Consider the following 124,880-nt stretch of genomic DNA (forward strand, 5'->3'; position numbering starts at 1 on the left):
GATTGTACAGTAGTCTGGCTGTGGCAACCATCACTGTCGATTTTATGCCGGCTTAACCGCAGATCCAAGTCATAACAAAGCTGAACTGCTCAGTGGAAACTACAAGGCGTTTCTCGTCTATCTGCGCTCTTTGTGCTTTGAGAAGTCTGGGTTTTTTTCAAAGCTGCTGTGAAAGTGATGCTAGCCTCAGTTGTGAGTGAAAAAGTCAATGACCTTTCTGTCTGTTTGTCTCTCAGGATGTCAGTGTGGTGGTTAGAGATGGGAGAGGGTCTGGGGCCTCTCTCCCCTGTAGGATGGTAGCCGACGGCACGGTCGAAGGCCATGACAAGACCCGCTTGTCAAGCTTGTCGTCATCATCATCATCCTCATCCTTGTCTTCCTCCTCCTCCTCAACACTTCGCACCGAAGTGGAGCAGCTTCAGCGTCAAGCCAATCAACACCGTAGAACGCCCTCCGTCTATCTGACTCACTTTCCGACGTTCACCTGCAAGGAGGACTGCAGAATCATCACAGACACAGCATCCAAGCTCGAGCGCTGCGGCTTCTACTGGGGTCCCCTGGGAGTGGAGGACGCTCACCGCATGCTTCGGGACGCCCCGCTGGGCAGCTTCCTCATCCGTGATAGCCGTCAGAAAGACGTCTTCTTCACGCTGTCCTACCACGCCAAGACGGGACCGGTCAGCGTGCGCATTGACTACAAGCGCCAGAAGTTCTCACTAGCGGGCAACCTGCGGTCTTTCCAAACACTCTTTGCCCTCTTGGAGCATTACATCAATTCTCCTAAGAAGAGCTTGAGCGTCCCTTACAGGAAATGGGAACCGACGCTGCAGGAGCTGTGCAGGAAGCGCATCTTGGAGCTGTGTGGAGGGGCAAGCCAGGTTCCAGAGCTGCCGCTCACACATGTCGCCCAAGACTTTCTGTTGGAATTCCCTTACAAACTGTAACCAGCTTACCATACAAACTGTTGACAGTATTATTTATAATTTCAAGAAGGTCGCCCTTACCAAGTAACAGCAAGGGATTGGTAAAGCCTGTCTGCGACTCAGTGGAGATTGAGACTGCTGTGATATGGTTACAGGGAAAACCCTTTGAGCTGAAAAGCTCCCAAATGCTCGAAAAGGGAGAACACGTTAGCAGTCGAGTGCAGACAGCCTCCAGCTGGAGTGGGTTTGTGGCTGACATTTCAACATATATTACCTCTAGAGACTCAACTCCCAGTTTCACATGGACAGAGCACCTGTTGCTCTTGAGGAAGTATGAAAAGTTGGGATGTGCTGCATTAAAAGAAAACTACAGACACAACAGAGCTATTTTAGAGATGAAAGAACCGGTGGGCTCGCCTGTGAATGCCGCCGTTCCACTGGAAACTGTAGTCCAACATAAATATTATCCAAGGACGTTAAGAGAGCGGACATTTAGACGCATGGAGGGATGGCGGAGGGTACTGTTGCCATGCCACAAGGGAGATATATTTTTGTAGCAGGTTTAAATACTCTAATAATGTGGAATGTTTACATCACACATGAATGTCAATCAGCACTGACTCTCGAACTGTCATCTGTCTCATTCTTGAAAACCCAACGGAGGATGTCAGTGTCGAAGACAGGCCTCAAACACATGTACTGTAACTCTTAGCTCTCCTGTCTCCCTCACAAAGCTCACATGTGAGAGTTTCGTGACTGAATTGAACATATTTTTTTAACATGTCTTATTATTCTATTTTAAATAAAGTATTTAAACTCACTGCGATAGTTATGTTTTACTTTTTAACTTTTCCTGTCATTCCGCACTGACTTGTGGGACACACACACACACACACACACACACACACACACACACACACACACACACACCCTCACATTACAGACAGACAGACAGACACGAGGAAATGGGGAAGGTTATTGTACAGTATACCGTCACTTGGTGATTCATCTCGGTAGGGCAAAGTGACAGGTGGGTGGGGTTACTTTGGTAGTAAATGGACTGTTACGCTTAGATACAGACACACTTACCAGAATCAGGGGGAGAGGTGACACGTAATGAATTGTGTGTGTGTGTGTGTGTGTTGCTTTTTCAATCTAATTTGGACCCAGTACAGATTAAAATGCTCTCAAGAGGAAGTGGGAAATTTTTGGGGTTAGTGGTTAGACAGATACATGATAGATCAAGGTCAGGCTTCGAGTTATGAGAAATAAACTTTGAGTAGGGTAGGAAATGCATTAATCGTATGTTAATGAACACAGTGAGTTGAAGTAATAAAAGAAATCAGGTGATAACAGTGAAGACAAACTAAACAACAGAAGCACTAACTTAGAGACTTGCTTTCCAGTCAAAGCTGGGTTTGTCTTTTCTTTTGATATAATCAGTGCAGCAACAGCAGGTGGCACATCTGGCTGAGTGCGACTCACATGACTGGAATGTGTGCGTATTTTTTTAAAGGAAGTTAGCATTCACACTTCATTGTTACTACCACGCTGCCCTAAAATGAACTAAGGGGTGTGACTAATACCTGATGATAGTAATGCAACTGTGACTTTACACATACTTAAATAAAGCTGTAGAAGTAGCAGTAGGAGCAGCTCTAACTGAGCGGCCTCAGCCAATAGTTAAGGGACTTCCGTCTGAACCCACAACCAGACTTTTTAGACCTCAGTATGAATGGATTTAAAAGTCCTTGTTTTCCTGTTTACATGTTGAGTATCCGGCTTGTGAAGACATTCACAGACTGCCAAACACCAATGAATCTTTACAAGTGTGAGTGTACGCAGTGTGAACAGTTCACAGCTACCTGGCAATGGACTAAAGTATTGGGCCGTGCCACTTAATCTTTGGAGTCACATGTTTTCTGTCCCTTTGCTACAAGTGAATAAAGTCAGTCACCTAGAAATGTGGTTTGCCTTTACAAAGATTTGTGAAAGCCCCAAAGCTCACTAAAATAGAGTGTGGTGTTGTAATAGTAAGCCATTGCTGCGGCAACCTTTGGGGCATGGATTCCTATGGCTCAGCAGCTCTCGTGGACACAATGGCTCAGTACTTTTGGCCTACCTTCTTTTGTCCTACCTTCCAGCCTTCCAAGGCTTTTTCCTGTTGGCATGTGTACTGCTTAAAGGAAATCTGATGTAGTAGTAGAGAATGCTATGATGGTATCCGCTGGTTTACTCTTTGGTTTTTACAGAAATCAAAGTGAGGTGGAAGTAGAGCAGGTGATCTACTAACTGGAAGGTTGGTGGTTTGGCCTGGTTGGCTACTGGCGGCTCCAGTCTGCACGCCAAAGTATCGTTGGTGAAGAAACTGAAGCCCAGGTTGGTCTCTGATGTGTTCATCGAAGTGTGAATGTGTGTGACTCTCAGATAGAAAGCACTTAGGTGTGGAAAAAGTGCGTGTATTAATGGGTGAATGAGGTATGTTGTATAAAGTGCTTTGACTGCTGAAGCAGAGTAGAAAAGCAGTATATAAGAATCAGTCCATTTCCATTTACAGATATAAAATAGAGGACGTTCACAAGTGACCGTATTAGTTGGTGTCAATTGTATACTGTCATATTGCTAATTACTGAAAGAACCAGGCTAGGTGTTAGCCCCCCAGGTGCCAGTTTCCCAGCTGATTAAGCCTTTCCTTTTCCTTCCTAAAGTCTGATTTCATGTAAACTGATGTTGCTTTTGTACATGTAAAACTGCAAATGCAGACTGTGTGGGAACTGTGATCTACATGTGACTCCAAAAAAGGTTTATCGCCTAAGAGCATCACAATTTGGCTGAATTTAGCAGTTTCATGACATTTGTGAGAGCAGTGTGTCACTGTTTCACACTGTGTGGAGCACATTTCATTTCTGCGCTGACGTTGTCAGCTTACCTAAACTCCTATCCTTTCCTCACAGCTAACCAAAACTCCAACGCTGAAAACCAAACCTTACCAATAAAGCTCTGTGTTCTTTAGGGGAATTTTTTTTGAGTCTAGACAATTGAAGCCACACACACACACACAAACAAACATAAAACAATGAGTCATACTGAATATAATACTCACAGTTGATTCAAGTAAACTTGACTAGTTTGAGGATATAATTACCTCAGCTTGAGGAAGAGGAACACACACCAAGTCATAGAGTGGATTATGAGTAACGATAATGATTGTAATGCCTTTGCTTATATAGGCGCTATCAGTCATCCATTCTTATAAAGACTTATCTTAAAATTATATTTGATATTGACATTTGAGCGCAGGCTGTATCTCGTGGAGTGGGGAGGGAGTTGAAGGCTGGTGACGAGTGAGTCACACAGTAGCGCAGTTTCACTCTGAAGCGTCTTGGTTTTAAGGACATTCCTGACTATTTTGAGAAGTGAAAGGTGAAGTGAGGTGTTCTGCAACTATGTGCTTATCAGCTGATTTCTGTGGAATCCTCCGCGTGGAGTTTTCTGTCCTTTACTTGCACGCGCTTCTACAGAAATCAATTGACAATCAATGCCCAAGGGGAGAGAGAGAGAGAAAGGGACGCTCAGAATGAGGCTGGCGGAGAAGCGTAAAAAGAGGAGGTGTTGCATGACGTTCAGTATGAATGCGACGCTCCATTTTCAGAACTGTGATTCTGCTGTACTTTTAATCGGAGGGTTCTGATGAAAGAGATCCTCCCATCATCGCAGGACATGACTGCTTCTGCGGTGGAGGCTATTAGCCCCCTTTTAGCTTCCAGGCAGGCTGCTGGAGAGCCTCGCTGCTTGCTTGAGTTTTCTTGGACGAGTCTTTCCTGTTACTTCTTGTTGAGAAGTGATGAAAAAACAGATTTCCCTGAAAAATCATTAGTCATCCATTTCCTGTTTTCCATTTCCTTCTTCCAGTTCTTGTTAGTGGGGATATTTCACAATGAACAATGTGGTGATGGCAGATCTGTGGAAGTGCTGGTCATCAGACAACCACAACAAGCTTCAGAACTGACTTTGCCAAAAGTGAAGAGGCTCTTCACTGAACCAATCTTCTTATCATTTCACAGATGACCACATTGTACAAACAGCTTTCTGGTCATTTTTTCAAAGAAGTAACTAAGGAGCAGAAGAGGAAGGGTCTCACACTGAATTGACGACACCAATCCTGACACTAGCTATAGCTACGCTCCACTGCTCTATGAATCACATGAGTCTGGTGAAAGCTGCAACCAGACTGGTTGGAGGAGGTAGAAGCGGTTTTTCTAGTTTTTGCTTCATACGTGGGAAAAATATGTTCAATGCTAATGACTAAATAGTTCCCAGCTAAAGCATTTCCAGACTTCTCTCATGAAAGACGAGGAACGCACACACAAAAGATTACATTTTTTCTCTAGACAATCACATTTGATCTGATTCCGTTGTTGGATTCAAGACATATGACTTTCACGAGAATAGCAGGTACAGTAGTAGCAGTAGCAGTTGAAAGAGTAGTAGGACAAATTTATATTATATATCCATATCATATCACTGTAAACCAACACAGTGACCTAAACAACCTACTAACCAAAGCTAACCAAATAAAGCAATCAAGATGTGATTGCAGTGCAGACTTTTAGCTTTAATGAATAGGGGTTTAACAAAGGTGCTAAGATCATTTTAAATCCTCCCTTGATGTCATATAGCTGAATCTGAGTACACTTCAGAATTCATCAGCACTCACATCTTCAATTAGTTGTTTCTCTCTTACTCTAGACTTTCCCCACAAATAAATCTCGGTTTCATGTGTCAAGAACTAAGCAGGCAAGTCTAATCTGGCCATCATGTTCTTGAGTGTACTGATATTCAAAGTATCTTCTCTCGCAAGATCTTCACAATCTAATGTAAAGATACCAAATGCAAGTTCAGAACTTGAAATCAACATCAGGTCTTTTACCCACTTAATATGTCATTGAACAACGAGGAAACAGGTCTCACCTGTAACTGCGATTCAGTCTATCGATCAATAAAATTCCATTAAATTCAATTTGTAAATGAGTTCTGTGTAGGAGTTAATTGCTGTAACTCCTAAGCAGTTCATACAAAACAAAACGAAGACCCTTGAAGTAAAGCTGAACATCTGAGACAAAATGTCAATAAAGTGTCCAAACGTGTAAGGATCCAACTGCGTATGTATTGAACAAACAGACAGTTCCATGCTTAATTATCCTTCACTAAGCATATTTTACTAAATACTTAACCTATGACCTACATTGTGGGTGGTTGCAACTAATAACTCATGATAGTAAGGATACCTCATAGAGCCTCGTAACTAGTAGTAGGATTATGCAGTATAACACAGAGGGACATAAGAATGTGCCAGCAAAAGACAGAAAACCATCGACCCCTTCACTTTGTGACCAATTCAGTAAAAAGGACTGGATATTACAGTCCTGCATTGCTGTAAATGGAGAAAATCTTGAGGGATGGCTGTTATGAGGAAAGGCAGCCCAGACACTTTACCAGTTTGGGACACATCGTCAGTAGTGGACCTTGGATTCATCGGGTGTTTTGGCCATTATCACTAGATACCCTCATCCAAGGAGGCCTGACATGATCTGAATTTCTGATTCATCTATTCATGCCTGCCCTCAGATAAATGAAACAGGCAAAAAAAAAAAGAGTATATTTAAGGTTTTCCCCTTAAAATAAAGCTCAGAATTAAAAACTTTCTATATAAGAGAAAATCGCATGAGGTGCTTGTTATCTTTGTATTATTATGCAGAGACGTCACAGAGATTTAAATGGCGCATCATTCACTGCTTTGTGTACTCATTGAGAAAATTTTGAATTACCGACACTTACAAGGAACTTGACATTGTGCAGTTACCAGAACAATTTCAGATCCTTGAGTCACAGAATAGCAATTTATGTTTATGCTTTGGCCTCCCCCAACCTCCCCCCGACACCCACACATACCCACACACACTTGGTTTTGAAATGAATTTGTGCGTGTCTTGAAAAGCGTCAAAGAGGCACACTTTGACTTCATTCCATGATTTATCATATCAGAAATACCTGACTGTCATCCATTTACAGCCTGTAGTTAGCATGAGTGTGTTTACCAGAAAAGGTCATAGGGTACTTTGGCCAGAACAACACCTTAACTAACTTAGCCTCATCATAAGGTAACAAAATCTGCCTTCTAGGTCTCCTAATATGTTACAGTGTCGTGTTAAAGTCTTGAGCCTACACTCGTTTCTCTATTTGATTAATTAAAACATGTGCAAAGATAAATGGAAATGCAATATATAAGGCAAAGACAGAGTTAGCATGACTGCCTTTATTCTTCAACATAGTCTGATCTCTCTTAGGCAGCTTTTTCGTCTTTTCTTTAAGTAGTCTTCAGGAATAGTTCTCCAGGCTTCTTGAAGGCCATTCAAAGCTCTTTCTTGGATGTTGGCTTCCTTTTGTTCTGTTCTCTATCAAGATGATCCCACACTGCTCCAATGATGTTGAGGTCCACGCTCTGGTGAGGCCAGTCCATAACTGATAGTGTTCCACTGTGTGTTTTTCTATCCAGATATATTCAATGGACAGTGTGTTTGGGAAAATAATCAAGATGGAAAGTAAAGCATTGATCAGCTTTGACAACATCCCCAACATGAGTGTCTGAAATGTACGCCTAAACCTTGACAGAGCTTCCCTTGCGTTTATGGATGGCTGTAGACACTCACTGTTATCCCTCTCTCTTGAACTGATATCAGTGATGATTTAAACCAAAAATTTGTCATTGGATTTGTCATGACATGACTTTCGGATACTGTTCCTCTTCTGTAGATAGGCTTGATGCTTTTTTGTCCTTCACTTGTCCAATTTCCTCAAATATTTTAAGGACACACTGCACACCATGTTGAGATAGGCCAAGTTTTCACCTAATAACTCTTTGGGAATCACATTGTTGGTGAAAAGTTCTTATTTGATGTCTATCAAACTGTGTCACCTTTAGAATTTTTTTACAGATTAAACTAAAGACATGGAAATTGTTGGGACTTTCCTCTAAAAACGATCAGGTACAAGAGCTGCACTGAAAATGAGTGAAAAAGCAGCCAATGTCCAAAGAAAAAACTTTGAAAGACCTTCAGAAAGTCTAAAGAACAACTGCTGTGATAAGTTATTGCTGATCAGATAAAACAAAAGAAAAAAAATCACATGAAATCTTGTTTCCTTGGAAGCAAAATATAGAGAAATGAGGGGTGACTCAAGACTTTTGCACAGTACTAAATATCACAGTGTAAAAAAAGACATGGTGCGGGTGGGGGGAGTCAGGCGCTGAACCATTTCTTAGCGGAGTGCAGTCACTTCCTGGAATTTGTGCTGTTTGCCTGGTGATACTAAGAGCTAGCCGTTCCCCGTTTCCAGCCTTTGGGCCAAGTTAAGAAAAATGACTTTTGTCTGCTGCACATTGTGGCACACAAGTCTCCTTAAAATATTGTAACTGTTCTACACGTTATACTTAATCCATTTCTACTAAAGCTGCCAAACGCTCAAAGATAACCTCAGTTCAGCTGCACCGTGCACCACGAACAAAACCAGAGCGTAAGTGCACCAGTTATCTTTGATGAACAGCATCATCTTAAAAGTGGCGCATGTGAAGTACGATGCACTTTTAAAGAGAATCATTGTTTCATACATATGAAACACATATGAGTGCACAGACTAATCTCCAATCATCGCAGTCACTGCGGTTAGTACAGAGAAAACACACACACAGAGTGTTGCTGCAGTACCAGGAACCTCTTCACTTTTACGCACACATCACCAGACTTCCCTGAAGAGAGGAACCGCGATAAACAAAAAAAAAGTTGACACGTACAGACCACACAATGACTGAGGGTTCCTGCAGCAGCCACAGGACCATAACATAAGGGTGCGAAGCGTAACGTCATAAGCTCCAGCAGATTACATCTCACATGCACATTCAAGTCAAAAAGCCTCATACTTGGAAACATCCTCATTATATCTGTTAGAACTGCGGAGCGAAAAATGTTTCTTTTTAGAGAAATGACAGACATCCCTGTTGAAGTTTCATAGTGACATCGAGGTGGTTGTTTCACCTCTCTCCTGATGACTCCCCAGATTTTAGGACCAGATTTTGAGGGCCTGATTTCTCAGAAATCGCCATGTTTCAAAACCAAATACATCTGAACTAAAATTGAATCAAATGACAAATCGGCCTTAAAAATATTCTGCGAATTCCTTGTGTGTGTGTGTGTGTTACTTGACACCAAACTCAGTCAGCGGCAGAAAGGAAATGCAACCCAAACATCAGTGGAAATCTTCCCACACTCTCAGAAACACAGAGGAGAACCTCCTCTGCTGTGCTAGAGTATTGAGCTGTGATTCTGTGAAGAGGGGAAAGAAAACCACAAGCAAAAGAAATGAGCACCATCCTCTCTCACTTTCTGTCTGCAAGTAAAACCTGAAGGGCACTCGGAGAGCACAGACCTCGACCAAGGCCAGTAGTCCACTATTGTCATTAGTGGACTGGGCTAAATGCATTTTTTTGTAAAGTGGATGCCCAAAGTGATCAAAAGCCAGACAGGCTTTTTTTTTTTTAGCTTTCTCAAAACAATGTTTCGATTAAGTGCAGTGGAAAAGTACTTTTTAAAAGCCAAAATCCATATGATAATGTGACTTGGTCTAGGGATCATCTGTCAAAGCTGAAAACAGACTGATCCACACACCATATAAAGTTTGTTGTATGGGGGTTTGAACACAAGGTCATGGACTGCCTGGTGATATAAAATGTATTTGTCGTGAACTCTCATACCACTCACACAGAAGTGTAAGTGCTAGCCTTTTTATAGTCTGTAAATATCCATCAATGCGTCAACTTTATTCCACTTATCAGAGTCATGTCTACCAAGTGGACATGCTGGCAGTCTATTGCAGAGCTAGCAAGTCTGAGGATAATCTGAGACATGTTTTCATGAAATCCAACGAAGGGATCTGTGAACTTGCCCTGATTAATTGATTTCAAAGGTACCTCATGTGCTACATTGCTTATGGCACAGAAAACACCATTTAATCAGTTCAACATTTGTAGCAAGAACATGTTATATAAAAAGTGAAGCTAATGCTAAAACGCTCAGCTCAAACAGCCAGTCGGCAGAGGATTTTTTATTAAAGTGACTACCTTTACTTTTAAAACTCGCCTGTTTAAATTTTAATATTGCTTAAAATTATACATAGTTGCAACACTGAGTAACAGGTGAGGGCGGACTTGGCTGCTAGCTGGAAGGTAGGTGTCACCTCAGCTAAACCCTCGTCAAACACAGGCCCAGAGAGTTGCCAGTGACTCCCTGCCAACCACCAGTTGGTAGGGAAAATTTGTAACTCGCAAGTGGTTGGTGAAAGGTTGCTGGAAGTTCCGGGTTGTCGCCAGGTGACAATTGTCCCAAAGCTGGTGCTGTCCAAACTACTACTGTGGTCACCAGTAGCTTGTACGGAAGGCGCTGATTTGTCTGTAAAAACTTACCTATTTACTCTCAGAGCAGTAGTGAAACTTGAACAAGGATGACACAACGTAGGGAAGTATTACTCAAGACCACTTTAAAAAAAAAAACACACACACAAAAACAAAACAAGTCTGGTGCCTGGGATGTGAAATTTAAAGAAATGAGGTGCCATTTGCACAATACTGTAAATTACAGTGTAAAAAAGATCTGGTCATGTGCTGAACCATTTCTTAGCAGTGTGCATGCACTTCCTGGAATGTGCAGTTTTCCAAGTGATAAGTAGAGCTAGCAGTTTCGCCATTACCGGCGTTGTACCAGGTTAATAGAGATGACTTTTTTTCTGCTGTATATTGTGGCACAGAAATCCTTTAAAACGTTAGAAGTCAGTACCTGCCTGTACTTCAAAGTGCTAATTATGATGCATTACTTTAAGCGTTAATGAGACTTAAATGCGTGGGTTTGGAAAGACGGTTTATCTTCAAAGTGCCTTCAAAGGAAAATTTATACCTCAGCACAACTTTTACTTTGAAGGTGAAAGTTCTCCATTTATGTTTTTCATATTTTCACTGCTTGTAGTTTGTAGACAACTCTTCCATCTTCCATGCACGCTACTGGCAAATGGAGCTACTGACCAAACCAACCCCAGGCAGATGTTTGCTGTAACAGTGTGTACCTCTATGCAACCAGTTTTATTCTAGCAACTACCAGCAACCACTTGCCAACTAGTTGTGGAATACACACTTTTCCCTAGCAACTGCTGGTTACCATGGGGTGACTGACCAGTCTGTAGGCCTGTGTGAATGGGGCTTTAGTAATCAATTTTGAGTGACTGCCAGCATCTTACATCTGGGTGGGAAATGCACATTTCTACCCTGCAACTGGAGGTTGCTGGATTGTTGCCGACAGGTCTCTAGGCCTGTGTGACTAGCAACCCGAAGGTGACCTTTCTTTGTGGTGCTCATTGCTTTTAAAGCATCATCATATTCTGCTTATGTGAAATTGGCAGAAGGCTAAGCAGGTTATTCCAGATATCCTCCTCCATAAAACACCTCTTTCCCTCCCTGGGGGAAGCTCCCCCGCTGGCCCCAGGGAGGGGTCACCTGCCCCTCCCTTCCTTCCCTCTCCATCTGCCTCCCTCTTCCCGCTCCACCACAACCACCCACACATGCAGGGCCTTGGAGTAGGGGTATGTCACCAGGGTGCAGGGGAGGCTACCCCCTCTGTCCCCCCCCCTCCCTGTCCCCTTCTGGCTGCCTCTGCCTCAATTTTATCCCACAACTTAGACATTCACATTACTCACACTCTCATTACACATACATATAGGATCTTGGGGGTGGGCACGATACACGGAGTCCAAATTACCATCAGGGTGTACACCTCACCCCTGGCGTCGTTGCCCACCTCTCAATTTTAAATACACGTAGACATTGAGGGCTAGCAGGAGGGACCATGCGCTTACCTGCTGCTCTCTGGCAGGTAGCTCCATGCCCTCCTGGGTTTTAAATGCACCTTAGAACACACATGCATCAACACTACATATGAGCGGGCAGAGGGAGGTTTGGAGTCTTCTCTCACCCCCATTCTCTGCGGCCTGTTGGAGCGGGGGGGCTAGGAGTTGGCCGTCCGACTGCGGTCGCGTCACTGCAACTCCCCCTGGCTTCTGCTCCGCGGCTGCTGAGTGAGCCCTCATCTGGGACTCTCCTCAGCTCTTACTGGGACAGTGGCGCGGCTGCCCCTCTGTTGGTCTTCCTTGGTCTCTTGTGTTCTGGGGGCCTCTGGATGTCTGGAGTTTTGATCTCCTCCATACCTGCTTCATACCCTGGAGGACGGGGCTGTGGCCCCCCCACACTCCCTAGCAGATCGTTACATGGAGAAACCTTTGGAATACAAGCATGCTGATCCACACAGGTATGCACACAGGTGTACACACGGGTATTCACAGACGCGGACTACAGCTTTCTTGGCTGCTGCCTCAAAGCACATTGTGCGCTGTCTATCTTGCGTGCTGCACAATATCGTTTATTATTTAGTATCTACTGATATCTACTGCTAGCTAGTTTATTGTGATGGTGCTTTTTTAAATTTTTTATTATGTTGCTCTTTGTTGTTTGCTTTCTCTTCTGTTTTTTTTCTCCATACAGGTGACCCAGGTGTTTTGTTTTGTTTTTTTTCTTTCTTCCCCCCTTTCTCACCGTCTCTTCTCCCCTTTGGTTTTCTTTCTCTCCCTCTCTTTCTTTCATTCTTTCTCCCTGTCCTATCCCCCAGTCATGTCTGTCCCGTTTGTAGCAACTGAAAATAAAATAAATTCATAATTATAATAAAGGTCAATCAAATGGACCAATATGGCAAGGCCATGATGATCCACTTGGTAAAATAAATCCGCTTGGCATCTTTCTTGGCCTTAAGACAACAATTCTGATGGCTAAAGATCCAAACGGGACACAAAAACCCCCCAAAACAAACAAACAAACAAAAAAAAAAAAACACCTCTTTCTCCGGCACTCCCAGGCCTGATAAGACTTCTCAAGTATAACCAGGGCCTCCTGCTTGAGGGTGCAGGGAAAATCCCAACAACTGTGTGTTTAATTGTAAAAGGTTGTACTCTGTACTGTTTTACACCATTTATGCCTAATTTGCAGTATCTGTTGACCTAAAAAGCTAGCTAGCTTTAGGTGATAAGTATAAATCCAGCTTCTCATAACCTCTGGCTTTACAAACCATTGGATAATGCACATCTTTTATATACAGCCTGTGGCTTGCCCATCCCGCCACCTTTTCCCTGACTCGTGAGTCAGTCAGCTACATAATCTCCTTGGCAGAGATAATAAGGCTCACACTGCAGTGTCACTGTAGTTAAGTAGAATAATTTATTGCATTTCTTTATTTAGTCATCTGTTTCAGTTCATTAACAATAATTACAGGTTTAAAAGCTCATAGCATTTACAGAGCAAACAAACTTGTCTCTCTCTCTCTCACTCTCTCTCTCACACACACACACACACACACACACGCACACACACACACACACACACACACACACACACACACACACACACTACAATCAGAGACTTATGGAAGCTTGTGACTGCATGTTCTGGTAGAGATTGGTAGTGGCTGCAGGGAACATGAAAATATGCTCTCTACAAAGCCTCTTATCAACTCTCCAAACTGTGCCAAGCCTCTTCAGCATGTCCGTGAACTTCACTATCATTCGGCTGCTATTTACAGTAGCAAGATGGAAATAATAAGAGACCGTATTGCTCCGAAGTTCTCATTTTAGAAACTTGTTGAGGACTGTACAGTTAAAAAAATAAGAATGTTCCGAGCATTAAGACTTCAGCTGCGTGAGGATGGCACAGAAAAAGATGGTGTGTGAGCGAGGAGGAGAATGGCAGGAAATTATGGGAATAGATGGACTGAAGAGTGTGCTTTAATCCTATAATTTACAAATCAAGTCACAAATTCAAGTTAAAACACACCAGTTTCATTCAAATTGATCAAACACTGCTGTTTGGAGAGACAGGTTACCCATTACATTCATTTCTCCCCTCGTTGGTTAGCTCTTAAGATTATTGCAGTAGTAAAGCTTCATTCATCTGATTAAAAGAAAAAGGAAAAAGAAGAGGAGCATGTGAGGGTTTCCCCCCGTGACACTCATGTGAGAGCTGTGACTTGTTCCTGAAAAAATTTATCTGTAATGCCACAAGAATAACGAAAAAATCCAAACATTGTGTTTTAGAAATTTTTGGAGGCAGTAAGCTCTTTTTAAAAATAACCCTCTTTTTCAAATTAAGGTGTGAAAGCATTCATCTAGTCAAAGCCAGATCCATGGAGAATGAGCTCACGTTAGCGTGTCAGGAGGAAACCAGCAGATACATTCAACCCAAGTGTTGTTTTGTGCAGACTTGAACATCCAACATCACTAACATTAACCTGTGAGTTTAATTCAACAAACCAACTTTTACTTTTCTAAAATAAACAATAAATAGCTTCTCAGTTAGCAACCTGTGTCCCTACAGACTCTCAGAGTGAATGAATAACTGAATGAACAGACTTGAGCAGTACTATTCCAGTTATTTTACAGCCCTTGAGCGATCCCGATCAGATTTCCCATTAATTCTTTTGGTTAGTCATGGCACCGATTGGTTATTCAGCTTTATGAATTAGATGAGATGGTGAACATTTACAATTTGAGACCTGCTCCCGCCTAGCTTATGCTAGAGATGACTTGATAAATTTTTAAATGCGCTGCTCACTAAATGGAAAAATATGTAAAACCTACAAACACACCCCACCCAACCCAGCAGCAGTTGCAGGGTGACAGAAACTGCTAACCCATCTGACTTGCAGTGGTGTTCTGTGTTTAGCATAGTCGTGAACACCACCGAAATGCATGTGGTGACCCGGTATGTGAAAATATGACACAAAAATAGGTCTTTGAAAAGTGCAGCTCGCAGCAGTAGCGTGTGGTATGTGTTTTGAGCTCATACACAATCAGAATGAGTAAAAAACGTTGCTGGTTGCGCGCCTCGACACACATGTGCCAAAAAAAGAAGAAAAAGAAGAGAAAACACGAGCTTAGAAAGCACGGAAAGCCAAATGTGCTTTGAGCCCTCGTTGACCAGTGTCTGTTTTGAGTCTTTCTTCATGTGCAAATACAAAATGTTGAGATGCTTCCGAAAGCCTCTTGGACTATTCACATCACTTTCTAACCTACAGTTTCCATCATGAGCTTGGTATATTATCTATCACACTGGTGACTGCACGAGTACTGCATGTTCCTTAATCCAGCTCAGGTGAGTCTGGTGTTTCAGTGTCTAACTCTGCATTATCAGACTCTGCAGCTGTCACGCCTTCTCTTTCTTGCTCGAGGTCCCCATTGAGCTCTTTAGGTGTGCCTTCACCTTGTATTTCATCTGTTCTCTCTGGAACCTCATCTGTGGGTGTGACAGTCTCGGTCGTCTCAGTGGTTTCCTCTTTTACCGTTGCATCTGTTTCAGTCTCATCTATCGGCGAGCCGTCCTCCTCGTCTTTCCTAACCAACTCGTCGTCCCCCTCCTCCTCCTCTGCGATAGAGGCATCTGGTCTCTGTAGGGACTGAGCCGCTGTGACGTGGCCGGTGCACAGGTGCAGGCGAGGTGGGTCGGCAGGCGGCAGCAGGGTGAGCGACTCGACGCTCAGGGTGTCTGCGCTGTTGTCGGTAAGGAGTGAGATAGTGGGCTGGGAGGCTGGGGTGAGGCTCGGGGCCAGAGCTGGAGCTGGAGCTGGGGTTGAGGGAGCAGAGGAGACTAATGTTACTTCTCCACCTCCTCCTTCACTTTCTCCGCCTGAGGACGAGGGCGGAGTGTGCTCCAAAAGTATACCGTCATCTAGGAGAGTGATAGAGAAGACAGTGAGGGAGCTAAACTCAGAGGCAGATATTTCTACGGATTAGCACTGGGGTGGGAAATGATGTAGCTTGTAGCACAGTCCACACAGGGGACTGTGGGTAAAAAGAGTAGCTTCGAATTAAAGGAAACAGATAAAAATACAGAGGCACTGGGTGAGTGTATCAAGGTCAATTTAAAGAAAGTTCATATCGGAAGTCTTTGCATAACAGGCAAAAACCTTTCAGTGCTCCCTTATTCACAGGGTGCCAGAACCACCGCTAACTCTGCACGTTAGAGTTGGCAGATTTTCACACTAGTGCCCTTCCTGATAAAACCCCAAATGAATCTGTGTTTCCTCCTGGGATCAAACCAGGGATCTTTCACTTGTTGGTTAAATGTGTACAACTGTACCATATTCCATTTTGGCAAAATTCAGTATTTTCCAATTCTAAAGGTTTCTGAAACCTTTAAAATTTTAAATATACCCAGCCAATAGGAACCTGAGACCACTGAGGATTTGCATCAACTGGAAATTGAGGCACACAAAGCGCTCTGTTTACACTGTAAAGAATCTGCCAGTCCCCGCTGACAAGGTTAAGACTATTTTCTAAGCCTCTTAGAGCCTAAATGTCCTCCATCATGGAAGCACTGCACAATCTGATTTTAAACCAAAACCCAGCCCTGACTGTATACTATAAACTACGATGTAGGCATACTTACATCGTAAGAGTGTGAGGTATGTTTCACAAGAGTAAACAACAACAGAAAAGCTGTTTTAGAGCAATAAAATAAACTAGACGAGTATGTTTGCATGATTTGGAAACATTTGGTCTAGCCTGCTCCTTCTCCACCCACATTTGTCTTTAAAAAAAACAAAAACAAAACAGTTTCATCTATTCAACTCCTGCATCACAAGCATCGCTGTTCTACTGTTATCAATCCCATCAGTGAATCCGATCAGAGCAGCCTTTACCTGCTTTGGTATTCAATTCAATGAGTCCCAGTTTATCATGTGGTTGGTGGTTCAATCATGGGCCCTTACATATGACAGTGTTATTGTGTAACTACTAAACCCCAAAAATGATCAGTATATCATCAGACATGTCTGTGTAGAGACACGCAGATTATAGCTTTTTATAATCTTCTGTGTAAAGTCCCTTAAACAGCTGATAAGCACAGGTTGTCATGCCAACGTTGCTTTGCAAGCTTGACTATTGCTTGGAAAGACATAACAGTGGACTCATGAGCAAGAAAATGGCTGTTAATTTATTTTATTTATTCGGCACCAATCCACAACAACAGCTGCTTCATGTAGCAGGAATCTACTGAATCTGCAAGGGAACAGTGCTGTGTTGTAACTATTTAACTGATGTGGGAGGGAGCCAATATGATCATTTACATTGTCACGTCGACCACACATAGGCATCTATACGACACAGTGAAACACCACTGCCAGCTACTGTGGTTTTGGAGGTTTGTGTATGTAGTTGTATTATAGTTACAAAACTCTCCATATGTCAAGGAGGTGTGTGCGCATGCATTGTAACACAAATATAGTTGCTCGGCACACTGGCGTGCTACAATAATTTGCAAAGGACTGAGTTCCTTTGTCACTTAAACGTTTTATTTAAATTCAGAGCATGTGTAATATAAGTTTGTCTTCATGCTTACGCCTGCAGGAGCTGTGGTGGTTTGTGTGCGTCTGTGTGAGCGTTACCTGCAGGACTCTGAGCTGATGTCGTGCTTGCAGTAACAGAGTCGCATCGCCCCGTACTCCCGCTTCCACTGGAGGGAGGTGAGGGTGAGGAGAGGGGTGAGGGAGTGTGCTGGGGCACGCAATGAGCCACTGCAAACCCTGGAATGAGTGCAACAGACAGACCCTTGCCATTAGCAACTCAAACTGTCTCTTAAGTGTTCTCTGCTACAAACACACATAAAAAGAGGCGTTTTTATTCCAATATTCTACAAAATAAACTCATTAATGTGGCTCGTAAAAAAGCTTGGGTAAAATTTAGAAACCTCTACGCTTGGGCAGATCCCACAGCTTGCAAACATTTCCCAAGAAACAGTGTCTGTTCTTGATTTAGAAAAGGCTTGATTTTAACTTCATCTGCATGCTACATATTTCCACAGTGAATCCAGCTCATCCAGATGTTATTTTGCTTAACCTGTATATTCCTCGCTCAGTTTCTTAGAAGCCCATGGCTGTTAAATATTAGCATAAGGGTCAGCGTATCCCAAGCATTTACTGATGTCATGATAACTTTTACGTACCCACTGGGACACCTGTGGCCAAAGCCGATATGTTTTTGGATGTCTGTCTGTCTCCTTTTAAATGTGGAATCTCTTGAACATCTGAAGAGAATTTCTTCAAGTGTGACACCAACTTTTACTTGCAAGGATGAACTAATTAGAATTTAGTGAACAAATAAATAATAAAGTCAAGGTCACAGTGACCTCGAAGTTACTGTGGAGGGAAGCTTCATTATCTTGCACGAGACTCCATTTGGATAAGAGGGTGAACTGAGTGAAATCTGATGGTCAGTCAGACCTGCACCTGAATAAAAACCCTGCGGTCGTACCTCAGGATGTTCAGTGCTATTCGTTACACTATTTCACTGCAAAAAACGATGAAACTATGATTTCACTGCGACACTTTCAGGACATTATTCACCACCACAACACAGCAACAGAAGCAGCAGTTGTGAGCATATTTAATATTTGGCAGATACAGATTTGGTAAACAAGCCCTTTATACCTGCTTACACACTACACACACTGGACTGACATGGTAAGGGCATACAGTCGTATTAATTGAAGCTCCAAACTGTTTCAGCTGAGGTAATGATACCGTGTCAAGATTTAAGAACAGGCTTCGTAATCTACCCCACTTGTTGCCCTCTGGAAAAATAAAACTACTAATTGGGTGCCTTGTAACTCCAGAGGAGATTCTCCTGCTAAGGAGGACAAAAGAGTCGTATTCAGGAGCTGAAGATACAGTGAGTACAGTGATATAACTCACGGAAATCCATTGAAAAGGGATTATATTAGTGTACCCAGTGGGACTTACTCACAGGGATTATATTACAGGAACAGACAGAGCGACCGAAGTAAAGCACAACAGTACGAACAGTATTCACTACTTTATCGAGTGAGGAACCATATACAGGGAACTTCACAAGATCTCAAAATAGGCCTTGCCACATCACTGTTAGGTTTTAGAACCACATGGATTTCTCTAAGCCAATCAGCATAGATCAGGCTATGTAACAGATAGTGACATCATTGTTTCTAACCAATCAGCAGTAACCCACAGCATTTCGACTTCACAGTTCTTTTGGAATTTGGGAAATTTGGTTTTTCGCCCCTGCCCACTCTTTCATCTGTGGTCATAATACTGAAACTAACAGTGGTGGGTTGATGAAACTCACACATTATGTGGTTGAATAGTTGCCCTAAATGTTCAGATATGTGTTGTTTGTGTAGGATTTCTTGAAATGAGTGAAATTTTGGAATGAAAAAGGTGGCGCCACATTTGATCGTTTGACACGTTCAACTAAAACTGGAAAGTCTATTTTTAGATGTACACCAGATGCATGTACTAAGCCATACTTTGGGTATTAAAAAAAAAAGGTATCGCACATCATAATGTAGCGCTCAATAAGTAAATCCCAGTAAACTGGATGTTGCCACAGGATTGTGTACTATAATACAATGAGAAATTCAACACATTTAGACATTTCCGAGCCACGAATAGTGAACAGTGTCATTATGTTTAGTTTTATGAGCTTATAACACCTTTTATTGCACTTACATTGCCTACACTGGTATCTTGTCTGCTAAAGTTGATTTAGTAATTCAATATGTATGATTTATTTAGTTAAGATTGACTTTGTGTTCTATATTTACAATTTAGATCTCAGTATTTTTCAGTAGATCTACACTTCACTGTTAATGTTTTGTTCAAAGTGGGCTAAGTATAGACTTCAAAATGGACACTTTTTCTTTAAAGCCGTCTGCTCGGCTTCTTTATGGAATAAGGGAACTGCAATTCAATTCAGGTTTATTATAGCAGAAATCCCAACAATACCCAAGGGAACAACTTCTGTGTTACAGAATAGAACATCCTGTGTTTGAGAGTACACACATACTCAATTTTAGAGTTGAAGCGATCTTAACGCTCTGAATACGAGTATAAATATCTCAGCTGGGTTTGATTTCTCTTGAACCTTCAGTTGTGTCACATTACAGCCTCACTAAGAACCATGAAGAAGTTAAGTCACTGGGCAGGACTGTACTTTGATGTGGGTGATATATTTGTGACAAGCAGACATGTCAGTTAAGGAAGTTAAAATAAACATTTCTATGTGTTTTCTTGTACATTTAACATGTAAACAGTGTATATTAACTTAATTGACCTTCATTGTAACATAAAAATGTCAAAGTATTTCGATGAGCGCCCTGTAAAGGATGAACAAATGCAAGAATTTTTAAAATGCAAGTAATATGAAGGGACTTTTCAGCTCAGTTCTGAAGAATCCCTTTTCTATTTAAAGCATCTAATCTATGTTTTTAGTGAAGCACTTATCTAATGTTCACCCCAACACTAAAGAAATAAAAGCAATAACAAAACCATAGTACCACTGGGTCAGACGCTATAAACAGCTGGTCTGAGATAAAAGCTGAGACGGTACGTGCATCTGTGTGTTACCTGGTACTTTATCGACAGAGGCAAAAACGGATCTATTTGCCGTGGGATCATTTGGTGCCCGCCTAGACTGCTCGTAGAACCGGAAAGGCAGGCCACTGGCTGAAGTGTTTGCAGTCTGAGCGAAACCCAACACCTCTGTTGCACTGGGCTGCACAGGCAGGTCCAGCAAAGCTAAAGAGAGAAAGAAAAAGTGAAAGTGTAGCACTGACCTGTGGGACAGGTTCATGTTACAGTTAAGGATCCAGTGCAAACTCCAGGACACAAAATACCCACTTGTCCTTAATACAATGACAGTATTGCACAAGAATCTTGAACCACTCCTTTTTATAATTTGCAAAGCCAGTGCAAAGACGTCATAACATGCAAACATACATGGAAACAGTATAAAGGATACAAGGAAAAAATGAAGCTGATGCCAGGCAGAAGCTTTTCAGATGGTATTGCATGGTGGTACAATTGTTCAAATTTGGATTCATCACTCCATCAGACCTGTTGCCACTGACTTTCAGTCCAATTCTTGTGGAATTAGGCACAACTCAGGCTTTTCTCCCAGTTTCCCTTCCTTAAGAATGGCTTCTTGGGAACTATCTTTCCACTGACATAATTTCTGATGAGGCTTTTTAAAGGGCACATTACACACCATACTCAGGTATTCCAAGGGTTTGGATAAAAGAAAAAAATACATTCAGCAAGCCTGGAGAACTGTTGCTCACGACGTCTGTAAAATTAAAAGCGAAAGTCTGGCTCCATGGAAGCAAAACAAAGTCAGGAGTGACGGCTTTCTGTACAGTACAGTAAATTTTATTTAAGCAAGAAATGTTTTTGTATGCACAATTATATCGGCAATGAGTCAATCTGACACTGTTGTTGTGACCACACTGACTATTTTGGTGAGGATCACATCCTCCTCAACTTTGCTGCATTAGCAGGATTTTATATTGTTATGAGTTTTGTGTAATTCTAAAGAATCTGGACTTCAGTGGGGGGAAGTACAAGGGACTGACGGGTAAATCCATCCTTATTTGCCAAAGGACTTTTTAGTAATTTTTGTGTTAAAGGAAACACCCACCACTTTAGCCAGAAGATGGTCAAACATATCCTGGCATAACAGCAGGCTTATTATAGCAATGTAAGAAATGACTCTGAGATCATCAGAGCGTCACAAAAAGAAAACAGACATACGACTGACAACTTTTTAAAAAAGGGGAAATATATCACTTTTAGAACTTAGAAGAAAGCCAGAAGCTAATTCAGGGAAATGACCTACACTACGTCAGTTAACAAAGAGATGAACTTTCACTTCTCTTGGACTGAAGTTTCCCAAACACAAAATTTAGTAAATTGAAATGTCTTTTAATAACTAACTAACTAACTAAATAAATAAATGTCTCAAATTAAATTTTGCTTAAATTGAATTTTAGCATTTTGTTGAGGCTGTGAAGCCTTCCTAATGTTTGCTTCAGTTCTGGATTACTGATTTAATTTTTCACTGTTAAATTCTCACCGTAGGTTACTTCTGTTTTTTTAAGTTTCTGTTGGCCGTTTTACCATGTTCACCAGAAAGCAGCGACTTTCTGTTTTAAATAAAGTGTGTTTTCTTGTAAAAGCTGCTGTACTGAACAGTTTCACAGCACTTTCTAGAAGACTTTCAGTCTCAGCGAAAACAAGCCACTAGCTTAACGAGAAAAGGGTCATTTTGGGTAAAAACAAAAGATTTAAAAGGTGGTTTTTCTCTGTGTTTTCTAACCGGCAATCCTTTGCATCTTCATCCGCCGGGCCTGGATACGGCCTTTGGCTAGCCTCTGTTTGGCGATGATGCAACGAATGTGGTCTGCAAAGATGAAGTTGGCCTGCAGAATGGGCAGGGGCTTGGCGTGGGGGTTGGAGCTGGGTTTATGAATGACAATGTTTAACGCCCTGCTGTCGTCCTCAACGCCGGACACCTGCATGTCCTGTTGAAAGAGGACAAAAAATGCAAGATAAGATGGATCAAATTGTGTGAAATAGATCTGCATTTTAGTGTCCCCAGAGGGACAACAAAAGCTGACTTCACAAAGAGTCAATAAACACTGAAAGAGAAACTAATTATTGTAGAAAAATAATTGATTTCTGTGCATTTGTTTTACACTTGCATTAAATTAAAGTTCATTACATCGATTAAGGGTTGGGGGGGTGGTTCCCTAATATTTTTGCTGGGAGTTGGCAACCCTATTAGTTAGGTAGGTAAGTACTCTTTAAAATACCAAAATGGGGAGGATGGTGTAGGTTTAAATTTATTAGATTGATCAATGTTGCTGAACTATAAAATGTTTTGGGTGGAGTGCATTTTTTTGCATACAGGTATAACAGAATAGCTTCAGTCTCTTGTTTTTTTAAAACTTGAGTATGAACTTACACAAAATGCAGCAAGATATTTATAAAAAACAGTTTTATTGATTACAAAATGCGCTATATCGGATTCATATCGGTATCGGCAGATATCCAAATCAGTATCGGACATTAAAAAGTGTTATTGTGCCATCTCTAAAGTATAGTAGGTGAGCTAACACAGCCCTCAGGTATACGCCAGTGCTGATGGATTTGAAGATGGAGAGCGTACTATTAACCGTAACACTTTTACCTGTTAAAAAGGAGAAAAAAATTAAATAAAAGAGGTGAGACAGGTATTTGACTCTTTCTGTGCTTTCTGTTAAAGCACATGAGGCTGCAGCATGCTAAAACAATCAACAGATAATATACGGGCGTAAGCCTTGGGAATTTCCAGGTGTAATGAATAAGCTGAGTCATGCTGGTGCTTGCGTCATCTGTGTTCCTTTCATGCCTGCAAGCAAACTGTACATTCAGTTTAGCATTCTCATTTTACTAAAATGCTTCAAAACATTTCATGACAAGTTAAAGCCACTAGTATAAATCCACTATTTTCTTTAGGACACGGTTTCTTTCTAATTGGAATTATGGTTATTTTCAGAGGACAGGAAGCGTATACAAGTCTTTCACTTCGGCTGCTGAAGAGTTACCTGCTGGCAATAGTATGCGGAACAAAATTCGCATTTTCACTGAAACAGGTGAACTGCAACTGCACAAACCCTCAAGGCATCACTAAGAGCTTTACATGTCTCTTGTAAAAAGGACACAATGAATTGAGTATACAAAGAAAATGCCTGAGTAATGAGAACGCAACAAGACAGCAATACAAAACATCCTGTGCTAGAGAACAAAAGAGCAGAATTACACTGGAGAACAAAAAAGAGATAAATCAATATGAACAAGAGTGAGTAAGTAATGAGTACAATATTGCAGAAAAAAATTCATGGTTTTCAATCAACATTTAATTTCAACTGAAAAAACAAAACAACAAACGTGTACACTTTTTTTTTCTTACTTGCAAGAGGCCGGCAAATTTGACGACACCCCATCCAAGGCGTTTGCTTTCTGGTTCCACCAGACTCATCTGGTACACATCTACAGCAAGGAATCTCTGGGCCTGTCCCCCATCTTTACTGACCACCATACAGGCTATCAGGTCACTGTTATCTGAAAAAGGGATCACAAACATAAACATCAATGGGTTTTTTTAAAATGTTTTTTTAGATCTTTTTTTTTAAACATATATAAAAATTGTAATCCATTTTTTAAACTGTTTACAACATATTTAATATGGCATTTGGAGTTCGAGCCCAAAACAGCGTATTAATAATATGTATATTATTAAATAAAGGACTATTTACTTCTGCCAAAGTGTTTCAAGTTAGCTCTGAGGCGTTTCACACACACCAGTCAATGTCATGACATGTCTGTAGAGACAGATCAAACATTTGTCATGTACTGACTCATGTCAAATGTATTTGTGTAGCACTGGAGGGCCTTACAGCAGGATAGAAAGAGGAAAAAATGACAAACATATATAGGTTATGATATAAATTAAACTTTGATAAAAATCACAAGCAAAAAGCAACCTCGACTAGACTTGTTTCCATGTTCAAAGACGTCTAGTTATTTACATCTGCCACGCTAGTGTTTACTATAGATGTGTTTACTATGTCACCACCAGTCCAGGTTGTTTCCACTACAACCTTGGTAGATGCAATGTCAAACACTGTGAGAGGACCCAGTCCTGTATGTTATGGCCCCAGGACAGCTGCTTTACTCTGCAATGTGCATGGGAAGCTACCCACTAGAAATATAATCAAACAAAAGTTTAAGAGGAGGATACAGACATGATTTATTGATAAGCCACTTCAAATAATAAACTTGCTACCCTCGATTTAAATGACTGAGATCAAAATGAAGCAAGTTTTAGCTGATCGCAGGTGTTCAGGAAGTTTTTTCATGCTCAGTAGAGCACGCGCTCAATGTTCTCACGAAAAGTGAGAACATTGCAGTACTGGACATGCCAACTGGACACGATTACACAATGCAACGCAGTAGCAAAGCACATGACAATAATTGTTGGACAGGTATCGAGGCAGGTGAGATCTAATGTCAGTAATCCAAGTGTTTAAATACAGTCATAGTAATGTCATAGCCAATAGTAGTTGGATTACCATGGGAAAACTTTTCCAAGAGGTAATGAGGCTCTCGGGGACTGAGGTGAACACCCCAAGTAGTCCACACACCACATGCATGGGACTGTTTATTCACCAGAGTTCAGTCCCCAGAGTAGTGGGAAATAACTGTGCCACCCCCCACGCCTACCTAATTTCTTTTGGAAAGCTTGTCGGGTGAAAAGGTCTTAAAATATGGAGGACATTTAAAACAAGACAGTTTGGCCACTTAAAAAATAAAAAGGTGTTTCCAGAAAGTGTGTCAGACAGCGTACAATATTTAGCAATAGCAATAGCTATAATATTTTATATGTATTATTAAATGCATATTGCATAATGTATAGGTCCTTAAGTATCAATGAATCAAGATGCAATTCAAGTCCAGACTTTCATCTTTAATTTAAGGAGTTTAACAAAAGCATTTCATGAAGTGTTTAGGAATTATGGCCCTTTTTATACTCAGTGTATGGAAGAGGGCTTCCCTACAAGTATCATTTGTATTGTGGTAACTTGTACAGCACTTTCGGAGCACCTCTGCCCTTTATTAAAAGCACTTTAAAACTAGAACTAGCACTGCACTCAGTACCCCATTTGCAAAAGTAAATCAGACATCTGACTGACAAGCAGTTTCATGGCCAGAAGAGAGCTGTTACCGTGTTATTCCATTATATATAAAGCTTATAAATGACCTCGGATTTGATGGGCAGACAGTGGCAGTGAGTTGACGCACACAAACACACACAGTCAAAACACACAGAGTGCTTTAAAGGACAGTGAAGAAGCTCTGCTCCCACGCCTGGAAAATACATCAAGACAAAATAAGCCCACATGTCCAGTTCTTCATTTCAATTTACCACAAAACCTACTGTAAAGTAAACACGAAATACCGAACTGATGATCTGATGTGACACCACTGGTTTTGATCTAATTATCACCCACCTCGACTGACTCTAAATGTAAACCAGTAACATTAGACTGACGTACAACCCCCATGAGGAATTTCTCTTGCAGTCTCTCACACATCCCTTCCACTTGATGATATTTATGTTTCATTTTTATTCCTTAATTTGAATTCTCAAGTATTCTGACTAATCTACTTTTACAGTGCAACATGACTAATCCTATGAACATAAAGCAACTCAGATTCACATATCTGAGAAAACTAGTGGCTTTAAATTTAGGTATTTAACAGCAATATGCTTCTTACACAGGGCCAGCAAGCTTTTGCTGCACATTCATTCATACATGCGGCCTATTTAAAGATCAATGGGGAATACCAAGAACTCAACAGTTCCTACTGAAACAGTGAGCAGTGAAAGTACCTACAGCTGGAGATACAGTCATCAATTTTCGATGGTAACACAAGGGATGCCGACAACCAAATGGTCAGAGAAACCAGGGGAAGTTCTGCACACTCAATCCCCAGAATAAACGGGGGAAAAAACCGTGCCACCCCCCATGCCTACCTAATTTATAGTGGAAAGCCTGCCTGGTCAAAAGGGCTTAAAACACGCAGGACATTTAAAAGAAAACAAGTCAACTCCATTCATTTATCACTGAACTTAATAAGACTAAAATTACTTTTATTAACACAGACAACTGTTAGAGAAGGACTTTTCTATGAAAGACTTGAACCTTTGATCTATTAGTCCAAAAGAAGAAAGGTCTTCACAAAAGCAGTTCTTGTTCTACTTTTCTGATTCAGATTTTGAGGTAATTCGAATGAGACACCTTGGGCAAAAAAGCAAGATATGACTTGGATGTTCAGCCAAAAAAAACCCCAAAAAAACTCTAAACAAAATCAAACAGCATATGGCTGCCTAACTTCAGTATTCTCTTCAGCTTTTAAGTGTTCCCAGTTGGCTGTAGGCTGCATGAACAATACCCCATTCACCAAGGTGAGAAGAGAAAAATGCAAAACATGTGACTCCAGTTTCGTTACAGGCCGTCTTACCCACAAGCAACAGCTGGTCACATTTCCAAATAAATATCAACATATATCATCAGTTCTGAGTTACATAAACGTATAATAATTTGTTTTACTCATTTTTTTCTACATTGGTTAGGGTTACGAAACACCTACATGACATGTTCTCCAGTAGGGCTGGGCCATATTATACTGTTCACGGTAATACCGGTATAATGTTAGACAACGATAGGAAAATGAAATATCGCGATAGAATATAAGTAAAACTCGCATGCGCAGTGCCTTTGTTTTCATACGCACATGGCCGATTGTTGAGTGAAACAGATGAACCAGAATTGGTTTGTAAAAATGGTGCAACTTCAGTGATGTGGAACTGGTTTGGTGTTTGTCCGTCAGATACACAACAAAGCACATTTTTTTTTGCAGAACATGCAAGCGGCCGTCGTTATTGTCGTATTTGTCGGACTAAGATGCTCTTAAATCTGGGAGTAATCTGGGTCCTAAACCCCCCTCTTCGGGTCAAACGAACACTGCACTGAGAGTTAAAAACTGTCTAAATTCTTTCATCTTTAATAAAAAAGATCAGCATTGCTGCTTTACCAGGTGTAACTATGAAGTTTAACTTCCAGGCATCCATGAAAACAAAATGTATTACATTTAACGGAGTTAGAAGTTAGCAGGAAGCTAGCGGAAGTTAGCTCGCTAGTTTCGCTAGTTACCTAAGCATGATATTGCATGTTTTGACTGAGAGATTTCTGAAAAAAAATCAAACGTACAGCTCTGCTATCACTTCCAACATAAATGAAGACAGGAAACTAAACAGCAGTGACGTTTGTAGGGTTACTGAAGTTCGGCTAGCTGGTATATAATGATGTGCTACGTGATCGCTAGCGACACAGCTATGTTAGCATAACATAAACGGTGAAGCTGGAGGACGAACACTAACACTTTTCCACTTATAAAAGTTAACGTGAAGGTTCCTCATGGTTAGAGACAAATGCAATCGCATGGCAGGATGCTATAAAAGGACCAATCTTCAGTCAGGAGAACAACTGAGATAATCCATCCACAATACGAGGTTAGTCATTAATATACTGCAACAACATGGGAATAGAGCAGCTGCCAGAGAATTCAACATTAATGAATCAATGGTACAGAAGTGGAGGAAGCAAAAAGAAAGAGTTTAATAAAGTTTGATTTATCTGACTGCTTTGTTTCGCTTAATGTGCCTTATAATCCCGTGCACCTTATGGTCCGAAAAACACTTACTGCACACTGCAGTTTAATGTTGCAAAGCACCTCTTTTTAACTTCAGTGGATATTATACATGGTTATGCTCAGGATATGTCAGCCCATTTCTACTGGAAATGCCTTTTGGTTAAACTTTCAGCAAGGAATTTGCATTTGCACTGTTAAATTTTTATAAAGCTTTAATGTACATAAAAACCAGCTTCTTGTTTAAGTGAAAATAAATGGAAGGTTGTCCTTTTGCGCTAGTAATGTTGTGGAGTTGTATTTTGTCTCGCATCAATTATATCGTCAGTTATATCGTTATCGCAAATTTTCAAATATATATCGTGATAAATATTTTTGGCCATATCGCCCTGCTCTATTCTCCAGCGAACTTGAAAAGTTTGTACTGAAAAAGGTCCTCTGTGGAGGACCAGTTTAGACTCGACGCTGGTTTCTGGAAACCGGAGAAGCACGAAAAATGAATTGTGAATGCAACTGAACATTGTTCACTTTAACTTTCAAAGGGTTTGGTCTTATTTCTTATGGCTGAGGTGATAATAAGGATTTTTACTGTGTGGACCTTTACAGGGATAATAAACATTAAGCTCCATATAAACACAGCCCACGTGAACTCTAAAGGCAATAGTAGAGCGCAGACATTTATCAAGGTTAAAACAACTCCATGCACACGCAACTGAATATTTGTGGCCTCACAAAAAAGCACAATTATATACTCTCCCACTCTGCAACACAGGGTGTGCTTTGAAATTCACCAAAAATGTGGCCCAATCAGGAAGCTTTTTTCCTCCATTATCCATTGTTCAATATAATAAAGTTTGTCAGCCCTTAGGGGGGCTAATTAAGAAAACATAAAGGATCCAACCCACACAAAAACACACACCCTACATTTTGGGCAATGTTCATGAATGAAAATGTCACACTTCCACTGCGTGTGTGACTATGCAACCACAGATTTATTCCTCCAGAGACTACATATACTAAAATACATATATGCTGTGTAATTTAAGAGTTAGTAAGAAAAATGTTGTGAATGGAGGCGGAGGCAGCCTAATGGTCAGAAAAAGAATTTTGTGGGTGGAAGGTAGCAGGTTTAAATCCCCCGTATACAGGAAAAACCCTCCACCCTGCATTATTACTCTGAGAAGTTGTGTTCTGAGTCAACCACCTTGCTTTAAAGACAAAGCAAACACAGGAAAATCTTTCAAACCATACAAGAGGTAAGATATATGACAGAAAATCAAGAGGCATAAAACTACTGGAAATCAAGTCAAACCTGATATGATCAAGACTCTGTTAAAGGCTATCTTTACCTTAATCTGCTACAGACTCTTGACTGGCATTTGGAATCATCAAAACATTCGTGGTTTCAACCACTGAATTAGACTTGAAAGGTAAAGGGAGCCATTTGGTTTCAATAGCTGTATTGCCATCTATTTGTCACGAGTGTGTTTGAGGCATCAGCCCGGCTTCCCAAAAGACGGGCGTGAAGAGACATCTTTCACTTATAGCCTGTTCACACAATCACAAGACAAAGAGATCACTTAACATAAGCCAACTGCAGCACAACTGTGACACTGACTGAAAGCAAGTTAAAAAAAACAAAGAGAAAAAAAAAGACAAATTGCTGAGACACTGGTTTGTTCCATCCATAAGGCCACAGGTTTACATCAACATGGTTTCCAAGCACCGACAGTGCAGCTGACTCAACAGATGAAGTGATAAAACTATAAAGGCCGCAGCTCACCAATACTCAATACTAAGGTAACAACCCCGGTGGAATTTATTAAGCCCTCTCGCTTTCTGTGGTAATTCTAAGAAGTCGATTTTATTGGTACTATCTTTTTAAGGCGATTAAGAAACACAATGTAAAAAAAAAACCCAAATACACGCCTGTGCAATATCAGAATATTATCATTACAAAAAATAAGACATCTTGATTGTCTTAATCAACGACAGCAGTAAAGCCGACTCTGTGATAGACAACCTGAATAAAAGCCCCATAATTTGCATAATAGAGCAGATATGCAGAAATGCTCATGTTTGGGGAACTAAGGTGGGGATACACATGCCTACATAAACAAAAAAATAAAAAACTACTTATTGATGAATAAAAATATAAAAATGATGGAAAGAAATCAAGCAAATACAATTTTATATCAAGTTTTTAAATACATTTATTATGTTATGCTTGCCCTTTATATAATTTTGCTGCTATGATTGTAGTAAAGTCTGCTTTACTGACTCATTTTATCCTTTCTGTATGGTTTAGGGAGTTTCAGTCTCGCGTCTTTACTGGAATGTGTTAATTTGTAAGGGCATGGCAACTGCATGCAACTGATATTGGTTTAATGATAAGAAATGGATTTGCCTTTGTCCTGGCTCAGAAACAGTATTGTGTCATTTGGCCTTTTCTAACATTAAAAGTATTAATGGTTTTTGCACATGCTGCTTAAGAAGCTATGCTGATGATTTAGTGTTTAGCAAATCTGTGTATTTCTTTTGGAATAACTCTGATCTTCATAAAGATTTCATGACGTGTTTATACTGCGAGCTGTTGTGACTGTGCTGATTGTTACTTCTCTAAAGGTGCGCTTAGTCTCTCTCAAACTGTTTTCAGATGTTTGGTTTTCATATTCTGTTTAGATACAACACCTGTACCAGCTAAAGAATATCGATTCTGCACTACTCCATTTCTTGAAATGCAATGTTTTTAATGCTGCTGCATGTGCACACGCACACACACTTATGTTGTTGTTGGTAGAAAGCGGACTTGCATCGAGAAGTGGTTTGCTATGAGGTTGACACCTGTACTCGGAAAACCGTGCAAAAAAAAAAAAAAAAAAGGAGCCACAGATGCATACAGAAACACGTACACAAGAAATGTTCAAGTATGGATTTGCACAGTTTGAACATTTGCCGTGTGAGACACTGTCATCACTCTCGCTCGCATTACTCTGCAGTTATACTTGCGATCCTCAACAGCAGAGCAGAGTTAACCACGTGTAAGTTTCTATTACGTCTGCATGTAACAACTACACACCTGTGCACAATATGAGAAGACGGTTCAGGTTATCTCTGTGTAAAATAAACCTCTGTGCACAGGTGTTTGTGATTGTTCCTCAAGCTCATCGCTGTGTTGCTGTGGGTACGAGTGCTTGTATGTGCATTTACCCACAGTAGTGTGTTGCATCTGTGCTGTTACCTACTGGGTGAAGCGCGTGACTGAGAGAAAGAGGGTGAGAAAAGAAATGTGACAATCTCGTGTCGTTATTCTTTTATCCTGTTGTAAGCATGGAAATAAATCTGCACAGCAGCTGTAGCTTGTGGTCTGGTATTACACAGTGTACATTGAGTATGCCTTTGTGTCTCTGTGTGCGTCTTACTGAGGTCTAAGACATCGTCTGTCTTGATCAGATCTTCAGGTCTGGTCAGAGGGAGCTGTGTCTCGGGTTCTCCTTGAAGCTGAAGTGATAAGGACCGCAACATGAAGAAAACCCGAATCGCCTGAAGAGATGAGAAAGCCCACTCATAAACAAACAGGCACAAACACATACAGAGAAATTGCATGCTACAATAAACCTTCTGTCTAAAACTGGCAGTTTTAAACAAAGGTTAAGAATAAACACCTAACAGTGCTCCTCTAAAAATCCTAATAAGAGTTTTTTTAGATGACGGATGCAAACCTTTGATCACAAAAAAACCTCCAAACCTATTTTAAAATTCTTCTAAGTGAAAATTATTTCACTGGTTTGCTTCGATGTGCCACAACCCTTCAAGAACAACTCAACTACAAGTCCTGATTGTCTGTGTATGTCCACTGAACTTGGGTGTGTGAGTGGATTTTCTTTTGCCTGTCTGCTTCTCATTTGGGAGGACTGAGATTTCTGGAAGTGTACCAAGAACAGCCAGCATGAGCTACAACAATAGATTTATCCAGGACACCGTCACTGAGCTTGTGTGTGTGGGCGGACGCACCCTGCGTGTCTTCTCCACGTCTCCACAAGGAAGTCTCTTTACAAAGTCAATACCGGTCAGAGGAGTGCCAGTGGGTGGCAGCAGTATTGAGGCATCCATCATTAGATACTCCACATTCAGTGGCTTACTCTGCAACATAGAGACGACATTGTGTATGAGAACACCCAGACCTAACAGCAGAAAGAGAAATGTGCTTGCAGAGTTGGGCTGATGTTTCATTTTGAACAGGGAGGGGAGGAAAGCAAATATTAAACGAAGGCTAACCCACCGTCATGCTCCTGTATTCGTCCTCAAACATGTCCAGAAAGATTTCTTCGCCCTGTGTTGACAGTGACATTGAAAAGACGTTTAAAAACAAGAGAAAACGGGGGCAGAAAATAAATACAATCAGTATTAAACCATTTTGGGTGAAAGGCTTTCTGGGGATTTTTTTTTTGTGGGTGCAAGTCTGTGCATGCAGAGTGTGAAAAAAAAACCCAAAAACACAGCATATGCAAGTGCACATTTTCCCGTAGATACATGTTAAGTAACACTTTTATATATAATCCTGTGCTTGGTTTATTTGGGTCCACGGTAAACTTCCCAGTGTAATGACATTCTTCTACTGTTGCACACAAGAAACAGAAAGTACTGTTCCCAAGCTAATATAACAAGCTTATGCATGCCCTGTCATAATAAACATGCTATTAGGAGCACAGGGCACAAGTCCATCTCATCTGTCAATTCCCATCAAAAAAATTAAGGTGTAATATTAAACAGAATATCCAGGCCAGAAAGAAACAAGACACAGACACATGTTTACGGTCTACAGAGTTCACGAGGATCTTTTTTGAGACACTTGATATGGTTTCGGTTTCTTTTTGACACCTTTACCTTTTGACACATTTGCATTACCTGCCTATGCGAACAGTTTGTCTATGACAGTTTAATAAGAACAAGGTGTTCTTCTTCAGTATAAAGTACATTCAGAATTGGCAGACGTAGAAAAGAACTGGTGACTTTTCCGATGTGTTCAAACACACCACCACCTGATTCTCTTTCAAACAGTGTATATTAATGGTGATATAATCAAAATAAATTGAGATTTTAAAAACTGAAATTAATATGTACTAAAAAAAAAAAAACCTCACTTTGTAGAAAGCAAGCCGTTTCCTGTCCAAAAAGAACAATTTGTCAAACAACTGAAAGGCGGGTCTTTTGGCATAATGTACTATAAACAGAGACACGGATAGACAGGGCTTTTGTCCTATGCCCAAGTGTTTTTAACCTAACATTCACACAGTCACACTCCAGTGGATACATCAGGGGCAACTCTGGGTTCAGTATCTTGCCCAAAGACACTTTGACCTGCAGACTGAAGGAGCCGAAAGATCAACTACCGACCTTCTAGATCGATACAGAAAGCTCTAAGATTTACGATCATTGATCTGAAAGTGATGTTCAAACAGAAGCAGACCTTTCAGCTGAATAATGATCCAAAACACATTAGCCAAACAACCGATGAATTTCTCAAAAAGAAATCAAGTAAAGGTCAGATCTAAATGGCAATTATATTAAATTATATAAAAGTACCGTAATTGTCGGGCTATAAGCCGCTACTTTTTGCACAAGCTTTGAACCCTGCGGCTTTTAGTCAGGTGCGGCTTTTCTAAGGATTGTCCATGATTTTTGTCATATCGTAAGACGATTTGTTTTGTTTGTTCCGCTGTTGTACGGCACTACGTTGCCTGGCGGAAGGGCATGTGATCAGACACACAGTATCGGGGTTCAAGAGTGGTATGTTGGTCACGTGTCCATCCGCCAGGCAACATAGTGCCGTACAAGTAGCGCGAAAAACAAACTTCAAAGTAGCGCTATGCGTTCAGCGGGAGTCGTGGATGACGAGCGGCGATAAACTTGCGAAAAGCAAGTTATGCTCAACTCCACCGGTGGATTCTGACAGCGTGGAAAAGTGTGAAAACATCCACGATCACCAACGGATTTCAAAGGGCTGGACTGTTGCATGATGGAGAGGAGGACACCGCCACGGCCCTTCTGAGGGTGTTCGACTCTGACACTGACAACGAGGATTTCTTTTGTTTTGAAAGTGACAACGAAGGAAAGAAGCTGAGAGTGGATGACGAAGCCATCCTGAGCCTGTTCGTTTCCGACACTGGAGAAGAGGACTTTGGTGGTTTTAGTGCGCAGGAAGATGGTGGTGAATGACTGACTTTTCTTCTTGTTAAAGCCATGTCACTGCACCTGAGCCTAAAAGGTTGTCTGAATCTATTTTTCTGGTGTGCTGTAGGTTATTGTTATGTACTACATTTGTTACTCGTTTATGAAGCACAGTACATGTTTTGTACTTGTAATTACCGCTACTTGTACATATACCTAAAAAGTTATGCAAATATGTACCCATAACTTGTTTTTCAAAATATTAATAAAAGGGGTGTGTCTCCAAACAGCCATCTCTTTCCTGACAATTCCCTTTGTGCATATTCTCTTATATATGATAAGTCAACATTGAAACCACTGCGGCCTTTAGTCAGGTGCGGCTAATGTATGTACAAAACAGGATTTTCCCCTGATTTTAGCTTGTGCGGCTAACATTCAGGTGCGCTTTGTAGTCCGGAAAATACGGTATTATATAATATGATGTGATATTATATAATATAAATTAGTAATTGTATTAAATTAAACTTCATGTGCTTGCCACAAAAAATAAAAATACTGGCAGGTGCCAGTGCTACCAATCAGTCTCTTAGTAGACACATGTATAGTATAAATGTGAAAATCCTTCTGGAGTTACTGCATTTCAAGATTGTCAGAAGACTTGACCTCTGACTTTGACCCTAAGGTTGAGGACACTGAGATTCGAACTTGTCTGAGATTTTAAGTAGATGCACCTATGGTATCAATTTCAAAATCAGTCGTCTCATTCTTGATTTATCACATTCACAAAAGTGGGTGTCCACGTCGGCCCATCCAGCGGGGTGACAACAATAGCCTACCAGTCTTTAACAGCTGAAGGGTAAAAACACAAAGACCTGTGCAGGTTGAAGGTATTGTCTTTTAACATACTTAGCATTAACTTGGTTAATTAGCAGCACAGGCAGAAAGCAAAACACTCAAATGTGTTATTTTCTGTTACTTTTTTAGCTGAAGGATGACACAGACATGACTTAAACGGACCGAAAATTGATTTTCAAGTCAAAACCGTAGTGTGATCCGTGGAATATTGATAATAGATTATCAGTATACTGCCAGCTTAACTGATTTTATTGCTTCAGCTATTTTTACCAAGTGTCTATGATTGCATATGAAAGTGAGGAAAACTCTTGAGCTGACTGTTAGTTCTTTACTTTTTGTGTCCAAGCGCAGTTTTCTGGTCAGTTTTTATTTACTCATATTATGTGCCTGGAGCACTGCAGACTTTCTAAAAGGTCTTTCAAAGCCAGTATCTGCTCATTTTCAGAATCTTTTTTTGATTAACCACTTAACACGGACCAATGAATCATTCAAGAATAAATAAAACACCTAACTCACAGTGGCGTGTCCAGCGGGGTGGCCTGGGGGGGTCACAGGCCACCCCCCCCAACCAGACTGGCCACCCCAGGTGCCACCCCAAAGGCAAAACAATAAAATTCAATCAAATATCAAATGTCCGATTATGTTTTCACGGTGAAGCTCAGATATCCGAGTGTAAGTGAATGCAGCATCGGCTTCTGCGCTATGTGCATCATGTTAGCAAAGGTAGGAGAGCCAAGCACGAAAGACGGCACTGCAGGAAACAATTTTTCGGTGAAAGAAAATGAGGACAGAATAAATGTCCCGGTAAGTAATATTAAGTTTGTTGAGTTTAGTAAACTTCGGTGAAATTAGAATACCAAGGAAAAAATAACACTTAAAGAATTATTGCAGCCGTCGAATATTTCAGACAGTATGCTACAGAGGGCAGCTAACATAAGAGTTATGAGTTATAAGATATAATCTAAGTCGTAACATTGCTGTATGGAGCTGCAGATTTGGTTGACGCAGTTTGTCCCGGACTTTCGCTATAATGAAAAAAAGACACAAAGCTGGAGTTATTCTATCGTTACGCTGCACAGCTGCCTCTTCTCTCATTCTCTCCCCCTGCCTCTCCTGTTGCTACTTCAATCATGAAACTGATCAATGATCAGCTGATCGCTTTTCTCTCTTGTTTATTTATTGCCCACTTTGCGACAGAAAGAGGAAACCAGCAGATGTCGCGCTAAACAACAGCAGCACGTTTAAGCTTGATCAGCTGTTGTTAGAATTTATTTAATATTACTTTCTAGTATCAGCTGATGTTTGCTGGAGCCACAGCTGTAAAGCTGCTAGTCTTGATGTCGGTTTGGATATGTGGTGAGAGGGACACATGAAGATGATACCAGGAGATGTTCTTACTGAATCATCAGAGCTGAACAGGTGATGGAGAAATAGGTTTACCTTTTAGGTGACATGAATGAGTTGAAGGGAAGTTATGAACTGTTTCTGAGAGACAAATAACACCAGGATCCTTTTCTAGGTAGCTGACAGCTGGTAACTGTGCAGGGGTGGATCTAGGAAAGTTTTGCCAGGGGGGCAGGTAGGGCATTAACAGGGAAAGGTGGGGCACAAAGAAATACTTTTCTTTCTTATTCTCATTTAAAATATCTAGCTTTTATTAAATAATTATCTAAATCTTACAACCAAAGTTTTTATCTGACGTAAAATGTATAGAAATCATACATATACCAACAAGACAGTGTACATATGGAAAAGATATATATAAATCTTATAAAGTTTGTATCTGTCTTGTGTATCTGTCTCGTGTGAAACCCCCCAACAAAAATTTTCTAGACACGCCACTGCTAACTCAAGCTATGCCCCAGTGTTGTGTCCACATGAAGAACCAATTTTAATATGTATCTTTAGGAGCTTTGTTGCTAGCAACCAGTCACAAAAATGATTTATTCCTCTTTTTTACAATGCAGTAAACACACAAAATCAGAATCTCACTGAAAAGCGGGGGGGGGGGGGGGGGGGGGGGGGGGGGGGGTACAAACAGGAAGGCCATATGAGAGAAAACCTAAATCACATTTCAAATGAAAGACTATGTCATTAATAAAGTGGGCTGAGTTTCCAGTTTCTAAGGCCAATGGTGTGCTCATTTTTCCTCCAGAAGAATATTATAGCACTGCTGATGTTTTTGCTCTTTGAACAAAAGGCTTCCCCCGTTAGTTTTTGCTTAAATACACTAAATTTTATATAGCACTGTTTTAAAGATGATCAAATATCCTCTTGTCCAAATAAATTAATCTCTTCAAATTTGTCCATGTCCACTGGATATGTTAAAGTTTCTGAATATTTAACTATTGTTTTTCTTTTGGTTTCTTTTTTTGTGGTTCATCAGAAAACCCTGTTCAAACTCACAGAACCATAAAAATTTCCACTCTGAGCTTTTAACTGCACCAATAAAAAAATTTTTCTCTGAAGGCAAAACCTCCAAATGAACAAAAAAACCAGCATTAAACATTTCTGAGTAGTTTTCCTTTGTTTAGTCACCAGATTTAAACATTTTTTGGTATTATTTTCAGTCACTTCTCTTCAACATTTTCCCAAATGTCGCAAATAACAGAATCATGACTGATGCCAAAACTGATATTCAAATTATCAAAATGAAACAGAAAGCCAGCTACCGGCTATTTAAGCATGCAACTATGACATATAGGGTATGGAAAACACTTTCAGTTTTGTCTCCTATACAGTACCTTCAGAGAAATGGCTCCAGTTATTGTCAGTGTCTCATGCACCTACAATAAAGTCTTATCTCCAGAAGGTTTTACTTTCATTTGTAAAGTTTCATTGTCAGACAAACCAGAATTTACCGGCAGGTGCTGATTGAACTTCAGTTCAGAGACTATTCAAGAAGGACTTGATTTAAAACCAGACTTTTTTTTTAACTTCCTATTTAGAGTCCTTGTAAATTATCCCTGTCTGTCTGGTAGAACAACAAACTTTACATTGTACGAGTGCCAAAAATCTCTCTTTGCAACATTAAACACTTAAATGTTTAACGCTAATGTCAATGTTAATCGCTGTGCAAGTTCTTTACACTTTTTTCATGCTGATATACAATTCAATGTGGGGGCAGGTGAGACATAAAAGCAAGGCTCTTATTTTTGTAGGTTAGCATATGAATGAGTGAATCTGTGTTATTATGTACTCGCCTTGTAGAACTGTCGCAGTAAATGCAGACTCTCTTCTCTGGCACCCTGCAAGCACAAACATGACAGTCTGAACAGTCATTCGGGTATCTCTCTCTCACACACACACACACACACACACACACACACACACACACACACACACACACACACACACACACACACACACACACAAAGACTCACAAATAAACATGTAGCATGCAAAAAGCACAGTACAGATAATAGTGGAGGATACAGGGTGAGATAAAACTGTAAAGGTTTTGCATTATATTTTGTGCTTCAACCGAAAGCAGTTTTTCCTCTACTAGAAGCTCAAGTCCGTATCTGTGTCAGATATCTGTGGTTTCATCTGCACAAAAACACTAAAAAACAAATTGCAAATCTTTTTTTTCTTTTCCCCCCTCTTCATCTAACTATTTATTGTCTCTCAGCTAGATGGTAACAGAAAGACCTCATATCAAATCTTTCAAAGCCAATAAGTGTATTTCCCATAACATGGCTCAATTCCTCTAAATAATTCTGCTATTGCCATTACTGGAAAATAACACAGTATAACAAAATGTCAAATATGCAATGGAATTTTCCAGATAAGTTGTTCTATGGGCATTGATAAGATATCGCCTCAGTGAGCACCACTTATCCAGCAACTTACTTTACTTGTAAAGGCAAAAACTGTGTTACTGACTGCTGTTCCTGAGAAAGACAGACATGTCAACAATACTTAATAAAAACCCACTAGTGAATTACATTCACAGGAACCTGTAAGTGTAATGCAACTGTAACGTCACTGCCTGTGTGCGTTTTAAATGCTGCTGTGATGAAAGTAATGATCTGAAAGTTAGTAAAATGGTTGATTATGGATGATTATAAGCTCTTCCAATGAGTTTAAAATGTAAGTTTTAGATTATATGAGCCATATGGCGGTGCAGCGGTTAGCACTGCCAGCTCACAGCAAAAAGGTCCTAAGTTTGAATCTAATCTGAAGTCTTTCTGTGTGGTTTCTCTCCTGCAAGAGTCCTCTCTGGATTCCTCTCAAAGTCTAAAGACAAGCATAGGGTTTGGTAAATTAATAATTAGGGATGGGTACCGGTTCTGACATAAACGGTAGTAACCAGACCGAAAAGCAGCGCACATTTCGGTGCTTTATTTCGGTGCTTTTTTTTCCTGAGCTGTGATACACTTCTAGCCAATCATTTTACGTTTCCGAGGATAGTAGGCGGGTCCAGGTACGTACGTTCAGTTAGAGCAGAGCTACAGATTAAAAATGCCCAAGGCGAAGCGGTCAAAAGTCTGGCTGTACTTCACAGCAAAAGATGCAAACTCAGCAGCCTGCAACAAGTGCTTTAAGCTGATACTGTGATACTGTCAAAGGAGGTAACACCTCGAATCCGATGAAACACCTGGCGACGCATAGCTTTTTTTTTTAAAAGCCAAGAAATGCGCTGTATTTGATAGCTTGCTGCGAGACCTCACACCGAGCACATCTACTGCGGGTGGGTTGCCTGTTATCAGACCCGGAGTTAGCAACATCCCCAAAAACCCGAAGAGGAGAGTCCTGGCCCCTAGCCCTGCCAGTGTAGCAGAAATGATGATGGATGATGATACAGCAGCAGCCGTTCTTCTCTGCGTGAGTAGCTTAATGTTGTTCGTGTGTAATTTACGTTGAGTAGGCTAACCACGTTATTACATTAATGCATGTAAGGTGAACTAGCAAACATCATCATAGCTACATGCGGCTGTCTTCTTGTTTGATGGCAGATACTCCCATCACCCTGGCCAAAAAGGCTAAAATGACCAAAGAAAAAGAGGGAAACAGTTAAACATGAGAGGTTTTTGGACAAAGTTTGTGTTTTTTCCATTGTTTAAGCACTGCTTCCAGCCAAGAGTGATACCATATATGCCCCATAGCTGCAGAAAAGGCTAACATTGTTATATTTTTACAAAAAACAGCTGAACATGAGAGGTTTTTGGACCAATTTTGTGTTCTCCATTCTTTAAGCACCGGTTTGAGCACCGTTTGAGCACCGGCACCGTTTCAAAAGTACCGATTTGGCACCGGTATCGGATAAAACCTAAACGATACCCATCCCTATTAATAATCCTAAATAGACTGTAGGTGTGAATGTGAATGGATGTCTCTCTCTATGTGTTAGCCCTGCAACAGACTGGGGACTTGTCCAGGGATAGGCTCCAGCTCCCCTTAGACCCTGAATTAGGGTAGGATGAATTATAGCCATGGTCAGATCACCATCTGTGTGATATTAGCCGTCAGACCTAAATTAAGCAAACAGGAGGCTTGATGTGCAGCATGTGGTAGGGTTGCTGTGCCCCTCCTGTGAGCTGATGCCCAAAATGCCCGTATAAAGGATAATCTTTTGTACAAATTGAACAGGAAAGCCAGTCTTGGAAACTGAGAGTTTATAGCAGTCCAAAGCCTGCTTGTTTGGCTAATAATGCTCATAACAAGCACTTCAACCGTCAACATAACCATTTAAGCTTAAACAGCCTGGACCCCCCCCCCCCCAAAAAAAGTGTGTCTTCATTACTATTAAACTGTGTCAGAGGTGGGAAATCCTCCAAGCAGAAACCCCCCAAGTGATGTTTAACCGATACCAAAAAAACAGTTAGTTTCACCAAACCCGCTGCAAAAAATAAAAGCTTTTAAAATGACCAAGATAAGGTTTCAGTTTAAAATTGTGAATTTTGTAAAAGGAAAAGGAACTCATTGACAGCTGTGCAATTTCTTCCTAGAACTTTATGTGCGTGCAAAAAAGCAAAAAACAAAGGCAGTATTACCATGAAGTGACAGAAAAGGAAATATAACTTCCCTGAAGGATGATCACAAAAAAACAAAACCCAGATATGTAAAACCGTGTGGGCTGCAGAAAAAATGGATGTCAGTGTTTAAACAGGGGGCAGATGGGAGGTCTGTAAAAATATCATCAGTCACTAAGTGGCTCTAACCAAGAAGCCTTGCAGCTGTGAATTCTACAGAAGTGACACAATTACATGGAAAGGGCTTGTTTCACTCCTATGGATGACACAATTTTCAGCATTTCACTTCCTGCTGAGGTCCCATGTTCCCTCAAGCAGTTTGTGAGAGTCATAAAGTCTGCTAACAGGACTGTTGAAATGTCACGGGAGCATGCTTGGGTGTGCTGTACCTCCAGGCAGGCCAGATGAACGTCTTTGATAATACAGTTGCTCCCAGACAACACAGACTGCTTTAGCAAAAGGCAGCTCAGCTCGAGGGTAGCTAGACGCACTTTACCATCTGCACACAAGTAAGAGAAATGCATAAATAAGTATCAAATATAACACATTGTTTCCTGTTAGGTCAAAAATCTAAGAAATGCATCACATGCATCATATCATGCAAAATGGCTATACATGGTTTGTGAGCTTTAACAGCTAAAGTTTCTACCTCATTTGCATTTGCTGGGTTAGAAATTCTCGTAACAAATGTTTTTGCTCAGTGTGCCAGTGCATACACTATATGTTCAGCTTAGCAATATGCAAATAAAATGAACATCAAAAGAAGAAAAAAAAAGAAGGTACTTTTTTTTTCTTTTTTAAAGGTATGAAACCCCACACCAAATGTGTGTATGTGTTACCTGGCAGTGCAGCTTGGCTCATAACTCTAATAAGTCTTTCTACGAGGACCACGCTGTAAGAACTCCTCTCCTGGTCTGGAACTGGCAACTGCAGACGCTCCAGAAGATCAAGGTTGATACCTACAAACAAATTAAACAGAAAAACAAAGTAAAAGAAAATGCCAATTCTGAGCCACGATCATTAAGGCTGTCATCTTGACTCGTCTTTATTCTGGGAATCTAACGTATGTAATATGTTTAATTGGTTCATCAGCAGCACAGATGGAAGGCAAATCACTGTAAGCCGTAGAGTTTTACTTCCTAAACAGCTGCGACACCACTCCACCACATTTAGGTTTTTTTAGCTGAAGGATGACACAGACATTACTTAGAACCTAAAATTATTTATGAAGTCAAAACTGAGGTGTAATCATAAAAAAGGGACCTAACACACGAGATAAACGACTGCTGTGTCCACAAATAACAGACAAACTAGCAAAGAACCAATTTTAAATTGTATCTTTAGGCACTTCGTTACTAGCAGCCCGTTGCAGAAACACATCATTTAATCCCATGTATTTAGCTGAATGAAAAGATAACAGTTTGACAGGCAGTAAAGAGTATTTTTGCATGAAGACGCTGATTCCTAAAGACCTGTTTACCAAAAATGTGGAGTGTGTTCTTAAAAACTGTGAAGAAACTAAAGAAGTGGGGGACATCTGTATAGTGAAAAGGCATTTAATTCTATTCTACAAGAGAAGAAACTGCATGTTTTATGAAATAGGAAAAAATCCTTCTACTGTTCACTGAATCCTTATATGAAATAGTCTCAGTGGAAAGGTGACTTGTCTAGAAGCCATTCTTAAGGAAAAATGCTGAAAAGACTGAAGTATGCTAAATTACAAAAGAACCGGACAGGAAATCAGTGGCCACAGGTCTGATGGAGTGATGAATGCAAATTTTAAATTTCTGGTTCAAATTGTTGTCAGTATCTACAGAGGTCTTCAGGAGAGAGATACAAAGGTTTGCAGCCACATGTAAAACAGTGTGGAGACTCAGTTTTAGTTTGAGGTGTCATTTTTCCAGCTGGTGTTGCAAATCTGGTCAAAATTTATGGATTTTGATCCACCATGCAATACTAAAAGTATAGATTTTTTCCGCCTAACATTGATCCCAAACACACTGCCATTGCAGTGGAAGCATATCTGGATAGAAATACACACAGTGGATCACTATCAGTCATGGATTGGCCTCCCCAGACATCAACATTACTGAAGCAGTGTGAGATCACCTTGGCAAAAAACCAAACAAAAGGCAGCCAATATCTAAAGAAGAGCTCTGAATGTCCTTCAGGAAACCCGGAGAAGTATTCCTAAAGACTACTTAAAGAAATCAGAAGAAAGTTGCCTGAGAAAGTTCAGGCTGCGATGAAGAATAACAGTGGGCATACCAGACACTGACTCTCAAGCTGGTTACAACAGAAACATTTTGCTTCATGTACTGTATGCCTTCACATGTTTTAATAAATTACTGCACCTATTTCCAAGACCTTTGCACAGTGCTGTGTAACACTGAGTGCTCAGGTAGAGTAGAAAAGCACTATATAAGAACCAGTCCATTTACCAGTTGCTGTATACAAACAAATGAATCTACATGTATTTTAAAGAGAACAATCACACAGCCCTTGAAGCAAACAGATGTCAATAATTTTCTTTGTTACTTGATATTCATTCACTTAACTAGAGAGACAAAAGCCTTATTATTACATGTCAAAAGGTTTATGCCAGTGGACAGATTATGTTAACAGTGAGCTTTTGCTTACCTTTGCTGTGTGAGAGAGCGTAAAGTAGGCAGAGGACAAACAGCGCATGGTAGTCGTCACTGGTGCAGTCAAGGGCACTGTACACCATGTCTAAGAACGGCCTGCAGGGAGCGAGAAAGAGACAACAAAGAGAACATAGCTTCAGTTAACAATTCTGTCTTTCCCATTTTCAATTCTTTAGACTTTTAGATGAGGTTTACATCGCACTGCGCTCACGTGTGTTTGTGTTTGTGTGTGTGTGTGCGTGCATGTACCTGCTCCTCTGTGTGTGTGTGCGAGTAGCTGCAGCTGTCTTCTCCTCATCAGTGATGTTCTGCTCTGTCAGCTCTGACACCTTACACTTCTCCATCACCACCATTTCTATCTCTGCACAGATACACACACCGCGAGATGCATACTTAGTATTTACTTACATAAATCTCCACATATTTGGAGAACCACCTACACCTCACAGAGTATCATTCACATCACAAATTTAGCACACTTACAGACACGGAACAAAGAGGCTCTAAAACGTATGGACCAACTGAAGTGTGAAGGTCTTAAAACGTACTAAAGCTGCCAGGAAACCTCACATGTGTTCCTCACAGTATTTAGAGCAAGCAGGTTAAAATTAGTAATTTATAGTAACACATCAATAGACAAAGGAATATTTAAATCTATTATGAAGAAAAACAGATCTATTTTTAAACTTATTCTTTAAAATGTTGGTAATTTTATCACTTGTTTTATCAGTTAACAGTGGTAGGCGTCTTTGTTCCATCCCAAATGGTACTCATGTCATTCTGAAACCATCTTCCCCTGCAGCCCATGACCACATTTGTGCTTTTAAAAAAAATGAGTAAAGAAAAAAAAGGTTGAAGCTGTTAATGCCTCAGTATAAATCAAAGCATAAAAAAAAGAATCATTTCAGATGCGTGAAATGGTCACATTTTAATACACACACACACACACACACACACACACACACACACACACACAGAGCAGGAGTGAGAGACAGGCGGAGAGATGAGGAGCACAGGATGGAGTATCGCTGTGGGAACCAATACTGCTACGTGGATTGTGCTCAGCACAAGATCAGTGGTAGCCATGATGATCATGGGGAAATTAAATGGTGCCAAGAAGAGGATGCAGCAAAAAGAGGGAGTCCTCATCTTAAAACAAGCTAAAGAGACGGCTTCTGTTCTGATTGTGCAGCGTTGCCTGTTTTTTACTCCTGTTACTTTTTCCAGGAATCTTTTATTTCCTGAAAAAAAAAATGATGAGGCTGTATAATATAAATTTAAACACAGCATTTTCTTGTAGCTGCAAATGAAAAGCAGCAAAGCCACCACATTTCCAGTGAAAAATGTCAGGTGTTCTTTCTTTAAAGAGTTCTCTCTCTTTTCTCTTGAGGATAACCAGAGTGCATGGGAGACCACATTGGATTTATGGCAGTGAAGAAACACTCACAAACACAGTCCTGTACTGCTGTGTCCAGCGAGACACACACTCACCTTCCGCCGTCTCCCCACTCGCTCTGCTTCCCTTAGAACTCCCACCTGCTCCTATTCCCTCTGTACCTTTTCCCTTTTCCCTCTCTCCTCCTCTGCCACTGTCATCATCCCAGCCCTCTTCTAGTCCTCCTCCTGCACTGCTGCTTCCGCCCCCAGCCCTTTCATCATCTTCCTCTTCGCCCAGGTTCTTGTAGTTTGGCCTCTTCTGTGTTCTTTTGCGGCCACGATGGCGGGACAGCTCCAGTGAGCGCTCCAGAGACTCCGGAGGCTTGATGAAGCGGCGCATACCTCCCGCACTTGCCTGATGGATAGAAGCAAAACAGGACAGAGGCCAGGGTATGAGGAGAAAAGGAATATATCACCTGTGGATCACTCAGTTATTATTTTAGTCAACAACACATAACCATAACCTTCAAAACTGTTTTAAAAATAACATCACAAATGTACGAGCTGCAATCCAAAAGACAGATACAAAACTTTTCCATAAAAAGCCAAAGGAATTCCTGATGTTCTGATTTGTGGTCGATAAAATTTTTAAGGTTGTCTCACTGTGCACCTCTAGGCTGTTTTCAGTGCTGATGCTATTTTTAAAACAACCTGTGGAAGTCCAGTTCTGACAAGTTTCACATGTGTATCTGCAATGCAAGCCTGAACTTCTCCACTGTTTCAAAACAGAGAGCCTCAAGAGTTTCCTTTTGGAAAAGAAAAAGAAACTCAAGCTCAAATCAGAGGACCACCGCTGGTGTTGAGAGAAGAGTCCATTGGTGCAGCTTAAAAATTCTTGCACTTTAAATGCAATGCGATTGGGGTACAATGTTTTGATGGCTTGTAACAAAGTTTGAGTCATTTCTTTCAGATGCTTCAGGATATCAGAGTAGTCAGTAGTCATTACTTCGAGTCAGCAGTATGACTCTATGAATAACCGTATGAGCAGTTGAAAATGTTCCCAACTGCACTCCTCACCTGACCGAACATCTTTAGACTCATAAATTCTTGACTCCTATGCTCAAAGCTGCTGTTTGCTCTCTGGGTTCTAAGCTAGAGACCCAGCAATGATGACTGCTGATATGCATGTCAAGTATGTAGACTTCAAACTTCTGCAAAACAGAAATTTGACTGTGAACACTCACACGTGTGTTCACAACAGGACATCCATCTAAAACAGCAGATGCACAGAAAGCAGCCCAGAGGTGCACAAAGAGAAAGCCTTGCAGGTAGGGCTGTGCGATATGACCAAAATCTCATATCCCGATATAAGAATTCTATCGGCCCGATAACGATATAAATCACAAAAATGTAACATTTTCTGTAAATTCTGTGAATCTCGGGCAGCTCGACTTGCGGGAAGTGTTTCCAGCTGCGCATCATGTAGCTGGAGTCGAGTGTTTTTAACCGATGCATGAAACTATACATTTTTAGACAAAAGGTGTAACGGCCGCCGTTTTCTTTGTGAGTATTTATTACACGGCGTGCTGCAGGGAAAAGCCTGTTCTAACGTTTGAGTCTAAGGTTTATTTTTTAGCACCTGACAGCTCTTTAATTCTCATCCGTAAATAATCTGCTCTTTCACGTGATTCAGTTTATTTTGAAAAGTCTCAACAGGATCTTGAGCTTTACTATGAAAGGTTTATGTGGAACATAAACAAGCGGACACGCGATGCTGTTACCGTCATTGTTGGTAACCACAACGCATAAAAACAGGCGCTTGTCCGTTCGTAGTGTGGTTATATTAAATATAAGAGAAAGAGAGAAGTTTAAGAAATTAATATAGCCACTACAGTGACCATCAAAACCATGAAAAAATATTGTCGTAAACAGTTTATTTTGCGACACCACGAAACAAACGATAGCGTAAAATCGTCATCCGATATATATCGTTATATCCAACAGCCCCACTTGCAGGGCAATTAAAATCAGTTATGTAAACTAGATATCATGTATTTAAGTCTTTTTGGCAGGGCAAAAGATAGGCAGTGGTCCAAACAAGAGAAACAACAAAGGAAAGCTGTCAGGTGGTAACAGGAAATGCGATAAGCCCCCGAAAAAAAATTAACACATGAACACAAGTATTTGCAGAAATTGCGTATTTAATTCCATCTATATATAATTTTACTTGTGTCTATTTATTGTCACACTAATTACAAAGTCTTACAGTAAACATACACTGATGTTAATCAAAAAGCCACTTCCCACTTCATACATTTTTGGACTAGTTCCTCTCTCACACACACAAAAACACACACGCGCTTTGAGGCCCTTCTGTGTGGCCATACTCGAACTTTGAGAAACCCACTTTCCACATACAGCCCCCAAACCGACACCAAAATGCACATGCACACAATCCCACAGGAAACAACTCGTAAATGATAAAAAAAAATGCTGAGCAGTGCTGTTAGGGCTGTCACTTACAGTAAGTATAACATGTGTAATTGTGACAATCTTCCTGTTGCACGTTTTAATCACAAACTCCTTACTGCTGCACATGAATATGAAACTCCAGGACGTTTCAGAGACTGCAAGTAATCATAAAGCAGTCATTTCAAAACTTGATGATCCTCTAGTTCATTTTCTACATACAGCACTAATAGTCTAGTCTGACGGAGTTATGACTTCAGGTAAGATTACAGTTAAACAAACAGCTGACCAAACAGTTAAGAGTGGAAAACAACGTCTCATATTCATGTTGATGTAACGTCGACATGTGTTACCCGTGTTAACATTTCTGCACACCATGTCCTTATAGGTCAGAGCTGGTTTAGGGTTTTATAAACAGCTTAAATTTGTGGGTGATTACTGTATAAAGCCAATAATTAGCAAATTAATCTATTAACTAACTGATTGATATTTAATGAGCAACTACTGTTATCAGCACTTTTTCTCTTTTAGAAATTATAAGAAAATGATGACGAGGTATCTTCTGAGATCCACGTTGATCCATGTATTTTCAGCTTTATGTTCTACCAGAGAAGCTTAGCAGGATTAAGTTGAAACAGCATCCTTCCTGATCTTTTATCAAACCTTGGTGCAATCCTTCACTGTTTGAAACAAGCCATTTGGCTCCTTTACTTTTTCCTTTAAGCCATCGGTCCTCTGATTGGCTCCCCTTGCAAATAAAAAAAGATTTCAGTATCAAGTAAGAGGGGCTCATGGGGACTACTTGTACATATGCTAACCGTGCACTTGCAAATGAGCAACCACTATTTCAACAACTCATTGCAAAAACAGGAACTACGGAACATCGTAAAAGGAACTGATATATTTCATTCATCCTCTGATTTAGCAATTAATTTACTAAGTATTTATCAGATTATTAAGGAATTACAATAATGATGGTAGTGGCTATAAAACTATACAAAACACACACTTTAATGGCTTCAGGGATGATGCGAAACAGGACTGAATTCCAAGATAATCCTTTCTCTCTGGTTTCATTTCGTGAAAAGATTCACCTGCTCTTACACCGAGAGGAAGAAAACTCTGTATCTCACACTGAAACTGGGTGGCCTGATTTCACTGAAGTTCTTGTGCTAACACAAACCACCAAACACAAACATGAGCACGTGACCACGTCAAAACATACATGCACTTACATACGAGCAGGTGTCTGAAACCATCCTCCTTATTCAAATGTGTGCCTAGGATAAACCCAGTATCAGTTTCTCTCCATCAACCTCTGGTGAAGGTATTGTGGATGAATCACAGCAAAAAGCTGCATATTTATATACATCATTTAAAACCCTCGCTTTGGCCCTTTCTCCTCCATCTTTTCTTTCTTTTTTATTAATTTCTTATGACACAAAGGTATTCTTGTAACAATTAAAGTCTTAAACATGTTGCCACTATTATTTTATTTCACGCTTTTTAATTTAAAATTCAGAAAACCTTAGTTATTAGGTTTTTTTCCCCATGCTTTAAAAATACTCACATACACTGTGTGTTACTGGTAGGATTACATTGTAGTTACTGCTAAAAACACAGTGTGTATTTTGTCAGAGACAAACCACAAACCAGTATCAGTGTGTGTGTGTGTGTGTGTGTGTGTGTGTGTGTGTGTGTGTGTGTGTGTGCATGTATGTGTGTGTGTGTGTGTGTGTGTGTGCATGTATGTGTGTGTGCGTGTCACACCTGCTAGCTGACTATATTCTGGTAAACCACTCGCAGTCTAAACCAATGCTGAGAAATTACTGGAGGTCAGGGAGCATGCACGACATATCTACAAACACACACCCGCTTGAAAGTAGGGTGCCATTTGCAGGTCAAAAGATAAACCCAATTTTCCTGCACAGTAAACGAACTGCACGAACTTACGTTACGCAAAAAAAAAAAAAATACTGCCACATGCATGCAAATATCAAAAACATGTATCTAACTGGTGCACTTGCAAGTAAACACATCTACAAAAGTGTGAGAGAAAGAGAGAGAAAACACTTCTTCCAGGAAAGAGATCTGGGTTAGGTGAGCCAGCTCTGTCAGTGTTCCATCATGTGACCTAATTTCCTGCCACATCAAAGACGAACAGGAGGTGCCATTTGACCACCTGCGCAAAAACAGAGCCCATACCTCATATGTCTGCTGTTTTATCTACAATAAATCAATCTATAACACGGTACATGTGATTTAGCAGATACGAGTGCAACTTCTGAGTATCTACTTGGCATCTTTAGGAATAGTTAGTAGAACTTCCTCAATTAACCATGGTGATGTCACACAAATGTGTGGCATGCATAACACTTGTTCGCTGCACTAATCTGCTCATTAGCGTTTTTACATGCACCAGAACAAAATGCCAAATACACTGCTGCAGGGTAAATGCCAGTAAATCACACAACCTGCACCGGTATCCATCTTATCAATGTCAATCAGTCAGAAAAAGAATAATTAATGTGCAAACGCAAATTTGTGTTGCCTAGTGGAACAGAAAAAAAAAATAAATTACCCCCGGTAAAAAAAGAAAACAGTAACTCATGGATAAACACAACAAATATGATTTGTTAATCTACTTGATTTTACTTAAGAGAAAAATATATAAACAGGGAAAGTGATCTTGAATGAATATCTGGCAGGTACGTATTTGGGTCTGGCTGCCTCCTGTTGTGGTACACCAAAGCTGTGAAGACATCACGCCTCTAGTTATATTCACTGAAAAGGTAGGCCGTTTCTTACAACAGCCAGAGAGCTCTTGCGCGCGCACGCACGCACAGACACACACACTCAGCACAGAGAATAACCACAAGGGTTCTCAGAAACGCTCACTACCTCGGCACACCCACCTGGCTTTAAAAGCAGATGGTCAAAAAAAAAATGTAAGAAGCAGGGGCGGGGCGATGAAGGAAGAGAAACTGAATCAAGAGTAGAAAATGAGAGGTGAGGGGAACTGGATGGGGAACATTAGGTGATGAAAGGGGAAGATTAAAACGGTGGCAGAAAAGAAGAGGGAAATTACAAGAATATGCAGATGGAAATTAAAGGGCACGGAGCAGTAAAAGGAAACCGAATGCTGCTATCCAACGCCGTGGCAGGAAGACCGAGAGCACGACAGGAATCAGGAGTGTTCAAAAAATGGAAAGGGAAGAAAAAGAAAAGTCAAGTAATTTGCATATTGCTGCCTTGATGTGGGTGAATCATGGAGAAAACCATGACCCTTCGATCTCATAACCACCTACGCACACTTCTGGAACACAACTGTGTGTGTGTGTTGTGTATGTGTCCATGCGGTTGCTTCGTAGGTGTGAGTGTGCACATTTCTTGTTTGTATGCTGTACTCACTCACAGTTTTACCTGTTACAGTACAGTACAGTTTACAGTACATTAACATATACAGTCAAAGTGTGTGTGTGTGTGTGTTACCGTGCTCTTGTGCGTGCTGTGAATATCTGTCGGTGTGGTGAATACAGACAGATCTCCGTTGAAAATAACATCTGCAAGGGCATTGACCAGTGGCTGATAGTGGATGATTAGAAACACCTGAAAAACAAGAACATAAACACAAAATAAGTAAAATCAGTTTCTGGGCCACTAGAGCTGATTAGAAAATAAATTATACTGTTAAAAATTCATTTAGACATGATCATCTGCACCAACATGTAAGCATTGCAAATTACACAAATATAACTGGCTCCCTTTAGTTAACACGATTTACAGTCAATGGCCACTTTATTAAGTGTGTGTTAATGCAAATACCTGGCAGGAATTCATGTAAACATGAGCAAGGAATTCAAACCAAGCATCAAAATAGGGGAAAGGGGTGAGTTAAGCTACTCTGAACGTGGCTGTTGGCGCCAGACTGGCTGGTCTGACCATTTCCAAAACTGCTGATCTGCTGGGATTTTCCCACACAAACATCTTTAGAGTTTACAGAGAATAATCTCTAAAAACAAAAATATCCAGTGAGCAGCAGTTCTCTGGGAGAAACTGCTTTGTTGATGATGTCAGAGGTCATAGGAGCGTGGCCAGACTGCTTCGATAACTTCGATAACAGTAACTCAAATAACCACTTGTTGAAAACTCAGAAAACTGAGCCTACAATTTGGAGCATAGGTTCAACAAAACTGGACAACATAATATTGGAAAAATATCATCTGGTCTGATGAGTTTCTCCATGAATCCATCCTGCCTTGTATCAGCAATTCAGGCTCCTGGTAGTTCTGGTGCGGGAGAAATTTTCGTGCACACTCCCAGAGTATTGTTGCTGATACTTTATGACTATAGTGCACCCATCTTCTGATGGCTGTGTCCAGAAGGACAACGCACCATGTCAAAAAGCTCATATAATCTTAAGCAGGTTTGTTGACCATAACTATGAGTTCAATGCACTCAAAAGGCCTCCACAGTCACAAGATCTCAATCCAGCAGAGCAACTTTGGAATGTGGTGGAACGGGAGATTCATATCATAGATGTGTAGCACCTGTAATGCTGTCATGTCAATATGGATCAAAATCTCAGGAATATTTCCAGGACTTTTGTTGAATGTATTCCATGCAGAACTAAGACAGTCCAGGAGGTAAAAGTTGGTTAAAGCAAGTAATAATAAGGTGTAAGTAATAACTAATGCAGCATAAAGTAAAGTTTTATTTCCATTATTCACATAATAAAGCTAGTAGAAAAGGCTTTACAAAGAGCAGCTTGACTGTATGACAATACACCACCGGATTAAGCAGCCACAGCAAGATTACACTCACAAGAGTGTCAGCAGGCAGGCAGGTGTGTGTGTGTGTAACTTACTTGAGACAACAGATAAAGGGACACTTGAGGGTTGATCTTCCGCTCTTCAGACTAAAGAGAGAGAAAGAAACAAGAAGATTTAAGGTGATATATAATAACAACAAGAACATAATGTGTGTGATAATCATTTAGTAGTACGAATATAACAGTCATGACCCATATTGCAAACATTTATCATGTCAAAAGAAAATTTGATTTAAACAGTGTTTTAACTGTCTAATGTTCAACTATCTGCATTTATAACTCATAATAATTACGCTTTCACCTGGAATATAATCTTTTCAGCTCACCTTTGTTTTTTTATAGATATGTTAGGGCTGTGTGATATGACACAACACACTGGATGATGAAACATTGTGCTGTTGCAAAACATGTTGCAATATTTTTTCATTGCTTTATATGACGATTTGCAATAGTCACCACGGTGTAAAATAGTATGCAGAGTTTATGAATGAGAAGCAAAAATTAGCTGTCAGGTGCTCGAACTAAACTTTACATTTAAATGTTAGAATAGGCTTTCTCTGTGGCACACCATATAATAAAGATCAAGATAACTAGTCATTACAACTTGCATTCATAAATATATATGGTTTCATGCATTGGTCAAAACACTCGACCCCAGGTATACGATGCCCAGCTGAAAACACTTCACACAAGCCGAGTTGCCTCATTTATATTAGGAGTGTCTGCAATGCAGCATACTATGCAAAAGATATGTGGAAGAACAGAACAACACGTCTCTGAATGAACTTAACAGTGTGCTAGGACACTCTGCATTTGAGTCAAGTTTCCCGACAACCATACAGGAGCAGTAATGATAGCCAGAGTGAAGAGTGAAGTTGTGTGTGGTCATCTAGTGTGTAAATCTGGAAGGGGTGGGGAACTCCAGGGCTCAAGGGCCGATGTCCTGCAGGTTTTAGGTATCACCTTGGGTCAACACACTTGAATCAGATGATTAGTTGTTTACCAGGACTTTGCAAAACTTCAAGACATGTTGAGGAGGTAATCTATCCATTTAAATTAGCTGTGTTGGATCAAGGACACATCTAAAACCTGCAGGACACCGGCCCTTGAGGCCTGGAGTTCCCCACCCCTGCACTACGGGATAATGCCACATAAGGCCCATATTTATTTCATTTTTGATTATTTACTTTAAATGTAAAAAAAGAAATAGTACTTTTCATACGGTGATTACATAACTATTCACTGAATTTATAGAAAATGCATTATAATGATATATAGTGTTATTGGGATAGAGGGAGAGAGTATTAAAAGGCTTACTGACCAATCGAAGCACTTTACACCACACATATGGGATACTTTCTATGTTCTATGTAATTTAAGATTTTACCAAATCATATGCAGGCACAGAAGACCATGCAAACTCCACATGGAAAGGCCCCTGAATGGTTTGAACTCAAAACCTAGTGGTAACCTCTATGTCACCCACACAGCACCACCTGCACAAACTGGCAAATACCTAACCTAACCGTAACTTCTAACTCATAGCTTTTCTGAGGTGATCAAGCAAAACCACTGGTTAGTCATTAATCAAGCTAAGAAAAAAAAAACTACTACTGCAAACTGAACATTTTTCAACTTTTTAATTTTTCAACTTGATAATTAGCTTAGGAACAGAACCGTACTACACTGCATGTGTGAAATGAAAGGAGGAAACCACTTTAACACAACACACACTTCAACTTTGAACCTGTGAACATCAGTCTAACCAGATGTATTCAGAAATGCACTCCAGAGTAACGTACCGTCTCAGGACTGACCAAAGAGTAAACATAGAGTGGCAGAAAGAGACGGTTGAGGAGGTGGTCGGTTAAAACGTCATTAAGGAATTCACAGTTGATGATGAGGATATCGTTTAGGTAGTGGAGGTGGTCAAGGTGCTCTGCTACCAGGTCACTTAGCTTCCCCCTGTTTTTATGTCTAAGACAGACAGAAAATAAATAAATATATATAACATAGAATAATAAGCATGAGCCAGATCAAGGCTTCAAACAAGGACACTGCTGACATCTAGAGGCTACAGTGAGAAAAACACTTACTCTTCATCCGTCTGTACACACTTGTCCAGTTCGATGACGTGGCTGCCGATAAACCAGACCAAGTTACTGAAATATGGGACCGCGGTCTTATCTCGAATGTAGTGCAGCATGTGCTGGTTGTCCACTAGAGAGAGTAGAGGCATGGAGAGTTATTATCAAGGTCAGTTCCACAAATACAAAGACTCATTCATGTGTACACAAAACATGTGATCCTCGAGGAATACCAGAATATAACCAGATAATTATACACATTTAAAAGCATATTAAAATTAAAAAAAAGTAATTATTTAAAAAAAAATACCCAAAGGGTCAAAATAAGGACACAAATTGTCAATCCACTATCAATAAGGCCAGATGAATTTCCCTTTTATATGTTAATTAGTCAAGAATAAAATGCTTTGCCAATCAGTTTTTGCTCTGTTTAACCCAAGCTTGTGGCCTGAGCTTTCCAGATGCACCCTCTTGAGAGGTGGCCAGTTTAGGTAAGAGCAGTTTTCACACATTAGGTGTGTTTACATATGTTGGGATTACCACTGTATTGGTGGAATGAGTGTTCATCAAATGGGTGCACAGTCTGATTTCCTGCTTTAAGTTATGCTATTCAACTGAGGCCTGCAAATTTAAAGAAGGATAAAAAAAGCTTTGAAGGATGGGCCTGACCTCTTCGGCTTGCTCCTAACGTCTGCTTAGAGAAAGGCAGCTCCAGGATTATTAGCCACAATTAGAATTTGACCGATATTTTTAAGGCTAATATTGACACTGATATTTGCTGATATTTTATTTCTTCCAGGCAAACAAAACAGAAAAAGTTTCCTAAACATCTGTTATTAGTAAAGAATCATTTAAGTTGTTAACATTCTACTTGGATCATTTGTTCACGTGTTTTGTCAAGAGGCAGGTGCAGAGTGCCCTCTGGTGGCCAAACTATGCAACATCAATGCTGAAAGCATGCCTGAAAAGTATTTCTCCTCTGTCATTACTACTTAAACATTACATTTATTGGTCATTAAAAATGCTGATACTTCTGGATCATCAAATAACTTTTATTGATAAATCGGTCAGTCTTTAACCACTGGACTGCCTGCAGTCAGATTAGATTGAGGCTTAGCCATGTCTTGGGGAAGAATACTAGAAAATAAGAAACTATCTGTCCTATTGCTGTAATAATTTTTATTTCTATTATATTGCGAGCCTTTCAGTGTTAGAGCGCAGATTTTATTTGGGGCAAATATACACAGAACAAAGTGAATTTGTTCACAGTTAACTGGAAGGTGAAAATGTTTTTTTAAAACCTGACAATGCAATCAAAGTTCTGCAGGTCTGCTTATTTAGAGAAAAAAACTTGTTTAAAAAAATCTGGTCAAGTCAATATGGTTTCTGGTGCTTATGGGTCTAACTGCAGAACTTTAACAAGCACAGTTACACTGAACTCCTCCAATAATAGACTTTTTTTTGTTTTTTGTTTTTGTTAATTTAATTTGAACTTTAACATACAAGGGTTTTTCAGGGGAAAACAGACAATCAAAAGAAACACAGAAGTAAATGTTCTTTAAGTGTTGACTTAGGTGAATGACAAAAGCAACATCCTGTAGTAAACACCACCAGTCGAATTATAGTAACACTTTTTCATGGAAAATCAAAATGCAAATAAAACCACATGGTTATTATACTTCCAATCCAGACAGGTCAAATTGAGACAAGTAATGCATGAGCAGCCAAATTAAATTCATGAATTACACAATGGATAGGGAGACACTGACTAAATAACCACAGTGATCAAAACTGTTGAGCCCATCACCAAAATAAAAACCAACATGTGGGGCTTAGCTGAAAATTAGGTCGTTGGAACAACAAACCCAAGAAACAAAATGAGACTGTTTTTTACTGCATGAATGAAGTGGATGATACAGAATGATTGAAAAGAATTATGCTAATACTCCATACATTTAGAACAAATACACTATTAGGAGCAAGCAGGGCAGGGTAACAATTCACATTAAAGCTCCCCCCAAAACCCCCAGACTAAGTTAACACTATAGAGCTGAGGTGTCTTGACATCATTCAACACATGAAGAAGAGTAACTGTAAAGAAACTGAACAGGATACCAAGCCCTGAGAAAAAGACTGAATGAATGGAACCAACTTACATGAAACTGGAGTTAGGCAGATGGGACGCGCAGAAAGAGGAGGAAGAGGGAGGGGAGAGACAAAAGAGGAAGAGTGGTTGTTGATAAAGGAGAGGGGGGGGGAAACAGACACAGGTTCAATGTGAGTAAAGGGGCGGCTGTGGAGGGGTGGAGGCTGGGAACGACCTCACAAACATTTATTAAAAAATAGCAAGGGCACACCTGGAAAAGGAGTTGCATATGTAATGTACATATTTAAAACTTGTTTTGGGATTTTACGGAGGATTATGTGAACAGCAGACACTGAAACAAGCAGCCCCCACCCCCAAAAAGAACAGTTACATTACTTGAAAAATCAGCGCAATAAGAAAACTTGATTCTACGCAATGGCTAAATGCTTTGGGTTCTGAATTAAATCCTTTTTCAGGTGGCCATCTGTTGCAAGGCATGTCCTAAGGAATCATTAAGGAGCATCAATACGAAGTAACCTTCACTGCAATATTTTTAGTGTTGTGATACTCTAAAAATCCAACTAATTACAACTATTAAATCAGCAAAGGGTTTTCCACAATTAAATTATTATTATGCACAAGTGTAGTAGGCAGTCTAAAATTCAGATGTTGTGGGTGGTCCCATAACAATCTCACAGACTTGAAGTCAGAGTTGCTACATTAAAATGATGCTTTTAAAGATTCCTTATTAAAGCATAGCCCGTGGTCAGTTTAGCAATGACACATCCCCTTTAATACTACATTGATTTATAAATGACTTTTGTTCTTATATTGTTCAAAAAAGTTGTACCTTTGGGAGTTAGAATCAGGATGTTATGGACGGCGGAAGAAAGCCATGTTGTACAGAACAAAGTGTTACATGCGGGACGAGACGGACAGATACGGACACAAAGCAACAGCTTGTGAGACTTTAAAGCCTTTACACTGAGCAGCTGTTTCATTTAAGGTGACAATAAGCATGACATGTACAGAGAAGCCAAAACCATACAAGGCAATACCAGCTTCCCCTGCAATGAAATGCAGACAGCTTGGACGCACAAGGATCGCACATTGACGGCAGGAAGGAGAAACACTGCTGCTGAAAAAGCTGCTGAAAAGGTGTCGATGTTCAGACTGCTACTGCTTTCTGTAGTCTTTCTGAAAGACCTGCAGCCCCCCGCATGACAGAGCTACAGGTGAAGGGATTTCAACACCTAACTGTGCATGGTGCTGGACTGTGTGAAGAGTCTCTTTACAGTATGGTGATTGTAACGTTTATTCTACCACGACTTATTGTGAACTTTAACCCTGTGTGTTGAAACCTCAGGTAATTTTATTAGAACCAAAAAAACAAAAACAAAAAAACTACAACAAGTCTGCTATTTTGTCTAATTTAAATTTTTACATCAAAATGTTTCTTGTTTACTTTTAATGAAATCTTAAGTGTAAAAGCATTCAATTAGCTTTCCAGGGACTATAAAGAATAACACGAGAATCTTAAAAACGTTAAGAATAAATAGTTTTAGTTTGCAAGTGTGGATAAAAAGTTCTAATATTCATATTATCATATCCAGTTAGAATTCTATAAAAAGTAAATGCATGTCATGGTTATAAATAACAACATCGCTTGGACAAAATCTTGTAATGAATAATTCTCCTAAAAAGGCTAATGCGTATAACCAGGAAGATATCCAGCAAAACGTAAATAAAAACAGAATGCAGTGATTTGCAAATCTTATAAATCCAATCTTATTTTATTCACAGTAGAAGACAGATTCAACCCGAACACTAAAACCGAAAAGTTTAACTCTCATGAAAAGCACTGAATAATGTTTAATTTGATGGCAGGAACTGATATCAAAAACGTTTGAAGAGGGGGGAGGCAAGAAGCTGGTAGAGTAATTGGTGCTACAAAGAAACAGTTGGAAGAACATTTTGCAACTAATTAGGTTAATCAGCAACAGTTTAGAATTAAAAATGTGCAGATGCAATAATGTGCACAAGAAAAAAGCAAAACAAAATAAAAAAAACCCTTGTTAATAAATTTTTGAACAATTTCAATGTTCCTCAATGGAACATTAGTCTTTAAATATTTCACCATCTACAGCAGTGGTCCTCAACCCCCAGGCCTCGGACCGGTACCGGTCCGTGAGTCGTTTGGTACCGGGCCGCGAGAGTTGAGGCTTAGGTGAGAAATTTATGGTTTTCAGGGTTTTTATCGGTTTTCAGCGTTGTTTTGTTATCGTTTTTATCGTTAACTCGGTTTTCCTGGGTCTTTTCACGTGTGTTATGAATAAATCTTATTTTTTTCAGTACCGGTACTAGTTTTATTTTGTTGTATTTATCCGCGACACCTTAAAGACCGGTCTGTGAAAATATTGTCGGGCATAAACCGGTCCGTGGCGCAAAAAAGGTTGGGGACCGCTGATCTACAGCACTTAATATCAGAAGATTCAGAAAATCTGGAGAAATCTTTGTGTGTGAGCGCCAAGGCCAAAACTCTGAATTCGATGCCCGTGATCTCCGGGCTCTCAGTCGGTGCTCTATTAAAAACAGGCATAATTCTGGCCTCAGGAATGTTTCCAAAAGTCACTGTGTGTGAGCACAGTTCACAGTGCCATCCAAAAACGTGGGTTAAAGTTCTATCACGCAAAGAAGAATCCAAATTTGAACAGATATGATACAGATGCCCCACATTTTGAAACATGTTGCTGCCATTAGCGTTAGAATATAATTATTGGTTTATGAGATCTGCAAATCAATGCTTTCAGTGTTACCAAAATTTTAGTCATTGTCCCCAATTATTTGCAACTGGGGTTGCATGTTGACCCTAAATAAGCAACAAAACATTAAAAGAAAGAAAATTTGCCAGACTGCTTTTTAGTGTGTATTTGTTACAGTGTTACCTGTCAGTCATGCTCATGCACCAGAAGCAGCAGCAAGAAGAGGGAAGAACAGAGAAAGGCGGTCCCAGCATCCCGTGAGAGTGTGTGGATGTAAGCAGCGTGTGCACGTGCGTATTCACGGCACTCACCTTTGTAGACGTTGAGTGTGATGGTTCGGACTGCGATGCGGACCATGCTTTCAGGGTGGTTGAAAAACTTAATGGCCTCGGTGTACAGGGCAAAGTCATTAGTGTGCTGTGTGTGGGAGACAGAGAGTGGGCGCTGGTGAGCAAGACAAGGCACTGCACCATTTTGTTCAGGATGCAAATGACCACAGAGAGAGATAGAAGGCTGCTAAAGGAGACAAGAGTGCTGAATTTTGAAGGTTAAAACTTAACAGGAGCAGTAATCTTATAACATTACTGTTGTTTTAATGAGAAAATACTTAAAAAAAATACAAAACACTGTTTTGTGAGATTCAGAGGGGTCCACTACAAAGCTAGATTAGTAAGTTAGTGAGCTATGTTGATTCTAAAATCAAGAGCTTTCTGTATCATGCAAGTGGCTCTCTTTCCCACTGGCTAAATCACTGTAGAGTTTCGTTTTAAACTGGCTGGAAGAACCACTCTTTTTTTATAGATTGTCTGCTGCAGTTTCATATATGCAAACTGTTAAGCTGAAAATCACTAAAACCAATTTGCATAAATTTGGTGGTTCGGAAAATATTTTTTAAATCTTAGTATCCTTGATTCTAATCTGCTGCTTAGTAACAGCTGGAATTGGAGCTACTAGAACACAGTACACACATTCAAATTCTAATGGATTTGACTTTTACGCGCTGACAATCTAAAGCGATTTCTATGTCTCCTTTATTAAGCAGTCTGACAGTAACGTTTAAACTGGATACTATTATAGCTTAAAGTTTCAAAGCTCTAATGTGCAGCTGTCAACTTACAAATAAACAGCACAGCAGAGAGTGCACTCAGTGATACAATTAAAATTAAACTGTTATTTTATTGCTATGTGTGCTCTTCAGATTAATGATTTTCTTCAGCATTAATTTCTTGGCCTTTTGCAACACCGTTGAAAGGTTTTTATTTTTCTTTACTTTGACGATGTCTGATTGGAAGAGGTGGCACTCGCGTGTGAAGAAAGGGTCACATGACCTGTGGAATGCTCCTTTTTATATGAGCGTGCACAGAGCCTTGACTAGAGAACCCAACTTAACAGAGACCTTATAACCACCGTTGTGATACCAATCAAGCCAGCTAAGCTAAAGAAAGCCCAGCTGTGTCAAACGTCCCTCGTAGTATATCCCCCTGGACCACCTCACGTACTGCTAGACTCATAATAACTCATAATAATCTTGTGCAGTGTTGTTTGTTTTGCCATTAACTTTTCAAGTTTTCATCTTTTAACTATAAAATTCTAGTATTGGCATACCAGTTCCAACAAGAAATTTGAACAAACCAATGTACTTAATTCTGAGCATAATGAGCTTAACAGCAGGGACTTCTTCTTCTAACCATAATAAGATTTTAGAAGCTCAACACGTCTCAACATACCAGCACGCTCCATTTAGCAATTCTGCACAACAACCTGATAACTCTGGATACTACTGTTATCTCTCTCTGTGCCAGTGCCCGATTGTCCACCCGACCATTCCTCAGTTGCTGTGACCTCCAGGCAGTCATAGCTGCGAGTCAAGCATTTAAACAGTCACCCAGAATCACAGCAAATGAGGAGTTCTGAGCCTGACACCAAACCCAAACCGACTTTTTGCAATAGTTTTAAAAATGTGACTTGTGTAGTTCTGAGAAGGAGGAAAGCTGAGCAGTTATCAAACGGCACCATCTGCAGGAGAATAAACTATAGCTAAGACTCCAAAATGTGAATAATAATGATAATCAAACTAATAGATTAATTTAAAATATTTATATAACATATAATAATATAAACTGCTTAAAAAAGGTTTTAATTATTTTTAGAATAAAAAAAAATATTTGACTTTAGACCAACAATGTGTCAAGTTGGTTATTAACACTAGATATTTGTTAACACACAAATTAAAACAAAAATGTAATAGTTAACTTAAAAAGACATAAATGTTCTCAGATCTACACAACAGGTCTGGTTTTGGCTTCAGGGGTAACGCTACCATCAACAGTACACCAATAACTTTCCCCAGCACAAAGAGGCCAAGGGAAAGACGATAGATATCACTGAAACATCAGAGGTTAGCAACATCACAAATGAATAGTGTGGTCAGAGTTCTTGGCAACAATCTAAAACCTCATTTGCAAACAAATGACACACAAACACACAATATGTATCATATAGAAAAATAGATTTAGAAACAAGCCCAAGAAATAATGTGTCCGTGCCACGTTCTAAAAAATCAGTTATTTGCTGTGTGCAGTATCTCTTAAATCAATGCTTCTACACAGGAAGCCAGTATTTTGACAGAGAAAATGTGCTGCTGATTTGCAGAAGCTCTGTTTCTATGTTCTGCTGCTAATCTGCCTGTTGGGATAAGCACACTGATAAGCTTTACTGGCAGAAAATGCATGTGACAAATACGGTTCCAGACTGAAACTTACTTTAAGTGTTTTTATTTGTTTAATTGAAGGCATTTCATTTCTAAGGATTGTGAATTTATAACAAAATCAACACAGCCACAAGTTCAAGTGTTGTGCAGTAATTGTGATTATATACACACACAAAATAACCACTCAGATGCCTTATTTTTTCCTGTGCAGTCTACAGCTTCCTCATTAAACCACAAAAACAACACTGCACATGTGGAAACAGCCTGCTCGGCCTGCTGGTGCAGCTGCATGCTACTCTCTGCCCCTCACTGAACAGAGTTCACACAATGAAAAGTATGCCTACAGCAGGGCAACAGGAAGTCAGTACTACAATTCCTTTTGAGTTGATTTGTCAGTGGGTTGCTAAGAGAGTTTGAAAAGTGGCAAAATGTAATGACAAAGTTAACAATAAGGAGGTGAACTGAAGTTTGCACAACTGTCCCCCAAGCACTATTTGTATATAATTGCATATTAAAATAAGTGCATGTGTGTAGTAAATTAGATAAAGTATTATATGTATTCCTTAAAATTACTTACTGAGGGGTAAAAAAAATTCCAGTTTTATCATTTGCAGTTTCAGACAGTTGGCTGATATTACAAATTTGCTTCATTGCACACTGCTTCCATCCTTAGTGTCTTATGTTTCACCACTTCCTTCCCTCCCTCGTATCTCTCATAAAGATATGCAGACACTGAGCAGAAGGTTCTTCATGTTTTGTTAGCCTGTCTTTTTCCTCTCTCACACCATCCCTTCTCCCCCCCGTAGCCTTACCTCATTATAGAAGAAGTGCACGGTGTGGTTGTTAAGTTTGAGTGACAGGGTCTTAAGGAAGGAGATATAATAAGCCATGATCTCCTCATCCGAGAAGTCAAACTTGTGGACAATAATGGAGTTGACGTGGTTGTTTGATAAGAGATAATCTGTAATGAGAAAGGCAGGCGACACGTTTAGGGTACAGAGAAGAGATGGCTTTTATTAAGCCTCCAGATTGTCATGCAATTTATCTAATAGCTCAGCATTTACAGAAAATGACACAGTGTTAAAAGCTGAAGGTGGACTGATTCATTTCACTACCTTAGGTTTTCTTTCACTGTTATTGGAGCAAAGGTGAGGTAAAGCTCTTGTGGTGACTGCAACACCTTGCTGAAATACCAACTTTAGTTTATGTTTATAACAACCCATTGTGAAATGGACAGTATATAATCTACTAAGATTTTGGTTCCCCAGTAACAGATTTAAAACTGTCCGTGAAGTTGGATTTAAGAAATAAGTGCTGAAAGTTAAAGTTTTTAGAACTTGTTTAGTGCCATCTTGTGCCAGTTACAGACTTACATTAGCTTATGTTACCTAACCACCGTTAGAACCGATAACTCAGTGGAATATAAGGAGACTAAAACTTAAAAATCAGTCTAAGGGGATCACTGTTGTACTGCCCCTCACTGCCATGTATTAGCTGTAATATTCGGGTTTGCAAAGCACTTGAAACCAGCGTGAAGGACAGTCTGTTTCAATCACCAGCTCGACAAGCTCTTATACAGAATGCACTGAGCCGCGTGATCAACTCGCAAATCAGATGTTCGCCAAGTGCAATCAGCACTATTTTATGAAATAAAATAATATAGTTTTTTTTTGTCCATTGCATACATCAACCTATTTTTCCTGCGTTAGTAAGAAACTTTGTTATGTTTGACCATGTGGTAACCTGTTATGTTGTAAACTGTTTAGGTGTGCTTGGGAAAAGAGAGACTATTTTATTGTATAAAACAGGCCTCATTGACTTGGGTTTTTGACTCCAGCTTGCTGGTCCAGTAAACCACCTGTCACCTGAGAAAAACAGATTCTCCTTCACACATAGCTCATTTACAAAGTGCTTTATAAACCTGAATATTGCAGCTAACAGGTGGATTATCCCATTTCAGTGCAGTTAGCCAAACAATGAAGAACCACTTACTGCTTAACAGACAGAGAGTTAAAGTACAAAGTAGAGACTTGGTTTGTTAACAACTGAACATAAACTGTAGTACTAGAAAACATAAGGTAAAAAAAATGGAAACACGATTAAAGTTTATACGGTTGAAAAGAGAATAAAGGGTTCAAGAAGCTAGCTGTGATTATGTTAATTTCAAGTATTTAATTAATGGTATAAAAATCTGTTAAATTGTTAGCAGAAAACAACGGATAAACAACTAAGTGAAAAACAACAGCTTGCTAAAAATGTGAATACAAAGTTGTATATTATTAGAAATGGTTAGCGGTTTAATTATTAGCTGTACACATTTAAAGTACATATAGTTACATTAATGTATGGATAAACTGTGGATTTGTTAGCTAACAACACAAACTAAATAGCTAGAAACATAGTCACATGAAAGAAAGTTTTCACAGACTTTATACCGTCAGTGCTTTTTACTGCTTTTACAGTTTTTACAAGGTAAGCAGTAGGCAGTTGCAAAAAACAGGAAAAGAGTAAAAGACAAAAGTGGAAATGACCCCCTTAGACTTCTTTATTTTTCCCTGAGTTAACAGTTCTATTAATAGTTACCTAACATAAACTAATGTCAGTCTATTAGCAGCATTAGTCAGAGAGTGAAATGATGTAATACTACTTACATAGGGAAGTCTCATGGCTAATGTTTTCAAAAAGTATATTGAGGGTCTGGAGGAGCTGGACACACACGTAACGTCCAGACTTCTGACGGAGGATGTTCAAGAAGAAGGCAAACATGTTCTTCTCCAGGAAGAAACTGGTCACAGACATAAGACACAAGCAGGTAAAAACATTTTTTTAATTCAAGTTGACTGAATAACATACAACCATCATAAAATGGACAATGTCTTTAAAAAAAAAAAGAGAGAGAGACATTACCATTTTCATTTTCATACAGTATTCTTAATTTACAGCACTGTGCACTTGAACAACCTCTGAGTGTTGGCTAAAGACTTTTGCACAGTACTGTAATTCTTATTCTTATCGCAGTTGTTCTACTCACTACACCCAAATGCATCTCAGCTGACTCTCACTTTACTTTCCAGAATATTTCAACACTGTTAGACCATCATAATTTATGTGCAGCGATATACTGACTTTCTGCACTTACAGACCGCAAACTTCACCTTTAAAAAAAATGATCTCAGACTAATTCTTTGTTTAATATTAGGTTCTCATTTTAGAGAAGTAAACACCTCAGTACTTTGCATCATAGAAACTGGATAATGTTTAAAATCATCACTTTGATAGCAGAGTAAGATGTCACTTTAACTCCCACATTAGAGTACCACCTTCATATCTGTATTTAAAAGTGATGAATCGCACACTAAGACTTGAACTGGGACTTACTCAAACACAGAGCTGTCATTCTGGTCCCCCCAGATGAGGATCTCTGTGATCGAGCGGATGGTCTCCACCAGAAGGTTCCTGTTGTGATCTGTTACTGTTGTGTTTTTTGTCAAGACGTGGTACATATACCTGATAGAGAGAGTTACAGAAATAAGGTGAAAATGTGAAAGAGGAGGTGACAAAAGCCATTTGTTTAAATTTGACTGAAGTCATTAACATTCACATATCTGTATCTAAACCTAGCAGGACAAAGATTGCACTGATCGCGTGACATTGCAGAAAGCTGCTAGATAAACCTAATAACGTTTCAAAGGAATATTGATAGATGCAGTAGCGCTGTTACTGGGCTGGTGCAGTGTAATAACCACTAACCTAGAAACTTGTGCACACAAGAGGTTTCCCTCATTTAGCCTCACTAGAGCCCTGGCTCGGGATTTTATGTCCTGATTCAGGTTGATCGAAATCACCCCTCAATGTCATGCACCTGTTGGGGTTAAACGAATGCATGTTTTCGTACTCTGGTAAAAGCCAGTGTTTTCCAGCATGAGCTCTTTTAATTCAGCCTCCATGCAAGCTTTACAAAATTGGTAAATACAGTTCTTCGTGTATTAATGATATTCAGATTAAAATTTAATTTAAACACTTAATTTATCGTCTTAATTTATAGTGTCAATTCGGTTTTTGTCTGCTAGGACTACATCAGATTTTACTTACCTCGCAAAACATAATAAAAAAAATCCAGTAATCCTTGCTTTATTACAATTTGATTGAATAAATGCATTTACACACATTCACTACTGCTAAATATTTGGCTAAATATAACGCTGGTAAAAAACGACTGTCGTTTTCAACCAGCGACCACTTAGGCTAACATTAGCTTATTTCATGCTAACTACTCACTTCAAATGGTCCAGGGAGTGGATATTTTTCGCTTTCCCCTGTCCTCCAACCCAGCTCCGTGACCGGCCAAACATGGTTGCGGTTTTAATGGGACTGCAATTTTGCCGGGCGCCTTGTTTTGCTAGTGTTAGTATCTATCCATTACACCCACTTTCCCGTTCGGCTAGCTGCTTAGCAAACAGGGGGTGATAGGCGGTGATGGTAGCCACTGCGGGGTCATTACGTAATAGCGTGGGCAAAGGGAGTTGTAGTTCTTTTCCCTACGAGAGGGTTTACAGTAGAACTGAGAAAAAACTACAACCAATGACTTCCCATGCTATCAATGATGGTTAAAGCACGCGACCATAACTGTTTTGGTGATTGACAGCTCTAAGGCCAATCAAATGCCGACGCTTTGGTTGGTTGCTGGTTGGGACTGTTTTGATGCGGTTGGCAGAAATGTTAAGACGGGACATTATAAACTATAAATAATTCGACGTGTGTTTTGTGAATAGTTCGTCTCTTTCTGTCCGGGTGTGTAAACAACAAGTCCGCAGTAGTTTTCTTGCATTTTTTAGACCGACTCCTATGCTACTTTTTTATTTTTTATTTTTTATTTTTTAGCTCTAGCCACCAGCTGGCATGGCGTGAATTCAACAAACTCACGGAGTCAATGCCAAGAATGCGTCGAGCTAACTGGCTGTGATATTTGAATGTGTTCCTCTGGTTATAATTAGCTATGGACTTTATGTTGTTTAGCCCGCATGATTTCCTGTCGTTTTCTTCTGGACCGTACAGATAAGCTACTACATTGAGGGCTTCCTCTGAATCGTCGTTGCAGGCCAGGACGGGCCGAAATGGATGCCCCAATCCCAGCTACCCACACAGACTTCTAACGCTGACAGCAACAACTTCAGGCCACACACACACACACATACACAAGAACCCCTATCCGTGGCTTTCTTTATTTTCTATGACACACCAAATTTATGCCCAGCTAGATTCGGTGGAATCGCTCCTGGACGATCTCCCATATATGTTTTATTTGGGCCTGTTCTTTGTCAACGTCCTGATCCTCTATTATGCCTTCCTGATGGAGTACATCGTCCTGAATGTGGGGATAGTATTCCTGCCTGAGGATATGGACCAGGCACTGGTGGACCTCGGGGTGCTGTCCGACCCGGCCTCTGTTCCCTATGACACGGACACGGAGCTGGATGTGTTTGAGGGATATCTGGAGTGACAAGGCGGTCCTGGAAGGAAAAAACGGAATAATCAGATTTTGATAATGATGTTGCTGGGATCAAGAGGTCAGGCTGGTGCTCCCAGGTCAGCAGTTTGTTGGGAAAATGCCTCAAAGTGGATGCTTCTTAAGCTTTTTGTTCAGAGAGGCACATCAGGCAAAAAGTAAGCAAATGGCACAAGTGCAGTCAAACGTTTAAGTATTTAGACAGTCATAGTTTTGCAATTTTGATTCCATACACCAGGACACTGTGATTGAAGTACAGACTGTCAGTTTTTCTTTTGCATTAACTTTTTAGGAATTACAGCCTCTTCTTATACATAGTCACCCATTTACATAGGCTGAAAAGTAGTTCTTCAAGTGTTCATTTGGTGATGATTTCCATGGGTTCAAGACTTCTAGACAAAAGATATTTATCCAAGCAGTTCTTTCATTTAAAATTTAAAATCCAGTTACTATCGAAGCTCTGAACACGGAGGACTGCATAAAAACAGCTGTAGTTTCTAAACTGTTAAATACTTTTGTGCAATCCCTGACTTAAAGCTGAAAGTCTGCACATGATTGTTTGATTGTTAAAATCCACTGTGGTGGTGTACAGAGGCAAAGATTGTGTAGTTCTCCAAACACCAGATTGTAATAGTCAATAAGTAAGCACCATATGTTCAGCACACTTTAATAGCCAGTATATCTGTTATAAAGTCAAATTTAAAAATCAAGCTCTACCTTTTTATGATGGTAAATGTTTTTTTTGTGTCCACAGGTAGGTTGAGGATTCATCTCTTGCAGACTTATGATCCGTGACTGTTTGATGGAAAGAGCACTTTGGGAAGGCGTGTTCCCAGCAGAATATCAAGCAACCACAAGAGGTTAGCGCTGGCCTCTGCTACCCTCGCTTTGGATACAACGAAAATGGAAGCACAGCATGGTGCAGGAGAACGGAGAGAGACAGCTGTTCCCTTTGGAAGAAAAATTAATGTTGCCAGGGATGTGGATCTATCCAGGAACTGGAAGTTCACTCTAAAAGCAAAATGTGTTTGAAACTTGCCGCATCAGCCACGGTGTGATGTCCTACAATGTGACATATGGCAGTAGAACTGGTGAAGTGCAGGAAAACAATGTCCAATAAGCATGATGAATACTTAATCACTCACAGAACAACTTAAGTCACCGTTTTATCCTCTAATACAGAATCCAATTCTCTCTTAAGAACATCCTCGCGGAGATTTGGGTCCACTAACATCACCCTTACTCTCAGAAGCACAGCTAAGGATTATGGAAGCACTGGTGAAGCATAACACTGTCTCTGAACTGAGGCGGGGAAGATGTAGGACATAAAAGTGCCGTAAACTTTTTAATATTGTCACTACGCCATTCACCACAAGTCAGAGTATTAAAGTGTCGAGAAAGAGGTATTTCTTTAGTGCTGTACCCCTTTGTTTGTCAGTAATTAGGCGGAGTGGTGACCACTGTGATCACAGCTGGCCAAACCTGTCAAATGTCTGAAAAGGAGCCTCTAAAGAAAGGCTTCATTCTTTTTTTTTTAAAAAAACAACAACAACAACAACAATTTACTGAGAGACGAGATGCATTATGCTGACCGTCTTCAGAGGATTTTGAGCCAGCTGTTTAATTCCTTGTGTTCTCCTGCTTGTGCTGTCACAAATTTAGAGCTGCTTTTTATGAAGTGTATATTCTCAACAGCAATAATAAACTGGATTCAAGCAATGGATCAGTTACATAGTTATACAAATGAAATGGTTCACAGGTAACCATTTCATCCATGAGCTTGGCCAATTGTGGATGGGGAGAAAGTAAATATAAATTGTCTATATTTTGCTAGGCAGCTTTTCACCGAGATTGCTGGTGCTGGTATTTTCCCTCGTCAGCACTCAATATAGGGAGATAATAATCCACAGCCACACTGTGTAATTAACTAATAGGGAAAAAGGGAATAAAAAGTCTTGCTGTGATTCAAGAACATGGATGAAAACAAAGTAATTTAAGAATGTTTTTCAGAGAGTTGGCACCAGAGTTTAACAAAAAGCCGATCATTGATACCTGATACCAAATCGTTTTTTATGTGGGTTAAGGCCTTGGTGATATTTTGGTAGTTGTTTTTGTCAAGATGTCCATAGCTAAGTTTTTTTGGAGGGAAAACATGTGTTTGGAAACATTATTTAGACCACAGGGCACTAAAACTCAGGATACTAATAAAATATATAGTATGAATACTGTGTGTATTCCATACGTTTATGTGGAATTTAATCAAACAGGAACAGAATCAATACGAGGTAAGGCTGTGAATAGGAGATAATATTTAAGGAAGTGTGTAATCTCGCTGTCTCATGCTGTAAACAATGTTAGCAGGCGGCTTTCTTTTCATTGACCAATGTCAGTACAACAGTGCTTCTTAGTTTTGGTATGAAAACAGTAGCATCTGAAGCTGTAACAGATTTCCTAATTTTGTACAAAAGTCAGTGGCCATGCTGTTTCCCAGGCATGCTACCCTGTTCAGGGCCACCATCATCATCATCATCTCGCGGGAAACATACAACCTGTGCTTGTGTCGTCCCACCGCATCGGCTTCTTTGCAGACATGCACATGCTCAAATGAACTGTAGAGTTTTATTTTCCATTGTGTATTTAATAAACTTTGAGCGAATGCCAGCTTGTAGCCTCTTTCTTTAAACCATCAGCTTGTGTATTTCTGCAGGTGTGAGGGTTTTATTAATAATCATGTGCATCAGCGTGATGTCATATTGCTTTTTAACCACAAGAGGGAGTGAGTGCAACAGAGAACAGCAGCAGTGGCTTCAAATTGTGGGAATTCTTTGAAGTCTCCACAATTCGATGATGGAAATCCCCAACAATGCTAAGTGTTCAGATTTGTTAGAATTTGCAAAGCGTGGTGGCAGTACGCTCTGCGTGATAACTGCCAGATGACAGCCTGTTATTTGATTCGACTCCGAGAAGCGGTACTGCCAGGAACTGTAGATGGACATTTGCTTACTTTCAGGTCTATTCATAATGTGAATCCAGTATTTTCCCTTTCTATTTGTTGAGATTCAATCTCGACCCAGTTCTTTCATTACCAACAATTCATGCTTCACGTGTGAGATTAGTAATGAAGTATCTCACAAATGTAATTTTGTTTTTTATCACTTCGTCGAGTGCGCACGCAGAGACTGACGTTCTTAAAGGTCAGTTTGCATCGAAATGGAGAACAGAAACATGCAGTGAAGGAAGTGAAAAGAAGGATTTTTTTCAAAAACCCCTTTGAATTCAGTGAACACAGGGGCATCAGTGGAAAGAAAACACTATAAAAATAGTAGTAGGGTGAGTGTCAAAGCATTTTATTATTATAAAAGTAACCAACAATCAGTACTGTATAATTTATAGCCAGAAAAACACCGTTATCCTCCCCCTCTCTCTCTCTCTCTCTCTCTCTCTCTCTCTCTCTCTCTCTCTCTCTCTCTCTCACACACACACACACACACAGCACCACAAATGCACGAATAAAGGCAGATAATGGCAAAAACTTGGACAGACAACTATAAAGAAAAAAAAACAGCCACCTTTAATAACAAAGGGTGACTATAAAAGTGCAATTGTGCTTTTTTAAGTTGAAAGTACTGAAAAACAGTACACACACACACACACACACACACACACACACACACACACACACACACACACACACACACACACACACACACACTTTGTAATGCAGATAGTGGAATGTTATGAAGAACCAGCAGCAGAGAACAAGCAGCAAGTACGTCAGTTGTAGTGCAATCTCAAGTTTCACATAATAATTTGTTTGTGTCCTTTCCTTGCAAGCACACACGTTTGAAAATGTATTGTGCAATTTAAGTATACATCATGAGATGCATGATGAAAACAGTTCATATGCTTGTAGAGAGGTATTGCATTTTAGTGCAATAGGATGCGGCTGTCCTGCTGAATGAGTCTCTCAAGCACACCGAAGGGGATGCACTGGTTCCACATCCTGGGATGATGAAATGAGATGAAACAGGGTAAGAAAAAAAAACCCATAAAAAATTGGAAAAAATAAAGATGTGTGATGAAGTAACATGAAAGAGCTCCTCACCTTAAAGTCTTAACTTTTGTACAGTTTCTTAGGCTGGCTCCTAAGCTCTGTGCGCCGACATCTGTTAGTTTGTTAAACTTTACGCTGTCAAAGAAAAGCGAGACAGAAGTTAGATGTGTTTTAACAGAAAAAAGCCTATAGCGCAAATCCAGACATCGCAATATGTTTTGTCTATAATATGAATACATGAACGCTAAAAATAAAACCAAAGCAGAAGTAGCAAAAAATGTGGAAGTGCTCTTTGCTTTTCACTTGAATTCCCAGTGAACTTCTGTTTGAAAATGCTTCATCGCAGAAATAAACATTTTTGCAACCTGGTATAAAAACAGCTTTGGGACCACCGTACAAAGACAAAGATATACCACATAAATATAAAATGCAGTTTTTAAGTGATTTATTTTGATTTATTAGGGAAAAACTATTCATATGTCACGAGGTGGAATGGACAAGTTTAACTGAGTGTTTTTTATTTTGCATGTGTTGCTGTGTTTTATTAGTTTCAATCTTTTAATAATGTACAGTGTTTTATTCTTATGGTTTTATTGCATGTTTTTATTGTATGTATTTGTTCACTTGTCCCGGAGAGACTTGAGCCCCCTCCTGATCACTAATTGGACACACCTGGGAGGTCACAGAGGAAATAAGAGGGCCAACAAGAGGGCCTGGCAGGACAGAGACAAGGGAGTGGACGCTGGAGGAGGGCAGCAGGACGGCGCCCTATCGCTGCTCACGGTGAGACAATAGTGCAGGTGAGACACAGCAAAGCAGTGGGCAGAGTTGAGAGCTCTGCCCCTCCGGAGTAAGTCACGAGTGATACCGTGCTAGAAGAAATCCCAGTGATAGGAAAGAACAGTGACTGTCGCTGCCCCCTCTCTCTTCTGGCTAGGCTGCTAATAAATCTTTATTTTTTATTTTTTTGTGCTATTCGAAGGTGTACTTTCTAGTGTATTTCAGATCATCGTCCTACTGCAAAACCAAAGGATGCATGTACTTAGGGCCAGGAACTCCTGGTTGGACACTCTCCCTCAGGTCTATCTGGTAGAGAGCCGAATTCATGGTTCCATCAATTGCAGCAAGTCTTCCAGGTGCTGAAGCAGCAAAGTAGACCATCACACTACCACCACCATGTTATGTTCTTTTAATGAAATGCTCTGTCAGTTTTACGCAGATGTAATGGGACTCAAACCTTCCAGAAAGTTCAGCTTTTCTCTTGTCAGTCCGCAGAATATTTTCCCAAAACCTCATCAAGATGTGTTTTGGCAAACGCGAGCCAAATCCATCTGCCTTTAGTCAGAGCTCTACAATGGATGCTTTTTGTGCCCACTGTCTTCCTTTTTGATGAATTATGAACTCTGCCCTTAACTGAGGGAAGCGAGGCCTGCACTTTAGATGTCGTTCTTGTGACCTCTTGGATGAGTCACTCATGTGGTCTTGGAAAGTTTCATCACTGTTCTAAGTTTTCTGAAGCTGTGGATAAGAAGCAGAAGCAAGCAGTGGAGTCCAAGAGCCTTAGAAATGACGTTATAACCTTTTTCATATTACTTGGTTTCTAAATTGTTGCTTTATATTGTGGGATGATGTTGCTTTTTGAGATCTTTTAGCCTGCTTCACTTCATCAGACAGGTTCTTTGTAATTCAACAAGTCTGCCAGTAATCAGCCCTGAACGTGGGTAGTAAAACTGAACTCAGCTTTGTCATTTAAAAACTGCATTTTGTATTTACTCAGATTATCTCTGACTTATACCAAAATATGTTTTTGCATATTTATTTAAGTGTGATAAATATGCAAAAAACTAAGAAGTCAGGAAGGGGCAAGTAAGCTTTCACAGCATATTAAATTGATACATTCTTAGGGGTGTGGCCACTTTGACTGACAGGTGAGCATCACCTACAAACCTGGGCCTCCTGTCTGCTGTCATCATGTCAGCTAATTCAAATGACTGAACCGCACCTCTCAGTCATGTTTGCTGTGCTGTAGTGTAACTTTTACATTACTTGGCACTAAACTCGTAACTTGTCTCACTGCAATACATCTGTACAGTCTATGGAAGCACCTTGATATCCAAGCTTGCTAGACTGACTCACTTTCATCACAAGCTAAAGACCCCTTCCTAATTTTAAGTAGTCACTGGTGCGTTACTGTGAGTGAAAACATAACTAAACAGCAAGCGAAAAAGGACCTTAAGAGTATATAAAAAATTAACTAAGTGAAACTATGTAGAAAAATAACTGTCAAACAAATGAGTTGTCTTGTGGTCAGTTCCCATCTACACCCAGTCCCTGCCTGTGTAAGTGGAATTTGTCAGTCTTTTAAACGGGAAGACCTTTGCTAAAACAGAACCTTTTACACTGAAATGTATAAGAACCTAATTCTTAGCCATCAGTTCCAAATAAAAATGTCAAGTCTTACTCAAGGTCAGTGAGGGAAGCCATGTGTGGGAGAACAGCTGCTAAACTCTCTGCCCCTTCATCAGAAATCATGTTGCTGTAGACACTGGAAAAAATAGCAAGATAAAGAGGGAAGTGAAATTATGTGGGTCAAAAGTAAGTGCCACTTTTAGGTTCCTCTGTAGGCAGATGTTACCTTAAACAGTGCAGATTAGGCAGGTCCTTCAGTGTGGCTGCTAACTTCTTCACACCCTCGTCTCCTATGCAGTTCTGTGATAGACTGGAAACCAGAAAAAACACACACAACTAAACACACATATCAAAACTAAGTTAAAAGCTAGACTGTGATGATTTTGGGGGGTGTCATGGGAGCTCAACTAATTGTGTCTTTATACCACCAATGACAAATACTCACTTAAGTATCTCCAAAGAAGGGAGTGAGACTAAAGCACTGGCCAGCTTCTCTGCTCCTTTGTCCCCGATCTTGCTGTTCTCTAAGCTAAAGGTGGTGAGAGAATCAGGCTGTCAGTTACTAGAAACATCTCATAAACACAGAGCGATGCTTTAAGCGTAATACAAATAGAAAAAGTGCGCTGTATACTTACTCCAAGTGCTGTAGGTTATGCAGCCCTGGCAGGAGATCCCACAGCTTCGGAAGAACCAGAGGACCATTATCTGGACCAAGTCTACAGGGAACAGTGTCATCATTATCGTCACCAGCTTTACAGTGACAACCATAATAAATTCAGATATCAAACATCTGAGCTACTTACTCAAACTCCAGCTTGTGTAGCTCTTTAACTGCTGGCACTCCCTCAGACAGGATGGAGTGAGACTCGCTGGAGCTACAAGTGAATATAACACGTTTTCACAAACCAGTATGTTGCAGTGTAAATCTGAATGTGTGTGCATAAGTGTGTGGTGTATTACCTGTCTGATAGCCTCTTGTGAATGTGTATGTTCACCAGCTTTTCCAGGTGCTCTATATGACACACCTGTTTAGCTTTCAAAGGATGGATTGTGAACTTGGACACTGCCCTCTGGAGGAGACTTTCTTCGTCACTCTGCTCCAGCAGCTCCCAGAGGGTGATGGCGTCAGCAATGCATGACCTGGAGGACCCACAACACTGTGTTTAACACTGCTATTGGTGCTGGTAAAGATCAGCGACTATCAAGTCACAAAAAAGTTCCCAATACTATCCTTTAACCATTTAAATCCTGAGGATTGAGCCATAAAAACATAAAGAAATACAAAAGATTACAAATTAGTTCTCTGGACAGGCTTAAACAGGATAAGTAAACTATGACCGGACAGCCACAGTTTGTGGGATAGTTGTAGCAGGGTAGGGTTTAGAGCTGTATATAAGCACTACCTGTATGTGTTGATGTTGTTGAGGCCAACCAGAGCTCGAAGTCCACAGATCTGGATGCCAGAGTCCTCCAGGTCCAAACAGAAACGTCTGCCTTCAGTTCCCCCCTGTTCAAGTGCTTTCTGAACAGTGAACACATCTGGCGGGCTTAGTTGAACTCCATGAAACGTCAGGAACTCTGGAAGATTTGCTGCTAGGTGTGTCACCAGCTGAGTCCTGCCAGCTTCTCGGCCACCATCACTGTGAGTAAAACTCGCCTCGTAGACGTAGTGGCATGCCTCCAAGATTTGGGAGGGAGTAAGGTCAGCGTAAGAAAGCCCTTCCAGGTGTTTTGTTACCAACCCCTGCTTGTTAGCCACCATATCTCTAAAGGCTGTCTCTGTATGCGTGTGGAATCGCTGCAGTTCTGTCCTATTGTGGAACAAGAGGCCAACTGCAAATCGCTGAGTGAGCTCAAGTTCCTCCCTTTGAGGTCGCCGACGACCTTTCCCTCCAGACTGGAAAGGGAGGGTCTGGAGAAAGGACCGGTCTGTTAAAGTCCTGGAGAAGGAGAAAGAGAAAATGTGTCATGGGAGATTGGGGGATTCTAAAAGTCTGAAAGTGAAAGAGAAAATAGACTGCAAGTGGAAAGGCTTTCATTTTTAATCTAACAGCATATAAACAGTGGATATTATGATATTTTAGCCCTACTGGCTTTTGATGAATCTGTAAACGGTTGATTTCTACCTTGACAAAGCCAGATGTACTCCTGCAATGTAACTCTGAAGGAAAGGGTTGGCCCATAAGAAGATCTGGTCATTTTGGTGATCAGTTAAATCATTGGTGGTCCTTTCACTGTTTTCAGTCCTCTGTTCTGTCTCTCCAGCTTCTGTCTCATTTTCTCCTTCCTCCTTGGTACTATTTGAGAGGCATGGACTCGCTCTCAGCTGATGAGAGAGAAAGAGGCCTGTTCTCAGACCAAATGCCTTGACTTTGCCAGATATGTCCCGTCCTGTGGGAAGGATGGAAGAGTTGGCTTTGACCCCTTCCCAGGCTAAAGAGCTCAGCTGGGACAACAAGTCAAAGTCCTCCGTTACAGCTTCTCCGCCACTGCTCCTGAGATCCTGATCCACTTTGTCTGCTTGCGCCTCCTGTTCTTGTGCCTTTTTTGCCCTTTGGGTGCGAGAGGAAGTGCGTGCCTGCGTTCTGGACTTCCCCTGATTATTTTTCGAACATTTCTTCGCCTGAGAGGTATTTGAAATTTGTGTCTCAGTGTCTCTTATGGATTGTGCTTGAGCTTCGGTGTGTGTGGGAGTACTCCTGCCGTCTTTATCCATTTTTAAACACAGCACCTGATGACAGAGCCCAGTTAAAGTTCTTGGCAGGACATCCACACTTCTAGACTGCTCTAAAATCAAGCACACCAGCCGGCATAGTCCGGGGTTCCAGCAAAGGAGATTTAGGTAGCTCATGCTTTTTAGACTCTCCAAAGCTGATTCTCTGAGGCCAGGATCAGAGAAGTACTGGGACAAATATGTTTCCACATTTGCTGGGGTAAACCCACACATCTCCAGAAGGCTGTCTGTACGCCTGAGCAGCTGGCTGGCAGTTCCCCGTGGCCGGGTGGAGAGTAGAAGAGTGCAGCCTGGAAGCAGGACCCTTTGAAGAATGGCAGAATACAACTGCCTTACTGTGAAAGTCTTTGCCTTGCTGTCTTTTTGCAGTGAAGCTGTTAGGTCTTTTTCCTGAGCTTGAAGTAGAGTTTCATAGTTGCGCAATTCATCAAAACCATCAAAAATGATGAGCACACGTTTAGGGGCTGCCAGGATTTGAGCATACACTGCTTCTGGGTCCACACAGGATGGGGCGGAGGAGGAGAGGTTGAGCAGGAGTGTCTGAAGACTGTAGACCGGCTCTGTCACACTGAGCTTTTTGCCATCCAATAGGAATACAAAGTCAAACTGAGGGATGCAGTTTCTGGACCAATCAATACACAGCTTCTTGATCAGAGTGGTTTTTCCCATGCCGGCATTGCCAAGCAGCAAAATGTAACGTCTGGATTTTTCTCCATTTGAACCATCAAAGATCTGAGTGGAAAACGATAAGCAGGCAATGAGTTTAACAAGGTTTTTTTTAAATTCTTTTGTGATATAATCTGTTCAGTAAAAGTGACGCTCCTACCTGACTGAGTGCCAGCATGGTTTTTTGCCGATCTGTGTCTCCCTTGATGACTAGCTCCTTGTCCAGGCATTTGTTTGTATTTTTCCCAGAGCGAACTACCTCTCTTTGGCTCACTTGAACATCTACATAATGAGAAGACAGGCTGAGGCCCGCCTCCATATCCTGGTAGGTTTGACTCATGTGAGCTTTGGCTTCTTGAATGTAGTCCTTGACATTCTCTAAAAAAGAAACAGGACTGAGTACCAAGCTGGTCCTCCACAAACCATTGTATATTCATGAGATCACTGTAGACAAAGTAAGAAGAGATCCTTAAAAGCCATGCGGCAACTTACGTGGAATATCAAGGACCTTGGGAGACTGAGGAAGAGGTGATTCCTTACATGGAGACATTTCTGAAGTGGAACAAAGCATGAAGTTTGTCACATGCCAGAAACTCATAACCACAAGGAGGAAGATTTGAGACAGATACAGATGCTCACCATTGCCTGGGGATACAGGTGAGGTACAAGGGGGAGACATGGCTTTGCTAGCTATTTCTGACAGAGAACCCAGTGGGGACGAACTCATTTGGACCGGAGCGACTGTGCCATCGACTACAAAAAAAAAAAAAAAAGAGTGAAATGACTGCATCGGCACACAAACAAAGCAGATGTTACAGAGAGCAGTTTCCATATTGTCTCTTAAAAGGCAGAAGCAAAACCATAATGAGGAACAACAAATAGCACAACACCACCAGAGAAGACAAGAAGCAGAGAATAGCATGCACACATGAACACTCACACGCAACCATCCCAGATAAAAGATTTAACCTTTTTTTACTTACCTGGGGAGAGTGGTGGTAATTGGCATTTAGAGGGTGGTGACACAGTAGGAACTATATTAGAAACAACAGTTAGACAATGGACTACTTGTACAGGGTGTACACAATAATCAGTACACATTAAATAATTAAAGATGTCACTGACATGAATAACACAACCACCAGTGGACAGAAACAACAATGGCAAATCAATAATTCTGATTGAAAAGAACTTTTTTTGCATTGTAAATAGACATGATTGTGTTACAGGTGTGATTGCTAATCAAGGCTGTAGCTAAGCTACAGTTTTTCAGAAGAAGCTTTATGGTCAGATTGCCAAGGTAATTAAAACTGTACATCAACTCATTTTCTTTGCATAATGCTCAACACCCCTAGTCTGCAGTGTCAATAAAAACGTAACACCAGAAGAGTCACAAATGTCACTTTCTGCTGGGCTATGACATAGCAGTACACAGGAAACACTGTTAACTCTTGGCATGCCGGTATTTAACTCACCTAATATATATGTAGGTGTAGTGGCGCTGCGGGGGAGTGGAAACCTAATGAGCGGAGGAGGAGGAGAAAGCTGGACTGGATTTCCTGCGGAATCTGAGATAGTGATAAACTGAATGGGAATCGCAGAGCTTGTTTGGGAAGGGTAAACGCGAAAAATTCTTGGTGGAGTGGCGGTGGACATCGGTAAAGTCTTTGCTGGACTTGGCCCTGATGCGGGATGACTGCCTGCAAAACAACCAGAGCTGGCATCAGTTTCTGGGAACTGGTTTAGTCAGCCTTGAGAGTTATCGGAAAGGGAGTTGGAAAAATGACAACAATGGTTTGTTTTTCAAAAAACAGCGAAAGATTTACGGTCACAAACATCCTCATTGCAGAGCACTGTTGAACTTGTTACTCAAAGACAATCGCATTACGTATTTACTTTGAAACGTGATTACTTTGTGAAAAGGCATTGCACTATTTACCTCCTATTGAAAGTTATTTCTTACACTACTCTGCATTACTTCACCACTTCATCCCAGATGTACTGTCACACAATTTCCATCCAAGAATGAAATAATAAATCTTACATTCAATATCTCCAAAAATGATTAACTCAGTAAGGAGAGGATAGATTCGGTATTTGCTCTAAACCATCACTTTCTTTAACCTTCTAACCTTGAAAGGTTTCACTCTGCTCTGTCATTTCTCTTATCATCATGTTGGGTGATCATGGAAGTGCAAATGAAAAGGGAGATTAAGCCAAAGACAAATGGACCAAAGTAAAGTGCATTACTCTGCAAATACAGACATGTATACTTAAATTTGAGTCTCCTATTTCTATTTGTGGTGTAGTATTTCCTTCTAAGCTGAGCCATTAAATCTCTTCAGGGACCAGCAGCTGCTGATGTAAATGAAAATACATGCTCGGGTTTTTTTTTTTTATCACATTGCGTGGTAAATCGGAACTATAAAAAGCACCAAACTCATGTGAAGCGAGGTGGGTAAGGTGCGAGTTCTTCTTCTAATTCATCGGCGTAAACTCATGACTTACAACTTCAAGTTCCTGTTTTTGTTTTTTTTTAAAAACTAACTGGTTCATGCACATCGGTGGAGAACAATCACCCTGTGATCCAAAAGTCTAACCACTGAAATTTCATCTGAATTACCTTTTTTGTAAAAAGTCACTCTCACATGCACGTGCTGAAAGTGGTTCTTTTTCATGCTAGCATTTTACCATGGAGCTATTCGAGGGATATTTGTAATATGATATGATATGATATGAATTGCTATATTTGACTTTAATAACCTATCTTGCAACCCTGGTAATCCTCTTTCAACTGCTATCCTGCAGAGTTTCACTTTTTCAGATCAACATCACTTACAGCGCTTCAAGTTTAAAGCTCCAGATGTTGCCTCAAAAACGGTTTCAGTTTTCATGACTCACCTGGCTCAACAGCTGGCTCAGCCTGTGACTCTTTGGTTTTTGGTTGACCTGCAGGAGTTGAAGAACCAACATTACAACATGACAGCAACAAAACATGCTCAGAACATCCTTTTATTTGTAAACATATCCTTTTCTTTTTGTACCAGATGGTAGTTCATTTTCATGTGATCTTCTATTAATAGTATTATTCCAGATTTGATTAGCAAAAAACCAAAAAACCCAAAGCATCTCTTAATATAGTGATATGAATGGAAACCAGTGGCTGAATTTTAAGCTCTGAGTGTTTGAACTTTTTCCACTAGTCTTAAACATACCAACGTAATTAGAAAAGTAATAAAGTGCAGTGTCAAGTGCTATAAACACCACAGTATTATGACTACCATAAAAATGATAAATTGTCATTATAAGTTTAGTTATAGTAGGCTTAAGAATGTGTCTATTCCACTGGGTCCCAAATGTAATGTGGGTTGGAAACTCCATCGTTTGTTAAACAATCAGAGGAAGACTCTGGGTTAGTCACCTGATGGTTTTGGCTGTTTTGCTTTGGGCCTTTCATCCGAGCATGGCTGTGGCTGAGAATCTGGAGAGGGAAAAACATGCAAGCAGGACTTTAAACAATAAAGTGAAAATGACAAGTTAGAATCCTAAAATTAAGTTTTATATAACAAAAAGATGCTGGTAGGGTAGATGCTGTTCTTTGTGTAGTTACGAGCCAATCATTACCTCTCGGTCTTTTTCTCCTTCGTGATTGGCCTTTTGCTTTGGGTTCCTGTATCTGCTCAATGCTGTTGGCGATGGGTACCTCAGCTGCTGTGGGGAGGTCATCAAAGGTCCATGGATGAGTAACTAAAAAAGTCGATGTAGCATTTAGCAGATGCCCCTACTCGAACGTGTTGTCATTGTCATGGCATTTCATTACTGAATTAAAAATCAGTAGCTCTTCAAGGCATCATGTGACAGTTAGATAAACAGTAGGATTTGATTGACTTTTAAATTATGGCATTCTGTTTTTATTTACATTGACACAGCCTCCCAGTTTTGGGGGCAACCAGGATGTACATGGGCTGCTTTCATTTCTTTTGTGGATACTAAACAAAATGTAAAGACTGGACCAGAGTCCGGTCCATTGTCTGTGGGCTTAATCACATTTGATGATGTTGTGAGAGGTTTACATTTTATGGGCCGTGCATTTACAATATGCTGGGTGGAGATTTTTGTGTTTGTGTACTAAGATAACGACAAAGGTGTTTAAATGTATATTGTAGTAGATATTTATTTTAGGAAGACTGTGCAATCTAGTCACCATTGTTTATGTACAGGGGCAAATCTACTATGGTGGCATGAGGTGGCATGTGCCACCTTAAAAAAAACCTTTAGTGTCACCCTAGTTTATTCAAAAAAGCTAGCATTAACACTTTGAGCCTAGCTACAAGTAACACTGAATATGAGTATGTTGCATAATGTTACCTGATGCAAGACCTGCAAATGTGTAAAGAAATGGCTTTGATTTTTCTGATTTCCATGCCACCCTAAGAAAATGTTTCTCGATCCGCCTCTGTTTGTCTAGCCTGCTAGGTGGTTAGCACCATTAAGAAATGCTGGCAAACCACCTCACATATCCAGTAACCACTGCTTCTCTGCACAATGATCGATGTTAATGAAAATAGCTTTTTTAGTTGCATGAAAACACTGTTGCAACTAATGTAAAATTTTAATATTTACTTATTTAAAGTTTACTTAAGAAATTTTACTTTTACTTACTGATAAGTAAAAGCTATTACAGGTAATACTTGCATAAAACTTGCATACAAAAATCTATATAAATATAATTAATTGTGCTCCTTATATTGGATAACACTAAATTAATACATGAAAGGGTTTAGGTGACAATTATAAATAATCATAATTACAATTATAACGATTTATGACAGCCTGTGCACATGTTTTGTTGCTGCAAAAGTAATGTGGTCCCCTTCAAAGACCTTTGAAGAGATTCTGCTAAAAATCTTTAGGTTCATATTTAAAAGATAAAACAGTAACTTTGATGGTCAGTTACTCTTACAGAAAAAATAATCAACAAAAGAGACGCTTATCTTATTGCTAGATTTGTCTTATGCAATATTAAGCATTATGATGGATAATAAAGCCAAATGGGTCATGGCAACAAAGTGCCGGCCTTCAGATTCGAGCAGTAGCCTAACTCTGCTTTGTGATTGGGTCATCATTTAGATGTTTTTTTTCTTAAAGGTTAATTTATAACTACAGACTGAAATGACTGAATTACTTGTTGACGTCACTTAAGAAACTCTAAATTTCAATGAGCCCCTCATCCTGAACGTTCAGATGAGGAAGTGAACCTCCGACTGTGACACTGAAAAAACACAAACATTTCTTTACTACTGCGTTTGTTGTGTTTTGTCTTCCTTCCTCATTATTCGGGAAGGCCAAAACAACACTGGTGCATTTCTACAACTAGATTACCACGTTGTGGTTGTAGGCCTCCACCACTCAGACCTATGTAATGTGTAAGATTCCTACACATTACATACACTGGAATTACCTAATTTAATGGTGGCAGTTTTAATGTTATGCCTTACTGTTGCTTATAGTTTAGATTATGGCTGTCCAATATAAGGCCCAGGTGGGCAGAATTGGCCTGGCAAAGACTCTGATCCGGCCCATCATGCATGACTTTGAAAATGTGAAGGGTGTCATAAATTTTGGACTTTTAATTGTATTTTGCTCAATTTTACAACTTTTGCTACATTCACGTTACACCAAAGTAATAGTAAAATAATTAAATGCCAGAAAAGAGCCATTGTTTTCACTATCCATTGTGGAAATGTAGCAGTTTTAGCTGAACGAGTCTTTGTGACAGATTTCCTTCATGAGACTCACCATGAAATTAATAAATTTACAGGAAAGATTCATGTTCTCTGTATCTGACCAAATAATGATTAGTAATGACACTGATACTTTGAACTTTTGTATTAAATGAATTAAGTCATGACTTATTAAGAATCATATTTGACATTTGTGTGAAACTTAGTCATAGCTTAAGATCATAATAATCATAACCTTTGAATATCAACTAATTTTACGCAGTTGTTTTATGAGTCCAAGTGATTGTCTGTGACTGACATCAGAGATTCACTGCCATGTTCTTTGTTTTCTTCTCTTTTTCCTCATGTTTCTAGCTCTCCTCCCCTGTCTGTATCTACACTAGGATTTAGATACAAAATTAACAGTGAAGTGTTCGTTTTTTCTTTTTTTTAGGACATCAAATGAAGAACATGTTTAGCCTTATTATGTTATGTGGGCTCTGTTAAGCACTATGTGACAACAGGTACAAAGTAACAAAAGGAGGTTCTTACGGCTGTCGTTGAGTTCTAAGTAGTCAAAGAGGGAATCAACATCTGAAAAAGTGCACAGAGGTAATTATAATTAGATAATAAACTTCACATACATGTGAGATACGTAATAGAAAACTACTATGTGCGTTTTTACATATAGTACACTACACATGAGTAAACACATATAGATGTTTGGCTGCCACTTACCCAGCAATTTTTCATTTATATCATCATCCAAATTATCTGAAAAAATAACAATACCATCATCAGATAACAGAATTTCAGTTTCAAAATATAAAATATGTAAAGTTGATGAATTCATTATACAACACTGCCTCTTTTAAATATGTTAATTACTAATTACTCGTGGAATCGATTGGATATATTAGACAGTCAATATTCATTTATTGTTTATTATTTATTATTAGTCCTGTGTTACATGCTGTTTTTCAGTCTGTTTGTTTAAGCTTTTACTGTCCTGTGCTGCCTTCCTGACAGTAACAGCTGCTTCAGTGAAATATTCAATCATATTTTGGGGTGTTGGACCACCCCTATCTCAACTGTTAAGCTACCAGTGGTACTAGTATATTTTCCAAAGTGGATGGATTCATCAACTTCACTTCAACTGAACAGAAAGACAATGATCCCAAACACATGAAACCCAGTTCTGGAATGATAAAGCAGGCTAACTTTAAGTCTCTGCAATGATCCTCCCAAAGCCCCCGACCTCAACCCTACTGAAAGTGTTTGGGCTACTAAATAAAATTCACCAATTCTTCCAAGAATTACTGTCAGAAATCTAGCAAGAATTAGCAAGAACTGCCAAAAGCTTTTGGTAGCGTTTTAATGGTTGAGGTGCACCTTCCTAAAAGACATTTAGCTATTTAATAGTGGTGGAGTATGCATGTATTTGAGCCTGTATGTGAACTTTTGACCCCGTGTGGATTTGAGGAAAACAAAGATAATTTCAAACTTGTGCACCTAATTCTTGTTTTTATAATTATTAAAGTTGCATGCAGCACAATCGTGTAGAGCACAAGTGTATATAAACTGTTTAAGATTAAACTTCATTTCATTCAATAGTTGGTGTTAAAAATGTCTGCTCACAGATAGAAAAATAGAAAGAAAGGAGTGATAATAACCATCTGTTTCTTCTATTTAGAAGTGTTTGTTTGCGTTTTCACTGCCTCAACACATAATTCACCTTTTTATTATCAATGCAGAAAAACAAAGTAGTGACAATGCAAACCTATCAACAGATCCGCCAAGTCCAAAGGGACTGCGATGGGATTGGGATCCACTTCCAGCATCTTGACATCTGGTGACACGCATAGGAAAGAAATAAAATATCCTGATTGGTTATTATTATATTTGTAGGTTAGAGTGGAGTTGAGGATAAGCTGAATAAATGTTGGTAGTTAAAGATCGAGTACAGGGGGATGCTTTTGTCAAAGCTGCAATTCCCGCAAGCTATTCCTAACATAATGCCATCACAATAATAATGGGTTGGACAGAGACACCCTAAAAACACAATGCCTGTTGTAATAATAGTAATGTGAGAAAACAACAGAGGATTTACTGAAAGAGAAGAAAGTAGGAAAGCAGGAGAAGTAAATCAATTTCCTGTCAGTACACGATACACTACAGTATCCGGCCACAGTCTGGAAAACCATTAACACCTTGACTTTATCACTGTATGGTTAACTGTTCAAACTGTGTTTACAAATATGCACTTTGACTCTGGGGGGGTGTAAAAAAAACGCCTGTGCTGGAATTTTACTTGTGCAGGAAGCTCAGGTAAACCTGTTTGCAGAGATGACTACTGCGATCTTTTACAGCCTAAAGACACCTTTAGGATAACCACGATGTGGACAGTAGAAAAAACCCAACAACACCAGAAAAACCAAAAAGCAACTTTTTGCCCTGATGAATCATTACTTGTACAATAAAACACTACACTGACTAATTCTACAAATCACCCAAATTGCAGGAAGGCAGTTAAAAAAGACAAAAAGGATTTCATGCAAAAAACCCCCACTCCAGTTGTTTTAAAGGAGATCATGCACATAAAGTTGCCCTTGAGCAGTGTGGTTGTCTAGCAGTCTATAACCAGTGCCCATGTGTGGTGCCATTTGAGCAGGTAACCAGGTAGTTCACAACACACACACACACACCTTGTTTATTAGACCAGACACAGAGGACTACAGTCGACTATGGACTTTCGACTCACATCCTTGTTTAAAATCTGTCATTGTTTTTCTGAGAACCACTAAAAATAAAGCAGTATATATGTGCCCATTACCTCCCTGAACAAACAAACAAACAAATAACAGTGCAACCAGTTGAGTTACTGATCGCACACAAAATATGTCTCTAATGAGGAACTCGGGAACCTGAAGCACACAAAGCACCATGCTGTCTGCACAACTAGAAGAGCAAGACCTTAAAAACTAACAGTGAAAAATAAATATTAAAAAGAAAAGAAAAGAAAAGAAAGAAATTTTTTGTTTAGTCCTGAGTCGGAGTGCGTGAAATTCTTTGTCCCTGCGCAGTCCCACACTAAATGGCTGCCAACTATTACCAAAATATTTTAAAAGTTACATTGAAAGTGATTTTCAACAGCTAATGTACTTCAGTTGCCCGGAATTCCCCGCAAATCCCCAACTGGACTTATTTTCACTTACGACAACGTCTGATCTGTTATTTTTGTGCACTCTTCACGTGTGGGGGTCTATGATGGTGGGTGCGACTCCATCTGGTCACACAAAAGCATAATGGAGTTGATTCTTCTTGTCATGGCTGAAACTTTCAAAGCCAAACGCAGAAAACCAATGCAGGTGCTGAAGCAGCCGCTCAATTAAAACTTTAACCTAAATTTTCTTAAAAATGACTAAAGTGGCCCCTGTAAATTAAAGAAAAAAAAAGTGTGGAAAATCCCCGACAAATCTTATTATTCTTTTCCTGCGCACTTTCATGAATGCGCAAACCCAGACCCACCGGAGCTCACCATGGCTGATATTCCTACCTGTCGGGTCTCTCTGGGTGATGCTCAGGTCCTGTAAACGCCCTGATGTGATGTATAGTCTGTGTGTCTCAAGTTCCATCAGCCGCTGCATATATCCTCAGATGACCTATACACTGAGAGTGCGCAACCTGCTGTGGCTCACAATGCTTTTGCTTTCACTTTGCCTAATATGCCTTACCAAACGCACCAAGCCGTTAAAGGGCGGTTCTGTGTGCAGAGTGCACCCTGCAACTGTTTTAGGTCTGTTTTAACAACAACGGAAGAAGCAAAGAAAACGTTCAAGAGGCGCGCCACGAGGGACCGGTTTATGATGAGGAACAACGGTGATGTAAAGCAAACAGGTCACCGTGCGTTACAGTCGCCACAACATCCTCAAATATCCCTTTGTTTTTGTTTTTCCCCTGGCAACATGAGCGTCAAAAGGGGGCTCAACTATTTTGCAGGCTACTTAGCTTCATGTAGCCTGCATGACATGTTTTGATGGACTTTTAATTAACCTCCTAGGACCTGGCATCCACATATGTGGACATCACATTTTAGGTTGTCTAGACCAAAATACTACATTTTGTTTTACAAGGGCCTGATATCTAATTACGAGGACATTATACTGCCACTGTTCTATCGAAATTTAAAGCCAATGTCCTCATATGTGGATGTCATTTTTCTCAGAAACAAAAATCAAGTAAGTTTTTTTTAAATTACGTAATTATTTGTTTTTACATTCATCAGGTCCCAATCAGCCCAAATAGCAAAGAGAAATTAAAAATGCATGCAATGAAAGAGTTTGGGTCTTAGGAGGTTAAAGCTTGTTGTTTTAGTTAGGTGAACTATATTCTCCCTCATTCCTGCATTGGAAGTCTTTAGATTTTAAGATATAACTGCACTTCACCTCAAATCTAACGCTTGATTTTGGACGGGACAACAGGCATCAGTAGCTCCAAAATGGATCACATTTTGCTTTAATCTCTTACTGTTTAATTTTCTTATTAATATTATCATCATTAATAGTCATCCCTTTTCTACATTCTACAACTATGACATTGTTTTCTATCCATTGCTAACAGTATGCTAAATACTGTATGTTCAGTTTCTGCTCTGTGACCACCTTAAGACAACCGAAAAACAGCATCAGCGTTCACTGCCAGGCCTTTGGAATTGACAAGGAAACATGGGTAGTTTTCAACAGTGGAGTGGAAAGTACCTGCTCCACCTCCACCTCGCCGAAGCCAGGCAGATAAACCAAATAGATTGTGCCTTGTTGCCAGACACGTTTACATCACGCTCATACCATTCATATCAAGCTTGATCCACACAGTTACATAATAGAGGGAAGGCATTTTAAAAAACAATGCGTTCGTTTTACAGAAAGTAATGTGTCTGTAATTAATGTCGCACTGGCCTACATTTATTTCCTTGAGACTTATCATTACACTAAGTTAACCAACTTGATTTTTTGTGTTTGATGCTTTCGGAGAGATTTCTGTTTCACACAGGATGAGTAATATAAACACACACAACACATTTGAGGTTAAGAAATATGTGGGTAAAGACAAAACGAGGGGGTGGAGGAATTAAAGTTGGGCCTCTGTGTAATTCGGTGGGTTAAGCAGGTATGCCAAAAGGCTATTCCAGTAGGCAAGGATCCAATGTGGAGCATGCCACTCCCTTTGCTCTTTGTCCCCCCTTTCTTATCATAAAGAATTGTAAATGCCAAAAAATGCCAAGAAGACACTCAGGTACATCCTTTTCTTTTCATTGCAGATTTGTGTGGTGTGGTAGACAAAAACTTGATCTTTTTATTCATTTTAAAGCTGCAGCAGTAACAGAACTAAGCAATGACGTCTACCTTTTAACAGGGCAAAGTTATAACACAGAAACCTGAAGCTGAAACTAAAGCTCCACCCTTGTAACTGACTCAAGGTGGTAACCTCTACCAGGCTAAACATTATCAGAAAGCGTTCTTTGCCAAACTGTGTGCAAACCAAAAGTAGGTTACCACAGCAAAGCTGAACATGGCCGGTTACTAGTCTGACCGGCTTCACCTTCTTAACAAATCTAAAGAATAACCTTTTTGTGTCGTCTATTTGTCAGGCCCACGTGAAAAAGTATTCACGCCTTCATAATGTCTTAGCTTTTTGTTGCATACGAATATGACAAAGATAACTCAAATGAATTTTTAAATGATGATTTAAACGATTAAGGGTAAAAACGTATCGGCCGTGGTCGAATTCTTTCTCCAAGTCCATTCCACCACTCTTCGAGAAGATAAGGCTTTTGTGGCAGTTCTTTAGATGTTGCTCTGGACCTCCGGATCTCCCGGATGAGTCGTTGGTGCCCTCTTGGAGTAAGAGCATTTGGTAGGTTGTCTGTTTCTGTGAAGGTTCACTACTGTTCCACGTTTTCTCCATTTGCGGACAATGTCTCTCACTGTGGTTCAGTGGAGTCCCAAAGCCTTAGAAATGTCTTTGTCTCTCCAGGCTGACAAACCATTTCTTCAGATTGTGACATGATGTGTTGCTTTTTGAGATGCTTTAGCCTCCTTCGGTTTATTGGACAGGTTCTATATAAGTAGAGTCTTGATTCAACAGGCCTGGCAGTAACCAGTGAAATTGAAACTAAACCTTGGGGATTATGGGGATACTTTTTCACACGGGCCTCAATACGTTTGGATAACTTCTATTTCTTAGGAAATGATCATCATTTAAAAACAGCATTTTGGTCATCTTAATTATCACATTTGTTTCACAATCTGAAACATTTAAGTGGCTTAAATATGCAAAAAGAAATCAAAAGGGGGGCAACAACTTTTCACAGCACTATGCTTTCTTGACAATGGCATATTTACACCTAGAAGTCATAAATTTGCAGCTATTGTCAGAGAGTGAGTAACCAGCTCGGGGGACCTTGGAAATAAAAAACATATATGTGTTTGGAAGCTCGCCACATCCTATTTTTAACTGGATCCAAAATCAGAATGTCAAAATGAAACTGAAAGTGAACCACACCTTAACCACCAACTCATGTCCTGGCAGGAATAAAGCCTGGAGCAGGCTTTCTGTTTCCAAATAGACCAAACTGAAAACACCAGAGGATAAATATTTGTCCCTGCCCTGTGCTGATGCCTGAATGAAAGCAGCTTTTGTTCCTGTAATCCTGGGCATTTCATATAAATGATAAATTATAGAAGGAAAAAGAAGGAAAACCAGTGAAAGTTAGAAGCATCTGAACAGAAGCTTAAATGAAACTTACCACAGTGTGACTCCATAGTGTCCTTTATGCCTGTTATTCCATCTATGTCCCAGATTGCTGTTCCATAAACATTTTCGGTGACCCCTGCCATCATGTCATCTTCCGCTGTAACTGAAGCATCTTGTGGTGCAAACGAGGGACTCAAATGTTGAAAGGTAAATTGTGCAAGTGCCGAACCTGCGCCACACTGTGTGTCCTCAGGCAGACAACACAGGTCGTCTGCAGTTTCGCCTGGCCACCACGCATCCAGGAGGCCCCCCATATTGTCTGTGACGTTGTTGTTTGAGTCTGTGGCTTCACAGGCTTCCACAGGTGATGCATTTCCTCCTTCTTTGAAAGTTTTAAAGCGATCCATGCAGATTCCAGGTGTCGCCAACTCATCATATAAAGGGTAATAGAACTCCTCAGGTGTGTCCTCAGCATCCAGCGTGAAGCTTTCGTTAAAGTTGCCAGTGCACGCATCGAGTGTCCTGCAAGCGGCTGCAAGCTCCATTTCCTCTTCCAGATCTAAAATAGCACATTGTGCTTCGCTGTATGTCACTGTGTTATCACTAGTTGTACATCCAGTTGTGTTATAATAAACTAAAGGCTGTAACATCCTCCTTCCTTTGTCCCAGTGCTGCCACAGAGGTACAGCTATCCGCCTAGCAGCCTCTTCAATCTGCTCTAACCACTCCCCCTCAATCTCCAAATTCCCCTGATTTACCCTTTCACTATCACTTACCAGCTTCTGCATTGAAGGTGCACTTGTCAGCAGTTCAGTTATTTCATCATTTAATGAAAGTCTGCCATCAAACACTGTGGGGACAGAGTAGAGCCTTTGTGTGGGGTAGTGTTCGTCCATTGCTGTCCCCTCCCTCAATTCCTGAATGAGTTTATCTCTGGAAATAACTTGATCCTCATATAGTGAGCAAGTCTCTGGCTCCAGTCTTGTGCTGTAATGATCATCCACTGATGGGACAAACTCTGATCCTGCCAGGTGGTAGTCAACGGAGGGAGACTGTGACCCACCTTTCCCTACCTTAATGAGCGGTCCATGGCTGAGATGCTGGTGGGTGCTAGATGCTCGAGAAGCAAATTCCCCATCGGTCTCATCAGATCCCGGTATAAACCCCGATTCCCCGCAAAGCAGCTCCGGCGCAAGCCCGTCAATGAATCGATGCAGACCCAAGCTCTTGCTGTACGCTTCTGAGATTATCTGCTCCTCCACCAGACCCTCCAGCAGAGCTCGGATCTCAGCAGGTGAAGCCCAGGTCAGAGCCGAGCGGACTTCGTCCAGGACCTCCTCAAAATGAGCCATGACAAGAGTGTCGGCTCCCTGGGCATGGAGGAGTAACAATAGAAGCAGCGTATTGGAGTTATTTGAGTTTGTTCTTTATTTTTAAAGGGACTCTGTGATTTTATCCGGGAGGCGGTCGCATGAATGGTAGGAGGTGTTATTTCCCAAAGCCAGAAATGTTATTATTGGTATCATAAGGAAGTGAAGTTACACAAGAAAAGGAATCTGATCGAAGACATTATGGCAGTCTCAAACTTTCATCATCACACATTTTGTCTTTAAACAAATTTACCCGTCTTTTTTTTTTTTTTTTAACAGCTGGTTTAATATTTTGCCCAAATTCGATTACATGGCTGTCATTTTTCTGCTTTTTCATGTTAAGAAAGAGGCAGTGCCACACTGCACACTTTCTTCTGCACAAGTGGGCTGTTTTTCAGCTCAATCACACGCAATAGATTTTATTAAACTATTTAGTTATGATTTGGGGACTTAATCACCAAATAATCACCAAGGCTGCACATTTACCTATTTGTCCCCTTAAGCTCATAAACAGAACAAACACAAAATTCACACAGAACCCCCCCCACATAAATGTAAAGCCTTCTCTGCGGGTCACATTGTGAATGTGAAGGTGCAGTCCTTGTGTTAACCGATACAATGTTATGCACCAGACTGTGAAGTTTTTAGGCAGGGACTAAAACGGTTTGGCAAAACTACGCATGCCTCAGTGCCATGTTTAGCATTGCTCATTTGCTTAGTAGAAATTGAGCTGCACCTTCTTTGTGTACCTGAGGAGCCAGTTTGTTGTCGTTTTAAGTAATTGGGAGTCAAATGCTCTTATTGTTTATTGGTGATAATGATTTATTTTCAAATAATGGAAGAAAAAGCAGTTTTACCAGCTTTGTCTCACCTTTCCAACCATTTCCTGGAGTGTTTTATAATGAGTAAATCTAACTTTACTCACAAGCTAAAGGTGAAGCTTTACAGGTATGCTTTACAATAAAGATATTACTCTTTTATGTATCATAACTGTGGGAAAGACATTAGCTATAAGAGTGTGGTTATGATTGTTTTGTCTGCTTGCAGGATGCAGATACAGTTTCACATGTATTTTCTGCTTAGCATTGGAGGAACTACAAGTGTGGAGAGTGTAGTGCACATAAGGACACAAACACACACAGACTGCGAAACAAAAATTTCCAACCAGACTGGTCAGTACCTGACAAACCTGATGCCACACCACTGATACTAAAACAATTCAAAGAGCCAAAAAAACAAAGAAATAATTTGAATACTACAACGCAAATGAAGCGTGTTTAATGAATGGATGCCGTTTTCATTTGGTCATCGGTCACATCAATAATTAGACATGAAGATTTTAACACAATTATGAAAACACCAAATACATCCAGTGGTTCAAAATTTGTAAAATGACCACATATTTATGACAGCTGAGAATGTGAAAAATCACCTAACCCTAAATGTAACTTTTGATCTCTGATGCTTGGTTTGAATTGCAAAAGTTTAACTTTGAACATTTTTCAATAAAAAAAAACCCAACTTATTTTCCTGGAGTTCGATGCCAGCGTTGCCACACAGGTATGAAAATGTATGTACAATTTAAAAATAATTCCAGAAATCTGCAAGTGTACTTCTTTAAAAAGTAAAAAACTGTTTGGTTTAGCTGTTCTGTACCTTTAAGCAGCCCCTGCACCGTCATCTGTAAATTAGTAATGCACACATATTGTTAAAATTGCACTCTCTCTTCAGAAATGCAAGAAAATGATTTGAAATCAGCATATTAAAAAATAACAACGATGTGCTTTACTACTTTTTTTCCCAGCTTTTAATTTGTTTTCAGCAAATTCGGGTATAATTTCAATTATGTTTTCAGAACCTACCTGTACTTCTTTATACTTCAAAAACAGGAAGTATTTGGAGGGGATAATATAAACAATCTGCTCATTTGAAATGCAGAAGCACCGATATTAATGACGAACTAAAATCCAAGTTACTTTTTTTCTTTGTTGGCAGCTTTATCTGCACTTTGATCACAGTAACCTGATGCCATAAAGAGTTTAAACACAACAAAAAAACAAAACAAATTGCTGACCTCCTCTTAACACAAACATTACCACACCAGCTCAGGCACTGTGGAATATTCTTATATTCCTTTTCATCTACTGAGGGGATTGACATAATGTACACAAAAGCACCTGAAGCAAATGACTCACTCTAAGCAAATACAAGCTTAATGATGCTGTAGGAAAAAAATGGATCCTACAAACGGTATTGTCAGTACAGGCAAAGAGTTTTCTGCTGCATATTTTTCCTTTTTGCCACTGAGCTTCATTCATTGCACCAAAACTGATAAAAAACCCATGCAAACGCCAAAAATTGACATCTTGCATGGCCGGGCCTTTACTACCATTAACAGTTTTACTACCGTTCGTCTAACCTGCAGCTGGCAAACAGCCCATGACAAATGTGCTGGTAGTTAAAACTACAGTGCTCAAAGTGATATCGCTTTCCTTCAAAACAAACAAAGAAACACACATTTGTAAATCATTGTAAACCCTGACAGCCTCATAAAGATCATTCCATAATGAGTGCATTCATATTCAAAACGGGCACAGGTGCTTATTTGGATGATGACTTTATTTGTTTTATGAAATGGGAAGTAATTTCAGTTTCTACAGACTCTTATTATGTATTCATTTCATTTACTCTCAGTAGTTCTTCAGGAAATACTGCTCTGGCACGGCAGCATCTGATCAATGCATGAAATCTATCACTGAAAACAAAGAATGATAAGATTTCTCTGACTGTCAAACAGAAATGCTGCGATTCTGATATGTACGAGCTCTTGTGCTCTTCGTGTGCCTCGTATTCGGTGCCCGTCTGCCGTCATGTGATCAGCCACGGTGTTCTGCTCCTGTATGGATGCCATCTGATGTGGTCAGATTGTGCTTTGCTCCTCTGTTACCCTGTTGGAGCAGTAATCCTGGATGGCTTTGGGGGGAAAGAGAAAGAGGAGAGAAGAGAATGATGATGATAAAGGAGATTTGATGAAGCTGATAAATAAATGTGCGTCAACTGATGGTTTCAGTTAGGAGTGAATCAGCTGCTACGCAAACCACATTAGACTCCACAAACTTGATCTCATGCTTTAAGCATAATTGAATTTCGATACAACTCCTACTGTTCCTCTTTTGATTGGCTGCTTCCCATTTATACAGCGACCGCTTCCTCTTTCATTGTTTAATCAGGAATTGAGCCGTCAGCTAAATGATCCAGTCATCAAAACCGGCGGGGGTCTTCACTGGAAGGAGGAATATGCCTGACAGCGCATCTAACTTCCTTCTTAAGAAAAATGAAAAACTATGACATATGAGGTGCCAAAGGGTTTGTTTATGATGTGCAAATAAAGGGGTGGGAGTCATAAAATGCAGAACTCTATACTTGGCACATCTCCTGGATCCCTGCTCTGACTATCTGACCACTGTGTGCATTTACAGCTGAGAGAAAACAACATGACAGCTCTACAGTAACATCCTGAGCGGTGGGGATAGTGTTGACATTGCTGCAAGTGAGCTGAGATGATTTCTTTTTGGTTCTTGATGTTTTGGCAACAGTTTCACACCATCTTTGGCATCCTGTGACTTCGCCCACTTCTCAAAACCTCTATTCTATTTGCAGGATTGCCAGCTGATGGTCAGAAGGGGATTTCCAGGCAAGTCCAGCTGACCTTGACGGCTACACTTAAGTCACACAAGATTTGTTTTGGCCTTTTATGGTTACTGATTGTACGATGCTCATTTGTGTGGGTGTCTTTCTAAAAACAAACTCACTTTTCACAATTTTCTGGTAGGCTTCCGCAGCGGGGGAGTCGGGCACCTCGCTCAGGAAAGACCTGCCCTCGTCACAGCTCCGTGCTATCCTGGGATCTAGAGGCACCTTTCCTAAGAGGGGTAGTTTGAGGTCTGCACACATTTTCTCAGCTCCCCCGGTTGAGGGAGGGAAGATCTGTGACGTATTCTACAAGGAAGAGTTTAAAGAAAAAAATATGCCTATATCAGCTAGGTACTTTCTTAATCTACACACGAGGAATTTGGGATTGATTAACTGTGTAAACACAACATTTTTCCACTGGGAATTCTAGCTCGAAGCTCAGGCCGTAACCCGGAAAACTAAAACACGCTGCACAGAGAGAGATCAGATTTAAAAGGGTTGCTTAAATGGCATCTCCCACTCACCCACATTTTCTTTAAAGTGTGGTGATTTCACTGTTTAGTGATAGGACAGGACATTGTGGTCCTGTTATATCATCTCCCCTCCCAAAAATAAAATGTCAGATGTTGAATAGAAAGGAAACGGCATAAGGCCCTCCCTTAAAGGGATGTAAGAGCCTCAGGAAATTACATCTAAAAGGAAAAAAACACAAGACATAAAAATGTAGAGAAACAGAACTTTGTTGATTTGATTTTGTGCAAGGTGAGCTTGCTTGTGGTTGTGAAAATGAGTGCACTGTATCCTGTTCAGTGTATCTGCAGTATATCTGCACAGGATAGCAGACGAAGCCTCCTCACAACCTGGTTTTTTTTGTAATGAGCTAAAATAGCACAGATGCGAGCACATATTTCAGACCTCTTTGCTTCGTTCCTCTTTTCTGTGTGCTCCACTTCTTTACTTACCAGAACTAATCAAGCGTATGCTCGCAGTGCTTGTATACATTTCTCACCAGATTAGATCAGATTTGTAAATTTTTGTCAATGTGGTTATTGTTTTTGCTCAATTATCTTATCCAAAAAAACAAAACAAAAGACAAAAAAGATGTAAAATGAACAGAGACATGGATCTGGTGCATTTTTAGCTTATCTGTGTTTTGCACAGGTGTGTGTGTGAGAGTGACCTTGCATTTAGGGCAGACAAAGCCGCTCATGTTCTCCACCACCCCGATGATCGGCATCTTAACCTTCTGACAGAATCGGATCTCCTTTCGCACGTCCTGCAACGCTACCTCCTAGACAGACGTGGAAACAGGAACCACAGAAAGAGAAAGGCAAAAGCGAGGGCTGAAGTTTGTGTGTATGTGTGGGTGGAGATGGGGAGCATACGGTGGACAGGGAGGGGCACACACACACACACACACACTAGTCTGGCTTGTTTGTTTGGTAATTCCCACCGGGTGTGTGTGGTCGGTCGTGGGTTAGTGAGATCAGGCGGAATGAGGAAGTGTGTCTGTTGCTTTCTGACTTCACCGCACTGAGCTTAATCTAAGAAGCAGGAAATTGGTGCTTCACTTCACCAAGTACAATAAGAACTTTGACACAGCTTATAGTGAGGTCTTCTTAACTGAGCACATGTAGAGTAAGCCACATTTATTGACATGGCGCTAAATGTTCGCCACACTAAGAATCATCAGCAGGAAACATGACTGACAGAACTAGTACGGCTGCTGGATCACAGTCGTTTTACTGTCTGCATGCAGGACAACATTGGGTTAACCTCCAAGTATTTGTGTGTAAATATCATGATGCCCTGCTGGCAGACATGTTGCTGCCCGTTCAGCAAAAACACCGCCCTGTGCCTATCCTGTCTGTGGCTTTATCACACCAAAATCACCTTTACAAACCAGGTAACAAAAGCATGTGATGTCAGCAGGTGAAGCAAAACGCTTTTGTGCCGAGTTGACTTCCTATTAAATACGAAAAATTTATAGGAAGCACGCCGTGGAAGACAACAATAGAACACTCTGAATTTATTTTTGTTCTGCACAGCTCTGTAGCATGCCATTTCTTTAACAGTTTGTTGTCTACAAACATGCCTGTAAAAAACCTGTATAACATTTTACTGTGCGATGGGCTCTCGCTTTTCTTTTTACGATGGTTTCATGATGGAACAGCATCCTCTGTTGGTTGTGGTATGCTAAAAGCATCTCAAAAGCAATTCATCTTCATTGACACTCGGCCATAGCGCCATGATTATGACCATGTGGAATTGCTTTATTGCCAACAGTAACAGCACCTGCACAGCAAATGTATTTGTCCCATATAATCCAACCTATTAAAACCTGTCATATCATATTTTTAAAACACTATTTTTGTGCATTAACGTGTGCATTCTAAGACAACCATTAGTGCGAGTGGATTCGCTGTAAAGCCCTTACTCTGGATGATCCACGGACTTGTGCATTTGCTGGTGCAAAATTCAAATTTCATCTGTGTTTACGTTTCATAGTGGGCTGAAAAAAAGCAGGGGTCTCAAGGACATCCTAAACATGTCAGTATACTGTAAAGCCATAAAGGGGGAGCACCACCAATTCCACAAACCAGCAGCAGCATTAGTCATAACAGAAGGCAGCTGCATACGGCAAGATGCAACGAGCTGAGTTTTTTTTTGTGGTAAGCCAGTTGCCTACCTGTGGTTTTCAGAGTCAATACTACATGACTGAAATGACTCAACTTGTATACAGAAGTTCAGGTTGTTAAAATCATTTGGGGGGAATTTAGGGAATCACCAAGTGAAGTCCGTTGGACTGAAAGCAGACATATCTGCAGGTCAAATTTCAATTTAAGGCTGATAGCAGGTAGTTTTCATAAGTATTTGAATACATGTTTATAGATTATTCTTTTTAAAGCTGCAATTGTTAATGTAAAATAGCTGAGCTAAAACTGAGTAAGTTTTTAATAACACTGAAACCTCTGAGTGAGAGTTAGAGAGCTTTTAGGACACACAGCTTGAGCTATGCAGCTAAACGTCGGGCTGCTAAAGTTTCAGTTTCAAATGAGCTCACAGACAGTTCAGAGTTAACTGAAAGATGCTGAAGTTTAGCTGCAGGTGTGTGTGCGAGCATTAAGGGGGTATCTTGAAATATAATGACTGGAATTTCCTTGTCTGGTTGTCTTTCTAAGAACTATAACTGACAGCATATTCAAACAAAAATTAGCTTTTCATAAAGTCGGAGGTTTCTTCCTGTGAAAAAGGAGCTTATCATTCCCGTTGTCGCCAAGTGCTCACTCACATGGGGTCGTTTGATTATTGGGGTTTCTTTCAATAACATCGTTGAGATTTATAGAAATAAAACTGAACTGAATTTCCCCCAAACTGCAAATATAACAGTGTACAGAAAGAGTTGAACGCGCACGGGCAGAAATGTTGAGAGCGCAAGCAACACATTGCGAGCAAGCGCAAATGCAAAAAACTGAGCGAGAGGGGCTGTTATTGTGTGTGTGTGTGTGTGGATAATAGCAAACACTGAAATACATTTTCGCACGCAGCTATGAATTTTGCTGAAATTCAATGAATTACTCCTCAAAATGCAATGCAACACTTGCGCTCAATTTTTTTTTTACGTGCGCTCAGAATAGTGGCACAAAAGTAACGCCATACTCTAAGCCCTGGATAGCTGAAGTTTTAGCCACGTCGCCTTTGTTATTTCCATGTTCAGCTGGGTGAAGGGGCTTTAAGCATCTGATTAGCATTAGGTTACAAATGTTTTCATGGTGGTCATCCTGGAGTTTGTGTGTCTTCATTGAGCATGACTGCCTATGTGTGAAAACAGACATGAACATGAAACCCAGCGGCTCATAACTGGACATGTATGAGGATGATTGGCTGCTCATCAGTCAAACAACATCTGAGAATGTTTTATAAAAGCAGGTGTGTACAAAGAGGGAAAACCCTAGATTGCACCACAGCAGCGTTTTCAAAGGTTATTGACTTTAAAAAGCTCCCATAGAGCACTTCATATACTAACGTAAACCTGCTCACACTAAAGCCGAGACTTGTACCTGTGGTGTGGTGATGATGATGGCTCCATCAACATGGGTGGCGCTTAGGTACTGGACGATGGACAGGTGTTCGTCAGAGGTGCCGGGTGGAGTGTCTACGATGAGGTAATCCAGTTCCCCCCAGTCCACATCCCTTAAAAACTGCTTAATGATCCCTGATTGGACACAAGCACCACACAGGTTGTTGCTATGTGAGATCTGGAAACATGAGCATCTCACATACACACATCACATTACCGCACCATTTTTCTTGGGTCCTCTCCAGATCACAGCATCATCGGGACTACTTAGCAGGAAGCCAATAGACATGACTGCCAGGTTGTCCTCCACATACTGCAACACAACGCAGAGGCCCCTGTTTTATTATGCTTAAATAAGGAAAATAATTAAAAATAAATAAATAAATAAATCGTTCAAATCAGCTCACCACAGGGGACCATCCAGAGCCACTCTGGTGAACCTACACAGGAGACGACAGAAAGACAGCTCAATCTTTGTGTCCATGTGAGATTATGATTAAAATGTTGCACCAATAGATATAACAGCCGTTTCTGACAGCTGCCTACTGACTTACTTGCTCTCCCTCTAAACCCACGATCCTTGGAATGGATGGACCACAGATGTCTACATCAAGCAGGGCAATCTAAAAAAAGGAAAAAGAAAGTGGAAGCATGAAAAGTCGGCAGTCCAGTATCATGAAGGCAACTGTCTCCCGAAAGGCTACACAAGGCATTTCCTGTCTGCTTGACTGGGCAGCACATCAAAACAATGGGGCTGTATCCCAGCACTAGGAGCCATCCTAAAGCATTGCTTTATCAGCATTTTCTCTGAGGAACTGCTAAAACTTTGGGAAGTGGAATGTTTTGCGTGGGAGTGTCCAGTTGATCCCCTTACTATGGATGACATCATTGTGAATGAACCTTTGTACTCCAGTGGTTTATGGGTAACAGTCAAAGATAAAAACTCCTGCTAAGTCTAACATGAGATTTTCTTTCAACTAAGAAATAATGATTTACGCAAACTACACTAAGTTTTCATATGTCAAATTCACCTATATTCAGCCTAAGAAACAACTTTATGTAATACAGTGGTCCCTCGCTATAACACGATCCCTTTACCTTTCGCAGCCTCGCTGTTTCGCAGATTTGCTTTGTGCAATTTTGCATGCTTCTCCCCCCAGCGAATTATGTTCTGTGTCCTGATTGGCTGTAGCCATTGTCACTCAATCTCATGCCGTGTCTCCTCTACAGTACAGAATGCGTTCAGCTTGTCAAATTTACATAAATCTTTGATCGCTAGCAGTGTGACTCTGAAGTGCTGCACTGTATGTAAGTTTTCTCCCCAACAAACACAACAGTGTCGACGAAACGTTTTGCACCGTCAAAGGCAACCGCGGGTGCCTTTGGTTTCATTCTATAATACTGAAGTTAGCTCTCTACCGAGGTTTCAAAGTGTTTAAACAAGAAAGAAAAGTGTGAAAATCATGCCATCAAGTACATTCAGGTCTGATGAGCAGGTTTTTGGTTTGATCATTAATTCTGGCGAACTGCACAGATATTGCAAATTCATCAAAGTATTTTAAGCCGTGCAGATTTAAGGAAAGCAACATCTCTGGTATGACTGGATTGCCAGTTTGACACTAACAAAGTGTTATTAACAGAATACTTTAAACAGAAGACAGTGGTGTACATCTTACGGAAGAAAGATGAGGACAGATTCTAGAAAAATGCCCTGACAGATGTCTAAAAAACTGATTCTCCCACACATACCTCCGGGTGAGACAGCAATAGTCAATATGAGATACTTTTTTTTTTTTTTTAAAGAAATGTACATAAACTTAACAATATATACAATGATTTCTATTGAGATGCCTCTGATGCAGGACCGGAGCCTGACTTTCATTAAATTTAAAGTGCTGTTGAGCACTTTGCCATCAGAGGCTAAGATATTACCGCCGATATTAGAAACTTTACTCTGAAAACAACGAGGAAACTTTACTTTAAGAGCAAAGAAGAAATTTGTTAGATTTCGTTCTTCAGGCTTCCTGAAGTCTTTCACAGTTTTATCTTTGGACACTGGCTTCTTTTTCACTAATCTTCACTCCCGCCCTTCTCCCTGATCCCTCTCAGAGGAATGTGTTTTTGGTTTGTTCAGACACTTAACACTGACCTATGAATCATTCAAGCATATTTTATCTTTATGCACTTTCTTATTAGGGGCCTGTCACAAAAACACATGATTTGTTCCCATTACTTTAGTTGAATCCACAAAAAATCCCCAAAACAAACATAAGACAGTTTGACAGGAATAAAATAGGATTTTTGCACCAACATGGTGATTCACAAATAAATCCAGCAACGGCCTGACACAGGACCCAAGATATGAATCTGCCCCTCCAGTTTATCCATCTACGGTTCATTGAAGGCTCATCATGGTTTCAGTGAAACGGTGGCGGTCAAGAAGCTACTCTTTGGAAATGAGCTTGTGGCAGTAATTTGATAAGAATGAGAGATACTGTTAGATAAATTAGGACAAGAGGCAAACATATTACCTCCAATATTAAAAACTTTACTGTGGGGGGAAAAAACAACTCAACTCTTCCAGAGTAAAGAAGAAATTTGTTAGATTTAGAAAGTGGAAATGTTCAATAGTTTATCGGTGGATACGAATAAAAAAAAAAAAAGCAGAATTATGCTGAATATTGTTAATAAGTTGTGAGATGTAGGATTGTCTGCTTCATTTTAGTTCGTTGCTGCAATAATGAAGTGAATTCTTATAGATTTCAAAGTCAGTTTATGATGATTTATGATTTTCTCTCTCAGCTCATTTGAGAAACGGCATCAGAAAAGTTGTCCAGCACTTCATCTCATGCGGGAGATAGAGCAGGAGATATGGAATTAAAAACTCAGATAACTGATGCAGATTTACAGCTGAAAATGTTTTCTATAAAACAGCGATCCCACCACCTGCTTGTTTGTACAGGCCAAATAAAACTACTGGTGGCTGCAAGTTAATAAAAACTTTAATGACTTGGTAATGCTTTAATGAGCCCTGTGTTAGCCGTGTCACCAAGACAGGTGTCAGTAATAATGCCAATAATAATAATAAATATTTGTACATCAAGGGATGTGTGCAGTAAATTATAGGTAGTGATGGAGGCAATGAGATAAGGTAGGTTTAATGTGTGAAAGAGTGCTGCATCTGTAAGGTTTGCTTACTGGCTTGCTGCTGGTGTCAGTTCTGTTATTAATAATTATAATAATAATTCCACTGCATTCCACTGTTAATAACAGGTTGTGACTATGTGATTAACATTGTATAATACTATCGGAAAAAAGTGAAATGAAAAACAGCAGCTGAGCAAAATTTTGACACAAGTTCTTTTATCAGCCTGGGACTGAGAGCTGTCCTGCTCATGTCAACAATCGAGTGTCAAGTTCGCTGCTTACAGTAAACATACATGTAGCACTCACTCTGCAACTGATGCAAGACAAATAAAAACATTAATTTGATTAACATTAATTAAACACTGTTGCCCTGTTCAACTTGAAACTGTGAAAGCTACACAAGAAACTGGCGTATAAAGAGAGATATCTCACAGAAAAACTGCAGGAGACATAGACTAATAACCTGAGGCATCTAACTCCATCCTACTGGTTAATATAATCTATCATTGTTTTGAATGGAACTAATAAATTTCTTCCTTGATTAAGCTGTGGCTTCTTTTAGAGTGATAGCACTGTGTTCCTTGTTATCGCTGGGTTTCAATGATCGATTTTCCAATTCAAATCAATTTTAGCTTGAATAAAGCGATATTGATTTAAACCCTGAATTGATTTTTAAATATAAATGTATTTTGCCAGAAATGCCAGAATCTCAGGTTAAAGCTAAAACAGCAAATACGAGCAGGTAAACAGATTCCACACAAAGCTCCACACAGTGAGTTGTCGGCTTTCTCACCCGACAGCACGGACACGCCGTCGGTGCTGATAGCTCACAGCTCACTGATTATACAGTTGCAGGTTTTGTCTCTCTCAGACCAAAATTCACTGAAGCAGCAACAAAAGAAGATCCTTCTTACTATTGCTGTTTTTCTTCCACCACGATAAAAATCACACTTCCCGCACAGCTCTTTCTCTCTCTCAGTGTACTTCAAGAACAGTTTCCCATCTCAAATATCCGTTTTCTGCATTATTTGCTTGCTTATTACGCAAAAAGTGTACCGTTGTGTACAGCGTGTCAGCGACAAGAAAGCCTAATTTCTTCTGTTCAATACCGAAGAAATTTAAACTTTTTAAAATTATACCAAATTGCAAAATGTTTAGCTGTGTCTCTAATAAAACCTCTGTAACTTTGCTCTGCTTCACTTCAGCAGCATCAGGTAATATTCATATGTTGATTCATGTTTTTTTCAGCTTATTATCTATTACAGAATATTTTTAATGTTTTTAAATTAATTTAATCATCTGCTATAAAAATCCAGGCCAGGAACACCTTCATGTTTTTCTGTGCTTTATCCCCAGTTACTTTGACACAAAGGAATCTGCTGTGATGCTCACACCTCTGATGAAGTCTCACAAAAGTCAATACTGATAAATGATCAGAATTAAAATATTTCTGACTGTCTGAGGCAAAATTTCCCAGATTCAAATCGAATCGGGACCCTGTGAATCCGAATCAAACCTATTATAGAAATCAGTGACGACCCACAGCCATGTTCCTTGTGTAACACAATTTACTTTCAGAATTCAAATATATTGTTACTCTATGTCTGCAGTGACCTCTAGTAGTCAGTGTATTTTAATGTTTTATATGAGAGCATCAGGATTTACACACACTAGCTACTTTGGACACCACTTGTTAATGCAAATGTGTAAATATAATAGCCAATCACACGGCAGCATTTAGTCAATGCAACCTGCTGAATTTCAAACAAGCGGCAGTTCTCTGAGTGAAAATGCTTGTTGAGGTCAGAGGTAGAAGGAGAACCGACCGACCAAGCTAACAGGAAGGGAACAGTAACAAAAATAACCACTCATTAACCACTCGTTGTGGGTGGCTGTAGCTCAGGTGGTAGAAATCATCTCAAACTCGATTCTTGAACATGACAATTACTGATATTCTGTATTACCTCCTTTGTGGTGTCACTTGCCAGAGCGTGAGCCAAGTGAGCGCTAAAGGTGCTCTTCCCCACACCTCCTTTTCCAGACAACACGAGGATCTTGTGTTTGACTGTTGACAGCTTCTCTCCTATCTCTGCTATAGCTGCAGACACACGGGAACGAGATGTTTTAAGCTCTTAACTAATCCCCTAATGTATCTGCTGAAGCCCAAATATGTATCAAAATATTAAAGTGATGAGATAATAGCACACGGTCTTACCAGGGTCAGGGGCTTTTGTGGCTCCAGAGGCACAGAGTTTCTGGTTGGGACAGCCCTGGCATGGTGCAGACTTGCCAGCTTGCTCACTTGTTGTACCCGGACAGTCTAACAAGGATAAAACAGAATCCAGTCATCAAGATCTGAGCACCTTAAAGAGACCTAAATATCCTAGATCTGCTTCGAGTGGTTGTCGTTAAAATAAAATGTGGTTGAACAAAATATCTAGAATCTCTGCAAAGTCTGATTGGCGCTTGACTGTCTTTAATATTCAGGTGAGAAATTGGTTCAGATGTTCAGGAACAATGCAGGAACCACTAAGGGTCAAGCCTGCCGTAAAGTGGAAACTGCTAAAACACCAGCATCACTACAGGGAGTGCAGAATTATTAGGCAAGTTGTATTTTTGAGGAATAATTCTATTATTGAACAACAACAACCATGTTCTCAATGAACCCAAAAAACTCATAATATCAAAGCTGAATGTTTTTGGAAGTAGTTTTTAGTTTGTTTTTAGTTTTAGCTATTTTAGGGGGATATCTGTGTGTGCAGGTGACTATTACTGTGCATAATTATTAGGCAACTTAACAAAAAACAAATATATACCCATTTCAATTATTTATTTTTACCAGTAAAACCAGTATAACATCTCCACATTCACAAATATACATTTCTGACATTCAAAAACAAAACAAAAACAAATCAGCGACCAATATAGCCACCTGTCTTTGCAAGGACACTCAAAAGCCTGCCATCCATGGATTCTGTCAGTGTTTTGATCTGTTCACCATCAACATTGCGTGCAGCAGCAACCACAGCCTCCCAGACACTGTTCAGAGAGGTGTACTGTTGTCCCTCCTTGTAAATCTCACATTTGATGATGGACCACAGGTTCTCAATGGGGTTCAGATCAGGTGAACAAGGAGGCCATGTCATTAGTTTTTCTTCTTTTATACCCTTTCTTGCCAGCCACGCTGTGGAGTACTTGGACGCGTGTGATGGAGCATTGTCCTGCATGAAAATCATGTTTTTCTTGAAGGATGCAGACTTCTTCCTGTACCACTGCTTGAAGAAGGTGTCTTCCAGAAACTGGCAGTAGCATCCTCAACCCGAAAAGGCCCCACAAGCTCATCTTTGATGATACCAGCCCAAACCAGTACTCCACCTCCACCTTGCTGGCGTCTGAGTCGGACTGGAGCTCTCTGCCCTTTACCAATCCAGCCACGGGCCCATCCATCTGGCCCATCAAGACTCACTCTCATTTCATCAGTCCATCAAACCTTAGAAAAACCAGTCTTGAGATATTTCTTGGCCCAGTCTTGACGTTTCAGCTTGTGTGTCTTGTTCAGTGGTGGTCGTCTTTCAGCCTTTCTTACCTTGGCCATGTCTCTGAGTATTGCACACCTTGTGCTTTTGGGCACTCCAGTGATGTTGCAGCTCTGAAATATGGCCAAACTGGTGGCAAGTGGCATCTTGGCAGCTGCACGCTTGACTTTTCTCAGTTCATGGGCAGTTATTTTGCGCCTTGGTTTTTCCACACGCTTCTTGCGACCCTGTTGACTATTTTGAATGAAACGCTTGATTGTTCGATGATCACGCTTCAAAGCTTTGCAATTTTGAGACTGCTGCATCCCTCTGCAAGATATCTCACTATTTTTGACTTTTCTGAGCCTGTCAAGTCCTTCTTTTGACCCATTTTGCCAAAGGAAAGGACGTTGCCAAAGGAAAGGACGTTGCCTAATAATTATGCACACCTGATATAGGGTGTTGATGTCATTAGACCACACCCCTTCTCATTACAGAGATGCACATCACCTAATATGCTTAATTGGTAGTAGGCTTTCGAGCCTATACAACTTGGAGTAAGACAACATGCCTGAAGAGAATGATGTGGACAAAATACTCATTTGCCTAATAATTCTGCACTCCCTGTATTCACAGTAAAGCGAGTTTTAATGTGAGGATGCCAACTAAGAAAGAAGTCCCTGCTCCAAAATCCACACCTTCAAACTTGACTGAAATTTATGAAGCGGACAAAATTATGAAGGAGGAGGATTACCTCCCAAGTCTTCAACTTCACCTTACATCAGCAGCTAATCTGGTAGCAGTTGGATGTTCTAACAGGAAAATTAAGCCAAACACACAAACTGGTTTTGGAATGGATAAAGCAGACTAATATTAAGTCTTCCCGAAGCCCCAACCTCAACCCTACTGAAAATTACTACTTTACAGTTTTTCCTCAGTTGCTTTGGTGCATTTCTCACAACAGAATTAAACTTTGCACAATAGTTAGTTCAACCTTCACAACATGTAGTCGTTTTGGCACAACCTTGTGGCGGCTTCATGTTCATTGCCAAATGCCTTTGGACATTGAGTAAGTACAAATATCTAAAGAATGGTCACTTTTGACTTGCTATTCATCACTATCTCCCTGCTTTTATCATGAATGTCACAATTATTTATACTTGTACCGGTTGAATAGTCATTGTCCTTACAACTAATAGTCTTCATTTCATTGCTTGTGTCAGTGCACTCAAAATTGTTGAACATCTTGTCAAACAATTTGTACACCCATTTTGAAAACCCTATTTTTAAGGAGTTTCCATGAACATCTCCATAAATTACTTTTCTCAGGTGAACCTTATCTCACACTAATGAAAATTGGTGTGTGTTACTCTTACTTGCAACCAATGAAAAGCCTCTTCTACCCAGTCACAGGTGAATCGCGTTATAGTAACCCCTACTCTACAAGTGTGTGTGTGTGTGTGTTATATAATATATATCTCTATATCTCTCTCTATCTCTCTATATATATCTCTCTATATATCTCTCTCTCTCTATATCTCTCTATATATCTCTCTCTCTCTATATCTCTCTATATATCTCTCTCTCTCTATATATCTCTCTCTCTCTATATCTCTCTATATATCTCTCTCTCTCTACATCTCTCTATATATCTCTCTCTCTCTATATATCTCTCTCTCTCTATATATCTCTATAGATCTCTCTCTCTCTATAGATCTCTCTATAGATCTCTCAGGCTGTGTAAAGATGCCCCAGCACATAACAGCAGGGTGCAAGATGCTAGCAGGCAAGGCATACATGGAACGCCATAACCAAGTGGCCGGCATAGTGTACAGGAACATCTGTGCCGAGTATAACCTGGAAGTCCCGAGGTCAAAATGGGAGATGCCCCCAAGGGTGGTGGAGAATGACCGAGCTAAGATCCTGTGGGACTTCCAGATACAGACGGACAAAATGGTGGTGGCTAACCAACCGGACATAGTGGTGGTAGACAAACAGAAGAAGACGGCCGTAGTGATCGATGTAGCGGTTCCGAATGACAGCAACATCAGGAAGAAGGAACACGAGAAGCTCGAGAAATACCAAGGGCTCAGAGAAGAGCTCGAGAGGATGTGGAGGGTGAAGGTAATGGTGGTCCCCGTGGTAATCGGAGCACTAGGTGCGGTGACTCCCAAGCTAGGCGAGTGGCTCCAGCAGATCCCGGGAATAACATCGGAGATCTCTGTCCAGAAGAGCGCAGTCCTGGGAACAGCTAAGATACTGCGCAGGACCCTCAAGCTCCCAGGCCTCTGGTAGAGGACCCGAGCTTGAAGGATAAACCGCCCGCAGGGGCGTGCTGGGTGTTTATTTTATTTATTTTTATATATATATATATATATATATATATATATATATATATATATATATATATATATATATATATATATATATATAAATATAAATATAAATATATAAATAATGTAAACCAACAGACAGGATTGGCATGAGGTGCATACTGAATCTACAAAACTGCAGAACATGGAACGTCAGCCTTGTGGAAGAGGGGTGAGGATCGGTGGAGGACGAGGACAAAACCAGGTAAGAAGAGACCAACCACATAGACACGTTCCTGACTAAATCAGGGCAACACTTGTGGATCATGTGATAAACCATGGCCTCACAATGGCCGAGTCTGGTCGAAGGGTGCAGCCAAATGTTGGGAGAACTACTGTAAGTTCTATTATTCAGACATTTCGTCGGGAAAACAGGTGAGCATACTGTAATGTAGTTATTCAGCACAAACTAATTTGCTCTGCACTTTCATAGTCATACAGGAGACTTGCATTAGGACATGACCTCATAGATCTTTACATATAGACGTACTGTAACTGAAGTGCAGACTTGGCCCAGGTGTGGCATAGTGTGCTGTGGTACAATACAGTAATGCTGTAAAGAAAGGAGTTTTGAATGATAGTCCTGTAACAATTACTGTAAGCATGTTTGCGCTTATTTATGTTTTTGTTTTGTCATCTGCATCTCAAAAAGGACTGCCAGACAACCTAGAAGAGGCGGAAGAGGTCCACTTTTGACTCCGCAGCAAGAGGAAACAATTTGTGCAACGGTGGCTGCAAACAACGCTTTGAGACTGAGAGAAATACAAAGAACTGTCGTAGAAGATGACACCATCTTCGGAAATATTCAGTCAATATCAATTTCCACCATAGACAGAGTCCTCAGATGGAATGAAATGTCCATGAAGCGATTGTACAAAGTACCATTTGAACGGAACAGCGATCAAGTGAAGGAGCTCCGTCACCAGTATGTACAGGTAAAACATGTTTGCATATGTACCTCTGTTTACTGTAAAAGTTTAGGCCATGTACTGGACTTACATTTATGCATGTTACTGTAATCCTATTTACAATTCAAACTGTACAATCTGTTGTGCCAAATGCACCATTACAGACTTTTTTTATTCTCATCCTTTGTATAGCGTATCCTGGAATTGAAGCCAGGGAACACCTGCACACGTTTGTATATCTTGACGAAGCGGGATTCAATCTCGCAAAAGGCAGACGGCGTGGACGCAATCACATTGGAGAAAGAGCCACCATTGATGTCCCAGGCCAACGAGGAGGAAATATTACAATGTGTGCAGCAATCTCAGAAAATGGCATTCACACCCATATTCCTCATATTGGTGCATACAATACACAACACCTGTTGGCTTTTCTGGACGCTCTTTATAGGGACCTAATCCCACAAAATGAAAGGGATGATCCTGGTGACAATCGGACAATGTATGTAGTGGTTTGGGATAATGTTAGCTTCCATCACTCTGCTGTAGTGAGGCAGTGGTTTGCAGGATGGAGCACACGACAGGATGCTTATGGAGTTTCTTCCTCCTTACACTCCATTCCTAAATCCAATTGAGGAGTTTTTCTCTTCCTGGAGGTGGAAGGTATATGACAGGCATCCACATACCCAAATGACCCTGCTAGCAGCTATGGATGCAGCTTTAATAATGTTTAATGTTTTAATGTGTGTTAGTCCCCATAGGGAAATAGTTCCTCTGCATTTAACCCATTCACCCAGTGAAGCAGTGGGCAGCCACCAATGCAGCGCCCAGGGAGCAGTGTGTAGGGACGGTACCTTGCTCAGGGGTACCTCAGGGTAGCCGTTCAGTGGAGTTGAACCCCCGACCTTCCGATCATGGGGCCACCACTCTACCTACTGAGCTATCCCTGCCTCTTCCACAGAGCTATCCCTGTGATGACATCACAGCAGAGTCCTGCAGAGGGTGGATTTGACACTCCAGAAGATACTTTCCCCGATGCATCGATAGAACTGACATTCGCTGTGATGTTGATGCAAATATATGGGCAGACAGACGGGAGCGTCTAGAGAGCAATGATTGATATGCAGCAGTGTCTGTTTTTCAGTTTTCTTTTGTTTCATAACTACTGCAGTAAGGTTTACTGTCTAAGTGAGTTTGTGTTTGCTGTAAAATGTTTGATTTACTGTATTCCCCCAGTTGCACAATGCTGTGAACAGTTTCAATTAAATATTATCAAGAGTGCATATGAAGTGTCTTGATTTTCCTTTACAATTTATGGTTTTCAACATGCCATGCATGCTGTCCAGACTTGACATGTCATTGGGACGCACCTACAAAGAAATCCGTCACAATGAGAACATGTTCAAACTATTTGATTTTGTGACCAAAGGTGCTGGTGTAATGACTTGTAATTGTGACAGCCCTGACACTTTGATATAAGTACTTGCTTTTGATGAATATATTATCTGTTTTGATTAAGGGACTTGCTTTTGAAGCATTGACTACTTATTTTGAGCAACTGACTTTGCTTTTTGATGAAGTGACTCACTTTTGCAAGTTATCCACCATGTTTTGCAGTTTGCACTAATTGTTTTGAGAAGAGCCTTAGTAGTGTTGCAGAGATCAATTCTGTTGTGAGAAATGCACCAAAGCAACTGAGAAAAACTGTAAACTGCCAGGTCAAACAAATTTAAATGCTCTCTAGCAATCCTGCCCAGAAGAGTGGTCAAATATCCAGAAAGAACTGTTCTAGAAGATTCTTGATGGGTACCTTATTACATCTAGTTTTGCTAAGGGATCGTGTAATACAAAAAGAAAAGCTGCTCTCATGCGATGGTCCCTTAAAATCATTTATATACAGCTTAACATAACATTCAGCCAAGAGACTACTAAAATGACTTTATTAAAACTTATTCACATAATAAATTATACAACTGCGTAGAAGACTGTCATCATGACTCAGCAAAACTGGAAGACGTACTGCGATACCTATTCACATTCCCTTGTGTGGATATTATGCGCATTTTGCCCACAGCAATAAAAACAAACAAACACTTTAGTGATACATCAAACGATGTCTGATAAGCTATCTATCTAGCTAGCTATCTATCGATCTAAATAAGCATCACATTCAACTTTCCGAATATCCCGAATTCAACGTGTAATAAATTCATTAAATTAAATTACAACACCTTGAAAATTAATTTATCTAAAACATCCTTATTAATGTCCTTTCAAACACAGACTCAAAGCTATTAATGTTGATAATTCCAACAGAGAGGAACAACCGCCGTGTGTTTAACAATCACCGCGACTTTACAGTTAAAAGTAAATTCCCTACACACACAACTTGAACAACATGACTGAGGTATTAAAACTGAAGAAAAGTAAGTTTAAAGGCTTACGCTCTGGAGCATTTTCTGGTACGTCTGCCATGTTTGCAAAGTGTCCTTCAATTAAAGTCTTCCCCTCCAAACGTTCCGGATACGCAACGTGAAACGTCGATTCTATTCTTTTTGTACAGTTTTAAACAGTTTTATCGAGGGACTGTGACAACAGCACTCAATGTACTCAATACAGTACTGAGCACAGCAATACATATGGAAATAAATAAATAACTCCATACATACATACATACATAAACAATAGATATATCATTTGTACCGGTCTTGTGAATACAAACACTCAGGATCGGTTTGAGGAATTTTTCCTTACATACATCAGCTTGTGAGGCTTTATTTCGAGCATGTTACAATCGTAAAGCAGCTAGATTAAAAACTAAAACAAAACAAAAACATAAGAAAGGAAAAAAGGAAAAGGATAGGACATAAGGAAATTTTAACAAGAAAACATGATACATTAAAGAAGCAGGAAGAAGCATATTCTTATTTTATCCAGTATTCTCCACTATTTATTATTAATTATGATCACTGTTACTTCCTGTTTATATCCTGTCCAAATCCCGCGAAAAGCAACAACAAGACACTGGCCACTAGAGGTCACTGTAGACATAGTATAACAATTGCAAATTCTAAAACTACTTCTGTAACCGGTCACAAGATTTTCAAAAAACCTTGAGGTCAAGGTCACTGAGATTTGAACTCGTCTAAGATTTTTAGTGAAGGCACCTCTGATATCAATCTGAAAATCCTATGGTGTGCTGTCGAATTCAAAAGACTTTCAGAAAACCTGATCTCTGACTTTGACCTTGAGGTTGAGGTCACCAGGGTTAAAACTCATCCGCGATTTTTAGTAGATACACCTGTGATATCAGTCAACTTAGGTGTCCACGCTGCCAACAGGCAGATAACAATACTGATGAAGTAAAAAGTTTCACCGTTACACAATGAAGACAACCCTATCGCTCTTAAAGATGCCACAGCTGCATCAAGGAGGAAATTAATTTGTTAAATTTTATTCACAAAGATGTTAGATTACACTAATCAGTAATAGGATAGAGTTAGATAGCCTCAGATTATTAACCAATGTCGACTGCAATTTGTCTGTGAGATAAACTTTGAGGACAATTTGTGATTGTTTGAGTAATTCTTTGTTGTAACAAAGACATTTTAGCATTTTAACAATTTATTCATTAAGCGAACAGGGGTCTCGGTGAGACCCAGGGGAAAAAAAAGTATTTTGATTTTTCCATATAAATCAAGTGTTGGGTTGGTAAAAGACACATTGCAAAAACAATTTTGTTTTTAACTAATTTTATTAAAATTTTACAACATGTGCACTACAGTGCACAAGGGGAGTTCATTGATCACGAATGTGAAACTAACAAAATTCAATCCTTTTCTTGATTTCTAGAGAGAACTCTTCATCACTGGTATTATTCAGGTCTTGTTCATATATTTGTCCCTTGTTTATCAGTTCCTCAGCCAAGAGGCGCTTGAACTCCAGGTATTGGGAGTTCTTCTGAGCTTGTTGCATGTCCTCGCTATCTTGTTGGTACTGAAGCCAGGAGTTGGTGATGACCAAATCAATGAAATAACGTGTGGTGCGAACAGTCCACTTTTTGGTCCGACTAGATATTCTGTAGAAGCTGAGCATGTGATCAGATAGGTCAACCCCTCCCATGTCGATATTATATTTGCAACCACTGCAGGTCTTGGGACTTGTGAATTGGGACAGCCAGTGAATGGAACGATCTGTTCATCATACAGACCTTTGTTGGCCTGGGCAGATTGAGGCAACCTAAAGGACTCTCTTTAGAAGTGGTCTGACTTTCCCCAGGAGATCCTTTTTTTTTCTCATTTTCTGGCAGATCATCGACTACTTTCAGCGAAGACCTGATCTTGTAGAAATGACCACATGTCATGGAATCAGCTATAACTGCGTACATTTTAATTCTCGGATATCCAAGGCATGCAATGTACACTGAGATTCCTAAAAAGCTATTGATTTCTTCTGGTGTTGTGTTTAAACTACACCCTGAATCCTGTACCATACGCTGGTTGGTCAACAAGGACAAGTCCTGAATTAGTTTTTTGTCAATGTACTGCTGGAAATACTGCTGTGGGCTCCAATCATTAAGTGTCATTAGGGTACCATCATCTCCAATTCTGCATTCTTCCAACAAAGGCATAAACCTAAGATAATGGAAAATTATTTAGCAAAATAAAATTTAGATACTCCAATATCCGATATAGTTCACTTGCAACACATTTACACTATCTTTATAAGTTAAATCAATTTACTGGAAATCATTTCTGCACGTTACCCATACTTTTTTCACTCAAAATCAAAAATTCCTGATTCTCCTACATGCTGGTTTTGTACCAGATAGGATGACGGCAGATTTCAGCTGACCCTGTGTCGTTCTCCATTACACCCTGCATCTTGATAATCTTTGTCTGGCTCTCTCTGGGTTTTCACCCTCTCCTATCTGGCTCATATGACTCTCATCTTCTGAAAGATCTATGTCTGAAATTCCCTCAATGATTGTGTTAAGAATTCTTTCTGCCTCTGTCAAAGAGTTGTTTAGAAAAAAGTGAAATAAATTTAAGTACAAAGTCCTGACGTGCACCAGAGTACACATTAATAAATTAGTCATTTTCTCCGTGAAACTAAATAAAGTTAGGTCTGAAAACCCCCTCAAATTACTTACTAGATGTTTATTTTTGAAAATTAATCAAAATCTGAGTTTAAAAAACTATCTTAAATGTAGATATCATGCTTACATGTCTTTCTTCCATAAAATGTGCTTGTGGGCATGCCAGCCATTTTGAAAGGTAGGAAAAAGAGAGTTGGGAAGGCCACACCCCCACACATGTGACATCATTTTAAAGGTGCTGTTGACCTCTCTAAGAAACATCAGGACTCAACAGAGTGGCATGTAGAGTGTGAGTGATACAAGCAAAAACTAAATGTGTACTACAGTGCACAAAAATGAATTACTGGGTCTCAGGAGGATGTGGATATGATGGCCTTTCACACAGATGTGTTACAGAAGAAAATAACTTTTGATAATGACTTTTTCTATCCATGGATGGGAATTGTATCACTAGAAGCTAACAGAGACACATGCTGTGGTAACGGTGGACCTAATGTAGTTAAAATTTTAATTAATGCGTTATCTTATAATGTAAGATAATATAATGTTATAAAAGTGGTGATAATGCCACATTTCTATGAAAATATACACAGTACACGGAGAAAAAACCTAATGAACTGTTCTAAAACAACTTGTGTGTCCACCAGGGAGCGTTGTTGTTTTAATTATGCTCCAACGTGTGCAGGGTGGGGGTGTGGGGTACAAATTTTCAGGTTTAGAAGTCTTGAACTGAAGTTGCAGGTGTGTGCAATTAATTTCTCGTAAGGGGATATGTGAGAATCATGGACTGTTGTGGAGGGCCGGAACAACAAGAGATTAAGAAAATTAAAATTGAGCAGAACTCAGTTCAACTTATTGTGTCTCTCATGTGACCCCTTGAGAAAATGAATTTCCCACTCCTGATTCATAGTGTATTGTAATAACTTCCCATATCGATCCTGGAAGGAAACACCAATCCCTTTAAGGTTGCACCAGGAAGGAAAATCTGCCAAATCAAACATAGCAAAGCCAACAGTAGCCACTACTGAAGTCAAAATATTTCTGACCAACCGTGTCGTAATCCTGTACAATTAAAGCTGCTTTTTATGGAATTTCCATCTCACTGTTTTCATTGTAATGACAATAAATTTGGGTACATGACTAATAATATATTGAGAAGTCCAGTGACTCAGGAGGACTGTAGAATTCAGTGACTGTAACCTCAACAATACAGCTAGTGTTCATCTTAAAATAGACCAAAATGACAAATCACAAACATTTACTTTGAAATCTTTACTTTTAAACTGCAGATTTAAAATATAAACCCTTTTTCCTCTTCTCATTGTTCACGTGTATTACACACCACATTAAGTGGGTCTTCACAGTTCGCAGCTGTTTGTGTTCAAACACGTTTAAACTTTATGAACAAGGCTGCCTTATTGGCTCTCTGGTATCACAGGAAAAGGTGATTGTTTGCGAGAGTATCATTTGTCCGCCTTTGTAACCGCGAAACAAAAGAGATATGTTGTTTGCTCCAGTATGTGCATGTGTCCTTGGATATAATGTGTTAAAAGCCAAAGTAGTCTAATAGCATTACCTAGTACTGTTATAGTAAGCACTCATTCACATTTCTAAGGTTCGAACCTGTGTGTCTGTGTGATTTTTCAGTGTATGCGCCTTCCCCTCCTCCAACTGTTTGCAGTGTTCAGACTTTGTAATGTGATATTTTCTTTGTGTTGGCCCTCCCTTTGCTAACTGTCACACTTATTCACACAAACCATTAATAAGCTTTGTGCACTGCTTTGACGTGTGTGGTAGCTTGTTGATCTCCTCTCAGACATGTTTCTGTGTCATCTAAGACGAAAGGAACACAGCTAAAGATGACTGCAAATTGCACAGAAAATAAGTGGAGCACACGTGATGCCAAAAGTCAGTTTCACTAAGACGAGCCTAGTGACTGTAATGACTGTATGAAGAGAAAAACAGCATTACAACTAGAGTGTACTTAAAATAGCTTTGATGTCCGTCCTGTTTCCTTTTCACAAGTCCTCCCCTGCCCTTTACACCCTTTAATGTCAGGGGTCTAAGTGTTAAAATGGTATAGAAAAGACACTTAAAGCTCAGCATATCCATGATTAAAAAAAAAAAAAGTTATAAAATAAGCTGTCATGTTGCAGGGGTGCATAGTGCCAGTCTGTTTAAATGGTAAATATAATTGTACATTATCTTTGCAAAATATAGGATCATGGTTTCACTGGTGCCAGTGTACTTCTTGTGCCAATCACAAGTCCTGATAAATGGGGTGAGTTGCATCAGGAAGGGCGTCTACCCTAAAGTCTTGGAGGGATCAAAAACGCAGATCATAAAGAAGGAGATTTCCATACTGGAACAGTTGGGGCCTGGGTCATCAACAACTGCCTCAGGTGTTGTTGACCAACAAGGTGAAAACTGTACTGTCGGCCGAAGATGGAGGAAAAGGAAGAGAGTGGGAAGGCATGTTGGGGCGCAGTGAGAGAGGAAAAGAGGAAGACGTCAGAGGATGTTAATGGATGTAGTGTTTGACTCAATGTGTTATGAATGTGTGATCGATGCGCCACACTGTGTAATTACAGTGTAATTGTGTGATAAATACATCAGTGTTTTTAACAAAATATTAAGAAGACTGATAATATGTCTGTGAATGTAAAACTTATATTTTAAATAAAAGTTTAGATTTTTCAAGAAGTTGTTTGTTTTTACAACACTGATAGGACAGTTGTGTAGTCAACTAGTTACATAATTACATTACATGGTTACATAATTTCCTCTGGGCTCAATTATTCTCAAATATTCTCTCAAATATTGCAGTTTCACAAGATAATTTACTGTAGAAATGACACTATCACTGTACTAAAGATAAAGTTACAGTATTAGTAGACATATACACACTTTAAAAATTACATTATTACTGCAAAGAATGGTGTAAAGATTTACAGCACCACTACAGCATTTAAAAAAAAGTATGTTCCTGTAAAAAATTACAGTAAAAACTAAAAACAATTACAATATGGTGGCTGTGTTTTACAGCAAGGCGATGTCAACCCTGCTGCCAGTTTTTAGCTGTACAATCTATAGCTTTTTTTTCTTACTGTGAAGACATGCAGAGGGTTGGTGTGATAGAAGACGATGCCAGGGATAGGATGAGATCGAGAAAGATGATCTGCTGTGGGGACCTTTAAAGGGATTAAAACTATGAACATAGGATGTGCAAACATAAAACAATTTCTGTGAATAATTTGAATGGAGGAAAGATGATATGACAAAAAATGGACTTCCCTTTGTGTGTGTGTGGGTGTGTGTGTGTGTGTACCATTAACCATCAACAAACACCATTACGTGCAGCTCCTCTGGGCATTTTAAGTATATGGGGCATTATGTTTTGGTAGCTTTTCAGTGTTGACACCATCTTCAAATCTCGGTATTACACAGGCAATACGAGCCGACCAGATACCACATAATGAAGTCAGGCGGATTTTGTCTATTCAGCGAGTGGTACACACACACAAACACACACACACACGCATGCACACACACACAGACACACAGACAGTCACAGAGTTACTCAGCACAAAACCCAAGCCATCACACTGGGAGCAGTACCACACACACATTTACACAAACGGCCAGTCTTAACATAACTCACAATTTTCCTAGCAGAGGGAGTTTTCTGTGTGTGTGTGTGTGTGTGTGTGTGTGTGTGGGTGTGTGTGTGTGTGTGTGTGTGGGTGTGTGTATGCGGTGGGCCAGAGATGTCACCCAAGTGAAGAGGAAAGAGGAAGTAAGCTGTTTAGAAAAAAAAATATTTGGGTGTTACCAGGATATGAAGTTAACAAGTCAGTGTGAAGAAAATGAAACACAGTTGGAAACAAAGTGTTTGTGGATTTTATTTGAGGTTTTGAAGGGTGAACTCTTCACTTTTTCTTTTCCTAGAGTAAATCAGTAAAACAAAGATTTGTTTGACTGAGCTGTGGTGTTATTAATAAGAGTGACAGAGCAGAGCTTGCGTCTATAGATACGCTTCCAGAAACAGAATTACTTAGTTTTCATTTGACCTCGATGATCTTCCTGCTTCAGATCTTCCCTCTTCACTTTTTTGTTTGTTTGTTTGAACTCCTCCTTTTTCTTCTTCTCATATGATATTCTCAGTTGCTATAGACATGAAAGGTCATTCCCTTGGAGACTGTCTTAAACTGCACCCACATGGCTTCTGTTTCTGGACATTGGCAGAGATGTGTTTCTTTTAAATTTAGTAAACTCAAAAGTGTCTCACACATTTTTGCCTTTTTTAAGGTTCCTTCAGCACTAACAGAAAAAGGATTGTTTGTCATTTTGTCAATGCAACGGAAATGCAAAGTAACCCACTCCCACATTAGGATTAAATACAGGCTATGCAAAACAGCTTCACGACACCATAAGGATTACTTTGTGTATGTGTGGGCATAAATGACTGTGGATGTTGCCCAAGGGATAACGCATGCAAATAAATGATGTTACTCTTCTAAGCCATATTTAATTAATAGCGTACAGTGAATTGATATATGCCGGTCAACAGATGAGACAACTTGCGGCTTAACTTTGGGTCACACTCACTGTGTGACAAAATCAAATAAAAGTATATAACAAAAAATAAAATAAAATAAAACTGCGCTCTTTATTTGCAAGAGCCACGCCTTGTTAGAGGCAACTCCCTTTGTTGGTCCGGGGATGCAGACAGCTACACACTTCTCCTGGAATGCATGGAGTCTCCATTCATTAATTTGCACTGACAAATGAGAGGCTGCAAAGAATTAGTTTTATATAGTTGGAAATACACTTCCATGGCTCTTGACCCACTCCACATTTCTACAAGAAATAGCTGCATTGATTTATCAGAGCATTAAAAACCCCCAAAACAATTTGTGTAATTCCAACAAGCTTTCTAATGACGTCTTTATTTTTCAGCACAGCATGAACTTTCTCATGGCAATTTTCTTGTCATTTCTTTAAGTACTCTTTAGGTATAGTTCTCCAGGACATTTACATTTGGATCTTGGCAGCCTTTCGTTCTTTGTCAACATGATTCCACGCTGCTTCAATAACGTTGATGTCCAGCCTCTGAGGAGGCCAATCCATGGCTGAGCTTGAATGACACACTGAAGGAGTTTTCCATTTATGTGCATGGGATCATAGCCATGCTGATCTCCAGCAAACGAAGCTGTTGGCAGCCAGATGCTTTTCATATGGTATGGCATGGTGGATTAAAATCCAATGGCACTTTTGTGTGTTCAGAATTCCATCAATTTTGACAAGCTCCCCAACACCACTGGCTGAGAAACCATAACAGAGCCTCTGCTGTGTTTAACAGATGGCTGTAGACACTCACTGTTGTACCTCTCTCCAGACCAACCTTCGACACACTGATGATGATTTTAACCAAAAATTCCAACTTTGGAACAACATCCCTTTGTAACACCAGCTCTTGTTTAGCTCAAGTTCTTGTGTAATTTAGAATACCTCAGACTTTTCTCTCTGTTTCACTTGCTTAATGATTGCTTCTTCAAAGCCACCCTTCCACTGGGACCATTTCTGATGAGAACAACTGAAGGGCTGGATGCATCTTCGAGATCCCGTCTATAGGGTTTTATCCTATTTCTTAACGGCATGACTTTTAAACTCTATTCATTCAGAATTTTTAGGCCTTCTTTCGTCTTCCACTCGTCCAGTTTACTCAAATTTTCTAAGGGCACAGTACACACTGTGCTGAATTTTTAGATGATAGTTCTGTGGGAATCACTTTGTTGGTGTGTTATCTTTGGTACTTTTTGAAGATTCAGCTAAATAAATGGGAAAAAATGATGTGTTATTGTGACAGGCTGCTATTAAGAAAGTGCCTAAAGACACAATTTCACAAAACACATTTTGCATGCAAGGGAAATATCCTACACGAAGAGAAGCAACAGCATTATACATCATGTACATGCATTTTGTAGAGGGAGAAGAATTTCAAATGGTTCTTGTGGTTATTTTGGTCGGGCTGTAGCACGAGGAATCCCAGACATCAACTCTTGATACTTCCATCCCCCAGCCTCCATTTCACCCACTAACAACCCAAACCACTGACCACATGCACCCCCTGCTCCCAGGACCAAGCTAATTAAATGGTGCCCCCCAAACAAAATCACCACACTGCCATGGCATCTGCTTCGTGTTCATAAGTAAACACGGGTAATCAGAGGGGCTAGTAAACTGGGGACTTTTGTAAGACACAGACAGTGTAATCATTGTGTGTGTAAATGTGAACTGCTATAATAATACCTCACCTTTGACCTGCAGCCTTCACCACAGTGCAGGGGGATGACACACACTCTCTCACACACACATGCACACACAATTTAATACCATGTCAAAGCACATTATCCTGATTTATGGAGACTTACTTTTAGCCTTACCTTAGATTAAGCCTTCTACTTTACAGCACGTGTCCCAAAAAAGGAAGCTGAGCCACCAAAACACGAGTACAGCTGTCTCTGTCTGAGCAGGGTGCTCCAGGATAACCATTGTTATCTTGCTTGGTCTTTCTGGATTCTTTATATGTCTTCTTGTACTTGGGTGCAACAGTTCAGGCTGAGGGGGGGGGGGGGGGGGTTATCTTTGTTCCAAGGACGGGAAGCCGGTTGCGTGTGCGGAAGGAAGGAAGATTAGTTTGGCCAGCAGCCTATTTCTGGCCACACAATGTTAGACATAAGAGTATTTTCACTGCGTTCATGTACACATGATGATATATACATTTGTTACCGTACAAATGGCAAATGCAATATTTGCCGTTTGCAGATTGTGTTGTCAGTCTGATATCAGGGAATACGCATGCTAACAGGCATGGTAAGTTTTGTGTTTCACAAAAGGAATTTTGTGTTTTGCTATTTTTGGACTCACAAATTCACTTTCCAACAGTCGAGGGGCACAAAGGTCGAGCACAATGAAAATAGCTTGTCCAACAAGAGCATTTTGTCATGTACAGCAAGTAACTGTATATTTTTTGTATCTATAAGCATGAAACTTACACACATTTTGAGCTTAGCTCACTGGATTTCTTAAAGGGACAGTTTTTCTTTTGGAGTATAACATCAAGTCAATTTAACTTCTGGGATATTGATCTGGTCAGTTAAATAGCAGAGGGGGGTTGTTGATCAATTTAAGCTGCTTTTTTTATTAATGAAATTACCAACAGGTGCACTAGAGGGGCAAAAATGAGACAAACCCCAACACAAAACTGGTTTTACAAGTGGAGACCACTCACATTTTTCCCTCCTCTTCCTTTCTGACTTTTACTTCACTCATTTTTGCATTTGGCTAGGGTCAGAGTCACTACTGGTAATATGTAGTGACTCTAGGTAAATGCCTGGATCCTACAGAGGTTGCACAGGTAGTTTAACATTGCTGTGCCAAGAGCATGGACTTGATTGAGAGCTGGGTGTGGTGGGTGTGGCCGTAGAAGGCTCTTAACCCACCAGCAGTACTGTTATCTGCTTCTTTGTGCAAGAGTGAAAAGGATGAACACTGCCAGACTAGTGTACAGCGTCTGGCTTTCAATATCACCTTGATCTCAAAATATTTGTTTTGCTAATAATTAGGTGATTAGAGAACATGCCCATTGTGAAAATGCCGGGAACCGTGTGTTTGCATGTATGCATATTTTTGTGAGTGATCCATGTTCATCAGCTTAGAAAGAAATTGCTGATAAAACATGATGACTAACTGCAGATCTTCAATGTTGGCCTTCTTATCAGACCTACAGTTCCAGTTGTCATTTCCTTTTTGACTGACTGTTTTTTTTATGCATTAGGAAGCCGCAGACCTTTTGCTGCCTAAATCACGCAGTCGCTGCTCTCGGTTTCTTCATTTTCTGTTTTGTGTGTACTTTCTTTAGGCTCTCTGTGTCTGAAGTTCTGTGCCTCCTGTGGCCAGATGCTCACGCAAATGAATGGAAATCTAGGGATGCAAATCCAACGGAAAGTAGCTTGTGTTAGTCCGTTTGTGTTTGTTTGTGTGTGTGAAGTCTTTTGGCTTCAACCAGATTGTCCTAGCTAAACCAGCTCACCAGGGTGGGGTGAGAGAAAGGAAATAATAGCAGGAAAAGTAATGACAGGTGTTTTGCTGCTGAATTATTTCTCCTGCTTATACTTGGCATCTAACACAGGCTGGTGATAGCAGCATAAGGATAATTCTAACACGAATAAGACGGCGACTTTTCATTATGTCTCTGAAATTGTGCAAACCCCCAAAGTGGTCCTCCTCTTTTCATTTTAAACAGGGAGCTTTGACTTCTAAAACAGGAAGCTTGGATACATTTGTGACTTTCTTTATTGTGCAGGACAAACACTGTACAAGTATGTTAGAGGAGTTTTGGCCCTCCCTAATTGAAACTCCCGGATAATATTCTGGTATGAGGTTACTTCGTGCAGTGTTTGAAAGGTCTGGATGACACACAGCTTCAGCAAACTGAAAAAAAATATGATTGTTTGTGTTGCCGTGTAATTCTAAAAGCAAATGCAATTATTTTAAATGTGTCTGCATCAGTGTCAACACTGCCTGAGCCTCTCCCTCCGTCTACCAGAGGAAAGGAAGGGAGGGAAGAGAGAGGTGAAGAAAAGAGCCTGACTGCCAGCATTGTTCCACAATCACATGTTTCTGACTGCTTTCTTTTTCAATGTATAATCTTCTGCATATTTTTCTCCCTCACTAATAATATTGCTTCTGTACAGCAGTATCTTCTATCTCTTGGCTTTGTGTAGTTTTTTCCTGCCTTGTTCATTCTGCCTCCTGCTGATTGCCTAAAGTAGCAGGAGTGAGCGCGGACACACAGACACATACACTCTTGTACACACTATGAGAAACAGGAACAGAGGAGGTGGGGGTGCTTCCTGTCTGGCTGGAGATCGTCGTGTTTCTTTGTGCCTGTGTGTGCGTGTGTGCGTCTGGCGTGCTTCTAGTGGTAGAAGCACTGCAGAATAAAACGAATTCGAGGGGAGTGGGAGGATTTCAGTTTTCATGGTCACACACAGCATAAATGTCTTTGAATGAGTATTAACATGATGAAGGTCAGAACAGAGTGCACAGGGAGGCAATTTTCCATGACTTGTGGTTAAGTGAAGAACAATTTTTAAAGGAGTATTTGAGTTTCTTACAGTTTAGACTATTTTGCTATCATTCACAATGTTTAAAATAAAGTGTAAATGCAAAATTTAGCAGTTGGGACATAAGCAGCAGTACTAACAGTGCATAATTCACAGTGGCCTTCACAGTGTGGGCTGGGTGTGTCTGTTTCTGAAATGAAACTGTTAAAATGCTAGTTTTTGTGAGCAGGCTGCTCTCAAGGCAACTGGCCCATGACCATATGCATTTAAATAAATATATAATTTTATGTTAATCGTGCAGAGATCATTGTATTTGGCACACCTGTTCAACCACTCTTTAACACAAATATCAAATCAACCAATCACATGGAAGCAACTTAGTGCATTTAAGTATAAAGACACAGTCTAAACCACCTGTTGAAGTTCAAGAATGGGGAGGAAAGCTGATTTATCTGACTTTAAACATGGCATGGTTGTTAGTGCCAGCCAAGCTATTTCAGAAACTTCTGATCTACTGGGATTTTCCAGCCATCTCAGAGGTTTCCAGAGAGTTGTCTGACAAGAAAAAAATATCCAGTGAGCTGCATTTCTCTGGGTGCCATACAATGTTGATGTGAGAGGTCAGAGGAGAATGGCCAAGCTGCTTACAGAGGACAGGAAGGCAAGTGTAACTCAAACAACCACTGGTTGCCATAAAGGTATGCAGAAGATCATCTGAATACACAACACGTTGACTGTTGAAGCAGATGGGTTACAGCAGCTGAAGACCACACGATGTGACAGTCCTGACAACAGAAGACCGGATTGCTCTTAAGGATTGTTTGGAGTCGACTGTGTGGGAGGTGATCTGTGACGACCACGGAGAGGACATCGACAGCCTGGTAACATGCATTACGGACTATAAAAAACTTCTGTGTGGATAACAGGACTGTGCGGTGTTTCTCCAACAACAAACCGTGGATTAACCCAGGCATTAAAGCCGTCCTTAAGCAGAAGAGGAGGGCCTTCAAATCCAGAGACAAGGAGGAGTTGAAAAGGGTGCAGAGAGAGCTGAGAGGACTGATAAGGAATGGGAAGGACAGCTACAGGCAGAAGTTGGAGAACCAGCTTCAACAAAACAACATTGGTGAAGTCTGGAGAGGCCTCAGAACCATCTCGGGCCACAAAGGTCAGAACTCTCTGCCTGGGAGGGATGTGAGGTGGGCAAATGAACTGAATCATTTCTTTAACAGATTTGATTCAGCCATGAGGCAGTCTGCAACATCGGCTGCAGACTCACCCACCCCCACTACTGCTGTCTCACCTCTGACACCTCAGACACTTCACACCTCCTCCACTCACCCTGCTCACTCCTCCCCACCCCCAACAACAGCATCCAATACACACTCAACACAAGGCTCCAGTCTGTTTCTCTCAACCACCCAGGTTAGGAGGGAACTGAGGAGGATTAAAGCCAAGAAGGCAGCGGGCCCAGATGGCATCAGCTCAAGGGTGGTCAGGTCCTGCATGGACCAACTGTGTGGGGTGATGGAGCACCTCTTCAACCTGAGCCTGAGGCTGGGAAGAGCTCTG

The 124,880-nt window shown here is 40.2% G+C and overlaps 5 protein-coding genes and 1 pseudogene across 9 annotated transcripts; 2 read left to right on the forward strand and 4 right to left on the reverse strand.

Moving 5' to 3' along the window:
• Positions 1-236: 236 nt before the first annotated feature.
• On the forward strand, positions 237-1,092 carry socs1a (suppressor of cytokine signaling 1a). Its single transcript, XM_085270723.1, has one exon. It carries the CDS (start codon positions 294-296, stop codon positions 942-944), a length of 651 nt encoding a protein of 216 aa, XP_085126849.1. The 5' UTR covers positions 237-293; the 3' UTR covers positions 945-1,092.
• A 12,173-nt stretch (positions 1,093-13,265) lies between these two features.
• On the reverse strand, positions 13,266-66,640 carry clec16a (C-type lectin domain containing 16A). Of its 3 annotated transcripts, none has more exons than XM_085270729.1 (23): positions 66,430-66,640; positions 65,530-65,658; positions 64,803-64,936; positions 62,964-63,112; positions 59,753-59,858; positions 54,603-54,726; positions 54,309-54,483; positions 52,543-52,593; positions 51,168-51,284; positions 45,387-45,621; positions 44,079-44,190; positions 43,825-43,925; positions 42,024-42,143; positions 41,574-41,683; positions 38,413-38,457; positions 32,466-32,516; positions 32,198-32,326; positions 31,606-31,726; positions 23,880-24,031; positions 22,245-22,449; positions 20,498-20,668; positions 17,504-17,641; positions 13,266-15,786 (listed from the first exon to the last, which is right to left on the reverse strand). In XM_085270729.1, the coding sequence occupies exons 1-23, from the start codon at positions 66,501-66,503 to the stop codon at positions 15,200-15,202; spliced, it is 3,336 nt and encodes a 1,111-aa protein (XP_085126855.1). In that variant the 5' UTR covers positions 66,504-66,640; the 3' UTR covers positions 13,266-15,199. The 3 variants fall into 3 exon arrangements, with proteins under 3 accessions (XP_085126855.1, XP_085126856.1, XP_085126854.1); XM_085270730.1 differs by having other exon boundaries at positions 13,266-15,681; positions 45,321-45,621; XM_085270728.1 differs by having other exon boundaries at positions 45,321-45,621.
• A 138-nt stretch (positions 66,641-66,778) lies between these two features.
• dexi (Dexi homolog (mouse)) lies at positions 66,779-70,313 on the forward strand. Of its 2 annotated transcripts, none has more exons than XM_085270734.1 (2): positions 66,779-67,737; positions 68,412-70,313. In XM_085270734.1, the coding sequence occupies exon 1, from the start codon at positions 67,382-67,384 to the stop codon at positions 67,649-67,651; it is 270 nt and encodes an 89-aa protein (XP_085126860.1). In that variant the 5' UTR covers positions 66,779-67,381; the 3' UTR covers positions 67,652-67,737; positions 68,412-70,313. The 2 variants fall into 2 exon arrangements, with proteins under 2 accessions (XP_085126860.1, XP_085126859.1); XM_085270733.1 differs by having other exon boundaries at positions 66,781-67,815.
• Positions 70,314-70,981: 668 nt separating this feature from the next.
• ciita (class II, major histocompatibility complex, transactivator) lies at positions 70,982-91,382 on the reverse strand. Of its 2 annotated transcripts, none has more exons than XM_085270725.1 (22): positions 90,049-91,382; positions 85,024-85,092; positions 83,982-84,017; positions 83,796-83,837; positions 81,145-81,231; positions 80,942-81,001; positions 80,422-80,469; positions 78,996-79,220; positions 78,504-78,554; positions 78,160-78,273; positions 78,013-78,072; positions 77,681-77,898; positions 76,247-77,586; positions 75,524-76,060; positions 75,081-75,260; positions 74,924-74,995; positions 74,756-74,836; positions 74,566-74,649; positions 74,347-74,430; positions 74,173-74,256; positions 71,763-71,846; positions 70,982-71,660 (listed from the first exon to the last, which is right to left on the reverse strand). In XM_085270725.1, the coding sequence occupies exons 1-22, from the start codon at positions 91,346-91,348 to the stop codon at positions 71,585-71,587; spliced, it is 4,932 nt and encodes a 1,643-aa protein (XP_085126851.1). In that variant the 5' UTR covers positions 91,349-91,382; the 3' UTR covers positions 70,982-71,584. The 2 variants fall into 2 exon arrangements, with proteins under 2 accessions (XP_085126851.1, XP_085126850.1); XM_085270724.1 differs by having other exon boundaries at positions 81,145-81,267.
• Positions 91,383-93,967: 2,585 nt separating this feature from the next.
• nubp1 (nucleotide binding protein 1 (MinD homolog, E. coli)) lies at positions 93,968-111,660 on the reverse strand. Its single transcript, XM_085270726.1, has 10 exons — positions 111,524-111,660; positions 104,503-104,607; positions 104,252-104,385; positions 99,695-99,763; positions 99,548-99,580; positions 99,363-99,453; positions 99,121-99,275; positions 96,240-96,350; positions 95,179-95,365; positions 93,968-94,339 (listed from the first exon to the last, which is right to left on the reverse strand). Exons 1-10 carry the CDS (start codon positions 111,552-111,554, stop codon positions 94,287-94,289), a joined length of 969 nt encoding a protein of 322 aa, XP_085126852.1. The 5' UTR covers positions 111,555-111,660; the 3' UTR covers positions 93,968-94,286.
• A 1,238-nt stretch (positions 111,661-112,898) lies between these two features.
• On the reverse strand, positions 112,899-114,347 carry LOC146575833 (uncharacterized; annotated as a pseudogene).
• Between the last annotated feature and the right edge of the window lie 10,533 nt (positions 114,348-124,880).

The sequence above is a fragment of the Mchenga conophoros genome, linkage group LG4 (genome assembly GCF_057382185.1).
Source record: "Mchenga conophoros isolate Kocher_MC1m ecotype Shallow Benthic linkage group LG4, M_conophoros_male_GT1.1, whole genome shotgun sequence".
Lineage (NCBI taxonomy): Eukaryota > Metazoa > Chordata > Actinopteri > Cichliformes > Cichlidae > Mchenga > Mchenga conophoros.

What these genes read in the sequence shown, in the direction of transcription:
- socs1a (XM_085270723.1), top strand. Translation starts at nt 294, where the DNA reads ATGGTAGCCGACGGCACGGTCGAAGGCCATGACAAGACCCGCTTGTCA.
- clec16a (XM_085270728.1), bottom strand. Translation starts at nt 66,503, where the DNA reads ATGTTTGGCCGGTCACGGAGCTGGGTTGGAGGACAGGGGAAAGCGAAA. An exon ending in TAGCCATGAGACTTCCCTAT is followed by an intron (nt 63,113 to 64,802) that starts GTAAGTAGTATT and finishes TTCTCATTACAG; the next exon opens with ATTATCTCTTATCAAACAAC. An exon ending in TTCATCTGGCCTGCCTGGAG is followed by an intron (nt 38,458 to 41,573) that starts GTACAGCACACC and finishes TTGTGCTTGCAG; the next exon opens with GGTGCCAGAGAAGAGAGTCT.
- dexi (XM_085270734.1), top strand. Translation starts at nt 67,382, where the DNA reads ATGACACACCAAATTTATGCCCAGCTAGATTCGGTGGAATCGCTCCTG.
- ciita (XM_085270724.1), bottom strand. Translation starts at nt 91,348, where the DNA reads ATGGCTCATTTTGAGGAGGTCCTGGACGAAGTCCGCTCGGCTCTGACC. An exon ending in ATTACCACCACTCTCCCCAG is followed by an intron (nt 78,274 to 78,503) that starts GTAAGTAAAAAA and finishes TTTTTTTTGTAG; the next exon opens with TCGATGGCACAGTCGCTCCG. An exon ending in CATAACCTACAGCACTTGGA is followed by an intron (nt 74,650 to 74,755) that starts GTAAGTATACAG and finishes CACCACCTTTAG; the next exon opens with CTTAGAGAACAGCAAGATCG.
- nubp1 (XM_085270726.1), bottom strand. Translation starts at nt 111,554, where the DNA reads ATGGCAGACGTACCAGAAAATGCTCCAGAGC. An exon ending in ACCAGAAAATGCTCCAGAGC is followed by an intron (nt 104,608 to 111,523) that starts GTAAGCCTTTAA and finishes TATCCTTGTTAG; the next exon opens with ACTGTCCGGGTACAACAAGT. An exon ending in TCATCATCACCACACCACAG is followed by an intron (nt 96,351 to 99,120) that starts GTACAAGTCTCG and finishes ACGTCTGTCTAG; the next exon opens with GAGGTAGCGTTGCAGGACGT.